Source organism: Mytilus trossulus, chromosome 9, assembly GCF_036588685.1.
Source record: "Mytilus trossulus isolate FHL-02 chromosome 9, PNRI_Mtr1.1.1.hap1, whole genome shotgun sequence".
Lineage (NCBI taxonomy): Eukaryota > Metazoa > Mollusca > Bivalvia > Mytilida > Mytilidae > Mytilus > Mytilus trossulus.
Window position 1 is genome coordinate 20,466,840 of NC_086381.1, and position 115,544 is coordinate 20,582,383.

The window sequence follows — 115,544 nt, forward strand, 5'->3', positions numbered from 1 at the left end:
ACCTAAGGCAGTGTTTATTAGATGAAAGCTGTTGATCTTGAGCAATATAGATTTTTCGTCCTGCACTTGTGTATATATATTTCTACTTTGTGTTATTAATGTATGATTTTGGTTGTTAAAGATTACTGTAACAGCATTACAATATTAAACCATAAGCATGATATATATTCATTTATAGCATTTTCAATCTTGGTTGTTTTCTTAAATATTTTGTAGCTTAACCTATCCACTAGCTTAAGAATTTGAGACCTAATCATACTGAATTGTATATTGTCATGATTCATTGATAAGAATGTAAAAAAAAGAATATTCAGATGATGGGCATACATATAACCATCAATGCTATTTAGCATAATTTCAGAGCTAGCTATTTTAAATGTGACACCTTTCTCTATCATCTGGAAAGAGTATAACGTGACGGTACCCAAATTGCACCTATTTTGACAGTTTTTTCACCTACGTTTTTTTATGATCAAGAAAAAAATGTCCATACTATGTTTATTTTGTAGCCCTATCCTTCTTTATTGTATAGGTACACCAATTTTATTTTTATTCCATATTGAGTCATAAAAAAATGCGTTTGAATCAACCTCCACACTATCCATGATTCTGTAATGAGGAGTACCCAAATTGCATCCATGCTTAAATTCACATCGTCAAAAGTTTGATAACCGAGCTTTTGTTTAATTTCTTCAAATATTTTGAACAATTGGATATTTTTCTATACTTACTCTTCATATTTTACGAAATGGATACTTATTATATATTGTATTTGCTAATTTTAAAAAGATGACGTTTTGATGACGTCGCATGGTGACGTTTTCGTACATTTTGCTTTTTTAGTAAACAGTCCATCTGTTGATAAATACTGTGAACGTTTTGTGTATATCTAAATATGTTTACCTATGTTGAAAGACGTGCATAGTATCGAATCATAAAAATACAAATTGTTTAGTCTCTAGGAAATATTGTAAGATTTTTGTTGCTATTTTTTCTAAATAGGTGCAATTTGGGTACTCGGTGCAATTTGGGTACCCTTACGTTAGAAATAGCTTGTAAAAGGAAATCAAATTGTACAATTATTTCTATCAGAAATAACAGATAAATTTATTACATTTGCATAATATAGCCAAATTTATTTATTATTAGCATAATGTCTCCATTCAAGTGCTATATATATAAAAGCTGATATTTATTGCTTATATCTCAACACCTCTATAGCATAAATATCTGTTTAAAATTTGTCTCAGGCATGCTCAACTCATTTCTTCTCCAAAAAAGATATCTGGCTAATTATATTTACTCTATGTGAGTTATTACCATTGCAGTTAAATATCTAGTTGATACATGCATTGAAATCTTCCCCTGATTATCATCAAATCAGTATGATTGCTAGTTTATTTCTATGTATGACGTCTTCAGCTGGTATAGCCACCAACATTTTTATGATTATAGAGGAGATATTTGCTATGGCACAGTAAGCAACAACAGTCTAAGCCTTCCAAAGCTGAAACTTTGCATTAAATAATGATTTGAAGATTCTTGATGCAAGTGTTGTCGTACGTAGGATATCAATTTGAAATTATTTGGGTCAGATTTTTCTTGCCTTTAACAGAAACTTTGTATTAGTTTCATAATTTGCTGTTTTTAATATCAGTCACTTGTCAGTCACGTCAAGTCATTGCTTTTGCATATTTTGTTTTTTAGTGTGTTAAGTTTGGAGTTATCTTAAATACAATTTTGTATTTAACTTGAACACTTTTCAACTGATGATGTTTTAATACAAAATGAATACTATATATTGTTTAGTTTGCTTCATTTTGGTTTATTTGATATTTTATATAACCAACAGTTCATAATAAAACTTAACTACAAACAGAACTTCTAACATTAATTAATAAAATAATTAATGAATTGAAAATACCAGTACACCAGTCTCATTTTTTTAACGCCAGTTGATGTCCAGCTGATATAAATAGTAATTGCTTTGATTATGTTATAAACTATATTTTATATTTACCAAATTTTGACTATGAAAAAAGTCACTTTAAATTTAACGAAAGTTCTTATCCAAATGAATATACAGGTCTATATATATTTATAGCAAGCTTTTTATTATACATTATTACTAAGCATGTTGTTATTGCATTAGCTCTGATATAACCATTCACTTGTTTATAGCTTTTAATTTTGCTCTGTATTGCTAAAGATAGAATGGAGTGTTATCCTGTTATATTTTTGTTATGTTTTTGTTACACAAAGCTGATGTATTGATTGTGTGGACTCAGGAGTTTTACCCTTATAGAGCTTTATAATATCAATAAACTCAAATTAAATATGTGTTTAGTTTTCATTGTGTGGACTCAGGAGTTTTACCCTTATAGAGCTTTATAATATCAATAAACTCAAATTAAATATGTGTTTAGTTTTCATTGTGTGGACTCAGGAGTTTTACCCTTATAGAGCTATATAATATCAATAAACTCAAATTAAATATGTGTTTAGTTTTCATTGTGTGGACTCAGGAGTTTTACCCTTATAGAGCTTTATAATATCAATGAACTCAAATTAAATATGTGTTTAGTTTTCATTGTGTGGACTCAGGAGTTTTACCGTTATAGAGCTTTATAATATCAATAAACTCAAATTAAATATGTGTTTAGTTTTCATTGTGTGGACTCGGGAGTTTTACCCTTATAGAGCTTTATAATATCAATAAACTCAAATTAGATATGTGTTTAGTTTTGATTGTAACTAAAAACGTATTTTATATAAAAGAGACGTGTCACAGTACTTGTCTATCCCAAATTCATGTATTTGGTTTTGATGTTATATATATGTTATATTCAGGGATCTCCATGGCCTGTTTAACGATGGCGCCCCGCCATCGTCAAATGACTCGCCCCATCGTTAAATTGTCTTGCGCCATCGTTAAATTGTCTTCCGCCATCGTTCAAAACTTCATCATTTTTGTAGCCCGACGCCATTTTTTTTATCAATTATAATCAAATGCATGTAATTGCATAACCCTTAGGCTTTTTATGTTATAATCCAACACAGTTCTAACGCCTGAGGGATATCCGGATTAAGATCGCTAATCACTTGTACCTGAGCTTGCACAGGTAGATCAACAAACCAGACAGGAGAATACTATATGAGGATAGACGATCCATTTGTCGAATTAATCAACTAAGTTCAGCAAATGATTATGATAATTTAGATTAAATAAATAAATTAATAATCCAGTTACAAAGAAAATAGTTTAACAAGTCGAACACGTGCTTTATTTTGACTTACGCAATCAGCATCCCCCTTTTTTAAGAAGTACAAAATAAGACGCAAAACAGTAAATATTATTTCATCACAAATAACTCGAGTACTGCTGTAACAATAATTTAGAATGACTTTAAAAGTTTAAAAGTAAAAACTTATAAATATTTCCTGTAAAGAAATATCGTATCGTAATTCCGAATTCATTTCGTATATTACAATCAAATTGATACATCCGCGTTTCCGGTTTCTATTCAGACTCGAAAGATGCATGTTGCACAGCATCAATTTGTCAGATAAAGTCATTAAAAACCTTTTCATTTGCTTTACAAATCTCTTTAACCTTTTACATAACCCGTACGAATCGTTTTGTTGTTGCTGCAAATCAGCCATACCGGTAATGAGTTCTTAATTTGACAGTGTCCACGAAAAATAAGCTCCATATCATATGATTTTTAACCCCCATAACAATTACCAAAAATACAAGAAATCTACATGGGGACCTTCAAGACAGCTTTGGTCATTCTAGACTAAGGGGGGACCATGAAGACTTGGCATTTGAATGGTTAAAAACGGCAATAAATGAACATATTGATACTTTAATTCTATAATGAAAATTCAAATAAATATAATTTAAATAAGCAATGAATTAGCATGTTCACCATTCCTTGTACGGAGGGATAAAATACTTCCGATCGCGCTACACTGTACAGCGTAGACACGGTTTGTAATGGTGAAAGTTCCTCCATGGTTCAATTTTCATCCATGGAGATCCCTGATATTTGTTATTCTCGTGGGATTTTGTCCGATGCTCGGTCCGTATCTATGTGTGTTACATTTTAGTGTTATGTCATTGTTCACCTCTTATATTTAATGCATTTACTTCGGTTTTAGTTTGTTACCCCTATTTTGTTTTTTGTCCATGGATTTATGAGTTTGAACATCGGTATACTACTGTTGCCTTTATCTGACATGGATAATACTAGTAAATATAAGAAGATGTGGTAAGAGTGCCAATGAGACAACTCTTCATCCAAGTCGAAATTTGTCAAATGTACAACTATTGGTCAAATTATAGACTAAAACAAATACCCTTGACTCACACTGAACAGCAAGCTATAAAAGACCACAAAAAGGTCATATGTTCCATCTGGAAAAGAAAAGTCTTTAAAATTGTAATTTGCTTTTTCACTGCTATTTAGGAGATAGAGCAAATAATGGTCAGTTTGGAGTCTGAGTTAAAGTTTACGTCTTACTGTTGTCTGTTACTTTGTCAGCTAGCGTTATAAAAAAATCATAAGGGTTCTGCTGAACCCAGTGTCTAGCCTACTTTTTCTGTTCATCACAGGCTAAACAAAAATAAGGAAATAAATCAATAAAAATATTCCTCTTGATACTATCTTTTGATTGCAAGAAGCTTCTCGGCCCAAATTTGGTAAAACTCCAGGATAGTTTACAAATCTAATAAATATTTAAAAACTAACTGCAGACTGAATGTAATGTTAACTGGGAGAAAACAAAATTTACTTCTAAAAATAGCATTTGATCATAAACAAGCTTCTGTCCAAGTTTGGTACAAATCCAAAATAGTATAAGAAAGTTAATAAATTTTTAAAAGTTAAACCACAGAGTGAATGTGTTGTTTCCGGGCAGAAAGTCCATTCAAAAGTAAAATACAGAGAAAAAACGGATTTTTTTTTTATTAAATTTCCTTCTAGATACTAGCTTTTGATCATGAACTAGCAGTGAAAGTAATACTTCCCCACAGAAAAAATAAGTCCATTTATAAGTAAAATACGGAAAAAAATGGAATTTTATATTTTACAAAATTTACCTCCGGATACTATCATATGATCATAAGCAAGGATGTCCACGTTTCGTAGATATTCGGGATAGCTTAAGAAAGTTATTAAAATTTCAAAAACTTTAACCTCAGAGTGAATATATATTTGTGGACACCGCCGCCGCCGACGGAATGTTGGATCGCCATGTCTCGCTTTTTCGACTAAAGTCGAAGGCTAGACAAAAAGTACTTGGCATTTCAGTTCAAAACAGAACAATGTACATTCGTATTATAACATGCAATCATCCTGAATATACATTTTATATTCAGATCTCTTTGACATGTAAGTCTAAATGTCAAAGAACACCAACAATCAATCAATCAATAATTAATTGCATAGGGAAAACTTATATATGATTGCGATTTGTTGCTGTCCATCAGATTGTCTTTTTTCGGAATTTTATGCCAACAGACAAGACATATCTCTGTGTCTATAGCTAATTGAATATATCTGTCATAAAATCAACGGTACCAATTTTGTTGAATATGCCCTTCCGGAGCACCTGAGATCACCCCTAGTTTTTGGTGGGGTTCGTGGTGTTTATTCTTTAGTTTTCTATGTTGTATCATGTGTACTATTGTTTTTTCTGTTTGTCTTTTTCATTTTTAGCCATGGCGTTGTCAGTTTGTTTTAGATTTATGAGTTTGACTGTCCCTTTGGTATCTTTCGTCCCTCTTTGAACAAAATACATCCAATCATAAAAAAAAACTTGTTTGATAGTTTCTTAGTAAGATTCCTATTGTTTTGATATGGCATGATCAATGAAAAAAATCAAGGCAGGTATAATAATTTCTAGATTGAAATTGGGTCTTTATTGTTAAAGGATATACCCATTGTCTAATCTTGTATTGAAAATTACGCTTAGAAGGACCAGGCAACTATTGATATTTGAATTTTTGGCAATAATGAACTGACTTTTTATTTCATTTCAATTGTATAATACTAGTTTTAATAAGTACAACAGCGTATGACAAGCTCTATATAAGTGAGTTGAGTCAATTAGTGTGGTGCATGGAAAACATCAAATGTAAATATAACGCCGAAAAATAAGCATCGGGATAAATTATGAATACATAAATATTTACATGTATAGCAATCGTTATAACTTATGGTCCTACGTATACATCATGTTGACTATTACAAGCTGGCTTTGTACAAAGTGATACTTTTGTCTGAGAGAGCTTATAGCTCATATACAAAAAAAACTTTAGGAGTTGTACTGTAAGTAATTTACATATTAGCATTGAAAAGCATGGTATATTCATTAGTTGAAATTGCTATTCCATAACTGCGTTTTCTCTTATGGATCGAAATTTGAATTTGTTGTGTTTGGTTTTTATGCAGTTAAGCTGCCTTATGCGAGCACCCTGGATTTGTGTGCTACCCAATAAATGCTGAAATACGTGCCATTGTTATCATCTAGCTGGCTACTATATTATTTATAACTTATTGGACAGTTTTTTCATACTTTTCATTCTGGAATACAAAAAATATGACCAGAAAAACCTTAAATGATCGTCGATTTTCCCAAAGTTTTGAAGTTGCACATAGGAAGTAGAGCACATTAGGAATCTGTATGTAGTTTATTATCCCCTGAGCTTTTGGCTAAGATGTCAAAGAACAAATGTATGAAAAATTTAATCGCCAAAAATCTCTAAAGACAAGTAGTTAAGATTTCCCAAATTGCAAAACTCGTAGGAATATTGTTTGTCGTCAATACGTAGTCAACTACGTATATAAGTTCGACTGATCACGCTGTTGGCGGCAATTTTGAATTAGAGGACTAAATTTTCGTATCTTTTTAATTTGGACGCAGGGGTTCAAATTAGCTCTGGTCCGGGGTCTGTGACCTTCCATTTTTGCAGTCGGACTTTCTACTTAATTACTAGCTACGCCCGACGGACCGTGAAAGTTGAAAGAAAATAAAAAAATAACTTTGCAAACATTTTTACCAAAGATTCCTAAAAATCGACCTCAAACTTTTTTTCATCATTACTATTCATGACATCGATGTCCAATTTGTTCAACCGCTAGCTTTATACAGAAAATCGCCGATAAATAATGTGTAAATCCGAGTAAAATAGTATCTCACTTTCTGTCAAAACAACATTGTAAATAAAATGGCTGCCGCGAGATTACAATATCGGATCCGATTCCGGAAGCGGATAAGGGTAATCCGGCCCGGGTTTTGGGGTTCCACTTAAAAAATTCAGACAAGTGACAAAATACAGCTATGCATGGTAAATAAATATAAACACTAGAATTGAAAACCAAAATTGTTTTAAAGAAAGAAAAAGCAGAAAATATTTTGTACACCAATTTTAATGTCAAAATCCAATACAAGTGACAGCTGGGAATTTTGATAGGTCAGTTTAAATAGCTGGAAGTTTCTTATATAAAAAAAGATGTGGTATGATTGCCAATGAGACAACTATTCACAAGAAACCAAAATAACCAAAACTTGGTAACGGTCAAGATCCCATGGGCGGATCCAGCCATTTGAAAAAGGGGGGTCCCAACCCAGAGTATAGGGGGGTCCAACCCCCAGACCCCCCCCTTGGATCCGCCACTGAGATCCCCACCCCTAAACAATATATATGCATGTATGGGACAATATAACAAATCATATGATATATAGGTGGAGTTCGTGGGGCCACTGTACCCTTTTCTGTTTGAGAATTTATAACGGTTGAGATCCACAATTTTAAACAATATACATTTTTGTATGGGGCAATATTAAAAATACAATAAATTATAAGGGGTCACTGTACACCTTCATGTTTGAGAACTTGGAAAAATTCGAGATCATCATCCTTTAACCATTTATACTCATGTATAAGACTATATAACAAATCAAATGAAATATAAGGGAAGTCCCTGTGGTCACCCTACCCCTCATGTTTAAGAACTTTGAAACAGTTGGGATCACCAACTCTAAATTAAATAAATATAGGGGGAGTCCCTGCTGTCATCTGATTGTGAAATTGGAAACAGTCAAGATGCCCACCTTTAAATTAAACCATATATATTCATGTATGAGAACTAATCAAATGAAATATAGGTAGAGTCCTTAGGGTCACCCCACCCCTCCTGTTTGAAAACTTGATAACGGTCGAGATCCCAACCAATAAACCATACATATTCATGTATGGGACAATATAAAAATCAAATGAAAAGTAGGGGTAGTCCCTAGGGTCACCCCACACCCTCTTGTGTGTATTTTGAGAACTTGTAATAGATTTAGATACCAACGCCTTTAAACCATATTCATTCCTGTTTTTCATTTCAAAAAGATTGAATGACATACAAGGTCAATCTCATAGGCGACACATATGCATATCACTTTGCTAGACCATTACACCTGTCATTTTATTCCAAACTTCGACATCATGGACTTGGGGTGAAGGTGGAAGTCATTTTCATTTACTATGGACAGGTCAGTCAGACCTCACCATTGATCCCTGTAGTAGTAAACATTTGTCTGATTTGTGTCTCATAACTTTTGTACTGTAAAACACAAACTCATTTTTCTTTCAAGGGAAGCAAGTCTATTCATACTTTTACAAGCTCGTACTAAAGCCAACTTGAACTACTAACAGTCAACTTATACGAACAATTACGCTCAACTAGAAGAACTGTAAGCATTGCAAATTTGTACCACTGCTGACTCATGAAAGACTCATGACCATTCGTGGTCATGTGCGTTGCTATTGAAAACCTTGATAAAATATGAATTATTTGCCTTAATGTTTAATTCATTAAATGAACATTAATGCACAATTATATATGAATGTTTAATGTTTGTTCTTTTAAATCTTTAAAAAAAAAAGTTGAAGCAACATTGCCACAGTTTTCATAATTATGTTTGTCTTGATTTTGGTTAACTGCCTACAGTGCTTACAGCGCTTTGATTTTGACATTGAAAACACAATCTTAGATATTTTTTATCTTCTCTTTTTCACTTTTAAAAAGTAAAACCATCTTTTTTTAAATCCTATGTAACTTCTGAACTCAACCGAACTTTGTATTAAGATATCACAACTATTAATCAACTTAATAAGCTAAATAGAATCTGTAATTTAGGGGGCATTTTCAGTGATATGAAAACTTTGAGGGGTATTTCGTAAAAAAAAAATCAGTTTCTGTTTTCGTTGGATTTAGTAAGCGTGATTTATGTCAGCTTCTGGTAAAACCTTTGTTTGTGTATACTCGTAGTTGTATGTATGAAGAGAATGTAGGACAGAAAGTCACAGGACAAAACGTCACAAACAAAAAGTCACGGACAAAAAGTCACTGGACAAAAAGTCACAATTCATTTTTTGTCGAGCCTTCGACTTTAGTCGAAAAAGCGAGACTAAGCGATCCTACATTCCGTCGTCGGCGGCGGCGGCGGCGGCGGCAAATATTCACTCTGTGGTTAAAGTTTTTGAAATTTTAATAACTTTCTTAAACTATACTGGATTTCTACCAAACTTGGACAGAAGCTTCTTTATGATCATAAGATAGTATTCAGAAGTAAATTTTGTAAAATAAAATTCCATTTTTTCCGAAATTTTACTTATAAATTGACTTAGTTTTTCTACGGGGAAACAACACATTCACTCTGTAGTTAAAGTTTTTAGAATTTTAAAACTTTCTTAAACTATCCTAGGTTTGTACCAAACTTGGACAGAAGCTTGTTTAGGATCATAAGATAGTATCCAGAAGTAAATTTTGTAAATAAATAAATCCATTTTTTCCATATTTTACTTTTGAATGGACATAGTTTTTCTGCGGGAAAACATTACATTCACTCTGTGGTAAAAGTTTTTAGAATTTTGATAACTTTCTTAAACTATCCTGGGTTTGTACCAAACTTGGACAGAAGCTTAATTATGATCATAAAGTAGTATCCAGAAGTAAATTTTGTAAAAAAATAAATCCATTTTTTCCGTATTGTACTTTTAAATGGACTTAGATTTTCTTTCAGTTAACCATACATACATGTACAGTCTGCAGTTGTTTTTAAAACATTTATTAGATTCATAAACTATCCTGGATTTTAACCAAACTTGGACAGAAGCTTCTTACAATCAGAAGATTGTATCAAGAGGAATATTTTTATTGATTTTTTTCCTCATTTTTGTTGAGCCTGCGATTTACAGCAAAAGTAGGCGAGACACTGGGTTCCGCGGAACCCTTACAAATTTTTCTGATTATTTTCTTTGAATAAAAAACGCTTATTTCTGAAAAAAAAGTATTTTGTATTTTTCTTGAATTATTGTATATAAACCAACTTTGTAAACCAAATTTATCCAAAAAAGACGATTAAATAATTGTTAAAAGAACAAAATATCAAAGTGGCTTGGCACTTAAATGGCTTCATGGTGCCAAGAAATCTTTCTTTTGCATGATTAAAATTAAATAAATCTTTCTGTTTTAAGTATAATGACACATTTCCTAAACTTTAATATGAATATATGTATTAAAAAGTAAATATTTCAAGATATTTCTCTTATATGTTCAAACAATTGTCAACAGATTATTTGTGACTTTTGTCTTGTGACTTTCTGTCCTACCAAATGTGTCACTTTATGTCCTGTGACTTTTTGTCCTGTGACTTTCTGTCCGTTTGCCGTATGGAATAGCATAGAAAATATTTTATAATAACTGTGCTGTAAAGAATTTTGTTTCGTTTTACATAAGCTGATGGGTTTTCAATAAAGAAGAATTTTTGAAATGAAAATAACCATCTGGAAAATAATGTCCAGAAAATATTATTTATCAACGAATATTGAAAATTGGAATTTTGATAAATATACAATGTATGTGTTTACATTGGAGACAATCGTAAGAAAATTCGAAGGTTAAATATATAAGCTTCTTATGTGATATGTCAATCTTTCCAATCTTATCTTGACGGAACTTTCTTGAACTCTACTTTATTTTGGACATTATCGGAGATAAGAATAAATGTACTTTTATAAGAGTATCTTCTGGATATACATTTGATACCAGACAATGCCAGGTAAGATTATATTATTCAGCTACACTTCATATTTCATCAAATTATAAAGTCACTTGATACCTTTTTTATTAGTTGTTTGTTCAGTGAAGAATAATGAATGATATAATATATACTCTCTACAGAAGATGTTTCTTTGTAATGCACTTGAATGAACTCGTCGCTTTTTGATGTCGTTGAGACGCATTTTTTTTTAACTCACTAGATATAATGACTACTTTGTGTTATTAATGATAAACCAAGCATATATATATATATACTTACGTTAAGACATAAAAGAAACGCGCATCATATGAATAAATTAAGAGTTGGATTGTTTTTAGCATTGTACTTCAGTTAGGCAGATACTGCTGCACGTGTACTGTTAATCTTCAATATTTGAATTATAGCATTTTAGCATTTGCTGTAATTATATAATCATATATCATTGAGATATAAATATATTATTAAAAAAAAAAAAAAAAATCCAAGGTAAATTCAATAAGGTTAAGTCCATAAAAACTGCCATCATCAAACGTGCGACCTTGTCAACGGAAAATCAAACATGGGAACAAATGGAAAGTAGTTGAATTAATTTTAAAACTGTCTCATAAATGTGAGTTTTCATGCTAATGGTTTGATATTGCTTTAGGGGGACGGAAACATGGAAGTTCAGATTACAATCACCTGTTACCCATGGGAAGTGATAGTGAAGATGATGATTTTGGAGATGAGCAGAGGACAGAAACAGATAACACAGGGCCAAACATTCAAGATGCAGAGGTCGGACTGATACACACCAATTTAAAAAATGGACATGGACATGGTTATAATTTTCGACAGTCGGCGCGAAAACAAGACCCCATGTGTACACCTACAAGAGGTGCCGTCATGCTAGCTTTGTCACTTTTGTTCTTTGGAGTAGGCTATATAGCTGGATTCTTTACTCCATTTTCGATTAAACAAAAATATACACCAAAACAACTATTGCCTAAGCGGCCTTCAGTTGTTAGAGAGTCTAGACCCTGGCATTTAAAGCTGTCAGATTGGGGTAAGATAGAAACTAAACCAAATGAATAACCTATATACACATACATCCACTCATGATATTTATATTTTGTTGTTTTCAATTTGTTTTATTCATTCATATATGGTCACAATAGGAAATAAAGATAACTGCGAATATAGATAAAGAAATGTTCCTCTATTCACATTTCTATATACAAGTCTGTTAAACATTTTCTGATATCAAATTACTCTGATAAGGTGTAGAAAATCTATAGTGTTTCTGTTGTTTCGTTGTTTTCCACTTATATTTTATATGATTCATTCAGTTTTAGTTTGTAAACCAGATATGTTTTCTCATGTCGATTTTTTACTTTCGAACAGCGGTATACTATTGTTGCCTTTATGTGTCGCTTTAACTAGTTAATAAATAATCTTTGTTTGACAAAACATTGACATATTGATAAAAAAAAAAAGTGTAATCAAAATTTGAAAAAATGTTAACAAAATACATAACTCGAACAAGATTGATGCAGGTTATGATAACCAACGTGGGTTTTTTCCACACAAATGTTGGTTCCTATTAAAATAAAAACGTACCCAAGAAACCATTTTGATGAGAATGCTTCTTATATGAATACAGGGACAAAAAGTCTTTAAAAACGTATTAACCGACCAATTCATTCTGTAGTTTCTTACTTCAAATTTTGAATATCAAATGATCAGTGATTATGTTTTTTTGATATAAATCCAGTAAAAACAGACTAAAATTTGAAAAGAATTACAATACATTAAAAGTAAAAAAATATGACTAAAGTTAGGATTTTAAAATGCATAGATAATGTATTCTTTTCTAGGTTCAGAATCTTCCATCCGTTTAGTTGACGTAGATGGTGATGGAATACTTGATGTACTCACTGGTCTGGCTGTTGGTAAAGATATCACTGAAATGGTTATGGAATCTACAATGGATAAATTTTGTGCCAAACATGGTAAGACCTGTTATTTCAATTGCCAATAGTTATTACTTATGTATCACTAGGATGCCTAGGTGTAGTCTGAATCAGAATAACGGCTGAAATTATCCTTGAATCTACAATGAATCAAACATGACAAGAACGTCTTTTATTGACAAGGGATTTTTTAAGTTATTAATCCTTGGTTCAAATATTACATTACTAACTCACCTCGGTGTGTCAGTTCAAAGTGTTTTCCTAACAAATCTACATGGTAATGGTGAAAATATAGAATGTTTTGTCCGTGGAAAATGAGTCCTTGTGTCTTTGATATGGTCAGTGAATTTGGAACAGTAATTATTTTCGTTCATATGCATTTTAGGAATGGAAACACCATGTGGAGGAGCTGTGATTGCGTTACGAGGTTATGATGGGAAATTACTTTGGCAAACAAAAACATATTCGGAGATTTTTGCCATGAACTGTCACGGCGTTGATGTCAATCAGGATGGATTAGATGATTGCATAGTTTCTGGACGGCTAAAAGATCTTAGAGCAATTGATCCAAAAACAGGTAGGAAGTACCTTTTGAAAACACAGCTCAATACCATGTGTTATGATATAAACGAAAACAGTCTTCTTTTTCCAAATACATGAAAGAGAACAGAGGAATTTTGAGTCCTCAATGCTCTTCAACTTCGATATTTTTTTTGCCTTTTATTTATGCGTCTGGTGTAAAAAAAATCTTTAATCCAGGTAGCTAAGATGAGTGCATCGTTGGTTTATATGCTATTAAGTAGGACTGCACATAATGGAATACGTACCGTAATCAGAGCTATTTTATTGGATTAAATGCATTTCTATAAACAATGGAGTTTAACCGTGATACCTCATTTGATACCTCATTTGAAGTGTCATGGAAGTCAATAGGCCTATAAATGACAACAGTAAGGGATACGTTGACTAATTGAACAACACAATTCAATGATTTAGCTTTCCATGAGTACCCAAGTTCTTATTCGTTCTGTGTTTTGACAATTAACAGTAATGATTTTACATTTTTATTAGGTAAAACTCTATGGGTTTCTAACCCTGACAACCTGAGATTAGGCTGGAATATATATACAACAACCCCTATACCTGATATGAACAATGATGGTATTAATGAAATTGTAATATCACACGGAGGAGATCCAATTATAGCTGCTGACGTAAGATAATAAGACCAATTCGTACCATTGTCAATAATAACCAGACAGGGACAAATCAACATGGGCCAATAACTTAGGATGCAATTATTTGTATCACTTCTTAATACATATACCAATTTGGTTTTATTTTGGTTAAATATAAGTTTCATTTTGTACACTTTTCTGCTTCACAAGTCCTCTTTTATATTTACTCTTAGCTTGTTGTGTGAAACATCAATTTATATAGTTATTTGGTTCAGTTTAATGTTCTCATTGTAACATATTTAGAGAAAAAATATTTTCTTTATGTGCCTTTGTTTGAAGGTCAATGTTGATGTGGCACATATGATGTTGACTCGAAGGAAATTTTGTGGAATACTTTGTTTAACTAGCAATTTGTTATTCCTTTAAATTTCTCAACAATAGTCCTATCATATTCAAATTATATCAATTTCTCAATAAGTGTGTTCTTTTTTCGTATTTAAACGATATAGTTTAGATCTTGTTATTCACATTAACGTTGTATTGTAGAACCATAAACGTCATTCTGGACGATTGATAATGATAAACGGAGCAACAGGACAAATAATGGGTCGTTATTTAGACATGCCTGAGGATAAGGAGATGTATATATCACCTGTTGTACACCAGCGAAGGGATGGCTCAATGTATATATTGTACGGTAGTGGAGGGGAAACGGTTGGAGGTATGAATTAATGGAATTGGTTATGATTCTTCAATTAAGCCTCTTTGTGATATTTTTCTATTCCCGACACGTTTGACATACAAAATCGTAACCTGTATTTAAAGGTACAACATGCATGCTAAAACTGTTACGTAATTTTCTCTAAAACAAATGGATATTGAGTTATAGGAGACAACATTAGTTTACCATTGTTTATATTTCGTAGATCTATTTTGAATATACAAATTTAACCCTAAACGGAGAGAGAACCGTTCCATCTATTGCATTACCCGCCGCACAAATTTAGACTCAGTAACACAAATAACACAATCGGTAAATTTTATTAAAGCATATCAATCGACCATTTTGATGTCTGAAGATCAAAGATCGCGAAAAAAATATTTTTCTTTCAAGTGAAGCTACAAATAAAATAGGCGATGAACCAACTCGTGAAGGTGCAATGGTGTCGATTTCAGTCGCTCTTTCTCATAATAAAACTTGGGGAGTTTTTACGTTAAGAACACACCTACTCTCGAGTCCGTATAATGGGAACATACATGCGCGTATCGTATCAATCGATATATATATAAACGCTGCAAAAGGGAAGACGATATGGTCTTACTAAGGAGAGAGAAGTTTGCAAAAGCAAGTCAAAATCGTTATTTATGTCATAGATCCTAGTTGAAAGTCTCCAAAAGATGTTGAGCATTTAATTTTTCTATGTTCTGTCATACTCAATTAGTAATATTTGATAATTCTGTTCTTTGCTAATGCTTGAAAAGGTCCTCCTCCTTTCAGCTTTCATAATGCCATATATCTTATATGTATTATTCAGTTATTGCAACATCGAAATTATTTTTTTCTTTCTCTTTAGGTTTATTTCTCGCTATATCTGTGCCAGACTTCTACAGATATGTAAATAATCTAGATCATAGTCACAAAGCACCAATCGTGGGAGGACAGTATAAACAATGGGGATATAGGAAACCAAATTTTAAAGGAGAAATCGAATTGTACAGGTAAATCATACAAATAATTAATGAGTAGAACTGTACAAGTACATCATAGAACAAATAATGGGTAAAACTGTACAGTCAAGTGAATCATAAAACAAATAATAGGCAGAACTGTACAAGTTAATTATACGAACACATAATAGACAGAACAAAACAGATAAACTATATGAATAAATTAAATGTAGAACTGTACCGGGAAATAATACAAACAAACTATTTATCTATTGATCGTTTTTCATTTTTTGCTATGGCATCGTCATTTTGTTTTAAACGATCCCTTTGGTCTCGTTTGTTTCCCTTTTGGTGATCCTTAAAGATAATAAAAAAAAATGTTTTATATTTCAGATCCGAAACAAATGGGGTCATGGTTCCACCAGTTCTTGTTGATATAAATAAAGATGGAGTGAAGGATATTCTTATGTCGGCATTTGACGGAAATATGATTCTTTTTGACGGCGAGACATTGGATGTTTTATGGAAGATCAACTTTGGTGATAAAGAATCTTACAGGTACAGATATCTTAATTTAGGTTACTATGGAAAACAATAATAAATAATGCTGACGATTGCAAAGTAGATGGTTTCATTCATGTACGTCTTACTTAAAATGTGTGTGTTAAAGGTATATAGTCTTCAGTTGTTTCAAAGTATTCACGGTTTATGACTCTTTAATGACGAATCCAGATAGTACCGACATGTTTTGCTTCATCACAATAACGAAAAATTCTACTAATACAACTACAATCTTAGCATTTGCATGTATTTTCTATCAGCAATATCTAAGGGGATTCCCATACCAAAACATTAACATAACCTTTTTGCGTTTATCAGTTTGTTAATTCGTATATACCAGCTTGACAGAATCCAACAAAACTTACACAAATTGCTCTACAGGTCATGCAGTGTTCTGGTTTATTTGCTGACTAACTCTGCATTTCTACTTAAACAAATTGTGCTTCTCTTATTGCAAAGTTGTTCCTTCATTTCTATGAGAAAGACTCTTTGACATTCTACAGAAGACTGAAAGGAGCTAGCATTATCTTTAAAATAATGTTTCGCTTTAAAGATTATATCATCTCACTAAATAGTGCAATATTTGGTGACCGTTTTGATCGCGTCTATCCATGAAATAAAGGCTATAGTTAAATCTGTTTCATATATTGACTTACATTAACAATTGACAAAGAAGATTGGTTTAAAGTTTTTGATTGTTCACGACATATTTACTCTTCTTTTTTACTATACACAATTTATATCGTATTTCATTTATTTTAGTTCCCCTGCTCCAGGATATTTTAACGATGATGATACACTAGATTTTATGTTTCACTGGAGTGGAGGAGCATGGCCTTACTACAATAGCACTGATGTAAGACTAATTGGGAAATCAAAGTTTATTATTATAGATTTTTATTTTCATTTCGTGCAATTTTCAGTTGTTTTTGCACCTACATTTCAATGTTTGTACATTGATGCCTTTTGAGATCGGAATAATATCCCTTTTAAGGTGGTACCTAACACTACAGGGAGATAATTTTGTAAAATCAGCTAATCGTTTAAATTACGTTGCGTTGTTAAGGGAATATCAAGCTTCTCAATGATCAAAATAAGTGTTTGCCAAACTGCTATATAACCAGAGTAATTTTTCTGATAAATTTGAAGGTTCCAATTTTTGGAAATTTTTATAATTTTGTCAAAGGGTCAAAGTAAATACTTTGCCAAACTTTTATAAAAATTAAACGAGCCAAATTAATTTTAGTGAAGGTGTTGGGTTCCACCTTAAGTATAAGGTTATTTAAATATTATGTAGCATCAGAAAACATTTTAAAGAACTGTTCAATGCTTAATAATTATATATACAAATGTTTTAGATTGTATGTTAAGTTATTGTAATCAGTCGGATAATTTCAATATATTATCGTTGTTTTACAAAAAAGAGTGATAAGTCAATGTATTTTGAATGTTATGACTTATTTATTGACAACGCAATCAATAAAACTAACGTTTATGGTGCAAAAGGTACCCATTTTGCTTCGAACAATGATGAAGAGACATGTGTTGTCCAAATACGATTTTGTGTAGTAAAATTAATTATATCGGTTATTTTTCATTTTACAAACATACATAACAAGACAGTTTTGTTTTAATTTCTTCAACCATAACCTTTTATAAAATCATATATAGTTATCAAAGGTAATATGATTATAATTTAGTACGCCAGACGCGCGTTTCGTCTACATAAGACTTATTAGTTACGCTCATATCAAAATATTTATATAGCCAAACAAGTACAAAGTTGACGAGCATTGATGATCCAAAATTCCAAAAAGTTGTGCCAAAAACGGCAAATAAGGCCAACTGCAAATTTACAGTAGTGGTAATTTTAAAAGCATGTTGTTAAAATTTCAAAAGGTGATTGTCGTTGATGGAAAGGATGGTGTCGTATTATGGAATACCACTAGTCACAGGTATGATGTATCATCAGATCTGGTGGCAAGAACTAGTAGTTATCACAGGGATGTATTTCTTTTCCGAATGCAAGGTCGTAAAGGTGATAGCTCATTGAATCAAGCAGCAATTCATGGAGCCACAGGAGCTCAAAGAGTTGTAAGTAAATGAAGCCTTTATTTAAAGTTTTATATAAACAATCACCAATGAAATATGTATGGATCAAACTGAGAAAAAACAATCACCAGAATATATCGTCCAAATTTCTGTACTGCCATGCGCTAGACTAAGAACAAGCACTGGTAATAACAGTTAATTCAGCCCTATAAACGAGTTTTTTTATGCACACACAAAATCAAGGAGCATAAACATTATAATAAAATTGAATGCATTCATGATACATTTTATACTAAAATTTTCGATTCCATATATTCCGCATATTTTCCAAAAAAAAAAAACCTTCTTAATATACTTTTACCACGGAAACATACTCTCTTTAATTTAATGTGACTAAATAAATTTTAAAATTATTAAATTCAAACAGTCCTATTCGTTCCTGTAAATCTATTATTTTTTAAAATATTTATGGTGATATTTCAGATTAACAGACGTAGCTCAAATCCAAATGAACTGGAGGAAACTATTGTCGATGATAATAATTTTGAAGCGCCAGGACTTTTACTACCAGAAAGTCATTTCACTCGGAGACGCCGAGCAGTACCAAAAGATTTCATAGAATGTGAATCTGACCAGACTTTGATGATCACTGAGTTGTTTGCTATGGACAGGACAGTTATGAAGGCGCCCATTAAATTGTGGGAGAAAGGATCAGAGAAACATTATTATAGTAAGATTGTTATTCAATCCTCTAAGAAAATGATAATAGTAGGATTGTTACTAATTATCAGTGGAAACATTATAAAATAAGATTGTTATTTATTCTCAGGGGAATACTATGAATAAACACTATGATAGTAATATTTTTTATTCATTATCAGGGAACAAATAATAACTGAAAGATTGTTATTTTAAAGGGAATATGTTTTTTTCCGAATTTGAAGTTTCTTAAATTCTAATTTGGCAAATCAGGAATGACAAACTAATTGAAAATTATCTACCTTTCGTTTAGCATTTAATTTCGTGGTTTTAACACGATGAAAATATTCATACTTAAACAGTTTCAAATGAAAAATAACCAGTTAAACAGTACTGGGTTTATTCAAATAGCCAGAGAGCAGATCGAGACAACTAAAAATTTATGAGAAAGGCAATTTGAAAAATATGACGTTGTGAAAGGACTTTTAATTATCACAATTATCACACTTTTCAGTCAGTTATGAGAGGCAATATAAATGACCACTGGGTGTGGGCCTTTTCCCCTTTGTAATAAAGAGCGATCATCATTTTATATCAAATGTGCATGAATCTCTAAAATGTTTTCTTCCAGAATTGACAGATGAGGATCGTAAGTCCGTACAAAAAGTTGTAAAAACGTTTGGGGATAACCATACACTAACAGAGTTGGAAGTTCCATGGACAAGAGGCAAACGTCAGGCCCCTGGTACCATGTGTGTTATGGTACAACCAGATGAAAGGACAACAGGTATAAACGGTTTTACAATAGTTAATTGTGACCCATTTATAGTTTGCCGTTCGGTGTGGACCAAATGTCCGTGTTGAAGACAGTACTTTGACCTATAATGGTTTACTTTTACAAATTGTGACTGGATGAAGATATATTTCATTAGCGAAATGACATCTGCTTTTATCTGTGACACATTGTTAAGACTTTAATCAGTTTTGTGTTACCTTCGTCGCACTTACTATAATAGAGGGACGTAAGAAACCACAGGAACAGTCAAATTCATAAATCGAAAATAAACTGACAATGTAAGCAGATCCTGCTCCACATGTGGCAACCGTCGTGTTATGTTATACCGCATAAGGTAAATAGTCTAATTCGGTAGGTCACATTCATGAAAAGGAAGGGGATTGAAGTTACGACGTAAGGAACATATTCGATATCATTTGTGAAACGGTTATTCCATAACGGTCAACCAACTCGTGATGGCGTTCGTAAAATTTACGAAGGGATGATTTCAACTTCACCATTTGGAACTCTTGCTTTTATAGCTTCCTTGCGAGCAGCAACCCTCTATCAAGAAAAAATCATGATAGGAAATGAAAGCACGGGAATATCGTATCAATTAGGAGATATATAACTATTAATATAAACGATGTCCTAGTAAGACATATAAACAACTTCAAATAATGTCCGATTATTTGAAATTGGTGTCGATTAAGCAAAATCTTCAGATAAATTAATAACAAATTATCAGTTTTTCAGAATATAAGTGCAATTACACGAATAAATTAATACAATAGTTCAAATCTATACAATAGGTAAAATGCTCCCTAAAATGGACGTTTTCAAATTATTCCGAACAGTATTATTACTTGATATTTCAAAAATGTCATAGTTCGATTATTCATAAACTACCTTGTTTAGGACAACATGTCTCAAAACAAATAAATATATAAATAAATTAAATTAAATTTCAAAATGCTCTTAAAGTCCTTTAATTCTCTACATTTTTCTCCAACCGGTTTCACATCTTTGTGATAATCATGGATGAATGTAACTAACGATTACGTAACGTCACGTTAATAAGTCTGTAACAATGCATTAAAGGAACGTAACCCTTACATAAATATATATATATATTTGCAAGCCGTCCTTTGATGTCATTACTATTATTTACTAAATGTAAGTTAAAAAAAACTAATCTATCCATAAAAGTCTGACAATTAATGATTTATATCTCCAGGAGCTATTGGGGATGTGGATGGAGATGGCAAGCTCGATGTTATTGTGAATCTGATTTCCGTTGGAATATTACGTGACGATTATGCTCATTTTGTCAAAATGAAATTTGATGTAGACATTTATAAATTTAGTTTGGAAGATATCATAGACAATGAAATGTACACACCACTTAATGTGACAATACATGAAAGAATGAGGAATTCTTTCATTGAGAATAAAATAACCAACCTCAAATTTCTGCCACCAGAGAAACAAACGTGGGGTGAATATATGGGTACCCTTGGTAACAGTGTATATGAACCATGAAGTGTGGATGTTTTAATTAGCCAAATAGTAAACATTGAATGCTTGTCTTTATTGTGTTTATAAATAAACAAATTGGAAACAAAACTATTTTTGTCACAATGTGTATGTATCATAGTTCTATTAAATATAATACGATATCGATATAATCAATCGATACAGTCAAGATCTGTCTATATACTTATAAAATCACAGTGTTATAGTAGTCTCAGAATCAAGTAGATAATTTGAATCTTGCTTTTTATGCTGTTTATTGTTATATTAAAAAAATAAGGAGATGTGGTAAGATGAACAATGAGACAAGCATCCACAATAGACTAAATGAGGTAGATGTTAGCAATTATAGGACACCATACGGCCTTTCCAAATAAGTAAAACCCATATCGCATAGCATTTTTTTATGAAACGTCCCGATATGGCAAAATGTAAAACAATGCAAACGATATTATCAACGGCTTGATTTATGTACGAAACAATTTACAAAAAAAACCCAACCAAATATGATGTATAGCAACAAACGACAACCATTAAGTTACAAATAACAAAAAGAATAAAGTAACGATCTGAGCATATTCTCTTAGAGTTACTGAAAAGCAAGTTCAATTGAATAGCTGATTCAAAATATTTTTAAAAAAAAGGCGCGACGATAAACTTTAGTACGTCATATTATATAACCATACACCGTAGAACTCTATACATGTTTTGATTGGTTGATTGCTGCATGCGTATTGCCCAATGGAAAGTATCTCACGCAAGTTCAGGATGAGAACAAATTAACAATAAATTCAATACACAATTCCTGCAATAGGGATAGACCGGCATAGAGGGTCGGATATTTGAAATACTACTAGAAAAGAGAGTATATTCGACAGAGACAAAAATTAAGGCTTGTAAGAGTTGCTGAAAGGATAATTAACGATATTTTCTCTTCACGAGACATTGAATACTTAAGTGTTTTACAGTAGGTCGGAAAATGACCAACATTGACCATGTTTCTATACCCCATTCACCCTTCGTGTACATTTTCCTTGAAAATCAACTTTATACCTCTTACCAGTTAATTGGTCGAAAGATTATCCAAGTAGCCGGTTAGGTAAATTTGTTTAAATTGACAACACTAATATTTATACATGTATATGGCTTAGAACTTGATATAATTCCACACTGAAATATCATACTTTCATTCTTATATAGCATGACAGAAAAGCTTCAGTTTTAAGTGTTTATTTAAAATGTATATATTGAAATGCCACGATGATATTCAATTTTTTAATTTGAAGTACCACATGACTTTTAGTCGTAGTATTTATTTCAAAATGTTTTTTTTTATACTCGTCAAAATCAATAAGCATTTATCGCTATTTTATAAAGTTTGGCATGAGAACACTCATCCGATAAATATCATATAAGATTTGACAATAATAGTAGATATTTTATAAAGAACACTTAGCTGTCGTTTCATATGATTAAGTTTGTGTGAAAGAACATTAATTGGTTTTGTATATTGTTTCTTTTCGAACTGTGAACATATGTGTAAATAAATCTGTTTACATTGAAAACTGTACTGCGTTTAACATGTTTAAAGCAACCAACATGTTGATTATAGACCAAACAGACTTTATTGTGACGCACATATTTACAGGGTTATAATGATAACGGACGCAAAGTTTTGGCAATAGCACACGTGTTTTGTATTGCGATGTGAAATTAGATTTATTCGATTGGTATTGTATTATAAAAAAATAAAAAATAAGTATAATTCCCAACCCTCTTCGTTGGCACTGTGTACGACTCGACTATTGGCTCGACGTACAACAACAGTTTTCTGCCGACAAGAACTGGGTCATAATTTAAAAATACATACAAATAATACTGTTTACAAAATTATATTTAATCGACTAAATCACGGTTATTGACCTTCTAATAACATCGCTGTTTACGCTGTTTAAAGCCTCCATTTATTGACCTATGTACCTGTATTGCTATAGTAAATTAGTCGATATAAGTAGAGCCAACTAATATACGTATATATCCGTCAATAAAATGGTATTGCGAAATATTCTTATTTTTAACACTATCGAATTTACAATTATAGAATATTTGAACGGGTAGTGTATGTATAGATCTGTCCATAAATGGTACTGGAAATATTGTGAATTTTAACACTAGCGAATTTTCAATCGTAGAACAGTTTTTATCGTAAGTGTTCAAATCATGAAGACGAATATTTATCCTATGTCGACTCCGGAGTATTCAGAGCAAAGGCCGTCTGGTTTCGATGTTGGCTCACATTCTGCGATTCATCCCGTGGCTTGGGATATTATAACACCAGATCATGTAGCATATACGAGTAAGTTATTTAATATAATTATGCTCTCATGACAGATAATACAATTCTTTTTAAAACTTTCATAGTTTCTACATTTTTACAAACCTTTCTATTATAGCATCCAATTTTAGAATATTTAATGAATGTTAAAAAAAACATGGTTTACCATTGCAAGATCATGTCAATATTCATGTCTCTCTCTCGATCGATCGATCGATTCATTGACTGAATCAACACTTGAAAACTTTGATTTACCTCAGGAACGTATCTTTACTGTTCCCAGTTTACCTGCAATATTAAATTCTTCACAGATTCGGTTGAAGTTGAATTTCATTACAACATTTACTATTTTTTCGAACTTCTACTTGTATATAATTTAGTTTCGTCTAAAAAAACACCTGCAGTTTATAGTATTATTTTCACGTGTTCGAACTTATTCACTTGAAATATTGAGAGATTTTCGAATAAAAAAATGAGACGTTTAGAAATTACAGATATAAATTGACGAGACAACGACAAATTGACAATACTAGGACGGATCCACAGTAAAGTCAAGCAATTTAATACATTTCTGATGTTACTGGTAAAGGTTCATGAACAAAGTTTTCTTGTTGAAATCAAGAAACATAATTATATATTATGATATAAGAGAAAACGGGAGATATGGGGTATGCGTCAATGGGATGCGAAAACCACAACACTTATGACCATAAGACGTATATAGCATGCAATTTTCAGCAAAACACATGAATGTATATATAATGGCTAGCTCTAAAGCGCATTTCGTTAAAACAATTGAATTGTGGATAAGTTTAGCAGAAACTATAGTACGTTATGGTGTTAAAGAATCACTATATAATTTAACATACAATTAGACCGCAGATTTGTCTCGTTAGCCCAACATTTTCATTTCTGTAGAAACAGAATATCAGAATTAATCAGATCTGTCTTCCTTTTTGGTTCCAGTTCCTCCTCCAACATACGATTCAATTTTCATACAAGAAGGACCAACAGAATCTAATGTACGTCATGATGACAGGAATATGTGGGAAAAAGTGCATGAATGGTTTGAAATGTCAGGTAAGTACATGTATTACAAGTTGAAAATAGTCTACAGGAATTTAAGAACATGTAATATTGCATCCTGCTATGGAATAATTACAATGCTCTCTTTGTTTATATATTGCCCTATTTGACATTTTTACCTAGTATGTCTGTTTGTTTTGTTCACACATCGTTGTCAATATAATGGAATTTTATGCGACTGTCATAACAAGTGAAATGTTTAGCTAGCTATAAAACCAGGTTTAATCCACCATTTTCTACATAAGAAAATGCCTTTACCAAGTCAGGAATATGACAGTTGTTATCCATTCGTTTGATGTGTTTGAGTTTTTGATTTTGCCATTTGATAAGGGCCTTTCCGTTTTGAATTTTTCTCAGAGTTCGGTATTTTTGTGATTTTATTTTTTGCATGTTTCTTATTAGAAAAAAGTCTTTTGTTTAAAAGCGGTTGATTGCATTGCATCCATTCATCAGATTTAATAATAATTCAGTATACAGCTGGATATATTTCATTACTAGTATTCTAGTGTTACATTCTATGATCATTGACATCCATACATGACTAGTAACTATATTATACTGGATTGAAATATCCAGAATTATCCTGCAGTTTGATTGGTTAGATAAGAAGGGGATATGAGCCCAAACCCCTTTGAAGGAAAACATCAGTAATGATGAAATCAGACCACTCCAGTACAATATAATTGTTATAATGTAAACTATTATACAAGGCATATATGGGCTCATATTCCCTGTCAGTGCCTGGCGGCTCAGTATATATGTTACATAAAAATAAGAAATTGTGTTATGATTGTCAATGAAACAAATCTCAGAAAGAGACCAAATGTATGGTAGATATAAATTTCTGAACACATAATCCATTTCAAATATTGTATACACATGGCATCCGCTATTTCGAAAAGATATAATTCTGTATGTATATACATGGTTGTAATTTGAATACATTTCCTCTTTCCAACTAAACGGGACTGTGCATTCATACATCCCGCATTTCTTTAAAAATGCACCCTGATCATTAGTAAAGAAATGACATAATATAATGATTGAAATGGTTGGATCATCATATCTGATTGGCGTCTCACGGCACCGACGGATACTTTGGATTATAGTCCTCTCAACTCAGTAGACTCAGTGCAAAGTGCAACTATTTGACGTTTAGCAGTTCTGATGACTTTAATATGTTATACATTCTTTATATAAAATACTACTTAGCAGATATGGTGTGATTGTCAATGAGACTGAATGACATACATCACCGTGTTAAGATTTAATGTACGATTTCCACCGAAGTGTTAAACCATGTCATTAAGTCCAGCAAGCATGACGACAACTTTACCAATCCTATCGTCTTTATTACTGGACTTTCAGATTAACTGTTGGCCGTGTGCCTGTTGTCTAATCTAGATTTAAAACCGTTTTCGCTTGTAGCAATTCTAACTCAGTTTCCACAAATAAACCCATTGATACTTGTAAATATAATTTCAATGATTTTCTCAATTTATATGAAATTGTGTTATGAAATAATTTGACAAACATTGGTGTTTTTATCTTATTTTTCAGTTCTTCAACATATTATTTGGCTTGGAGCCCTCGTCTTTTCGATATTATATATTGTTTTCAGTAAGTCAATATTGAAGTAATTTATTATCAGTTATATACAATTGAATATGTGCGAATTGGCAATGTGTGAAATCCCAATAGTTAGCATTATTTTATTAGATTTGATTTATACCTTTTAGCATAGTAAATAATGTTAATTGGATACTTATATCGAAATGGTAAATGATCATTAGTAAACATCAAGTTATTCAATTTTATTATATGTAAGCCTATTATAGAATGCTATCTGAATATTTAATAAATCAAAATTTTTATTCACATAAATCCTAAAATTGATTGAACAAAAAATTCATATCTTTGAAATTTAGACAGCACTATCTCTACATCCTATTATAATGTGTATTTTATTTATATTTTAAAGGTTTAAAATATGGTGGTAACTGTGATCGGAAACTATACAATGAAACGGACGGGAAAGTGATAGAGGAGGTAGATCTTCCATCAACCATGAAGGCAGAGGGTGGTGTATTGTGTGCAACAGTTCTCTATGTCTTTGTTTTGCTATTATTTCGTATTTGTGATACAAATCGGACACGTCGCATCAACATGGCAGATTCTAAGGGAAGACAAACAAGGAAAGGTCAACTCGTATTTGTTTGTTGTATTCTTTTCATAGCCAGCTTTGTTTTGTGTATAATAGGTTCGTACATGCATGTTTTCAAACACTGCACATGCAGCTTCTAATATCATTATTGGTATATTAAATTTATTTACATGATTGTTTAAAAATACTTAAATAGAAAATATCATTGTCCCTTTTCAATATCACACTTGTATCAACCCGAGACACCAATATTACATTGGTTGAGTTTGATACGGTGTGTGATATTGCAAAGGCCATCTCATAAATACACTATTATATAAAACGTGTTCTTCAAGTACAACTAATCCAGATGTTTTTCAAGAGACATGACGTAATACATATTAGGGGTTTGCAACCATAATTGATATCGATTACGTGACGTCATACATATAAGGGGTTTTATAAAGTGTTTTGCAACCGTGACTGATATCGATATTATCACAGATTGGTGATGCAGCACGATTATCATGTATTACCCATATTTAATTAGTCGGAGCCTCAGTATTATAGCTTTGTAAGAGGTATGGAAATTTTTTAATTGTGGACGGCCGTACAGCGACCTATAGTTGTTAACATTAACGTCATTTGGTCTCGGGTGGATAGTTGTCTCAGTTTCAATCATATCAATCTGCTTATTATATATTACTATGTGTTTTGTTAAGTCCTTTTGTATTCCAAATTAAAACTACCTTTAATGAAAATTGCCTTTCCCCTGAAATTCATATATATACTAGTATTATCATCGTGTGTTATATCTGTATAAAGGTATCTACTCCTTAATTATTCCGTGGTTCGTCGGTTTTATGACGTGCGTATCTAGTTTGTGTTATCAACTAAACCTACAGTTTTCAATTCAGTTGCGCTTGCATTAAATTTACAATGAAAATGCAACTCGTTCCCATTCGTTATCTGTGAGTGTGTGATTAAAATTTGAGTACATTAATATTGTCAAAAGTCATGCAGATTTGTTCCTTATATTATGTACACTTGTTATTACTTCTAGGAGCAACAAGAGTTATCCCATTCTATGACTATGATGTCTCCAAAAACTATACATTTATGTGTGATTCCGAGTTCTATAGCTTTTACCACGATGCCAAGATTGGACAGCTATCTATAATGATGCCATATGCTGCTTACATCATAATCTACCTGTTTATAGTTATACCTAAAGCAAGTAAGTTTGCTAATAATATGTTCAGTCAACTTGTACAGTATTTCATTTTACGAGGAATCAACAGATGACCAGAATAAGAATTGATTTAATGATGAATGTATATACAATTGGCATGAAAAAAAACACGTGTTTCACGTTTAATACCGGAATATAAAAAAAAAAGAAGATGTGGTATGATTGCCAATAAGACAACTCTCCACAAGAGACCAAATAATACAAAAAATAACAGCTATAGGTCACCGTTCGGCCTTCAACAGTGAGCAAATCCCATACCACATAGTTAGCTTTAAAAGGCCCCGAAATTTAACATTCAACATTTAATATTTAAGTATTTACATATTTTCCGATCTTTCACAGCTACTGTTTTAACATTTTGCATTAGGTCCGAGACCACAGTTATTTCGTAGTGCATTTCTTTTAGACAATAAATGTAAATTAAAAAATTCCACCTGCGCTTTCACAAGAATATTTTTACAGTGAATTGTACTACTTTTGGGACAACTTATATCAAAACTATAGAAAACTTCATCAGCTCTAACTCAAAATATGGACAATTTTATGTTAAGAAGGTCTTGAAATCTTTAGACAGCTTCTGAAGTGCTAATTTTTAACCTTTTTCAGCTGGACCAAATCACTACTTTACTTTTAAATTCATGACTCAAATTAAGTGTAATTTCTCTAATAAACTCAAAAACGCTTTAACCAATTTGCATGAAACTTTGTTGACTTGTTCATATCTATTGACGTGAGCTCCTTTCGTTTTTTATAAATTTTACGTTTCCGAGTTTTGGGGTTTTATTCATTACAAAAAGGGGAATTTTCCAGTTTTCGGACAATAGCTCAAAACCACTTTCACCAATTTGTAAGAAAACTTTGGTGAATTGTTTATATATATATATTGACATGAGCTCCCTTTCGATTTTTATACAGTTTTCGGACAATATCCTTAAAGTGCTTTGAGCAGTTTTCATTAAACTTTGGTGACTGATTTATATCTATTAAGATAACCTCCGTTTAGTTTTTTATAAATATCTGATATGACATTGAGAAGTTATTGAATTTATTCTTTGAAAACGCGACGGACATATCATGCGCTCATGGCGCAGCTGTTTATTTTGTATGTATCAAAACCAATATGTGAATGATATTTTCTCTGCATTATGTGCTTTTTTTTTATCTTACGGTTCAGTTTCACCTCTCAAAAGGTTTATATCTAAGGAAACTTACAATAAATTAGCAAATGCATTCAAAGCATGTTGACTCTAGAATGACACATACCTTGTCCCCTGTTTAATCGCTTTCGAAATCTTGAATAATATTTATTTTTGTTTCGTCAATGTGTTAGCCTATATTTAACTCGAAAAGGCCACCGGAATAATAGAAATAGCCGAATTTGTATCGCCTTAAAAAAAAAAGTTTCATAATATCTGTGTAAGTCTATTACAGAAACGGTGAGAAAAGTGAAAATATATAAAGTGTTGTATTATTAGAATTTTGTTGCTTATACTATTTTGCCTCTAAGTTTCAATATTTTTGTTTTCTCTTATTATTCAAAGAGTTATGGTTCATTCGACGCAAATGGCGACAGTGGGCCAGTCTTCTTGATGCCGATCAAGATGGCATCATCAGTATAAGAGACATGGAGAAGACCAACGCAAGGCTAGAACTACTCCGACGGACCAGTGGAGATAGAAAGACAGCTCTAAATGCAGGCGCACAGAAAAAATGGTGGGATGAGAATATATTCAAAAGGGGAGTCAACAAAGACATTTCTGTAGACGATTATATAACTTATCTTGAGGGGATTTATACTCCTCATGGTATGGAGAGCACAATGCGTCCTGTTATTACTGGTTTTTTTAATTTTTTCTCAACACCTGATTATCGTAAGAAAAATATTCCAATTTTGGAAGAAGAATTTTTAAAGTTTTGGACGATATTAAAAAATGTCGATGAATCTCATTGCCGGAGAATGTTTGTTAGATATTTTCTAAATCCTGTAACATTGGCAAGTTTTCTTGACAATTTTGTGTCCCTTGTAGCACATAATGATTTCTTTGACGAAAAAACGTTAAGGGTCCATAAAATATTAAACCCTAAACGATCAGGAACATGTGATCTTATTTGTCATCCTTCATTCTGTGATGTCTAATCAAAAACAACAATAACACCGGGAACATGTGATCTTATTTGTAATCTTTCAACCTGTGATGTCTAATCAAAAACAACAATAACACCAGGAACATGTGATCTTATTTGTAATCTTTCAACCTGTGATGTTTGATCAAAGCAACAAACATAATACCAGGAACATGCAATCTTTTTCGTTATCCTTCAGCCTGTGGTATCTGATCAAAGCAACAACAATAACATCTAGCACATGTGATCTTATTTGTCATCCTTCACCCTTTGATGACTGATCAAAGCAACAACAATAACCCCTAGCACATGTGATCTAATTTGTCATCCTTCAGCCTGTGGTATCTGATCAAAGCAACAACAATAACCCCTAGCACATGTGATCTTATTTGTCATCCTTCGCCCTTTGATGACTGATCAAAGCCAGAACAATATTAAAAATAAAATATCAAACCCTAATCGATCAGGAACATGTGATCTTATTTGTCACTCTTCATCCTTAAGTTTGATGTATGATCAAGCAATAACAATAACCCCTAGCACATGTGATCTTATTTGTCATCCTTCGCCCTTTGATGACTGATCAAAGCCAGAACAATATTAAAAATAAAATATTAAACCCTAAACGATCAGGAACATGTGTGTGATCTTATTTGTCACTCTTCATCCTTTGATGTATGACCAAGCAATAACAATAAGCCTTGTCACATGTGATCTTATTTGTCATCCTTAACCCTTTGATGACTGATCAAAGCCAGAACAAAATTAAAAATAAAATATCAAACCCTAAACGATCAGGAACATGTGATCTTATTTGTCAACCTTCTTCCTTTGATGTCTGATCAAGCAATAACAATAATACCTGAAAAATATGTGATTTTATTTGTCAACCTTCTTCCTTTGATGTCTGATCAAGCAATAACAATAATACCAGAAACATGTGATTTCATTTGCCAACCTTCTTCCTTTGATGTCTGATCAAGCAATAACAATAATACCAGAAACATGTGATTTTACTTGTGTCATCCTTTAAATTAATTTTTGTACAAATTTTAGAAAAGAGAAATTTAAGATCTCTACTTGATGATATGTTCGTAAAATGTAAAGGTTTCTGTAATTCAACCCACTCGTCCATCGTTTGTTGAGCATAACAACACGTCTTCGTCCTTAGTCATAATGAACATGATATGTTTTAATAGTTTCGTCAAACAATATTTTGAGATTAATATATAAAGGTAAACGATAATTTTCAATAAGAAGCATCTTTTTGACATATGCATATTTAATTTATGGCATTAAATAGATACTCAGTATAGGTATTTAACGTGTGTTTGCTTCTTGGTGGGTTTTTTAAAAGGAATACTGACTGTTGTAAATACTGCTGTATCTCGGGTAATTTTTTATTTGTTAAATTACATTTTGATTTATATATAAGCTGTTTTTTTATTTTTATTTATATATCTTTGTTGGGTATTTTGTGGTTCATGGGAACCTTTATAATAGTATTCGGTTGTTCAGTTTGTAAATTGTTGTTTTATATCTTTCCTTATTAAATACTATAAATGATTGTTTGTTTAAAGTAGTATTAAGCAGCACATGTATACCATAAGAAAAAATTCACACACCTAATTAAATGGGCATTCAAAAAATCAGAATGTGAATATATATGTTCAAACTCTTTTAGGTCATTTTTTAGTAGCAATAAACAAAAAAACTATGTTAATTGGACATGCTTTGATACTATATATGCCCTTGAATTTTTACTAGATAACATTTTTGTTCGCTTTGGGGATTCCGTATATCGTCAGATTATCGAAATTCCAATGGGGACTAACTGTGCACCACTTATTGCGGACCTGTTTTTGTATTGTTATGAGTTACAATTTATGACAAAAATAAGCAAAGACCCATCGAAACAACATCTGATAAACAAATTTAATAATACTTTTAGATATTTGGATGATATTTTGGCTCTCAATAATGACGACTTCAGTATGTATATTAATGAAATTTATCCTGTTGAACTTACTTTAAATAAAGCTAATACTAACAATGACCACTACCCTTTTCTTGATCTTGATATATATATCACTAATGGAAAGCTGAATACTAAAATTTATGATAAAAGGGATGATTTTTCATTTCCTATCGTTAATTATCCGTTTTAGATGGTGACGTTCCCTTGTCACCATCTTACGGTGTTTATTTATCTCAACTTGTACGATTCGCTCGTGTATGTAACAATGTTTTAGATTTTAACGAGAGAAATTTATGTATTACTGAAAAATTATTACACCAGGGTTTTCGATATCACAAACTAGTCAAAACATTTACTAAATTTTATCATCGGTATAAAGACATCATTCGTAAATATAGCTCAACATGCAGACTTCTAATACGTTCAGGTATTTCACATCCAATTTTTTATGGAAATATTCTTTATAAAGCACAAAGGTGTCAGTATTCACCTCAGAAACTTACAAAACCTTTGAATAGACTTATTAAGAAAGGATATAATTACGATACTGTTGTCAAGTCATTAAAGATTGCATATTTTGGCGTTAATATTGAGTCACTGATAAGGTCTTTGCATCGGAACTAAACACATTTATTCTAAAAACAGTTAATGACACGGGTTATGTTCTTCTCATATATGTTATGATGGTATGATACTAAACCCCTAAAGGGAAGGATTGTGCCTGATGTTCATATGATGAAATCATAATCTTTCAGTCAGTTTAATTGAAGTCTGGAGCTGGCATGTCAGTTAACTGCTAGTAGTCTGTTGTTATTTATGTATTATTGTCATTTTGTTTATTTTCTTTGGTTACATCTTCTGACATCAGACTCGGACTTCTCTTGAACTGAATTTTAATGTGCGTATTGTTATGCGTTTACTTTTCTACATTGGTTAGAGGTATAGGGGGAGGGTTGAGATCTCACAAACATGTTTAACCCCGCCGCATTTTTGCGCCTGTCCCAAGTCAGGAGCCTCTGGCCTTTGTTAGTCTTGTATTATTTTAATTTTAGTTTCTTGTGTACAATTTGGAAATTAGTATGGCGTTCATTATCACTTGACTAGTATATATTTGTTTAGGGGCCAGCTGATGGACGCCTCCGGGTGCGGGAATTTCTCGCTAAATTGAAGACCTGTTGGTGACCCTCTGCTGTTGTTTTTTATTTGGTCGGGTTGTTGTCTCTTTGACACATTCCCCATTTCCATTCTCAATTTCATCTTCAGCATAAGAATCCGTCTTCAAAGTTTACACAAACATTTTTTTATACTGTAAAATACCAGAACATACAATGAAAACACTTCAAATACGGTTACACAATAATCTATAAGAAGTTATGTCGTTTTCCATTTATTTTGGGTACAAAGTTTTCTCCATTTGCTACGTTTCACTGGAAGTATATAATTTCAAATGCAGTCTAATTTCGTCTGCACTCATGGTTGTAAAAAAACTTTTTTGTTACCTTTTGAGTTAAATAAATAAAAAGATATAAGATACTAAGGGAAATGAAACATAAAGTTGAATAAAACCAGATAACACAACACTTTGGCCAAAAGAAAGAGAAAATACGATAAGATAACTAATAGTCCACAGACCTTATACATAAACATTGGACTTGGAAAACAAAACAAAGAGTTATTAATCCTGGCTTGTTCCAATAGTGTACTATCGAAATGAATCTGGTATAATCTGAAAACCTGTACAGATTCATAACATAAATACCAGTATATAATAAAATCTATTAAGTCCTACTTATATGACCTGAAAGTCTGCATTGATTCTCTGAGTCTACACGCAGTCATAAGGTCACAATTGGGAATAGGACACAATCTGTAAGATAACAGATCATACCACAATTCTGTTATCTACAGACCGCAAAACAAATGTCGTTAGTGAAAGTTATATTGCTATTTCATTGTTCTTCCTCATAACTCTGTTAGATCAGTTTTTATGTAAAGAGCAACTGGACTAATTAAGTCTATTAAAGTGTGAACATGCATGAGGGTAACGTTTTACCTTACGTACTAACTGATATATGTAAAGGCCATACGATGGAGTTAAAGTACACCTCTTACCTATTTTAAAACTAGAGCACATGCAAATATGGATACGTGTCTTACATAATACAATGATACAGTTTTGGATTTCACAATTTCCTACTCAAAAATTAATCAAGTACAAAATATCTCTTCTGCCTCGAACTCAATCAAACTAAAATATCAAGTTCACATCTACACAAAAGACACTGGATGGCGGAATCGTACACTCAGATGTTCTCAATCAAAACAATCTACAAAATGATGTATACCACTTTTAAGATATTCAAACAGTATTGAAACAAGAATATAAACTAGAATTGCCATTGCAAGCAATAGCGGATGTCACCCTTCCCCTATTGCCACTAAGCGGCAGCCATTTGAAAACAATTTAACAGTGAATGCAGATCAACGCATTGCGATATATCTTTTCGTAAATTTTCAGTACATTTTGAGCATTGTCAAAAGTTTCACATTTCTTCTGTTTCTATGGCAACGGCAGCCATTTTGAAAATTCTGCAGTCAAAAGTCTCATCTATACATGCCAGTTAACAATAATACTAAGTTTCATTAAGTTTGGAGCATTTTGAAAATATTTGACATTTCTGCAGTTTCCATGGCAACAGTGGCCATTTTGGAAATTCTAACTTCAAAAGTCTCATGCAGACTTGACAGTCAACAAATATATTAAGTTTCATAAATTTTTGAGCATTTTAAAATTTTTGACATTTTGGCTGGTTTCTATGGTTACAGATACCATTCCAAATTTCTAATGGCAGATACCACATTGGTACATGGGAGGGAACATACCATCAAAGTTTCAATGGATTTGACCTACCATTTTAAGAAAGTAAAAGGTTTTTGAAGCATTTTGACCATTTTTGACTTGTTTCCATGGTAACGGCAGACATTTTTGAAATTCCAACGCCAAATTGCACATCTACTTATATGACCAATGTTGCTCATCGTTACTGTGGAGTTTTATTAAATTTGAAGCATTTTGATATTTTGGAAATTTTTGGTGTAGTTTCCATGGCAACATGATAGTTCCAATGATTGCCAAAATCATCCAAAACAATTATATGCCCGGCACCTACATTTTATCAAAATATAATGAGTATAAGTTAAAGCAACTCCAAATAATTCATTAAAACCAAAAACTCGAATTTTTCACAATTGTTCCGTTTCCATGGTAACGGCAGCAACCCGAAATTTTATGTTCCTCATTATAGTAAACTATCATTAAGATTGGTTCCATTGGCTCCAAGAAAACTGCCGGACAAAATAGGTGGAAGAATAATAATAATAATACAGAAAAAGAAACAGAGGAAAAGCAATATGTCACCCGACATTGTCGATCGGGTGACATAAATATATTCGTAAAAGAAAGATTAAACTTCTGACTATAAAAAACATGTGCTATTAAACTTTGATAACTTAAAACCCGTGCAGTGACATTGTAAATATATCTTCAAATCGGTGTATAACTGTTAAACAAACTATTTAAACTCCCCGTTATAAAATCATTGTACGATCTGTCAAACTCATTCCGCATGCTGCGCATAGATATATCTCACATGTAATGGTTTTCTGTTGCAATATTGATTTGTACAGGCAAAAATGACTATGAAAACATAAATGTAGTTATAAACACAAATAAAGCAATAAATATAAAAACAGATACCAATTTTCAATATATAGCATATATGGTGACGTGGATAAGGTACAAATATGCAAATTGATTCTAAATTACTTTAAACCTTATTTGTATGATAAAAACTATTCCAGCATTGGATGCTTTTTATTTTCATATTTCACAATTTCCGAAATTTAAAGGATAACCATGGTTGATCGATTGATTATTTGTTGATTGTTATAAATCCAATTACAGAGTTTAATTAATAAATTTGTTACATTATGGCATGTCCTAAATGTGTGCTCAATAGTTTCAATGGTTTCATGGCAGAAAGTAAATTTACGATTTTCCTGGTATCTTAATTTTAATAAATTTCTGTAAGTTTGTATTTTTCTTTCATTTCTTTTCGTTCAATGTGTGCATTTTATTGTTATACTAAACCAATTCGAGGCAAGGGTAACTCTATTCATCATAGTGTCGTGCATTTTTACTTATTATTCCATTAATATAGAAAATATTACATCACGTACTCGCAAATAGTAATATGTGTACTAGTATATGATGATAAAAATAACAAACAAGTGCTAGTTACTATCGAGCTCGAATATTGCTTGCCGGGGTAGTTTGGCACAGTGAATGCGTTTAATAGTTATCAAAGGTATACCAGGCTTACTATATGATACGCAAGACGCGGGTTTTGTCTAAATGTAAGACTCATCAGTGACGCTCAGATCAAAAAGCGCTTTGAATGTTCGTGATAAAGCTTTATACAATACAATTAGGCCAAAAGGAAAAGTTAAATAGATGAATAATGTAGAATGTAGAGTTTTTGTAAATATACTTTAAATCAAAAATATTTAGGAAAGTAACACGAATACATTATGACCAATTAAGCGAATGTTACACAAAATAATAAGAAAGCAAATAATTGTGTACGGTTAAAATGTCGCCTCATCGTACAGTATAAATTCGTCTGCCGTTTAATTCAGTAAACATTTGTCCGCCTTCTAAGTTTTCAACGCGCTATGAAAAGTTGGTCAAAAGTTATAAAACTGTCCATTTAATAACAGTTTATGACCAGCTAATTAATACACATGCTAAGAACATCCTTCACGTATTCGTCTTTATTATTTAAACACATTTATTGAAATAAATAGGAACATGTAACAGGTTTATGGAAATATCCGGGTATTGTACATGCATATATGTAGGTCCGTTAACTAAATGGTATAGTGAAAGTTTATAACATACGAATCTTCATAAAAGAATCTGTGTATAAAATTAAGAGTGTTTAAATCATGGATAACAATGCCGATTATGTGCCACCTCCGGAGTACTCAGTATCCTTTGAATTTGCTGTTGGCCCAAACTCCGAAATAACTAATGAAGCATCGGATATAACGACACCAGAGCTTAGCCAAAACCCCACAATATATACTGGAGTTTCGAATATAATGACACCAGCGCGTATAACAGATATAGGTAAGTTGTTATCTACTGCGAAAATTGATAATAATATCATGACACAAACTAAAATAGAATCTTTGTCTTTTCAGTGGCATTTAATTTCCTGGATTGACATGTTATAAATTGTATTTTAGTCTCTGAATCAAGCTTTCAAATATTTTTGATAAAATAGATTCATGATATATGACAGAGGAAGCATGCCAACAGAAATATGTGTCCTCTTATTTGAGTGCAGCATTCCTCTCATGGGAGTATAGCATTCAAATGAATCAATATTTGAATAAATTGGCGTGTTGAATATGCTTAAGGCGAATCAAAATTTGGTTTAAACGCAAACGTATTTCTGTTTTCATTTGTATCTCATCTTTCAAAAGTATATGGTTTGCATACATTACTGCGCGTGCTCAAAATATATACAGGAAATACCAGGATAGTTATTAAACAACATACTATCAACCTTTTAAAGAATGCATTACCGTAAATAATGTGATTTCAATTATATTCGTGGATTGAGGCAAAGTAGTATTCATGTGGATATTTGTTATTTCAGTTTTGCTTAAGTGTGCATACAAGCCTATAGAAGAAGGGCGAAAGATACCAGAGGGACATTCAAACTCATAGATAAAAAAATAAACTAACAACGCCATGGCTAAAAAAGAAAAAGACGAACAGACAAATAATAAAACACAACATAGAAAACTAAAGACAAAGCAACACGAACACGAACCAAAAACTGGGGATGATCTCATGTGCTATGCAGATGTTGCTCCATATGTGGCATCCGTCGTGTTGCTCATGTTATTACAAACCCGGTAAATAGTCTAAATCGGTAGGTCACATTCGTGAAAAGAAAAATATAACTTCCTTGAACGCTAAAATACGTGAAATCCATAAAAATTTATACAAACAATGTGTTAGATTCAGTGACATTTTAAAATTTATACAACTTCAAATTTACATGAAAAAAGGAATAAATACGCTTACTACTACATGTACATAGAATTTATCGACAGTGAATGTTGAAATCAAACTGGAAAATATTAGCAAGCGGTAAACTAATAGAAACGAGTTACAGTAAATGTATCATGAGATATTTATAAGATTTTGCTGTTTTACGTTAAACTTAAAATTGATTCGAATATGCACTATCACTCATGTTCGGTAATATTATTAAAGTAATTCCTTTTTCAAAACTAGATGAACATTTGTTTAAAAAATCTCGAACTCCGACAAAAATTCTTAACGGAAAGTCCATAAGCAAATTGCAAAATCAAACTCTCAAACACATAAAACGAATGGATAAAAACTGTCATATTCCAGGCTTGTTACAGGCATTTCAAAAATGGATTATGGTTGTTTAAATCAGGTTCATTGACAACATTTTTTATATATTACATACATAATTTGAAAAAGACTACAAATATTATTGATTTTCATTTAATAATGTATTAGAAAGCAAAATAGAAATTTGAATTAGTTTTACGATTTTCAGTGGTATATTAAATGTCACCACAATTTATTACTAAGCCTTTTTCTCGTCCTTAACCTTCAGAAAAAAATACCACAATTATTCAGTGCTGTTCTGAAAAAAGTTAAATCACAAAAATACTAAACACGAGAAAAAGTGAGAGGGTTAGCGCTAAAAAACCAGGTTTAATCCACCATTTTCTACATTTGAAAATGCCTGTTCCAAGTCAGGAATATGACAGTTCTTGTCCATTCGTTTTTGATGCGTTTTGTTATTTGATTTTGCCATGTGATTATGGACTTTTCGAATTGATTTTCCTCTAAGTTCAGTATTTTTGTGATTTTACTTTTTAAAACGGAAAGTCCCTTATCAAATGCTAAAATCAAATGATAAAACACATCGTACGAATGAACTACAACTATCATACTCCTTACTCGGTACAGGCATGTTCTTATGTAGAAAAATGATGTAATGAACCTGGTTTTATAGCTAGCTAAACCTCTCACTTGTATGACAGTCGCATCAAATTCCATTATATTGACAACGATGCGTGAACAAAACAAACATATTTAAGGTGAAAATGTCGAAAATAGGGGAACAGCAGTCAACATTGTGTTATAATCTTAATCACTAAAAAATTCCAAAATTATTAATCCCTGCTTCTTTGATAAACATCAGGTTTCAGGTCCTCCACCAGCATATAATTCAATTTTCGTCAGTCAGGAACCTTCAAAGACAAGTGAAAAACTCGATCACAGGAATATGTGGGAAAAGGTACATGAATGGTTTGAAATGTCAAGTGAGTACATGTTTGTTTTTCAGGTATAAAACCTTACCTGGATAAGTGATGTACATGAAAACATTTCTTGTTCCTATGAAGACTAATTTCTTGTTCCTATGAAGACTAATAGCTCACAATTTCTTCTGATATTTGAAAGCCGGCATTTAGATAAAACATTTGATTATTACTTGATGATAAAAACGAAAGAATGAACGAACTTTCCGCGATATCGATATCCGAACGATATGTGAGTTATTAATCAGGGTGTTTTATCGATACTTTATGTGTTCGTTCATTAAAATACGAAAGTGATTGTAACTGCCGGTATATTATTTGTTATTATGTATTCAATCTTCCAACTGTAGCAACGGGTATTAAAGGGTCAATATTCAGATATTCAAAGTAAAAGTAAATACCATATTGGGTATTAAATAGGATTTAAAAATTAGTAATCATATAAAAAAAAAGTAAAATAACAAAAATACTGTAATCAGAGGAAAATCCAAAGCAGAAAGTCTCTAATCAAATGGCAAAATCAAAAGCTCAAACACATCAAACGAATGGATAACAACTGTTATATTTCTGTATCGGTACAGACATTTTCTTATGTATAAAATGGTGGATTAAACCTGGTTTTATAGCTAGCTAAACCTCTCACTTGTATAATAGTCGCATGAAATTTCCATTTTATTGACAACGATGTGTGAACAAAACAAACAGACACAAAACATGTAGGTAAAAATGTCAAAAATTAGGGTACAGCAGTCAACATTGTATTATAGTCTAAAGCACCAAAGAAAAAAATGTAACAAAGATACACAAAAAGGCATATAGACAAAGCACATAAGCAAAAATGAAAGACAAGAATACAGAAATCTAGCACAACACAATGACGGGATGTACAAGTACGGAGCTGCGTTATAGTTATGTAACAAAGAAGCACAAAAAGGCATATAGACAAAGCACATTAGCAAAAATGAAAGACAAGAATACACATTTTAGCATAACGCAATGACGGGATGTACAAGTACGGAGCTACGTTATATGTAACAAAGAAACACAAAAAGGCATATAGACAAAGCACATAAACAAAAATAAAAAACAAGAATACAAAAATTTAACATAACACAATGAAGGGATGTACAAGTACGGATCTACGTTATAAGTAACAAAGAAACACAAAAAGGCATATAGACAAAGCACATTAGCAAAAATGAAAGACACACAGATACCAAATTGTTTATCATTCTACACTTTAGACTACTGGCTTTGAAATCTTACGGCATATATGGATTTCTTCGCAAAATTTATATGCACTACTTTTTTTATATGGAAAACACCACATCACTAGTGGGGGAACGTCGACGGATTTCAGATTACAAAAGACAAAGAAAACTGGACATATTCAATCACAAAATGTATCAATGGACCTTCATCAAAACTCAAGGTGTTTGATCAGTGGACTAACATAAATTTCAAAATGTGCTCACATGTGGAAATAGGCTATCCGTTTTTACAAAATTTCAATTTATATATATCTACCATAGTGATATACTAGATGTTTAAAATATCCTTATATGAATTCTTGATTGCAATAAAATTCAGAATGGACACGGGAAATGTGTCAAATAGACAACAAACCGACCGAAAATAAGAAAACAGCCGACGGCCACCAAGGGCTTTTCAACACAGTGAGAAAATCTCGCACCCGGAGTTGGGCTACAAATAATGTATCTATTTCTATTTGTTTCAGTTCTACAACAAATTATTTGGTTAGGTGCTCTAGTCTTTGCAATATCTTATATTGATTTTGGTAAGTCAGTCTTAAATAAAATTGAGAATGGAAATGGGGAATATTTCAAAGAGACAAAAACCCGACCAAAGAGCAGATAACAGCCAAAAGACAACAATGGGTCTTCAACGCAGTGTGATAATCCTGCACCCGGAGGTGGTTCTCAGCTGGGCCCTAAATAAAATGTGTACTAGTTCAGTGAAAATTGACGTCATACTAAACTCGAAAACATATAAATGAACTAAAATTAAAAAACATACAAGACTAACAGAGGCCAGAGGCTCCTGACTTGGGACATGCACAAAAATGCGTCGGAGTTAAATATGTTTTGGGAGATCACAACCCTCCCACTATACCTCTAGCCAATTAAGAATAAAGAAACATACAGCAATACACACAGTAAAACTCAGTTTAAAAGAAGTCCGAGTCCGATGTCAGAATAGGTAATAAAAGAAACTAAGCAAAAACAATGATACATAAATTAACAAAGGACTTCTAGAAGTTACTGACATGACAGCTCCAGACATTAACTAAACTGATTGAAAGATTATGTCTTCATCATATGAAAATCAAGCACAATCCGATAATTTTTACTTATACTTGATAAAACACAATACGTTCTCTTAAATTCTCCCTCGCCCTGCTCGTCCGAATTTAAAGTATTTAATCTCTAATTCAATAGGCTATAAACAAGAAAAACACAGATATAGGATTAGTTGCTCGCAGTAACATCTTATTTTCTCTTGCGATACAATATTTTATTTCACTGAATTGTACATATTTCTTCAATCGAAACATTATATAAACACATGACATATAACATTGTTCCTCTTTCGCATCGTTTCTTTTCCCCCGGCTAATGCCTCCAACGCCTGTACGTACAATAAACATAGCAGCAACTGCACATATACCTATGTGACCAACTTCAATCCGACGTAACTGCGAGCACCTTCGATACTAATACATTTAAATCCCAAACTTTATATAGTACCTTTAAACACCACCCATAAAAACCGCCAAAACTTTCCTCGTGCCTCCTGCACCTAACATCAAACTTATAAATAGTACATACTGTTACAAAACCAGTATCCGAACTAGTTATACTAGTTCCCATCTGTAAATATTAACTACAAATAGCAAACGGGAAAAACCCTATTTCAAACGAAATAAAATACATTTAAATTCTCCCTCGCAGTAGTAGGGACGGTTCAGTTTGAGGCACCCCCAAAACACAGGGCGCTAGGGCGCTGACGTCATATGCGCATGCCCCGCCCCCAATATGATATATGGGCATATACTAGCCCTAATGACGTCAGTGGAGGTAAGGAAGATGAGTCATACCGAATGCACGCCGGCCATATTTGGTCATGACGCAACCATGAATCATCAGGATGCAAGATCAGGGCATGACTCACTACATGATAATACGGGCTATATATCAAAACGGAAGCACCTGATGTCGGATTATGACTCTTGGACCACCATATGATGAATCCCATATATGGAAAGCGACCACAATACCCTATGACCATATATGGAAATTATGACCAAATTTGGTAAAAAAACTTATTTTCACTCCAAAATCGAAATAAAATACATGATCATATATGGAAATCGACAAAACAACCTATGACCATATATGGAAATCATGACCAAATTTGGTAAAAAACTTATTTTCACTCAAAAATCAAAATAAAATACACGATCATATATGGAAACCGACCAGATACCCTATGACCATATATGGAAATTATGACCAAATTTGGTAAAAACTTTATTTTCACTCAAACATCAAAATAAAACACATGTCCATATATGGACAACAGGTCACGTGATCGTATCGAGGAACGTTAACTCTGGTACAAAACAAGGGAAGCAACTCTGTATATATATCTCTCTCTTGGATTGACAATTCAACGTTCGAGGCAAGGTCACATGATCATATCGAAGAACTCTGGTACAAAAAAGGGAGGCAACTCTTCAAGGTGTGAACGTCAATCACCGATTAATCGTATCGTGTTCGGGGCAAATAGAAAAAAAAATACCAACGCAGATGTCAGTTTCATATACATTTATTACATTCATTCGTACAATGCAAGCAGTTTGTCGTCGTTACTCATCAAGTCACTAGGGGAAAAATCTTTCACAATGTCTTCCATGCTAATGTTTCTATATCTCATCTTCACGAAATGTACACAATAGAGTCCGCACGTACCGGATGATCCCGGTTGCACTTGAGTCGTACTGAATCTGTATTGAGGTCCATTGGCGATGAGCACGTTCCTGAAGCGACGATGGTAATACTCCGGAGAACGTCCGAGTGAATCGAAGAATTCTGCCGGTCCCGTGGATGGAAAGTGAAACGCCACCCAATGCTTCCCCGGTCCATCGCAGGTATCCGTGTTGACGACATAGGTCATCGGTCGGTGCGAGATGTCTGCGGGAAACTCTTCGGCACAACGTACGTCCACCGGTAACCCTTCCAACGCTTCTTCTAGTTCTGCGTCGCTCATGGGAAGTATGTCTTCGTCCGTGTCGTATTCGGAGGTATCCTCGCTGCTGTCGAGCCTCCTCGCCTTGGAGATCCTTTCCTCCTCCTCCCTGCTACACGCATGCTCCTCTAGTCCGCGGCGGTGTACAAAGACCAGTCCGCATTCTTCGCAGGCGATCAGATCGTTCGTGGTCGTTTCTTCCCTTTTGGGTCGTCTCCTCCTCCTCTCCCGCCCCCGTCAGGACGTTCGTGCGCAGTCTCTCCGTCTCGGGGGTCTCCGGTTTGACGTCGACAAGGAGATAACCGTGTCGTCTTCTCGTGGCCTCGTCGAATTGTCGCAGGAAATGTTCGGATCGAACCGGGTACATCTGTCGTGCCAGGGTGGCCACGGGCTGTCGATCGATCGGATTGTCAAAGAGGACCATGTAATGACAGTTTCTTCTCTGGGTGGGGTCCTTTCCAAAATACAGGTTCTGGTAGATGGCGATCACGGAAAGATTTCGATGGTGACTTCCTTCGGTGAAGAGATCGTTGATGCGGGTGTCTTTGCTGGCGAGGGTCATCAGATCGTCCAGGACCACCATGTTGCGCACTCTCGGATCGAAGAAGTCGTCGCTCTCCAGGTCGGCGGGGATGCCTCTCACAAACTCCACCGGCGGGTGCACGCCGTCTCGTACGACGTCGTAGAGGGGTTGCCACCTCTTGTACAGCCAGACGATTCTCTGCGGTGCCGGTTCGCACATCGCTTCCGCTTCTCGGAGGACTTTCGCCACGAAATGCGTCTTGCCGCAAGACGTCGGACCCGAAACGATCATAGTAAACGGGTGTCGAAACAGGAACGGACCGGACGGCGGTTGTTCTACCACCGCAGGCACGGGCGGCGGCGGCGGCGGCGGCGTATCCCCATTACCATGCTGATTGCGATAATGTCTCAACATGACATCTCTCCTGGAAAACCGTCTATGGCAAGTAGGACATTCCATGTTTATACATGTACTTCGATATCGAATCCGCTATCCTCTTATAACTTTTTTTCTAAAATGCAGCAAGCAGAATACGTGATCGTCCTTGAATCGGCACACTCGTAATCTATCGTCTCTGACGGTGATTTCCAATAGTGTCACCTCGCCTCCTCTCGTAGTGCGGTAGAGTGGTCTCTCGAAGGCGACTTCCATCGTCTCGTCCCGTCGCACTGCTACGGATTGAAGTAGTGGTAAATACGTGTCTCTGACGTATGATTCTTCCCTCACCACGTCGTAACATAGGTAGACCCTGCGCGTGGGTATTTCGAAAGTAGGCACGAACGTCATTTCCAAAAGGGCACACTCCCACGTTCCATTCGTTAAGTGTGATCGAGGTAAACGTACTGAGAACTGACCTCCCCTATTCTCGGGAAAGAGATCGAGCGAGTCTCCGCTATTGACGAATAAATAAAACTCGTCCATGATTAGATGAAGCCCGTGTTCTCTCCTTCTTATAAAGTTTTGAACAATACCGCCGCCGCCGCCGCCCGTGTCTGCGGTGGTAGAACAGCCGCCGCCGCCGCCCGTGCCTGCGGTGGTAGAACAAACGCCGTCCGGTCCGTTCCTGTTTCGACACCCGTTTACTATGATCGTTTCGGGTCCGACGTCTTGCGGCAAGACGCATTTCGTGGCGAAAGTCCTCCGAGAAGCGGAAGCGATGTGCGAACCGGCACCGCAGAGAATCGTCTGGCTGTACAAGAGGTGGCAACCCCTCTACGACGTCGTACGAGACGGCGTGCACCCGCCGGTGGAGTTTGTGAGAGGCATCCCCGCCGACCTGGAGAGCGACGACTTCTTCGATCCGAGAGTGCGCAACATGGTGGTCCTGGACGATCTGATGACCCTCGCCAGCAAAGACACCCGCATCAACGATCTCTTCACCGAAGGAAGTCACCATCGAAATCTTTCCGTGATCGCCATCTACCAGAACCTGTATTTTGGAAAGGACCCCACCCAGAGAAGAAACTGTCATTTCATGGTCCTCTTTGACAATCCGATCGATCGACAGCCCGTGGCCACCCTGGCACGACAGATGTACCCGGTTCGATCCGAACATTTCCTGCGACAATTCGACGAGGCCACGATAAGACGACACGGTTATCTCCTGTCGACGTCAAACCGGAGACCCCCGAGACGGAGAGACTGCGCACGAACGTCCTGACGGGGGCGGGAGAGGAGGAGGAGACGACCATAAAGGAAGAAACGACCACGAATGATCTGGTCGCCTGCGAAGAATGCGGACTGGTCTTTGTACACCGCCGTGGACTGGAGGAGCATGCGTGTAGCAGGGAGGAGGAGGAAAGGATCTCCAAGGCGAGGAGGCTCGACAGCAGCGAGGATACCTCCGAGTACGACACGGACGAAGACATACTTCCCATGAGCGACGCAGAACTAGAAGAAGCGTTGGAAGGGTTACCGGTGGACGTACGTTGTGCCGAAGAGTTAACCGCAGACATCTAGCACCGACCGATGACCTATGTCGTCAACACAGATACCTGCGATGGACAGGGGAAGCATTGGGTGGCGTTTCACTTTCCATCCACGGGACCGGCAGAATTCTTCGATTCACTCGGACGTTCTCCGGAGTATTACCATCGTCGCTTGAGGAACGTGCTCATCGCCAATGGACCTCAATACAGATTCAGTACGACTCAAGTGCAACCGGGATCATCCGATACGTGCGGACTCTATTGTGTACATTTCGTGAAGATGAGATATAGAAACATTAGCATGGAAGACATTGTGAAAGATTTTTCCCCTAGTGACTTGATGAGTAACGACGACAAACTGCTTGCATTGTACGAATGAATGTAATAAATGTATATGAAACTGACATCTGCGTTGGTATTTTTTTTTCTAATTGCCCCAAACACGATACGATTAATCGGTGATTGACGTTCACACCTTGAAGAGTTGCCTCCCTTTTTTGTACCAGAGTTCTTCGATATGATCATGTGACCTTGCCTCGAACGTTGAATTGTCAATCCAAGAGAGAGATATATATACAGAGTTGCTTCCCTTGTTTTGTACCAGAGTTAACGTTCCTCGATACGATCACGTGACCTGTTGTCCATATATGGACATGTGTTTTATTTTGATGTTTGAGTGAAAATAAAGTTTTTACCAAATTTGGTCATAATTTCCATATATGGTCATAGGGTATCTGGTCGGTTTCCATATATGATCGTGTATTTTATTTTGATTTTTGAGTGAAAATAAGTTTTTTAACAAATTTGGTCATGATTTCCATATATGGTCATATGTTGTTTTGTCGATTTCCATATATGATCATGTATTTTGTTTCGATTTTGGAGTGAAAATAAGTTTTTTTACCAAATTTGGTCATAATTTCCATATATGGTCATAGGGTATTGTGGTCGCTTTCCATATATGGGATTCATCATATGGTGGTCCAAGAGTCATAATCCGACATCAGGTGCTTCCGTTTTGATATATAGCCCGTATTATCATGTAGTGAGTCATGCCCTGATCTTGCATCCTGATGATTCATGGTTGCGTCATGACCAAATATGGCCGGCGTGCATTCGGTATGACTCATCTTCCTTACCTCCACTGACGTCATTAGGGCTAGTATATGCCCATATATCATATTGGGGGCGGGGCATGCGCATATGACGTCAGCGCCCTAGCGCCCTGTGTTTTGGGGGTGCCTCAAACTGAACCGTCCCTACTACTCCTCGCCCTGCTCGTCCGAATTTAAAGTATTTAATCTCTAATTCAATAGGCTATAAACAAGACAAACACAGATATAAGATTAGTTGCTCGCAGTAACATCGAAACAAAGGAAATGAAACAGTTCAGAATAAGATGCTGATATAAAAAGTCTTTTGAGATATTGCTAATTGAAGATAACTCTTCAACCACTAAACTGGACCAATATCAGTTTCAAGTCGACAGTCGGAACGTCAAATACGACTTATTGAACCGGAAACTTCCGCAATAGATGGTTATGCAGACAAATGTTTTGCAAATCTTGAATCGATGGATAATTTCTCAAACTGTTTTCCTTGATTCTGTAAATATAAGAACACAATCAAAACTTCATACATACATGTACTTGTATCTTAATCAGATAAACATTAAACTCTATTGATATATACATATTTCATATCTATATACATCAACTTCTAATCATACTATGTGATTCTTTATGTTACACAATGTAACATAGCTCATGAAAGTCTAAACATATAGATATCTCAGATCTACATACATCAACTTTATATCACACTGTGTGATTCTTTTGTTAACATTCATAAAAATCTAAACATATATATATATATATATATATATCTATTATATCAACAACAACAAAAAACAAAGTCTACAGCTATGTCTGAAGCTCTGACTTTGTACAAGGTTTCTTATCATCTTTGTTACATTCTTATTATCGATTTTAAATTAAACAAGTTTTCCACTCAATATGTTATGTTCCATGTGTACGGACTGTAAAATATTACTGCTTACCGTTTTAAAATCTATCCAAGTTGAACTCTTGGTACTGTCCGATATATCTCACATAAAAACGGACTACTTTTTATACCTACACCTGCATATTTGTGGCATCCGGGAAATAATTAGCACATACATAAGGTCTCCAATATGGTACTAAAACTCTGATCGTTTTATAGTAAATGCGACCTGCTGATAAAATAAAATCAAAATTGTGGTATTTAATGAAAAAACATATAAAACTGATGATTATTACAAGTCTCATCTTCAAATCAATTGTATACATATATTTAATTATGTACAAAAGTTAATGCCTTCATATTTAATCTTTTGTTTTCTGTATATTAATTTAACTATACAACATCCTATGGTGCATTGTGCAACCAATCACATCGCTCCCAGCGACAACATTCCATGGTGCACTACACTGTGCAACCAATCACATCGCTCCCAGCGATCTAATAAAATAAATTTCATACATACCATTTCAAACTCATCTGTAACTCGTATCACTCTTCGTGACAAAATCATCTCACTGCCAGAAGATTTAAACATATGTTGTTTCCATGTCTCAAATCTAGTACAAGTCTTACAAATATTTTACCTGAACTTTGTACTGAAACAGTAATCAGATTTTATACAAAAGGTGGACACTGTAATATTTAGTGAGCATTTCATCTATCAACTTTTAAATAAAAGTTGCATGCTTAAAAGCTGATTTGTTTTTCATATTAATGAACTCAATATGGTTCACATGATGATTATTACAAGTCTCATCTTCAAATCAATTGTATACATATATTTAATTATGTACAAAAGTTAATGTCTTCATATTTAATCTTTTGTTTTCTGTATATTAATTTAACTATACAACATCCCATGGTGCATTGTGCAACCAATCACATCACTCCCAGCGACAACATTATATGGTGCACTACACTGTGCAACCAATCACATCGCTCCCAGCGACAACATTTCATGGTGCACTACACTGTGCAACCAATCACATCGCTCCCAGCGACAACATTCCATGGTGCACTACACTGTGCAACCAATCACATCGCTCCCAGCGACAACATTCCATGGTGCACTACACTGTGCAACCAATCACATCGCTCCCAGCGACAACATTTCATGGTGCACTACACTGTGCAACCAATCACATCGCTCCCAGCGACAACATTCCATGGTGCACTACACTGTGCAACCAATCACATCGCTCCCAGCGACAACATTATATGGTGCACTACACTGTGCAACCAATCACATCGCTCCCAGCGACAACATTTCATGGTGCACGACACTGTGCAACCAATCACATCGCTCCCAGCGACAACATTCCATGGTGCACTACACTGTGCAACCAATCACATCGCTCCCAGCGACAACATTCCATGGTGCACTACACTGTGCAACCAATCACATCGCTCCCAGCTATGTAATAAAATTAATTTCATACATACCATTTCAAACTCATCTGTAACTCGTATCGCTCTTGGTGACAAAATCATCTCACTGCCAGAAGATTTAAACATATGTTGTTTCCATGTCTCAAATCTAGTACAAGTCTTACAAATTCTTTACCTGAACTTTGTACTGAAACAGTAATCAGATTTTATACAAAAGGTGGACACTGTAATATTTAGTGAGCATTTCATCTATCAACTTTTAAATAAAAGTTGCATGCTTAAAAGCTGATTTGTTTTTCATATTAATGAACTCAACATGGTTCACATGGTTCAGTATTGAATGGAAATATATAACCTAATTATGTAGTATTTTAAAATAAAATCATAAACCTGTAAAACGGTTTTAAAAAAAAGAACACAAATATATTGATATTCGCTTCTAACTTAATAATACGATCTCCAGGCATGATTTCAGAATGTAAATAAAGTCAACATTATACTCAACTCCGTCATGTGAAAACACGTTCCTCTTTCGCATCGTTTCTTTCCCCCCGGCTAATGCCTTCAACGCCTGTACGTACAATAAACATAGCAGCAACTGCACATATACCTATGTGACCAACTTCAATCCGACGTAACTGCGAGCATCTTCGATACTAATACATTTAAATCACAAACTTTATATATAGTACCTTTAAGGTTCATCATAAGGAATTGAAAAATATGGCCGTGTTTACACCTCAAAAATTACTATGAGTACAGACAAACTGGTACATCCAGGAAAGTTTTAAGGCATGGCAGGAACTAGATATATAAAAGTTATATGAAGTCTACGTTTCAGAAAATTAAAAACTTACCTGCATTTTGATGTGTATTTTTTTCCAGTCTGCAGAAGATAGAAAAATAAACTAACACCCGAGTTTCATTTGATACGGTCCACTCAGTTACACAGTTTAAACCTGTTAAATCATCTATTGTTTACAGGTGTATATTGTCCATCTATTGTCCATTTAAATCATTACTACTCACAACATTGATTATATGAGGGGAGCTTCTAAATCGTTTTCACTACTTAGTTAATTTTTGCACATTCTGCAGGAACGAAAAAAAATGGATAGCAAAATCTAGAAAAGTTTATAATTTTCTGAAACATAAAATGCATTTAAAATTTATATATCTAGTTCCTGCCATTCCTTAAAACTGTTGCAGGTGTATAGGTAAGTCTGTACTCAGAGTAAAATTTGGGGTGTAAATACGGCCATTTTAGCCAAAAGGTTATGATGAACCTTAAACACCACCCATAAAAACCGCCAAAACTTTCCTCGTGCCTCCTGCACCTAACATCAAACTTATAAATAGTACATACTGTTACAAAACCAGTATACGAACTAGTTATACTAGTTCCCATCTGTAAATATTAACTACAAATAGCAAACGGGAAAAAACCTATTTCAAACGAAATAAAATACATATTACTTGCCATAAATTTTCCATACTTCAATTTGTCAACTAGCTGGAATAACAAACAACTAATAATGATGTATTTTTGGGTATTAAGTGGAATTTCGCCTCCTAATGGCCCTTGATCTCTCTTAACGCTAGCGCTATAAAACCAGGTTTAATCCACCATTTTCTACATTTGAAAATGCCTGTACCAAGTCAGGAATATGACAGTTCTTGTCCATTCGTTTTTGATGCGTTTTGTTATTTGATTTTGCCATGTGATTATGGACTTTCCGAATTGATTTTCATCTAAGTTCAGTATTTTTGTGATTTTACTTCTTATAATAACCATCTCACAAAAAGCAACGATCACATTTTGATAATAACGTCAAAGTTCAGATTGTGATACAAAATTTGGCGGACAAATGAGCATACAAGAAATACGTCTATATTACATGTATATATATATATATAGGTTTCAACGTAGTTTTCAATTTAGATTTGTATATGTGATCAAATATATAATAATCGATTTTAATTTATTATTTAAGGTTTGAATGGTAATTGTTCCAGAATACACTTCAATGGAAATGGAAATAAGGTTGAAGAATTAGACCTTCCTTCATTCATGAAAACAGAGGGTGGAGTATTGTGTGCATTAATTCTCTTTGTCTTTGTGTGGAGATTAATTGGCATTTGTGATACAAAGCGGACACAACGAATCAAAAGGGTAGATTTAGAGGGGAGAAAGAAATGTGGGGGCAACCTCTTTTTCATTTGGTTTTGTCTCTCTTTCGCAAATTTTGTAACATGCAGTATAGGTACGTATTTTGCACATCTTATGATACCGATTTTAGCAGGAAATTGTTGTGGAATAATAATAACATTTATTAAAAAATTTCAAAACATAAGGAGCATATATCTTTTCTGGTTAAAAGGCTTTTCCAAACAAAATAATCTGTCACATGTAAACAGTTTAAAAGAAATACAACAAAGTATAAAGGAAAATATGATTTTGCAATCCATCAATCCTGCATATACAGTGAAGCACAATCGAGAGAACAATGTGCACCATTTTTTTTGGAAATGACACCAGAAAGCCTTTTTTTGGGAAATTTGCAAGCATTTAATTATATAATTAGATTTAAGTTAGTTCCACATTGGTATTAAGCACTTAAAATCATTAACAGAAAAGCGAGTTCATATTATCATAAATTAAATGCTAAGGTTACCTAGCAGTGTAACTTTCCATATCACTATTATCGAATTGAAATAGTTTTCACTTAGTATGTCAGCATATCAGTTCTAGAAAAGTTATCAAAGGTACCAGGATTATAATTTAGAACGCAAGACGTGCGTTTCGTCTACATTAGACTCATCAGTAAGCTCATATCAAAATATTTATAAAGCCAAACAAATGAGAAGAGCATTGAGGATCCAAAATTCCAAAAAAAAATGTGCCGAAGTTCTCTCTTTATTTTGGTTTATATGTATGAAAACAAAGATAATAACATAAATGAATAAATAATAAAAAAAAAGTCCTGTCTTGATTGTTTGTTTATATTATCTTTTTCCAGGAGCATCAAAAGTAATCCCATTTTATAAATATGAAGTCTCTAAGAACTATACATACGTGTACAACTGTGATTCCAAATTCTATAGCTTTTACCACAATACCAAGATTGGACAATTGGTCGTAGTCGTGCCATATGCTGCTTACATTCTTATCACCATCTTTGTAGTCATTCCAAAGGGAAGTAAGTTTACTAACAAAAGTTCAGTCTTTGTAAGAATCATTTTTTGAATTATTTCAAAAACACGGCCGAAAAAATATCCCGCCGACATAACCATCTTTTTTTAAAGTTATCCTCCTCCCGAGTTAGAAATGGTTGGTCTTTCGTTTCTGCGTGTCTGGTAATTCGAGAAGTTTCTAGATAAGTAATGGTTAGAATGATTAGATAAGTAATGGTAAGAATGATAGCAGATTGTAGAGTAAGCTCTCATAATTGTTAATTTCTAGTGCATTTCAGCATAATTATATCTTGAATTACCAGAACTGGAAAAGAAATGTTATATGTGTTCACCATTTATACAGTTTGAACTTAAATTCGTGTAAACTTGAGCGGGGTTTTGTTTGTCATGTTCTCATCACTGTTTGATTCTTAAGCTGATTAGCATTTTAGTTTTAAAAATTTCTCGTTGTGGAGATATATTCCACGAGAAAATGTTAGATGTAAATAATGTAAATGAATAAAAAAACAAACAAGTTAAAAATTTAGATATTTACATAATTTCTGATCTTGCGTTAATAAATCCAGAAATATAAATTCGCATTAGATATTCGTTTGATTAATTATATTCCTACAGGATAGATGAATTTGCTTGTATTGATTTACATTTTTAGCAGATTAGTATTTCCAGATTTAAATAAGGTCTTGGAAAACTCATACGTACTGCTTTTTTCCGGTTTTTTTATATTATTTTTTTGTGCATTTTTATATTATGTGTTGCTGTTACTCAGACCTTTACTGAATACATATATTGCATTATTCATTTTTCAACGGATGTCAAGTTGGTTCAATATTCAACATTCAACATTCAACATTCAATTTTTTTTTTATTTTTTATTTTTTTTTTTTTTTTTTTTTCTCGTATCCATTTTCAACATTCAACATTCGATTTCAACATTCAACATTCGATTTCAAAGTCAACATTCAACATTCAAATCTTTTTTTTTTTTTTTTTTTTCTTATATCCATTTTCAACATTCAACATTCGATTTCAACATTCAACATTCGATTTCAATATTCAACATTCAACATTCAACATTCAACATTCAATTTTTTTTATTTTTTTTTTTCTCGTATCCATTTTCAACATTCAACATTCGATATCAACATTCAACATTCGATTTCAATATTCAACATTCAACATTCAAATCTTTTTTTTTTTTTTTTTTTTTTTCTTATATCCATTTTCAACATTCAACATTCGATTTCAACATTCAACATTCGATTTCAATATTCAACATTCAACATTCAACATTCAACATTCAATTTTTTTTTTTTTTTTTTTTTTTTCTCGTATCCATTTTCAACATTCAACATTCGATATCAACATTCAACATTCGATTTCAATATTCAACATTCAACATTCAAATCTTTTTTTTTTTTTTTTTTTTTTCTTATATTCATTTTCAACATTCAACATTCGATTTCAACATTCAACATTCGATTTCAATATTCAACATTCAACATTCAACATTCAACATTCAACATTCAAATTTTTTTTTTTTTTTTTTTTTTTTTTTCTCGTATCCATTTTCAACATTCAACATTCGTTTTCAACATTCGATTTTCAACTTTTAACATTCGATTTCAACATTCAACATTCGTTTTCAACATTCAACATTCGTTTTCAACATTCAACATTCGTTTTCAACATTCAACATTCGTTTTCAACATTCAACATTCGTTTTCAACATTCAACATTCGTTTTCAACATTCAACATTCGTTTCAACATTCTATTTTTAACATTCAACATTCGATTTTCAACATTCAACATTCGTTTTCAACATTCGATTTTCAACATTCAACATTCGTTTTCAACATTCGATTTTAAACTTTCAACATTCGGTTTCAACATTCAACATTCGTTTTCAACATTCGATTTTCAACTTTCAACATACGATTTCAACATTCAACATTCGTTTTCAACATTCAACATTCGTTTTCAACATTCAACATTCGTTTTCAACATTCAACATTCGTTTTCAACATTCGATTTTCAACTTTCAACATTCGATTTCAACATTCAACATTCGTTTTCAACATTCAACATTCGTTTTCAACATTCAACATTCGTTTTCAACATTCAACATTCGTTTTCAACATTCGATTTTCAACTTTCAACATTCGATTTCAACATTTAACATTTTTGAAAATCGAATGTTGAAAACGAATGTTGAATGTTGAAATCGAATGATGAAGGTTGAAAATCGAATGTTGAAAACGAATGTTGAATGTTGAATGTTGAAAACGAATGTTGAAAGTTGAAAATCGAATGTTGAAAACGAATGTTGAATGTTGAAACCGAATGTTGAAAGTTGAAAATCGAATGTTGAAAACGAATATTGAATGTTGAAAACGAATGTTGAATATTGAAAGTTGAAAATCGAATGTTGAAAACGAATGTTGAAAACGAATGTTGAATGTTGAATGTTGAAATCGAATGTTGAAAGTTGAAAATCGAATGTTAAAAACGAATGTTGAATGTTGAAACCGAATGTTGAAAGTTGAAAATCGAATGTTGAAAACGAATGTTGAATGTTGAAAACGAATGTTGAATGTTGAAATCGAATGTTGAAAGTTGAAAATCGAATGTTGAAAACGAATGTTGAATGTTGAAAATCGAATGTTGAAAACGAATGTTGAATGTTGAAAACGAATGTTGAATGTTGAAAACGAATGTTGAAAGTTGAAAATCGAATTTTGAAAACGAATGTTGAATGTTGAAAATTGAAAACGAATGTTGAAAACGAATGTTGAAAACGAATGTTGAAAACGAATGTTGAAAACGAATGTTGAATGTTGAAACCGAATGTTGAAAGTTGAAAATCGAATGTTGAAAACGAATGTTGAATGTTGAAACCGAATGTTGAAAGTTGAAAATCGAATGTTGAAAACGAATGTTGAATGTTGAAAACGAATGTTGAATGTTGAAATCGAATGTTGAAAGTTGAAAACGAATATTGAAAGTTGAAAACGAATGTTGAATGTTGAAAACGAATGTTGAATGTTGAAAACGAATATTGAAAGTTGAAAACGAATGTTGAATGTTGAAAACGAATGTTGAATGTTGAAAACGAATGTTGAATGTTGAAAACGAATGTTGAATGTTGAAAACGAATATTGAAAGTTGAAAATCGAATGTTGAAAACGAATGCTGAATGTTGAAAACGAATGTTGAATGTTGAAATCGAATGATGAAAGTTGAAAATCGAAAGTTGAAAACGAATGTTGAATGTTGAAAACGAATGTTGAATGTTGAAAACGAATGATGAAAGTTGAAAATCGAAAGTTGAAAACGAATGTTGAATGTTGAAAACGAATGTTGAATGTTGAAAACGAATGTTGAATGTTGATAACTTATGTTGAATGTTGAAAACGAATGTTGAAAGTTGAAAATCGAATGTTGAAAACGAATGTTGAATGTTGAAATCGAATGTTGAAAGTAGAAAATCGAATGTTGAAAGTAGAAAATCGAATGTTGAAAACGAATGTTGAATGTTGAAATGGAATGTTGAATGTTGAAATGGAATATCGAATGTTGAAAATGGATACGAGAAAAAAAAATAAAAAAATTGAATGTTGAATATTGAAATCGAATGTTGAAATGGAATATCGAATGTTGAAAATGGAAACGAGAAAAAAAATGAATGTTGAATATTGAAATCGAATGTTGAATGTTGAAATGGAATGTTGTATGTTGAAAATGGATACGAGAAAAAAAAAAAAAAAAAAAAAATTTGAATGTTGAATGTTGAATGTTGAATATTGAAATCGAATGTTGAATGTTGAAATGGAATATTGAATGTTGAAAATGGAAACGAGAAAAAAAAAAAAAAATTGTTGAATATTGAAATCGAATGTTGAATGTTGAAATGGAATGTTGAATGTTGAAAATGGATACGAGAAAAAAAAAAAAAAAAAAAAAAAAAAAAAATTGAACGTTGAATGTTGAATATTGAAATCGAATGTTGAATGTTGAAATGGAATGTTGAATGTTGAAAATGGATACGAGAGAAAAAAAAAAAAAAAAAAAAAAAAAAAAAAAGAATGTTGTATGTTGAATGTTGAATATTGAACCAACTTGACATCCGTGAATATTGAAGCAACTTGACATCCGTCATTTTTCAAACAAGAAGTCTACATCATGATTTTTTTCATACATCTAGAAATATGTAGCATTTGAAAACTATATATTGCGTTCCATGTACGAACGCATGACTTGTTTTGACACTGTTGAGTCTGCTGTGAGACAACCCGCATTGCAGGTGCACCTACTTATAAGCTTATCATTTTTACTGCACTTTCATGTCAGTTCTACAAATATTTGATTTCGGGAAAGAAGCAAAGGGTACACATTATTTCATTCTATATAACTCAAATTTCGTCTATGACTTCTTTTACGTAATTAGTTAGATAAAAAAAAAAAGAAGAAGAAAACAACACCGTATAAATTCCATGCGTTTAAAGCGTGTTTCTTGATTTACCTTCTTCAGAAACGTTGAAAGCAAAATATTTGAAAGCCAATAATGTATAAGAACCGAAACAGTCAAAGAGCTATTAGGACCTACAAAAAAAGTCAAAGTCAATCAAATGTCATCTTTTCAGAGGGAGGTGGTACTAAACAGAAGTGACACGTGATAAAGTTTATAATTACTTCATTATTACTATTCTATTATTTCGCATGGTATACTTCCTTCATTTGCAATAATAAAAATGATCCGTTCATCAATTATATATATGTATATTTCTATTTTTGTATCACAGAAGTTTGGTTTTTGCGACATAAATGGCGTCAGTGGGCCAGTCTTCTTGATGCCGACCAAGATGGCATCATCAGCACACGTGACATGGAGAAGATCAACGCCAGACTAGAAGAGCTCCGACAAGCAATTGGGGATAGAACGACACCTCTAGATGCAGAAAAACAGAACAAATGGTGGAACGATCATATATTCAAAAGAGAAGTCGACAAAGATATTTCTATTGACGGCTATATTAATTATCTTGAAGGAATTTATAATCCTGCGGATACGGAGAAAAAAATGCGCCCTGTTATCACTGGCTTTTTTAATTTTTTCTCAACTCCTGAATTCCGAAAGCAGAATCAACCAATTATTGAAGAAGATTTTATCAAGTTTTGGACGATATTAAAAAATATTGATAAACTCCACTGCAGGAGATCATTTATCAGACATTTCCTGAATCCATTGACAATGGCTAGTTTTCTTGAGGATTTCGTTGCCTTTTTATCTTATAATGATTTCTTCGATGAAAACACAACCAGAGTTCATAATTTATTAAAACCTCCCGGAAAGTGAAACTTCATTGTATAATACTACTTAAACGATCTTTCGAAATTTACATGTTAAGCATGACCTCGTCTAGAAGCATTCATACGTTCATTTATCACGTAAAAATTTGGTCTTGCAGCTAGCTAGCGGTAATATTCAATCACAGAAACAAAATATTATTGGCAATATATAGCTTTATGGTGTGGTTCATTTTATATTCTGCAATTTTTCGACTTACGTGTTGGTAAATAAATGTATCTTTATAAACAATGTGTAATTATGGCATGTGTAAAAAGTAAAATAACAAAAATACTGAACTCCAAAGAAAATTCAAGAAGGAATCAAATGGCAAAATCAAAAGCTTAAACACATCAAACGAATGGATAATAACTGTCATATTCCTGACTTGGTACAGTCATGTTCTTTTATAGAAAATGGTGGTTAAGCTAAACCTCTCACTAAAGGTTTATAATCTGATGCCTTTGAAATTCCGACATAATCAACTAGGACTGTGTATACAAATCCAATGACTTTGCTATCACTAAGAGTTTATTCAAATTTACTTTGTTTCTTCCTTTATTCTTTTACCTAGAGGAAATATCTGTTCCCAAACTTTAAAGAATAGGCAGCACACTAAATGCTGATTCTAATCTAGATTTCGTAATCGGTTGTAGGATACAGCTTGGACTATTTCACTATAGCATAATAGTCCTAGGAAACAGTAGCAAGGGTATGTTATGACTTATCAGAGTCACATGTTCAATGCTGGGAGTCCTTGAGTAAATTTATCTTGTGCCGCCAAATCAAAGTGAATTATAAGAAATTACCTAAACAAAATGTTTATCGGAATTGTAAGCAGATTCTGCTCCACATGTAACACCTGTCATGGTTTTTCACAATCCGTAAAATAACAGATTAGACGAATATCCTGAAACTTGTATCTAATAATCTGAGGCCGCAAATACTTTTCATCTTTGATATGAGACAAATATTACATTCGCTGTACTTTGCAAAATTTTTAGGAATTGTTGGTCCACAATGCTCTGCAACTTCGTACTTTATTAGGATTTTTAACATTTCTTTATTGGAGCGTCACTGATGAGTCTGTTGTAGCAAAACACATTCTGACCATCATAAAATTTCATTTCTGCTATCTATGATGATTATTATAGGTGAACTATTTTGTAATGGTGATGATAAAACCTTTCAGTATGTAGTGTGATTTCAGTCGTTATCTCTTCTCAGCTCTATTGTAGTTTTAGTGTAATTAAATATGTAAAGTGTGTACCTGCACTAGTGTTAATTATTAATACTGCTAGATATGTAAACACAATATGATGGGGCAGAGGATGTGTTACTGCTGTTATAGGAAGTTGAAATGATGAAGTTTGTTTAGCTTTATCAATCTGTGTCAATTTCGAGGAAAAAATCATGACATGAAGCAAACCTTTATATTCTATGGGCATCATGTGTTCAATATCTTCAAATAAATCATAAAGTTTGTGATAAATAAACAAATTAGTGTAGACTGTCCTATAAAGATATTCTATTGGCCTCAACTTTTCAATTATAATAGAACAAAACACTATTAAATGAGAGGTTATTTTATTGCACAAAATAACAACAATACAATACAACAGTAAGGTGTAAATGATGTAGTACCAACTCCGGTATCACAGGGATGTACAAAGGAATGATACAGTGATCGATTTCTCAAAGATTCTTTTATGATGGAAGGTCTAGTTTTAAGTAAACTACATCAATACTGTCAGCTGCTGTATACTTACCATAAAGTTACTTTTTGTAAATTATTTGAATAAATCATATATATATAAGAGGAATTTAAATATAATTGATTGTTTTTGTCTTCTAAAAGCAAATCTTATAAAGATTAATGAAGGGAAAAAAAACACTGACAACTCAAACTTTTTGAAAATAAATGTTAATTGAACTTTTACCCACTTTGCAATATCACATGATTGTCAAAATCAGTTTTATAATCAGTCAGCCTTGACGATCACTTTTCTATAGTTACAGTTAAAAATGAGTACCATAAAAAAATTAAGACGGGTATCTAATATTAAATGTTTTGCATTCCCTTCATTGTATTATTCCTTTGATGATTAATTATACATATTTAAAGCTTACAAACATAAAGGCATTAAATTATATCAAAATGTAGCTAAACTTTGATTCAGTAATATATCGACTTAGAAAAGAAGTACAGCTGACATATCAACTGTACCAGTTTTCAAGATTTGGTAAAATATAACCTTACAGATCAAAAGATAACAATTGTTAAGGTAGACTAAGTGTTTAACTCCTTACCAAAGGATGTCTAGTAGTTGATTTATTTTTAATTTGCATTAATATTGTAATGAACAAGTTGAATTCAAAACCCTTCAAATGTTGATAGAAAAATGCAGATATGTGTTTTTACCCAGGCGGTTGGGCAAGACAGGAATATCTGTCCTTATCAGCAATACAAAACAGGGTGAGAATTAATAATAATTTCAAAAGGAATTAATATAATATCTTTAAATTTCAATTAGTGCATTAAGCATTTGAAATAAAATGCAAAACCATTAAGGTAAAATCGAACAAGAAATACTAGAAAGAAAATATTGGTCTGAAAGCAAATTTGGAATGCACATACATCACTCTTTCTTACAGATACAGGAAAAAAACAATGACATTACTTTGTGTAGGGTATAAGATTTATACTAAGATTTAACAAGACAGAAGATGAACTGTAACATTAAAATATGCAAATTGTTTTACAAAAGCTTCCAGAAAATAGCCATAGTTTTCAAACAGTAAATACAAAATCAATGTTTGAAATGTAAAGGAAGTCAAGCTTTCAAAATGAAAGTAGGAACATTTTACGAGATTCTTGTGTGTAAATTCAGGACATAGGAATTTCACTACTAGTAGTACTCTACATTTAACAATAACTCTCATCTGTGTATAGCATCATATCTAAATAAACATTCAATGGTCAGATGAGCTATTCTACAGATGAAATTATAGAATGAAAAATAATAGTTTAGACTAGATAATGATGTAAATCCCTGATACAAGTTAAAGTTCTGGCCTTTGAAATCTTCATCCTTATAATTAATATCTCATCTTGATATTGAAATCTAATTTAACTTGTTTGAAGGTTCTTTTTATTGTTGTCCTAATAGCACATTCTAATTCAATTTGTTTGAAATAGTGTTTTTAAATGTACATCACATATTTTAAGGGAGAAAGATGCAGTTTTTTGTTTCCTTGATTTTTTTTTTTTTTTTATAAATTTGGGTTATATAGGTGGGGAAAAAAAATGTTTTACAATTTTATATGTCCAAAATCAATTCAAATATCTGCAGGTTTTATTGGGCTTCCTAATCTTGAATCGGTTATTGATATGGTTAAAGCAGCAAAAATATATAATAACTGAGACATGACTTCATTGGGGCCGTTAAAGAGATCAAACTAAAAATACAACGAGCTACAAGACCAGCTTGTAGTATAAATGTGATTATTATGGAATGATTTTTTAGATCAACTAATGAGCCTGGAGATTCCAGTATATATATAATACGATGAAATTTAGAGTGTCCATCATGGACATTATAATAAATATAAATAAATAGACCACAAATCTCAATATTTAATTAAAACAATATCGTTTAATCATGTCCAACTTTTATGTCTATGCCTTTCTTTGGCTGTTTGCTAAATGCAGTGACTTACAAAGTAAACCATCCCATTAAACCATATCTGAGCGTTATAAAGCAAATCAACAATTCTTTTGAATGAAGTTTCACAAAATAATTTTCATCTGAAAGTATTCAATAATTAATCTTGATAGGAAACTACTATTATTCCATATTGCTAAAACTTAAGTAGGTTTTTCTATACGAATGGGACTTTGAATAAATAAGCATATTCACTGAGCAAAACGTCGCGTGCTTTTACGTGTATAATTTAGGTAAAAAAACGTTTGATGTACATTTGATTTTGGTAAATATTTTCCTATGCATACATTTCTCTCGGAATATAGAAAAACACAATTACTGTCTTTTGTTTCGGTAAATATGTGGTTTTATTGACTTTTGAAAAACTGATATTCACTTCGGCCGTTCGCCTCAGTGAATATCAGTTTTTACAAAGTGAATAAAACCACATATTTACCTCATCAAAAGACAGTAATTGTATAATATCTACATAACAAATTGTTACAAAATATTAATATTATATAGCTGAAATTGAGTTTAGTCTGAAATTAAAATAATTCACTGACATAAAATTAAATCTAAGTAGCAATAATTTAAATTATTTTAAAAATTACATCAGTCTTGTAAGGAAATGTTGGTCACAGATGGTTTTGACATTTTTGATTTATTTATTCAAAAAGACTATGGGGAAGATCAGATTGAAGATTTCATGAATACAAATGAAATTACTTAAAGCAACAAATAAGATGCTTTGTCTTAGAGGACCCCAAATTAACCTATAAATCATACAGTGGATACAAAATGTAATGCTGGTACATGTATCTATGATGAGTTTATTTAAAATAAGTGTAAGAAATAGCCTTGTTTAGTTCAGACAAATCACTCCTTGCCTTTAATAACATATTTCCAAATGTACTCAAAGGATCAGCACACTCTGTGAATTTTAAACTATTAGTACATTATAGAAATATATAATAATAGTATAAGTACAGACACAAGAAACATGTAATATTAGCACTATAGTATTGGTTGAATGAAGTTTATGATTATTTACAACATGTTACATGTAAGAATTATACCATCAAATATTTATAAATCTGAAGGCTTTTACACAAAATCAAATTCAAGTGTGGAATACATATTTTATAACTTTCAAACACATTTTCTCATAAATGAAAATAGATTATTTGCTAGATTTCAATGTGATAATATATCATCTAGTTTAAAATTTTATTTCCCTTAATTCAACTATGTCTTTTTCAAAATAATAGGTCCTTAAGAAAATGTTTAAACAAATTGGAAGTATCTCTTCAACAATGACAACAAAAATAAAACAGATTGCAGTTTTAAATTAAACCATTTACAGAATGGTGTAATATGATTTTCTAAAATAGAAAAAAAAATCTTTATAAATTGCAACATTAATAACAGGCATACAAAAACACAAATATATTGTACAGCACATTCTTCACATAAACAAAGGGATAAAAACTGTACATATCACAGGTATCATTAACAAACATGTACACAGTCACATGTTTGACATGTGATATCTTTTACCTCACATTTCTGGTCACATGATTAATGAAGCTTACAATCATAAGTAAGTCATGGAAATAACTGAAAGCACATCTTGCAAAAAATATACAAAAAAAATATATTTAATTCATGAACGTGTTCATGATAGTAGAGTTTTTTTGGTACAACATTGACCTCTTTAAACCAAGAAATTTTCTTAATAAAATCAAGATTGAGATAAATATCAATATAACCTGATCGACTCCTAAAATTGAGTTAGAATTCAATGGAACACTTTACTTAAATGCTAAAATTCCAACCTCTTTATTATCAACAACTTTTTTTTAAATTTATACTTTCCATCTTATATCATCAAGCATCTGACACCTTTGACAATAAATATCCATTCTATCAAGTTAAAACACTTAATAACAGTGATACTCATTTTGCCATTATAACATAGTAAACAAGAATATGTGCTCATTGGTCACCATGCCCCCTCAAACTATCACAATTTCATGTTCAGTGAACCACAAAATGTTTGGAAACACTCTAATTTGTTTTGTTTTTTTATTGAACAGTTCATAATTAACTGTGTAAATTTAATGTTTCAAATTGATGTGACCACAGACTAAGTGACCACAAACTACCCTGAACTAAAACTTTAACCTGATACAGCATTGTTAGACGCAAAGACCAGAAAACAAAATACCCCTCTACTATTGTAGGTGGGGCCTCAAAATAATCTCACTTAAAATACCATTCACTTATAGGTGAACAAAACGAGGTAATAAGTTACTATCAATTGCACAAAATTTTTATCAGTCACTGTCCTATAACCTGCCTTTATAGTCAGGTTTTACTACTATATACAACTTTCCATTTCAACCTATTGATATGCAAAATAATATAAAATAACAAAATGTTTGTAAACAAAACTTCTAGATGTTTAAGCAAGGCTTATATTTAGTGATGTTACATATTGTAGTTATCTTTTAAACAAAACCAGTTTCAAACTTCTTTGAAATTTTCATATAAACTTAAAGATAGAATTTTCAAAACATAACATTGTGCCATTTAAACATTCTATGTTGTTGGCCTTGATGAACTAAAATAAGTATTTAGATTGTGTGATGTGTATGATGTCTGACTGCTGATCTGTTGTTAATCACCAGGGAAACCATTCACTGTCGTCTGCTCTGGTTCAGCTAATTCTTTTTCATATTCACATAAGGCCTGGTGTATAAACTCATATTGTTCATGTGTCTGAATTGTCCCACCTCTACAATGAAAACCAAAATTCAATGATAATGTGTACATTTAACTATCTGAAACTGCCTATAAAAAAATCTTCAGAACTTATAAATATGAATATTATTTTTCATTGCAATCCATTTAGTTATACCCATCAACTCTCATGTTACCCAATATATTTCACATATACATTCTCATTCAAATATATATACCCAGTACAACATATCTATCTATTCTCATGTGAACGGCACTCACCATTCAATACTAATATGACAGACTATATCCAGAACAAATTTCCCATATATTCTCATTTGTACAGACTTTACCCAGATTAATTTGACCATCAATTCTTATGTAACAAACTTGACCAAATTAAAACTCACAAATCAATTCTCATGTGACAGACTATATGTGGCCTTTTATAACTGCCTTTACAGTATGGGTTTTCCCCATCGTTAATGGCTAAACAAGGACTGGTTTATTTTTTATACAAGTCATTTATAAAAAGTTCTCTCGTTGGCAATTCTTCCACTTCTCCTTGTTCTTTAATATATCAAGTTTTGATTATCTATCAATTCTATGCAATAGACTATGTTCAGTTTGACTTACCGATCTATTCTCATGTGACAGACAATCCCCAGTATATCTACAGAGTGCTCTTCCTTAAGTTGTCTCATTCCAACGGTTATAGCTATAAAACATCCTGTTCTTCCTATGCCAGCACTACAAAACATAGTCAACATAAGCTATTCATGAAGTTTTTCAATTTGCATAAGAAATATATGCTTGATATGCAATAAGAAATAACAAGGCTCACTTTTCACATATATATATATGACATATATTTCTGAACACAACTATAAAAAAATCTTTTCACTATGCAGAAATAAAACAATATATCAACTGTCTAATAAGTGAAGTTTGTCATGGGATATGCTTAATATTGTTGAAAATTTGATCCAACATTAATAAGTAGACGGCAGCAGTCCTTTTGCGCCAATTACTGTTTTTCAGGGGTTTCATTTGCGCCAAATTTTGTTTTCCAAATGTATTAATTGCGCCAATATTTGGAACTCCAATTTACCTGTACACATATCTATCATAAATATTGATGATTAATATATACTGAGTGCCAATGAAAACGCAACACTTGGTTTTTCAAAAATAAAATTTATATTAGAAATGATAATCTTTCAAAATAAATTGTTCTTGAAAATTAACAATTTTAACAATAGATCGGTATCAAACAAAAATGTTTCATTGTCATCCTTCGGGCGCAATAGGTAAACGAAACATCCAATGTCGAATCATCAACTCACTGTCCTAACAAAAAATGTTTCAACCCGGTGGTGCAGCGCAATCTCGACAGCGCCGTGGAATTGATCATCCCGGACGTTTAATGTGATCCAGAGGAATGTTATTCCACTTGTTACGCAAAGCAATCTCAAGCTGACTTTATGATATTGGTGGTGGTTTTCATCGTCTAAACCATGTCAAATTGGATGCAAAATTTGCTCGATCGGACCAAAATCTGGCGAAAAGCATGACTTTTGGCCAAGGCGGGTGCCAAATGTCTATGTTACCACCAATGACGGTTTTTGGTACATAATGAATGCTTTTTAGTCTACAGAATTTGATGTTTACGCCAGACAGCTGTTTAGCTAAGGAAAGATTGTGGTGCTCTTTAACAATTTCTGCGCAAATGGTGCTTTACTGAAATTGCTCCAAAGGTTCTACCGTGACCACCATTGAACTCTCATGACCTTTGGACAGCCATCAGAGTCGATATCAGATATGTTAAAGACCAAATGTATCGGTCTTGCTGAGCATTTCTTGCTTTTTGTACCCCAAGATGTGGCTTATCATTAAATGATCCATTTTGGTTGAATTTGTGGATGATTTGGGTTATTGTAGAGGCTACAACTTCAGACTTCTCGTAAGTGTATGCTGTGAAAGGCTTCATTGGATCATGCCCAAAACTGCATGTTGCTGGTTGTCAAAAAGTCCTGGCATTTACTCAGATGTTTATTGCAGTTTCTTAACAATAAGGGCGGGAAAATTCATGACATTAGCCAAGCTTTAAATGACAAAATCGCGAAAATGGTGCGTATGTTGAAAAGCGGTGAACTCGGTTTATGTCCGTTCAAAATAACCCTTACTTCGCATTTGTTCCAAAAATCACCGTTGTCGACAAGTGTATTAAAAGTCATTTTCAACCAACTATACAAAGTTCTAATATAAATAAAACAAGAGGCTCTCAAGAGCCTGAATCGCTCACCTTAATTTTTTTGGTTAAATCTCTCATCAATGATTATTTTGGCTTTTCAATTTATTTAAATGTTCTTGAAGCGTCCTATTTTCTTCAAAAGCAAAAAAAAAATCATTTTCTCCTATGTTCTATTTTAGCCATAGGAGCTATGTTTCTTGACATACAAGGAAATAAAATATAAAATTTATACTAGATACTGTGAATCTCATTTAGCTTGTTTGGCTGAAATTGATACAGCAGTTTCAAAGGAGAAGATTTTTTAAAGTAAGTCAACATGATGAACAAATTGTGAAAAAAGTCTTTAAAGGGCAATAACTCCTTAAGGGGTCAATTGACAATTTTGGTCAAATTGACTTATTTGTAGATCTTACTTTGCTTAACATTGTTGCTATAAACAGTTTATCTGTATCTATAATTATATTCAAGATAATAACCAAAAACTGCAAAATTTCTTTAAAATCATCAATTCAGGGGCATTATACCTGAAAAACCAGTTACCCAATTCGGCTGAAAATTTCAGGACAGGTAGACCTTGACCTAATAAATACTTTAACTACTTGTCTTATTTGCTCTAAATGCTGGAGTTTTTGAGATATAAGCCAAAAACTGCATTTTACCCTATGTTCTATTTTTAGCCATGACGGCCATGTTTTTTGACGAAATAAAAAAAAAGCACAAACTTTATTTTATACACCCTACTGATCATTCAGTTGAAGTTTGGTTGAATTTGGTTAAGTAGTTTTAGAGGAGAAGATTTTTTAAAGTTAGCAAATATGATGAACAAATTGTGAAAAATTGTCATTAAAGGACAATAACCCCTTAAGGGGTCAATTGACAATTTTGGTCATGTTAACTTATTTGTAGATCTTACTTTGCTGATCATTTTTGCTGTTTACAGTTTATCTTTATCTATAATAATATTCAAGATAATGACCAAAAACTGCAAAATTTCCTTAAAATTACCAATTAAGTGGCAGCAACCCAACAATGGTTTGTTTGATTCATCTGAAAATTTCAGGGCTGATAGATATGGACCTAATGAACATTTTTACCCCATCTCAGATTTGCTCTAAATGCTTTCGTTTTTGAGATATAAGCCAAAAACTGCATTTGACCCCTATGTTCTATTTTAAGTAACGGCGGCCATGTTTTTTGACGGATCAAAAATAGAAGCACACATTTTGTGCAGGATAATCTAAGGAACAATCATGCTAAGTTTCATTCAAATCCATTCAGTAGTTTCAGAGGAGAAGATGTTTGAAAAATTGTTAATGACGACGACGGACGCCAAGTGATGAGAAAAGCTCACATGGCCTTTTAGGCCAGGTGAGCTAATAAAAATTATAAGATTTTTTTGAAAAACAAAAGTGTTTCGTTTTTATTGGCACTCAGTATATATTTATTCTTATTTTTGGCTTAAAAAGTATCATATGGTCGGAGATATTTCACCATGAAGATGCCCATCTGGAGAGAAATTACTTAAAATGCATTAGACAGTCAATGTTCTGAGAGAGAATAAAACTTATTGCTTTGCTGAATATTTAATAAATCATATGTTTTATTTTTGGCGCAAATGATACCATGTAATTTTAAAACATGTGGCGCAAACGTAGCATGGGAAAAAAAAAGTTGTGGCGCAAAAGGACACATTTTTGGCGCAAACAGATCTCTCCCAAGTAGACTAGACCATACATCTTCTAAATTTTGTTCTAAAAATCAATTGTATTTAACAAATTAAGCCACTGGTCATCAGATCCTTTATAAAATTTTCTTTACACAGTTTTGGCTGTCGTGTTTACGCCTGTATGGTTTTCAGATTTGATTAAATTACAGGTCTTTACATTTTAAAACAGTGAATGTATGTAAAAGTCAATACACCATGACTTATATTTCTACCAAAACTGTAACTATCCCTTACCTACAATGTACCACAACTGGTCCTTTACTGGGTTGTAATTTTAATCTTTTATTTTCTACATCTTTAACAAGTTCTAACAGCATTTTAGCTGACTGTGGTGGTTTATGATCAGGCCATGCTGTGTACCAGTAATGTAATACATGTATAATTTCTCCATCACACTAAAATAAACAATCAGTAATGTTATGTAAATATTGCATTTCTCCATCACACTAAAATAGAACAATCAGTTATTTCATATAAATATGCGAAAAATTTATTTTTGTTAGCAATGTCATTTTCTCCCCTGTATTAAACTGAACTGTATGCCCTCAAATTTACCCAAGTGAAATTTTACAATTTATTTGTATAGTAAAGTGAGCAAAAATGAAACCCTCACAAAATTTCCCATCAAATAGTAAACAGAAAGCAGCTATTTTTTATGAGATATGTCATTCAACTGTAGCACTTTTGACAATTAATTTAGAAAAGAATAAATTATTGTACTGTGTATTTTTCAATTTGTATTTGGTACATTCAAGTAACAATAGGTGTGACTCTGTGTGTATTTTTCAATTTCTATTTGGTACATTGAAGTAACAATAGGTGTGACTCTGTAACTCACAGAGTAAATCAAATTTGTTATAATAATCTATTGTTCTGAAATTTGAAATATTATTCATTTTACAATTTTAGATTTTTTTTTTACTCTCTTACAACTTTAAAGAATCAACCTACCTTTAATGATAAATATCTAACTGTGTATCCCTGCTTTACTTTCACTTTCTCAACCTTTACTTCAATATCACCAAATGTACAGGAACTATTGTCCTCTGGTAAATAGTTCTCGCATTTAATCTACACATATAAAAACAACATAAGATATCACACAGTTACCAGTATTTTTCAAATTTAATTGATTGCAAACTATCCGGGTAATATTTCTAACTTTTTGCATGTCATTCAGCAACTGTTTATAAATCTAAATACAATGACTATGAATTGTTTGTTTAAAACATAATATTCAATATCAATTTAATAAAAAGAACATTTTTTTTATTCATTCTTGCAAGATTGAGAAAATATTGTATTTTTCAAAGATTATTTTAATTTTGTGGTTCTACTTAAGTCTGCATACAAACCTACAGAAAAAATCATACATTTCAACTTGTGGTTTACCTTTACCCAAGAAATCCACGGAAATTGATATCCAATAAATAATAAATAAAAATCAACAGTAAATCAAGTACAAGCAAGAAATTTACTGGTATCCTAGCTCACTACCAAAGCAAAGTAGACTTGGCCAGAATCCCAGGCAATTGCAAGAATATATCAAGGCTCTAAAAACATATTCACACTTGGGCAAACAACTTCAGGAATTGCATTTGTAAACAATCACTCTGTCTAACTTATGATGGCTGCTACTGAAATGTTTCAACTGTACAAAACCTGAATACATCTTTATAATGTTTTTATCATAGTTAATCATTTGTACTTACATTATTGTTTTCTTTAAGTTTTGTAATCATTACTATGATTGGTGACTTTTCATACCAAATCATCCTCCAGAAATCTACAATGGTATGTGACATTGGGCCTTGTGTAGCAATGTAGGTGTGTGGTTCACATTCATATCCCTAAAAGAGAGAAAAAATAACATAACATTGGGCCTTGTGTAGCAATGTAGGTGTGTGGTTCACATTCATATCCATAAGAGAGAAAAAATAACATAACATTGGGCCTTGTGTAGCAATGTAGGTGTGTGGTTCAAATTCATATCCCAAAAAGAGAGAAAAATAACATAACATTGGGCCTTGTGTAGCAATGTAGGTGTGTGGTTCACATTCATATCCCTGAAAGAAGGAATAAGCTGTTGACACAGAAGAATGTTGGCACAAAATTCAGAAAAAGACAATCTGATGGTCGCTTGACCATGTTGTAGTGTGCAGGGCCTCAAAATGGTCCACGGCCTGAGATGTACACATGTACAGTAATGTTACTTTATAGAATATATCTTTGTGATGTACACATGTACAGTAATGTTACTTTATAGAATATATCTTTGTGATGTACACATGTACAGTAATGTTACTTTATAGAATATATCTTTGTCTATTACACATGTACAGTAATGTTACTTTATAGAATATATCTTTGTCTATTACACATGTACAGTAATGTTACTTTATAGAATATATCTTTGTCTATTGTAAGCAGTTCCTATCAATCTTAGTTAAGCAGAAAACAGAACATTGAAAATTGCTAATTAATTTAATTACACAATATTATTGATCTATCACAAGTAGTTCCCATCAACCTAAATTCAGCAAAAAACTCGACACTGACAATTGCTAATTAAATCAAAGTCACTAGTACTGGACCGTGCTTTCTATTTCTGTGAATTTATTAAATCAGTAGGAATTTTAAGTCATGCATTAAAACATCCTATCACTTGTTTTCTGTGTGGAGTTAATTCATAATGGTCAGCATGCATGGAAATGCAACTTTCTGATAAAGGTAGTTCTTATATACAATGACAACCTACCTCATTTTCTATAGATTAAGATAATGTAGAGAAGAGGGATTAAGCAGTACAAAGTATGTCATCTTACCCTGATATAATTTGCATTGATATATGATGAGAGTGGATCCCATTCACTGTCTGGTAGTATAACTCTACTGTGTTCATCTACAAAACAGAGGACATAGTCATAAAACACAAATATCATATACAAAACAGAGGACATAGTCATAAAACACAAATATCATATACAAAACAGAGGACATAGTCATAAAACACAAATATCATATACAAAACAGAGGACATAGTCATAAAACACAAATATCATATACAAAACAGAGGACATAGTCATAAAACACAAATGTCATATACAAAACAGAGGACATAGTCATAAAACACAAATGTCATATACAAAACAGAGGACATAGTCATAAAACACAAATGTCATATACAAAACAGAGGACATAGTCATAAAACACAAATGTCATATACAAAACAGAGGACATAGTCATAAAACACAAATGTCATATACAAAACAGAGGACATAGTCATAAAACACAAATGTCATATACAAAACAGAGGACATAGTCATAAAACACAAATATCATCTACAAAACAGAGGACATAGTCATAAAACACAAATATCATCTACAAAACAGAGGACATAGTCATAAAACACAAATATCATATACAAAACAGAGGACATAGTCATAAAACACAAATATCATATACAAAACAGAGGACATAGTCATAAAACACAAATATCATATACAAAACAGAGGACATAGTCATAAAACACAAATATCATACAGTAGGACAACCGGAAGCGCCTGAGTAAGGATTTCGCCGCTCAGTGATACGGTTCACTAGACGACGTTGTCAACACGTAATGGCGGCCATTATTTGACGTTGGATTTGGCATTCCATGCTGAAAAGTTGCATTAATGACATTCTTGGATGTTTAATCTTTATGCTAAACAACACAAAAGGTAAAGGTTTATTCCAGATATTTCAGTTAATTACTATCAAATAAGTCGGCTCCAAAGAAATGATTTAAACGGCAAAAATAAAATGTAAAATTATATCAAACATGAAAATTGAAATCCAATATATCATCATTTCCTAATAATGATACTGGTATTGAATCAACTATTTACTATTCGGATTTCGGTCTAAGGTATCCGCACTTGTCTCCGGAAATATTATACCCACACAAGTTGTCAACATCCGTTTTCAAACTGGTCAAGGTGTTCTTCACGATCTCCATGGAAAATATTCACGCAATCACTTCTTGCTCAGATAATAGAACATTGTTAACCTCTAACTGCAAATACGGACCAAAATGAATAAAATTCGAAAGCACGTATGATCACGTTTCATGCCGATTGTAAGTTCTCTAAAAAGGGGGTGGGGGTAATTTCAAGGCCCCAAATTATAGTCTACTGAGGCTACACGAATTCTGCTGAACGTATCGGGTTCAACTCAAAAGTCCATTAACCAAATCATTGGAATGTATTTAAAGACACCTACTTTCACTGTTGGCTATTTTATACCTGGTATGAAATTTCATTTGGAAAAACATTTTTGTGTCCCTGATTTCATATACACCAACATGTTACATGTATATTCATAAAAATTAAATCTTTCATAAACAAAAATTACAAAGGGAAAGCGATCACAGTCACAGATTTCTCTTTCACATATACAAAAAAAAAAAAAATTAGATAGCCATTCTCTAAATTTATATCATATAACATGTATCCCCCATGACCAGGAATGGCAGGATACATGTATGTTACAAATTTAATATGCCTGTACAATTTCTTGATATCCATCAAGGTATATAGTAATCCTATAGGCTATAGTCATATATATATATATATACAAACTAATTAGAAATGATAATCCATTGACAATACATTGTAGTAATTACTTTAAAAAAATGAACCTCAATTTCATTAATATCATAATATTATCCAATTAATGGTGTTATGACAGTGTTGGTTCATGAATTTAAATTAAAACTAGGTTGTGAGTGCCCCCAAAATGTATAAAATTTCAGCTTGCATTGTACAATGGACATGTTAGATATTCATGTTCACTATTATAATACATTGTATGTTTTAAATTTGCCTATAACTTTTATGTTTTGAGCAGAATTGCTAGAGGCATAACAATTTCTAATACATAATAAATATATAAAATTGAGAATGGAAATGGATAATATGTCAAAGAACCAGCAACCCAAACAAAGAGCAGACAACAGTCAACGGCCACCAATGGGTCTTCATTGGAGCAAGAAAATATGTTTTTTTTCTTGGTAATTTATTTGGCAAATTTGTATTCATGTGTTGATTATAACAATGCAAAGTTTAGTTTTGCTTTGAATAATTTAGTATATATTCATCTTATTTAGTAATTGTATGTACATTTGCTTTATATACAGGATGGAGAAAGATGTTCACTATGAATCAAAAATTCAAAACAGAGGACTTTTATATATATATCAACAAAACCACTTGCAGTACATGCACATGTATGATTGATATACATACAGCAGGAAAACAGTAATCAAATAGAGAGTCAACAACGAGTAATGTCGAAAGCAAAATTATTTTGTTAATACAAAACAATATGACTAGAATATATTAAAGGTAAGTAACCAAATGTGTCTGTTCAGGGTAACAACAGTGGGTTATTTACAATGCGCTATGACTTCAATCCCTCAAATATGAAACAAAAACATGATAGACATTATCATGATTATGTATTAACTATTTTGATAAGGAAATAGACTGAATATACAAAATGTATCTTACATTTAACAGTCAGACAAGAAAATTGCCATTGGAATAAATTGGGAATGGAAATTAAAATTTATAGTTTATATTTATTTATGAAATGCACATTTATACGCAGACTTTAAGACCAAATGGTATACTTTTAACATGTTTAATAGTTTAAAGATTTTATACTATTATCTATGCTGTATAATTTCAATATAGTTTCATTTGGATGTAAAACCAAATTTCAAGAATGAAGGGTACTGTAATTTAAAATTAATTTATAAAGATAAAAAACAATATAAGGGAATTAACTGTTACTTTATGTGCATCATAATCCATGAGAATGAAGTGGTTTAATAAAATTGACCATTTTCTTCAGATAAGAGAATGACTTAAGCAGACCATATTTTGGTCAAAGATGCAAATAACAATAAAATATAATATATAATAATTATCATCCATCATTACTTTTCAATTGAATCAACAAACTTAATTTAATAACAATTTTTTTTTTATTTTCAGTATACAACACATACTGGAGGATGAAAATTTTGATACCTGGAATCAGCAAAATTTACATGAAATTTGTTATGAGAGATATGTTCATGTACAGAATGGTAACCGAGGTGGTTCAAGTGTTTATTAGCAGACATTTTTGTTGAACTTGTGCAGGATTTGAATAAATGAAACTTAACTCAGTATTAAGCTGACTATGGGCTCAATGTGTAGTAAAAAGAGGATTTTGAAATATGCAAAGACTCATCAACATTCAAATGTGCATATTAAAGTGACAGTGAAATGTCACTATATTTAGTAAAAAAGTCAGATCATTGTCTCAGTTGTTTTCATGAAAAAAAATTTCGAAGGAATATCACTGTTGTATAATTTATAAGATTCCTCATTTTTGTCGAGCCTGCGATTTTGTTGCAGAAAGCTAGACAAAGGGACAGTGAGCTGGCTGATTAGGCGGCGATGTTAGATAATTACTTAAAAGCTCTATATTTTAGAAGGTTGAAAGACCTGGATGCTTCATTCTTGGTATATACATGCCTCATGTTAAGAAGTTTCCGTCAGTCACATGTCCAATGTCCTAGACATCATTTTCATGGTTCAGTGACTTCTTGGAAAAAAGGTTAAGATTTTTTGTAATATTAAATTCTCTCTCATTATAAGTAATAGGATAACTATATTTGGTATGTCATATCTTGCAAGGTCCTCATGCCCGTCGGGCAGTTTTCAATTGACCTCGACCTCATTTCGTGGATCAGTGAACAAGGTTAAGTTTTGATGGTCAAGTCCATATCTCGGATACTATAAGCAATAGGTCTAGTATATTTAGTGTATGGAAGAACTGTAAGGTGTACATGTCCAACTGGCAGGTGTCATCTGACCTGACCTCATTTTCTTGGTTCAGTGGTTATAGTTAAGTTTTTGTGTTTTGGTCTGTTTTTCTCTTATTCTGTATGCAACAGGTCTACTGTATATGGTGTATGGAATGATTGTAAGATGAACATGTCTAGCTGGCAGGTGTCATCTAACCTTGACCTCATTTTTATGGTATCAGTGGTCAAAGTTAAGTTTTTTGAGTGTTGGTCTTTTTTCTAATACTATATGCAATTGGTCAACTATATTTGGTGTATGGAATTATTTTATGATCAGCCTTCAACATTTATTTTAGCAGAACCAATAACGTATAGAAAGCTACATATACAAAAGACCCCTAAATAACATGACACAAGACAACCTGAAAAGGAATATATTCTGTGTCTTTATGCAAAAGTGAAATATATTAAAAAATAAAATATGATGCAATGGATGCAAATTAATAAATAGTAAATCTAGGAAAAAAATCCTATACATGTAGATCATCAATGTTATGGTTTATGCGGTTTATTTAAAAAAGTTGGCAACAAACTTTTACATACTTCATTCAAATAATTTACAGTAAACAAAATAACAAAAAAAAATGAACAGGTACCTTTGATTGGATATAAAGATAAAGTACCTAGAACAGACAAGCAATTGTTTGAAAGACTCATTGTTGAAGGCTGTACGGTGACTTATAGTTGTTAATGTTTGCGTCATTTTGGTCTTTTGTGGATAGTTGTCTCATTGGCAATCATACCACATCTTCTTTTTTTTTATATATATAAGCACAATACAAACACACCAGGATTCTCTTCGAATTCCCCCCAAAAAAGCAAATGGCCACCTCCTCCCCCTATGCAAACTATATTACTATATATTTGTAGTACTAATATAGTAATTGTAAATAATCATTGATCTAAGAAACTGCAGATTTGAAATAAGTAAAGTCAAGTAGATATTGAACCTTAACAGCAAACCAGAAATTGAGAACCATAAGCCCCTAAAAATCACGCATGCCTTTGATAAAATTAAAAGAGCACCCCACCCCAACCCCCTTTTTGACAAAAAAAAGGAAACACTGAAAACAAAACACATAACGATAATTGTATTAACGAACGAAAGGAAAATTATGAAAGAAATCGATATGACCAAACAGATAAGTTGTTCATTTAAAAAAAATAGCGACCGGTAACCTGGTAAAAAAATGCACGAAATGAATCTTGATCAACTACAAGTACGATGTCAACAAGTCAATCTCATGATGATGATGTAGGTCTCAAACTGTTAGTTTACCAAGTAGGGCCTATTTTGGTATAACGTTGATATTGATTCAACATATTGCATGACTTTCTTGACATTAAGATAAACAAAATTGATACAAAGAAGAAAAGATTCCGACTTTTAATGACATTTTACGTTGACATTTTCGGCGCCGGAAATTGACAACGTTGATCTATGTATTGACACAACATCGGATGGGGTCGATTCCGGCATATTCTGTTAAAAAAATCAGTAGCACTTAAAATTTGTTGATGTCTTAAAATATATTCATTTTGTTTCAATGATATTTATTTGATAATTAATTTCGAGAGATGAATAGCTATCGTGTACTTCAGAATCAAGGTGAAAGGATGACCACGCCCCCATAGTGGGGACATACAAAATAAAGATGACCGTTCTCCATTTCTACTCGATAGAAGTGCCTAATTTTTTCATAACATCTGCATTATGTACCAAAGATTATAAAATGAAAGTATAAAAAAAATCGAGGCGGAGATTTTTTAGAATCATCTAATAATTATAGCAGACCTATAGACGTAATAGAGAAATAGGCGAAAATGGCGTCTTCTTCAATTTCGAAAAAAATCGATAATTTTACAATTTATTGACACATATTGATATTTTTATAAGGGTTACATATATAAGGATTCAGCTATTCTTGATAGTTGAATGAATATTTACTTTAAAAACAGAATCTTTTCCAATTTCTAATTCTACCGGCCATGCAAGGGAAAACCTTCAAAAAAATTAGACCCCTACTTTAAAATGGGTACAATTTTTTGCCCTACTGTGGACACCCCTTTTCTTTACGGATTTCGATTTGAAAAACTAGCGAAATTACGATGTAAAAAATTTAAGGTAATTGAAGGATAGGCTTTTTTTTGTACCCCTTTTTAATATCGCTATTAAATTCTACAGTGCAGAAAATCGAAATCCGAAATTCGATGTTCAGATGTGAAAAAATAAGATTTTTTTTGATTTTTTTGTTCAAACATGTAAATAATAAGTAAGCTCATATATTTTTCTCTTATAAATGAGCTTACAATCAACAGCATTTACCGCCGGTACTTTGCTGTAAACGAATGAAATGTTTTTACAAAAGCGCGCCATTTTCAGCTGACGTCGGCCGACGCAAAATAGTCCAATTTTCGGCGTAGGACTACTGAGCGCCGCCGAATCACATTTTGGCCAAAAAGGCACATCCGGTTGTCCTACTGATATACAAAACAGAGGACATAGTCATAAAACACAAATATCATCTACAAAACAGAGGACATAGTCATAAAACACAAATATCATCTACAAAACAGAGGACATAGTCATAAAACACAAATATCATATACAAAACAGAGGACATAGTCATAAAACACAAATATCATATACAAAACACATGTTATAGTCAAATACAAAACATAAAACTCTACTGTGTTCATCAACAAAACACATGGCAGTCATATAACACAAATATCAAATAACTGTTCTGTCTTCTTCCATAAAACACAACAGATGTCAGTTATATAACACAAATATGTCACAGTCATAAAATACAAATATCATCTACAAACCATAAAAGTTTAATACCATTTTCAATAGGGATGACTCAGCAGTGAATGTTGAATGTGACATGAACTTTAATAAAGGCGTAAGGTAATAAGGGTAATAATAGAAGATCCTATTCTATAAAGAGAACTTAAGCAATCTTTGATTTATTTCCTTTTAGAACCAATTAAATTGATTATACGAAAGCATGTGACACAAGTTTTCTAACATTAGCATAAGTAATTTTTTTACTATTAAACAAGAAGTGTCTCAAGTACACGGATGCCGCTCACACTATCATTTTCTTTGTTCAGTGGACTGTGAAATTGGAGTAAAAATCTAATTTGCCATTAAAATTAGAAACCTAATATCATAGGGAACATGTGTACTAAGTGTCAAGTTGATTGGACTTCAACTTCATCAAAAATTACTCTTACCAAAAACTTTAACCAAAAACATTTAACCTAAAACTCACAATCATATTCTATGTTCATAAACCATGAAATTGGGGTTAAAATCTAATTGGGCATTCATATTAGAATGATCATATCATAGGGAACATGTGTACTAAGTTAAAAGTTGATTGGACTTCAACTTCATCAAAAACTACCTTGACCAAAAACTTTAACCTGAAGCGGGACAGGCAGACGGACGGACTGACAAATGGATGCAGACCTCAAAACATAATGCCCCTCTACTATCGTAGGTGGGCATAAATAAAAATGTTGTACCATAAATAATATTGAGAATATAAATTAATCAACTATTAGAATTAATAATTGGACAAGCAATTTATATAATATAGCACTGCATTGCTTAGATGACAGAAAGTATTTCTTACTTGGTATCATACTTCTGTATCTGTTTTTCATACCAGAACCAGCAACAGAGACCTTCTCTGGGTGGTTTGTAAAGATTTCCTATAAAAAAGAATTTTAAAATATCTTTTTACAAACTAACACAATAGCTGTATATAATCAAGTCATGTTTAAACTTATTCCCCATGGTACAAGACAAATATTAAAGTTTGTTTAGTCCTCAAAATTATCACAGGACTGACAGGACATGTCCAGTCAAAATATATTCTCTGCTGTCGATTTTTGTTAATTTTGTTATACATTCACAAGAAAACTTTAAAGAATTAACAGTTCTGTACAGGAATTTGTAAATGCCAAACTCCAATTTCTATGACTGTTTGTTTCACAATTTTGTGTTCTCTTTTTGAAAACTATTTAAATGCAAGAAGAATGTGCAGAAAAAATTACCCAGAATTCTTGATGCAAAGCTCTGTTATTTCGGACAGCATTTTTCAAATCTTGTCTGCTAAGTCTATGACCAGCAGTCATTAAATACTCTACTCCAGTACTGAAATAAAACATTATTTGTAACAATTGTAGTTAATGTATGTTATGTACAAACGATTAAAGTCTAGCATAAAGGTTATCTGTTTTCTCACAGTCTATCTTTTCACACTGTCTATCCTTAAAATAATTGGATACTATAATTTCAGAAATAACATGTCCATAAATGCATGCTTGAAGACCTATTGGTGACCTGCTGTTATCTGTTCTATGGTTGGGTTGTTGTCTCTTTGACACATTCTCCATTTCCGTTCTCAATTTTATTGATTTATATTGAACAATATAAATGTGTAAACCCTTCGCTCAATGTGTTGTTATACTTCATTGCATCTGTTGCTTATTAATACTTAAATTGTAAAGCAACTAATTTTCACCACCAATTTATTTTCACTACTGTGACTGAGTAGATAAATAAATCAAATCAAAATTTTAGCGAATATAACAAATATATTTTTCACTTTTAAGAACACATAAAAGGATTTAGCATAGTGCGAAAAAAAATTCAAATACCCCGGTAAATGTAATAAAGAATCATTTATTTCCAAACCGTTTTTTTCCGTGGAAATTAAAATTTTTCTTTGTTTTACAAGTGTCTAAATTTTTAAATCATTGAATACATGTACATGAATTAGTGGTTTACCTTAACCTACAAATATTGGTATCCAACAAATTGTAATGAATCCTTGTTGGTTTACAGTATATTCCAATTGTTTGATTTTTAATAACATCAATAATGTGCAGGTTTTTTTTTATATAATATTGTAGGTGATTCTTTCCAAAAGACTTTCAATATAACAATATATCCTGTAGAGCCAATGTACCTACCTTTCTTTGGGTGGAGTTCCATCCCAACGACCACTTTCAGGTGAAGCATTTAAGTCAATGGTTAAGGAAGCATTGGATCCTCGCCTAAAACATCAAAATATAGAAAAATTTAAACTCACATACTACAACACATGTTGTTTAGAATGAAATATGATGGCCATTGTACAATCTACTTAGAATCTCTGAACATTTTTCTGTATTGTCATACGACTGTAAAGAAAATTTTATAAAAGAAAACAAATTGAATGTTAGACTTTACTAACATATTTAAAGTTAAGTAAAGTGATGGGTACTGCTAGTTAAAGTTACCCTTTGTTGATGTTTAAACAGGACTAAAACATAACTTTCTAAGAGTCCCAACTGTAAACTATGATACTTCAAGTAAAGGTCGCACTTTAGTGATGTATACATGTTATTGAAGGGACTGTTTGTTTTTTATTGGCTTTAAACTAGCTTCAGTAACTATAAATACTGTCAGATCTGTACTTTGTGTCTATAATGTTTTTGTTATTTTGTTATTTTTGGTGCTTTTTATCAATCTATTGAGTTAAGCCTTTCTTAACTAATTTTTATAGAATGTTCTTGTGTTGTACTGTTTCACAAAAGTCTAACATTAGTGGGAGCTAAAATGGTGAACTTTGTCACATTCTGTATGTGTCTGTACCCATTCAGGAGCCAGCTGTAATTCAGTGCTTGTGGTTAGTTGCTATATATCATGTTTGTTATTTATTTATAGTTTTGTTGATTTATTGTCAATCATACCATACCTATGGAGTTTTATTCAACCTACCTTTCTAAGAGTCCCTTAGCCTTGATTCTACCAGTTGGGGTTTGTACTGGAGTAATTGACCCTGGTGGTGTGTAGAGGGGACTGCCTCCAGGTTGTATCATTTTAGGATCTTTCATGTCAGGTTTGACTGAAGGAAAATAAATCTGTTGCAGTTTCTGTGATCCTTTGTCATTTTCAGGTTCTTTCTTCTTTTTACAGCAGCAGCAGTATACCTGTAATTTTGTTACATTATAGTACATGTAAAATTCAAAATTTAAAATCGATGTCAAAGGATTTTTGTCCATAGTGAAATATCTCAAAATTAAACACAAAGCATGGTTATTATAGATGAACAAAAAAAACCCAGACAAAACAAGTGGAAAGGTGGCGATTCCAACCCATGCTCACCAAATCACTCTTTATCTTAAGAATATTTAAATAAATGCAATACATATATGATCTGTCTTGTATTATAAGGTTTTTATACTACAAATGTACTATGTTTGGAAGAACAAAATTAAACATGTTAATTGCAAATTTTTCACCTGTATACGTGTTGCAAACCTTTCAGGGATGACAGTGGTCATTATAAAAACATGATTCAGCCATCAGAAAGAACTCTATATGGTCCAAAGATTATAAAAAGTCAGGTATCTAATTGACAAATTTGTTACCAAAATACAGAAAAAAATTCTTTTCAGAGCCTCCTCAATAAACAAATTGGGCAGTGTTTCAGACCCTGGCTGATCTGCCAGGTATGGAGAAACATAATAATATTGCTAATAAACTGTTGATGTAGAAATATATCAATCTTGTTTGTAATTTTGATAGTATAATACAAATGAACTAATACATGAAATATAGACAATTGGCTTGACAGCAAAACATACTGACATGACTGACTACATGTTTTCCAAGACTTTTATTAGGGGGAACCATTAAAAGCACGAAATCCACTCTTTTTGATAAATAGGTAATTAAAATGCAATGAAAAAGACCCCAAAGACTTTGACATAACTCTTTTATAAAAAGGTTCCTTATTCATTCTAAACAAAATGAATAATTTAAAAATCAACATTAAATAAAAATAATTTTGTGCATCAATCAAATGTCTTATGGATTTTTTTCTTTTACTGATTAGACAGTCTCGTAGTAATTGAACTGTAAATTCAGAAAACATTGGATTGTGGATTAAATGTGTCTAGCACAATATTATAATCAAAGTTATAAACACAAGTCTACTGCTAAGTAGGGTTTGCTATCTTACATTTTTAATGGAAGCTGTTTTTCCAAAGAAATACTTTTTTAAAATACTTTCCACAGCAAAAAGTAGGGAACTCTATATTTCTAACAAACTTCTTAACCCATAATGCTACTTGAAACAACCATTCATTCAACATGACCTTCATATTAAATTGGAAATAAGATACTTTTTACAATTGTACAAATCAATGTCTAGAAAGAAGGGAATACTGCAATTTAAAACTTATTAAGTTAAAATACTAAATAATGTATCCATATCAAATTAGTTTTCTCAATTAACTGTTTCATATTTTTTATGTCTGGGCCTTTTAAAGCAGACTACTGTAAATTCAGAAATTATTGCGTGCATTCATCATTGTAATTTTGTCATTTTATTCTCAAATGCAATTTTAAATTTTGCTATATTGAGAAAAATTCTGTGTTATTCATATAAAAATTTCAACATGCCATTTTAAATAATTGCAATGATAACTTTGTTCTTTTTTCACAATAATAAAAACATCACAATAATTTCTAAATTTACAGTATTCAGTATGGGCTTTTCTGATTGTGGAGGGCTGTATGGTTGCTTCTAATCACTTAAATTCACTTCATTTTAACTTTGGAGGATAATTGTCTCATTGGCAATCATACCTCATCTCCTTATTTGTTTATAATGACTTACCAGCACTGTTGTCATCAGTATGATGCATACACAACACGCTGCAGCTATATAAGGGAAGTAACTCACAAACCAAGATTTTTAAAATGACTTACCAACACTGTTGTAATCAGTATGATGCATACACAACAAGCTGCAGCTTCATAAGGGAAGTAACTCACAAACCAAGATTTTTATAATGACTTACCAACACTGTTGTCATCAGTATGATGCATACACAACAAGCTGCAGCTATGTAAGGGAAGTAACTCACAAACCAAGATTTTTATTATGACTAATTACCAGCACTGTTGTCATCAGTATGATGCATACACAGCAAGCTGCTGCAATGTAAGGGAAGTAACTCACAAACCCAGATTTTTATTATGACTTACCAGCACTGTTGTCATCAGTATGATGCATACACAGCAAGCTGCAGCTATGTAAGGGAAGTAACTCACAAACCAAGAAGACAATGGTTCACTTTCTTCATTAGTAACTAATATTGCTTGCTGTAACAAAATTAAACAAATTGTGATATTAATAACTGTGAATTTAGGAAATGATCTATACGATTTTAAATATACAATCAAAGTGAATGTTCTGATCAATATACTAACCAAAATCATGGGATTTTTCCTTGACAATAAAACTCTTGTAAAATCTTATTTAAAGAATTTAGATAGTATAAAATAAATACTTTTTGCATTAGATTTTTCCAAAAACATTTCAATTTTAATAACTAGTATATTTAATTGCTTTTTCATCAAACAAATAATTATGAATTCTTTTAAAAAAGATAACAATTTAAATATCTTCTTTGATCTTTTCTGAAAATTATTAATGCAGCATAACATTTTAACTCCACTTGATCAGAAAACATATTTTTACAATACAATAATAGCTATTTTAGAGTAGACAATATAAAAATGTATATGAAACCAATATGTTATATTTTTCATTTTATTTTTTCCTGCAAAACGAGTAAGTATACGTAGTGTACATGTTAAATAAGTACTCAAAGTTATTCATGTCAACTTTGAACCTTAAATATGTATTGTGCAAAGGGAATCATATATGACATACATTAAATTCTTTAAAATCAAAACGTTTCCACCTTAGGCTAAATGCAACTTCAAATTAATATTTGTATTACATCTTTTTACACAATTTGGGGAATGACCTTCAGTATCATATATAGTTAACATATTTCAAAAGTGAAATGATATAAACAGGTAATGCATGTTAGCATGTTTAATGATGGCCTATCACAAGTGTTATTGTAGTAAAGGACTTGTAAATGTAAAACCACATATCAAAATAATTATAAATCATCACAGATAAGATGTTTATATTTTTAACAGTATTATTTATTGCATAATTTTTATGTTGTCAAATTCCTTGACAATCATTGGAAACCAAAGTTCATAACAAACATATCTTTGCAGATATAGTTACAATTTCAGATATGACAAAACTGTGAACAATAAAAAAAATATTGACATTCAAATTAAAAAAATGCCACCAAGACATCAAGAATAACTTGTTTACCATACGTTTTTTTTTGTACATTATTTTCTCAGCTGGGAGATTTAAGCATCAATATATTACAATTCAGTCACAGCAGGAACATCTTGCACGTTAAAGACACCCTTGTAGATTTCGAAAAAGAGTAGGCTAATGCCGCTACAAGGCAGCCCTCGCACCCGCAAAGTGGAAAGGGATTAATATAAGTTGCAAAACTTGTTTCCCAATCCACTATGAATAAATATGTTTAAACTAAACAGCAGGAACAAAGGATGAAAACAATGCAAAAATTTAATCTTATCCAACACAATTTTTTTCTAATAAAATTTGTGCAACAGCAAAAAGAAACAATTGAAATGCATTCTGTCTGAAAATATATTTTGGTCAAGTAGGTTTCATTAAATTTAACATTTGAAGGAGCAGAATATAACAATTAAATCAATCAAAGCAAACAAGGAAAACTTTCTCAAGTGAAAATATACATACATGACAGCCATACAATCCAAATTAAGTCTCCAAAATTTGTTTGAGAAATAACAATATTCCTTTAACTATATATATAATTACTAACAAATCTGACAATGTTCCACTTGATTGGAATTTGATCAAACCCCCACAAACTTTGCTATGCTTCATTAACTCATTATAACATATAGAACAAATAACTGTGTGTAAAACAATTTCTCCCTCCCACTCGTTTCCTGTTTAATATCGCTGTTTAACACATGTAAAGGATAAAGAAGGGGTGTAATATTCATGTATCTTCAAATTAATACATTTAGCTTTTTTTTTATTTTAGCAAAAAAATTGAAACAAAGAATATATTAACATCAGGTGAATTGCTTTATTCATTTATTGTTAGTAATGCCGGTCTATAAACTCCTATTGATGATTATAGCATGGTTTGGCTATATATTCTGTTTAGGCCCCCCTACTGTCATTTAGCTCAATTACTTGTAGTCCCAGTATTCAATTTGTGAGTGAAACCTCATTGATTAGAAAAGCCCTTAAATTTACAGTGTACTTTCAATTTCTAGAATTATTAAAATTACCTCTGCTTATGAACAGTCAGTCCTTAGGGTATCACAAGCCTAGGAGTACCAAGTGTTTTTTTTCACTCATAATTCATAACATACCCTTTACTATTCTGAATTTACAATTGATAAATTATTAACTTGTTCAGAAAATATGAAAACTAACTTCCTCAAGCTGACTCTAAAGGTTATTGACTATTATTTTTAATTTCAAATTTGGTCATGGTATTGCCCTTTCAGCATACATACATCCCTGGTATTATAATTTTATAGCCTTTCTGCAGAATCAGATTATGTTGAGTTTCACTAAAATTTCTAACTTTAGTCCTTTTCAGGGGGTAAATGTCATCATTGCATTAGAATTGGGTGACAAATAAATCCCTTACAGCACCAGCAGAGGTTTAAGGGGGCTTTTTTTCAGGGGGCTGCCACCCCTCCCTCTACCCCATTGTGTGGAAAAAAATTGGTTGATTACTTAGGGAATCACTGAAGCATGACTTGAGCAGTACCCCCCTCAGGCAGTCAGTCCCTTATGAAAATTATTGGATCAGCCACTGACCAACACCTTTATTTCAAAAAGCAAGTGTTTGGTGGTTTCATGTTTTTCAAGATGGTTTTCAAAAGCTTGCAGCCCTTTGGCATAGATAACCTGAGTATGTACTGACAGCTGTTAACAAGTACATCTATGGGTCAATCACCCATAAAAAAATATCTAAATGTTTATTTATAAACATTATCTATAATTTCAATCTTTCTAACCAGATATGAATTAATTAAACATTTCCTTCTATATATCCTGTGAACTATAAAGGCTGAACTTTCTTAAGTTTTATTTGGTACATATCAACTTAAATTGTATTTATTTCATTGTCTCATTGCGAGATAATATATTGTCCAATATTAAACATAATTTTTTGTACATACTGATCTTATTTGGTTTCAAGTACTGTAAATTCAGAAATTATTGCTTGCATTTATTATTGCGATGTTGTCATTTTAGACTGAAATGCGATTCTAATTTTTACGATTAGAGAAAAATCCTGTTAAATTCATATTAAATATTTCAAATTGTGAGTTTAAATTATTGTGTTTACAACTCAGTTGCATTTTTAGCAATAATAAAAACCTCACATTAATTTCTGAATTTACAGTATTGCCTTGAAAGATTTTGAACTAGGTGCTCCTATTGCATTTGGCTTCAATTGCTCCCCATTTAAATGATGCAGTTTTCATTCTATTTCAACTTTTTTATCATATTTTATTGCATTCATGTACAAGCAGAGCAATAAATTGTTTTCTGAGACTCCAGCAGACCATTTGCATATAATAACACCAAAAAATACACAATTTTCATAACTAATTTTTCACTAAAAAAAAATATTTTTAAGTTTTTTTTCTCTCACTATTAAACAACATTCATTTTAAAATAATGCAATGTGAATATGTGTCCCCCTTTTAAGTACAATATGCTGAATCCTATAAACAAAACACACGAAGAGAACTGCTTTATAACTTTCCTTTTAATAATTGACATGAACCTCTCAATAATTATTTTTTTTAATAGATCTTGTATTGTTTATAAATTTTTCTGTTCAATCTGTACTATATAGTACTCAAGGCAATATTATATACTGAGTTGTCTCCCTTTGTCCATAGTTCTAGGATTACAGGACAATTCATACATAAATCTTTTCTCAATTTTTTCACTATTTTGATCCTCCTGTCAACAGTTATGATAAGACTTCTTCTTATATATATGGTTATTACAATTCTAAACACTTCTAAACACTTCTAAACAAGAGGGTAGATAAATTGAAAGGAGAAGGTAAGTGCCGACTTTGGCCTCAAATTTCAGGTTCATCTAACAAAAGTTTTTGGACAATTTTTAAACACTTAAGTGTCTATTTCAATTGATTCAATTAGTTAATGTGAAAGATTTTAACTGATAAAAATGCTCTGATTCAAGCTTAAATATGAAAAATCTATCAAATATGCCCCAAAAAACGTCACTTTTCAGATGGTTTTTGTCAAAAATGAAAATGGCCGCATCTGTGTTCATCCTCAACCTTTATATATGTTTTGCATTATCAATAAACACAACTTCTATTCAATATTATGAATGAAAACGAAAGCGGCCACTTTAATTTTAGACGGAAACCATCTAAAAATTAACCAAAATGCTAAAATTTGGAAGATTTCAGTAATTTAGCATGACTTAATGATGCTAGGACGCAGTATCCGTGCATTGTATTGTCAAAAACAGCTCATATTTATGTAGCACAAGCATTTTACTTTCCAAAATACAGCTTAAAGATTACATTTTCACAATTTTCTAAAACTGCTTTTTTAGGGCCAAAAAGAGGTCTTACTGAACCTACTCCTTTTACCATGTTTACAAACTTTTTTCTAGGCTGTATGTCTATGCTGGTATGTTCTAATGAGACTGATACAAGCCTATTGTATGGAATCTATGTTGGCAGTTATCTCGCCTTTCAGACCATTTTTGTTGTTTGTGAACTTCTCAAATCAATTTGTACAAATTTAAGCTTGCTTCCGTTATTCAAAATACATTTGTATTGAAAAAGATCAATTTGCTCATGTTTTAACATCAAATGTTCTCATAGAAAATACATCAAATTTTTACAAAGAAAGAATTATTGATGATTGAAAATCACTTTTACATTAAAATATTTAATGTATTTTTACTTCATTTTGTAAAATTGTATCATTAACATGATTAAAGAGTATATGCTGTAATGGCATGAATGGGGGGAATCTTTATTAGATCTCTGTAAAATAACCAAAGGGAGACATTCTTGTTAATATTTCATTAGTTCACACTCGAAAAAAATATTGAAATTTACAGCAATTACAGAGGTAAAATATGTATATTCATAACAAATAATGACAGCTACCAAATCATTTATTATTTATAAATGTTTGTATATTGTATGATTGCTACTTATGTATATTACTCTTAATGTTTATAAACTCATTTAACAAATTTCAAATGTCCAGGTGATGTTCACACCACAAACTGCTTACAATAAATGACGCATTATCAATGTGATGGATCAATAATATAAGACTGTGTGTCATGTGATGGATCAATAATATAAGACTGTGTGTCATGTGCAGAATGTCATCCCTCCTCTAATATTACCCCCTACTTGCTGATTTCATTAGTATCCAGTACTGTTTACACACAGGCATGCATACAGTAGTATCAAATCGAAAGTTTTAAATGACTCCTACTTGTTCTAGCCTGGGATCCGGCCCAATCTAGCTGTGCGTCGTAAGGACTGACAAGATTAGCCAGGACCCCAGGCTACTACTTGTTCTAGAAACTTAAATAAAAATTCAAAACAAGCACTATATTTCATAGCTAGCTCATTTAAGAGGGACACTAATTCTGTAAATTTTTCAATTAAGAGTATCTTCTATGTAAAAAATCAAATATTTTGATAAAATACTAGTTATTTTAATACTAATGTATATGAACAATGGACAAAAATAAGAAAACAATTTCTGTAAATTCAAAATCTGTACTATCAAAATTCAATTGTGAGGTTATATTTTGTCAAAGCATATTATGATGTCACAATGTTTTAGAATAATAAGCACATGGCAAAAAATGTCTGTATTTACAGTATATATATATTTCTAGTCCAAATAATTATGACATCATGAAAGGCTATTTAAAATATTTTTCTGCTGCGGTGTCACAGAAAAAAAGTTAAAAGTTTAAAAAAAAATATTTGAACTAATATATTTATTTCCAAACATCTTAGACAAAAGTTCTAAATTTCCTCATTTCTATCAAATCAATGTACAAGTTAAGCAACAAGTAAATTTGAACAGCAAAACAGCATAAAATTAGAAATAAATACTAACAAATGTTGAAATGATATAAAACTACCTTAAAAACCCATCACCATCATGACCCTTATGTCAACATGATCCTTATAGTATTCTATGTTGTTAAATAATGTTATTTCTGGGTCCATGCAAGACTTATATATGATCAAGATATCTATACATATATAAAATAAATATAAATTCTCACATTTTTAAATTGTTAATTCTGTTACATGCACCCAAATGACAGAGCAACAGCTTTTTGTACAAGTTAGTTATTTATCTAAATAAATGATTGCACTTTTTGTAAAAATAGATATAACTGAAGATTTTCACCATACTTGCATTGCATAATCTGTGTTGAAAATTAATATAAACAATAGGTGTGACCATATCCCGTACATAATGAAAGACCACACTTAAAACTCTTTGCCATTATACCCAAAACAAGAAGCAGATTCGCCTTAGAGTGCCTGAAACATTTGTTTTTACAATGCTCTACTTTAACTTAATCGATAAAGTTGCAAAACTGATCATGAAGAATAAAAGATCAATTGGACAGCCCTTAAATTTGGGAATGTTGAATTTTAATAAAAATTATAACATCAACTAGGAATTGGTATTTATGAAGAAGAAAAAAAATCTTAATAAAACTTTTGAAAATCCAAATCAATAGAATGAAGACCATTAACTCCCACCGGAAAAAAACATCATTTGAGAAAAGTGCCTTAAAACTGAATTTTTGTGACAAAATAGAACAACAAATCTGAAAATCCTTAAAACTCAAAAGAAGCTGTTTTTTTAAAAATCAATCATTAATATGTAACAACTTTTTGTAAAAGTCTATTCACCTAATTAAAGAGACGTAGGGGTGTTGGGGCGGAAGTCAATACATAAGATCTGAAAGACATTAAATGGAATAGCTACAACTAAACACCTTGACTAATGTTGAAAGAAAAGAAATAATATCTTTTTAAAATACAGTTTATATAACTTTTTGGTTTGCTGGCTTTATTTGGCTATGGCAAATAATCGTTTTAATTTTGGCCTTTCAGAAAAATATTAGTTCCTCTTCCCTTGTTCAATATTCATAAACAAAAACTTACCAAATTAATTGTAGGTATAAACACCTATGAACATTTTTAAGCAAATTAGTTGAGAAATACAAATTATGTTGTTCATGGTATATATACTCCCTGATCGTGGCTGATATTTAACAGTTTTGAAGTGTTAATTCATTAGATTAGCACTTTGATAAGGTTAAGATGTCTTTTTCAAAAACAAAATTCAAAATCAATAATTTGTGACTATTTATGATTTTTATGACCTTGACCTTGGAACAAGTGATCCTGAATTCAAAAGAAATCTTTCTCCTCTCCTTAGAGACACAAATTTATAATTTGAAAGATGGAATTGCTGATGCAGTCAAGATAATTAATAAAATTATTAAAAGTAAAAAATGTACACAATGTACAACAAACATTTAAATGCAAAAACACCTCTTTCAGTTCATATGCAATACTGATACTATGGAAAGCCAACGGGGTCAAAATTCTTAATTCGTAACATGTCAATTCGTAACTTGTAACTGTGTAATTTGTAACTTGCTAATTCGTAAATTGTCAATTTGTAACTTGTTATTGTTAAATTCATAATGCCTAATTCGTAAGTTGTCAATTTGTAACATGCACCTTTGTAGTTTCAACATTCTTAATCGGTAAATTGTCAGTTTGTTACTTGTAACTGTGCAATTTCATAATGCTACATTCGTTAATTGTAAATTTGTAACTTGTATCTTTGTATCAAAATTCTTTATTTGTTAATTGTCAATTTGTAACTTGTAGATTTCATAATTCTTTATTGGTAAATTGTCTTTTTGTATATTGATGTTTTGTAACTTGTAACATGTGATTTGTCGATTCGTGAATTGTCGATGTGTGAAATGTCGAAGTGTTAAATGTCCTCGAAGTTGTATTATGCTAACGATCATTATGACGACAGATGGCGCTCGGGTTCTTCTTCTATGTATAATCCTCTTGTAAGTAGGAGCACCGCCATATGGAATATATACCAAAGGAGTTTAATTAAATTATGTACAGCGCATACATATAAAAGATAACAAATAAATAAATACATTGTTTGTTTTATATGGCATGTATAACAGGGACTCGGTTTTATATTTAGGTATCCTCGTATAAACATATTTATTTAATGTACTGGTCACCAAACATGCAATGAGGTATGTCACTTCCTTTTATATCATATGAAGGTATACATGGTATATAGATGTGTCACTGGAACGCGCTTCTTTATCAACTTCGCAAATTTATGACTGTCACTTGGCAAGAAATTTCTAATTAATATTTAACCGGGTCAAAACAAGACTCAAAACATGAACTATAAGACGGTGCTGGAAAAATACTAATATTGTCCTGGGCCTGCAAATTTCCGGGACTCAATGTATAATGGCAGAAATGGTTTGACGACCATCATTCATTAATATTATAATCTAAATATTGAAATTTCAGAAAAGAATGTAAATATCTAATGATAATTTTTATGTTTTAATACAAGAAACAAATGGACGAACAGTCTTTATTTAGCTCCCGAGTAATGAACATAAATCAGGAATCTGATGTACAGTAATTGTCGTTTGTTTATAAAATTTTTGCGTGTTTCTCGTTTCTTGTTTTTTTTTTATATAGATTAGACTGTTGGTTTTCCCGTTTGAATAGTTTTGCACAAGTAATTTTAGGGCCCTTTATAGCCTGTTGCTTGGTGTGAGCCAAGGCTCCGCGTTGAAGGCAGTATCTTGACCTATAATAGGTTACTTTCATTATTTGTTATTTGGATGGATAATTGTCTCATTGGTGCTCATACCCGTGACATCTTCCAATATCTATAAAAATGTTTAATGATATCATATAGGTACTTTGCAAAACAAACTGAATGAAAAATTACTTTAAATGACTCACTTTTTTAATGTATACTATATATCAAGACTGTGTTGAATATGCACTATTTTGTAATAAAATATAAAGGAACGAGAAAACTAACCGAGGTCCTAAAATTTGAGATATTGTCAATCGGAATGCGAGAAAACAGCATATATTTAAATGTTCAGGTCAATAATAAGATATCATATCGACAATAGTATGGGACCAGTTCACATCTACAAACATCAATAAGCTTGAAAGAATATACCGACAACCTGTCAGATTTATAACAGGAGAGTACAAATCCAGAGAAGTTGGCTGCGTCTCAAACACGCTCACCAATCTGAAACCACAAGACATACATACAAGACGCTCAAATCAGAAGCTAATATTACTGTACGAGGTGGTCGCAGTGATATAGAACCAGACAATTTGAAAAAAAGCTCGTCCAAAAGAACTCTCAATTGCTGCCAAGGACCCGATTTAACAATAATCAGTCAAGAACTATTGTGAACAAACATGCAGATTAAAAACTACACGAAACGTTTTGAGATCTCAACGAGTAAAATACAACAATATTTTAACTCATTTTTTTCTCCTAAAAACAGTATTCAAATAGAACCACATTAAAGAAGCGTAGTGCGTACACCGAGCGTTGACAGCCGTTCAGAAACTATACTCGTGCATCGTCAATACATCGACGGCGCTCTCTCTACCGTTGTATTAAAGCCGGTATTTATACCCCCGTTTAAAAAAAAAGGGGGTATACTGTTTTACCTCTGTCTGTCCTTCCGTCAGTCCGTCAGTCCGTCCGTCAGTCAGTCCGTCCGTCCAATGAATATTTTTCGTCGCATTTTTCTCAGGAACTACAATACAAGGATTTCTGAAATTTTGTTTCAGGATTTATATAAGTCAGCTATACCGTGTGATGCGTTTTCAGATTCATCACTCGACAACTTCCTGTTTATCGAACACTTGCATATTTTTACACTATTTATATTATCCACTTGCGGCGGGGGTATCATCAGTGAGCAGTAGCTCGCAGTTTCACTTGTTGTATCTACAACGTTCTCCTACAGATACAGATCTAAAATGATCATGGTTCTAGATCGAAATATACTAGGAGGTGTCCCCTCTATATATTTTTTAATGACCATGATCGTTAAACTATGAAACTGTTTATTTTTTACTACACGCGTTACCTACATAAATTTGAGAATGGAGATGGGGAATGTGTCAAAGAGACAACAACCCGACCATGGAGCAGACAAGAAACGAAGGCCGCCAATGGGTATATAATGCAACGAGAAACTCCCGCACCCGGAGGAGTCAGTCTTCCGCTGGCCCCTAAATATGTATGCTAGTTCTGTAATACCGGACGTCATACTGAACTCCGAATTAAACCAAATAAATAAAATTTAAAATAAAAATCATACAAGACTAACAAAGGCCAGTGTTTTTTGGAAATCTCAAACCCCCCTTCCTAATACTCCCACTTTTAAACAAATTGACGCCCTTTCCCTCTGACTTGTCAGAGAAAAGATATTGCCATATCGCCGTTTGCATGAAGGAGGCAATTATCTCTTATATGCTTACACTATTTATACCCCACGCAACGAAGTTGCGGAGGGTGTAATGTTTTGACCTGTCAGTACGTACGTCATTCTCTCGGTCCTGTTTCTTGTCATCGCAACTCCTCTCAAACCACACAACAGAGTTTCATGATAATAAGGACATACTAAGTAGATTTGCATATCGACAAGAAATTACAATTCATTTTTTTTCCTAGAAGTTACGCCCCTTTGAACTTATGTGCTTTAGGATATACCTCTGCAACAATTTATCGTCGCAACTCCTCTGAAACCAAACTACAGAATTTCATGAAACCTTGTAGATAATAAGGACATATACTATTTAGATTTATCGACAAGAAATTATAATTATTTTTTTTTCTTATACAACTTTTTTTCTTAAAGTTATTTTATTTCTCCATTGCCAATGTGGGGGCGTGGGGCATGTGAACGCGCTCACTAAGGTTCTTAAATTTTATTACTCCGAGAACATATTTGCACATTATTTGGGGTTTGGCCAAAAGAGTATGTATTTGGTCATTTTTAGAGTAAAATGATAGCCTAGGATCCTGGCTGACTGCTCGACAGAAGAGGCAGGCGGAATACAACCGGGTTTGTCAATAGGATATTAGGATTTTATTGTTACGAATTCATTGCAAATGATTTTTTATTTTATATTTGTCATGCAAGTTTAAAAAAAACCCAGATTTATTGATTAAAATCGTAAATCATTTCAGTTAATTAACGATTGACAAGATGTTAGATTTAGTAAGGTTGGCGGGCTATAAGGAGGTGTGGCACCAGGTGGGGTTCATATCGGGAGAACGGGGCATTCAGCAGCTGTTGAGATCGAGGGACTCGTGAATATTTGACTTTTTGGTTATACAGTTTTATTAGGAAATCTGGTAGCGACAATTTTTAAGCTTCTTGACCAGAAAAATTCAGAAGGCATATATATTAATACATAAAATGTAGAATGGAAATGGGGAATGTGTCATCGAGACAACAACCCGACCATAGAACCGACAACAGCAGAATAGAATATATATGTCAGTCATTTACTGTCAGAATAAAATGGTCCCCGATAATGGCATTTTATGATTAATAGAAATCGTTTATTACTAGTACCTGGGTTTTCCAGTAATGATGTAGCCTTTTAAAGCCGACTATATGGTATTAGGTTTTGTCATTGATGAAGGCCGTAGCCAGGTTGCCTATAGATGCTTACATCAACTTTATTTGTACTTCGCATTGGTGGATAGCTGTCTCATTGGCAATCATACGGTTTATTAACACATCTCCTTATTGTATATACCTGAATAATCCAGTCGTAATATTCCACTGACCAACGATTATTACATTAACCCCGAAATTAGGAGAGATCAATTACGTTTAGGGACTGAACTAGTCGGGATGGGTTTTTTTTTTCTATAGTTTCCGTTCTCAAACAAAAGTCCACGTTAGTAAACAAATAAAACTGGGATTCTATACATTTTTGTTTTTCTTTTTTTAGACGCATTTGCTGTAATTAATGGATTAAAATCACTTAGGTATACATTCCACATGGCGGTACTCCTACTAACAAGACGATTATACATCGAAGTAGAACCCGAGCGCCATCTGTCGTCATAATGATCGTTAGCATAATACAACTTCGAGGACATTTAACACTTCGACATTTCACACATCGACAATTCACGCATCGACAAGTTACATGTTACAAGTAACAAAACATCAATATACAAAAAGACAATTTACCAATAAAGAATTATGAAATCTACAAGTTACAAATTGACAATTAACAAATTAAGTATTTTGAAACTACAAAGGTGCAAGTTACAAATTGACAATTTACGAATTAAGAATTTAGAAATTACACAGTTACAAGTTACGAATTGACAAGTTACGAATTAAGAATTTTGACCCCGTTGGCTTTCCATATGATACACCCTTTATAATAACATGGGTAAAGTATTGACTTACTTGTGGTCTTATATTGGTAATGTTTAAGAATGGCAGGGTCTGTTGAAGTGTGTGCAACAGCTTGAGACTGACGATTTCTTTGACTGGGATCAAATCTTCAATACTAAATGTGGTCACTGGACGCCCATATCTGACGAAAAACATCTCAACTGTATTTCCATGGTACTGAAATAAATATAAAAAGATAATAAACATAAAGCAAGTGAAAGCTCACTGATAATACCGGTACCCCTGCCCAAATATTTTGTAAAACAGGAAGTTGTTGCGTGATAAATCTGAAAACCCATCGCACATGTACAGTATAGGTGACTTATATAAACCAGGAGACCAAATTTCAGAAATCCTTGTATTGTAGTTCCTGAGAAAGATACAAAATCTTTTTTTTTTTGATGGATGGACGGACTGATGATGGACAGACATACAGAGGTAGAAAAGTTGACCTGGTCATAATAACCCCTCATTTGTAAAGTGTGGGTATAACCATGATAACTAACTTCTTTAAATAACAATCAAAAGCCAATGTTTGATTCTATCACATTCTTTGTATCTCTGACATTACTGTTACAAAACCAAACATACCCCTGTCAAAATAATATGCAGTGGCGCCACTTCCTCCAGGTTGACCACACAATCATTACATGTAAAAACTTCACATTCGCCCACAACTCTATAAAACCTTCTACAGTGACAAAATCATGACCTTATAATAGCCTTGTGGAGTCATTGTTTTCCAAACTTCTATTCTACATTTTGTTTTCCGTTTTCCACAATCAAATCCTTTCTCCTATTTTTACTTTTTGTAAAAGTATAATTTGGAATCTTTAACACAGTTATAAAAATAACATTTCCATAGTTACATTCTAAATAATACTTATTCAATTGTCTTGAAGGAATTTTAGATATGGAAGAAAAAAAATTTCAAGAGCCTTTTAACAAAAATAAGTGTTAAAACAATTGAAGCTGCTCAGGTATAACAACTTAAATCAAAGACAAAGCCACTCATAAAGCAAGCATTTTTCTGGTTTCTTATTTTTATAAGATTGGATCCTTAATTTTCCTGTTTAAATGGTTTTACACTAGTCATTTTTGAGGCCCTTTATAGCTTGCTGTTCAGTGTGAGCTAAGGATCAGTGTTGAAGACCATACTTTGACCTATAATGGTTTATTTTTACAAATTGTGACTTGGGTGGAGGGTTTTCTCATTGGCACTAATACCACATCTTCTTATATCGTTGTTATCTTCAAACATTTGAATAGCTCATCATGCTTAACATAATACATGTATAATTTATATTGACTTCTAATAAACCTTTTTGATATTGCTAGTTTTTGTTGTATAAAATACTTACTCCAACTTTCTGAGTGACCACATTTTCTAATGGCAGGCTTAGGTTTGTTGCGAATGCAATCTCCAGCCATCGCAATGCTGTTTCATTCAAATCTTTAACTTGAATACCCAGATCCTGAAAAATAAAGCTTTTTTTAAAAAACATAATTGTGAAATGGTTTATGCCAGTCATATTTTTATTTTCTTTTTTTTCTTTCAAATTAGGACACTAATTCAGAGCTAATATGGCTGTCTAAACAGAAGGTTATGCTCATTGTTAAAAGCTGTATGGTGACCATAAAAGTTGTCTCATGAGCCTTTACACCATATCTCCATAATAACTATTGCATTATCTGTTTACAAATTACAAATATATGTCTTCTTTTACTTTGAATGTAACTAAGTTCATGAAGTTCAAGAAATGCTCAAAATGCTGTTTCAGTTAAATCATGAGCTACTTTATAAAAACAATGTGAATTTCACATTTGCTCACATGCATGGCATGGATCCTTCTATATTTGATTCAAATAAGTTTTATATTGTGTACTCGTGTGACATTTTAAATGTCATGAAAAAAATAGCTTTTAATTTTTATCAGAAAACAAATTAGTTTTACGTAAAATTGGAAAAAACAAAATGGTAATGTTTTTCTAAGTGCGTAAAATAACAACTGAAGTTTGATTACAAACAAACACCTTGTTTACACCTGAGAACCTGAATCTTTCAACTCTATCATACAACAAATTACAAAACTTTTGCATGCCTGACTTTCTCATTAATTGGTAAATTATAAATGAGACTTTTTAAAAATAAAAGTTTAATATATATAATAGTTACAGTAGGTTAACAACACTTGTGTGATGCTTTATCTAATCAAGTCATCAACATAGCTATTATATTCTCATTCTTAATATGTAATATCCCCTTTTCACATATAAGAATTTTGGTATATTAATTACTGATAATACATAGAAATAATTAACACCTGTGTATCATTATATAAGCTATCAAGATTTTCTAGAGTTGAGCCAAATAAAATCAATGGTTATTCTATATTTATCTGTATTAGACAGGTTTCTGTGATACAAATCCATAATAGTATTATATTGGTATCTTTGACATTGCAAAAAAAAGATCTTTGTTTTTGATGTCTGGAGTAATCTTCTTATGAAAATCTACAGAGGTATTGGAATATATTACTTATAACAACTCTTATTGGAAAACATCAATAGATTTTTATTGGAGTCAATTGTTGGAAAACATCAGAAGCCAATTTCTCTGAGGATGTTTTAAGAAATGCAGCGAACAAATAAAAATCTCTCCGACGGACTAAATGGACCTTGCATTGGTGTGCATGATAAGCAAAAAAATGTATACAGTTTTTATTTTTTTTAGGGGGGCGGGGGGAGGGGGGGAAGGGGGTACATCTAGGATCATGAATGCTATACTATTGAAAATTGAAATAGATGATTTTCAAAATTGTGCATTTTTCAGTACATTTTCTTTGTATAAACAATGTTATAAGATATTGTCACAGTAATTAAAGACACTATTCTTCAATGACATCATTGATGTTTTTTGTAATCAAATGCTTCGCTGAAAGCAGCCTGAAACAATCGCAGAAGTTGAACCCTGAAAAGTTGTGGCAAATTTAGCCACAATACAAGCTTGTTTCTTTCTGAATTTGAATTGTGATAAAAAAAAATTGACATTGTATAGGTTTTTAACACAAAACAAATGTCAAGATCTTACAAATCTATTGCACAATACTGTGGAATTAAAGATTCTTCTTGAAAATCTTTATAAAAAAAAAATTTTTTTTTGAAGAAAACAAATTTGAACCCCTTTAAAAAAATTGATGCTTCCCCCAACCTTTTTGAATCCCCACTTTGAAGCAATGACCCCAAAACTCAAACCCAGTCTTTCCTTTGAAGTATGGAACCTTGCAGTACAATTTCAGAGAGATCCATATTCCTAAACACAAGTTATTGTCTGAAAACTAGTTAAATGCTTGTTTTTGGCCCTTTTTTTGGCCCCTATAAATATATATAAATAGTTACCCCCAAACTCAATCACAGCTTTCCTTTTGTGATATGAAACCTTGTAGTTCAACATAAGAAAGATCCATACACATGTGGAGCAGGATCTGCTTACATTTCCAGAGCACCTGAGATCACCCCTAGTTTTTGGAGGGGTTCGTGTTGTTTATTCTTTAGTTTTCTATGTTCTGTCATGTGTACCATTGTTTGTCTGTTTGTCTTTTTCTTTTTTAACCATGGCGTTGCCATGACTGTCCCTTTGGTATCTTTCGTCACTTTTTTACACACAAGTTATTGCCAGAAACTACAAAAATTCTAGTTTTTGGCTTTAATACCTAAACTGTTGGCACCCAAAATGAATCCAAACCTCCTACTAGTGGTATCACACATAGTGGTACAATTTAAAAGCAATTGAAAAGTTATACACAAGTATATAAACTAAAAGTAGAAAATGCTTGTTTTGGGCCCCTAATTCCATAACAGTTTGGACCATCATCATGATCATCCCCAAAATCAATCCCAACCTTCCTTTTGTGGTATTGAACCTTCTTATTGAATTTCATATAGAGATCCATTCACTTAAACTAAAGTTATTGTCCTGACACCAAATGTGTTTTCATCTTCGGACGATGCAGACAACAACATCATACCATTATACATCTTTACAATCAAACTTTTTTTTTGGGGTCGTATAAAATTAGGTGGTAAGATTATCAATGAGACAACTGTCCACCAGAGACCAAATTATGAAGTATAAGCAACAAAAGGTCACTGCACAGCCTTCAGCAATATGCAAAACCAATACAGCATTTGTAGACATAATTTTAAAAATTAAAGCGACAAAAGTGTTTCTTTTGAAATGTAGGAGAACTTTAACTTACAGCTGTAATCTATTTTCTTTCATATGTAAGTGCAAAGAAAATTCATAGTATCACAGATTATAATCAACTTCAGAAATCACCATCTTTTACTATATTCTCTCATATAATCAACATACAGAGACAACAAACAAAACAAAATAGATGTCAAATGAAGATAATTGTATTTGTATGTAATGGACACCCACACAATAAAATCAATTGGTCTAAGAAGGTTTGTTTTTCATTTCTCACATTTTAAACTAGATCATTGACTCTTGATTGTTCAGCAAATTGAATTTTGTGTATGACAAAATACAGAACTCCAAGAAAACTCAAAAGGGGAAGTCCCTTATCAGATTACAAAATCAAGATAACCACATCAAACCAAAGAAAATTAAATATATGTATGTTTCCCAAAATATTTAGTATACATGTATATAATAACTAGAGGCTACAAGGTACTAAAAGCTTACCATACTGATAACAACATAAAAATTATGATCCCAAAAAAATCAAGAAACAGACAGACTGACAATGACAAGTAGACATACTGACTGACAATAATTGATAGACAGACTGACACTAGTTGAGATAGACAGAATGACAATGACTGATAGACATACTAACAATGATTGAGACAGACAGACTGACACTGACTGAGATAAAGACAGACAGACAGACAGACTGACTGACTGACACTGACTGAGATAAAGACAGACAGACAGACTGACTGACTGACAATGTCAGAGAAACAGACAACTTGATAATTACTAAGAAAAAGACAGACTGCAACTGATGACAATAACTGAGAAAAAGATAGACTGATAACGACCAAAGAATAATTCATTTTAAAGCTTCAAGTAAATGACAGACTGGCAGTGACTTAGGGAGAGATAAAATGACAATTACTGATAGACAGACAGACTGACAATGATTGAGATAGACACACTGACACTGGCTGAGATCAGACTGACAATGACAAGTAGACAGACTGACTGACAATGATTGAGATAGACAGACTGACAATGATATAAGATAGACAGACTGACACTGGCTGAGACAGACAGACTGACAATGACAAGTAGACAGACAGACTGACAATGACAAGTAGACAGACTGACTGACAATGATTGATAGACAGACTGACAATGACAAGTAGACAGACAGACTGACAATGATTGAGATAGACAGACTGACACTAGCTGAGATAGACAGAATGACAATGATTGAGATAGACAGACTGGCACTGGCTGAGACAGACAGACTGACAATGATAAGTAGACAAACTGACTGACAATGATTGATACAGACAGACTGACAATGACAAGTAGACAGACTGACTGACAATGATAAGTAGACAGACACACTGACAATGATTGAGACAGACAGACAGACTGACAATGATTGAGATAGACAGACTGACACTAGCTGAGATAGACAGAATGACAATGATTGAGATAGACAGACTGGCACTGGCTGAGACAGACAGACTGACAATGATAAGTAGACAGACTGACTGACAATGATTGAGATATACAGACTGACAATGATTGAGATAGACAGACTGGCACTGGCTGAGACAGACAGACTGACAATGATAAGTAGACAGACTGACTGACAATGATTAAGATAGACAGACTGACAATGATATAAGATAGACAGACTGACACTGGCTGAGACAGACAGACTGACAATGACAAGTAGATAGACAGACTGACAATGATTGATAGACAGACAGACTGTCACTAGCTGAGATAGACATACTGACAATGATTGAGACAGACAGAATGACTGACAATGGTTGAGATAGACAGAATGACACTGGCTGAGATAGACATACTGACAATGATTGAGACAGACAGACTGACTGACAATGGTTGAGATAGACAGACTGACACTAGTTGAGATAGACAGAATGACAATGACTGATAGACATACTGACAATGATTGAGACAGACAGACTGACACTGACTGAGATAAAGACAGACAGACAGACTGACTGACTGACAATGTCAGAGAGACAGACAAACTGATAATTACTGAGAAATAGATAGACTGATAATGACCAAGGAATAATTCATATTACAGCTTCAAGTAAATGAATAACTAAAATACAGGACTTTCTGTTTACATATTGCCATGAATGATAATAACAAAGATATGACCCATTGACTCCATGAACTATACTGGAAGAGTGAGTAAATATGACAATAAAGATTCATTCTAGCACACATAAATTTCCTATTATAATCTTTTAGATCTTTAAAAAATATTGTTGACTGATTCATGTATGACAATAAATAGATTGGAATTTCCTAGTTATCTAGTCATAATAAGCAGATCTTGACCCAAAAGGTTTGATTAGATTCTCACTAAATAAGTATGGTAAATTACTAACACAACTCAGTAAAATGAGAACATAATCAATACAGCAGGGTCATAAGAGACATATTTTTTTACCGCCCACACATTATAGTTCTTAAGATAAACATTGTCAAGTGTTATGATTGCAAAGAAAATTTATCAGTCAAAATCATGGCAAAACTGTCAATATACCATATGGTCCATTTAAGGTATCCATTCTGTAAATGTCTTTAGCATTATAACAAAAATTTTCAATTATTGCATTATGACAGAAACATGATTGTTGGATATATATATAGAATTCATATTAAGTTCATTGTGTGTGCTACATGCTCAGGCTACATGATATCACAGACACTTTATAACTGGAGCCAAACCATAATACATCAAGTTTTTATTATTGGGTAATCGAACAATAAAACCCAATGAAAGAAGATTAAGTTGTGTGTGTATGATAATAATATTTCCTTTAAAAATTTGATTAGAAATATGAAATTTAAGATTTGTTTTCTTTCTCATTAATTTTGTTTCTTATGTTGTACATAATATTTGTGCATGGTGTGATTGAAACGATAGTAACATACATGACATAAGAAATACTAAATAATAGAAAATTGTAAAAATATAAATTTGATTAATAATATTTTTATTTTACTTTGACTGACATATTTCATTTGTTGATAAACTGTTGTTGTTAAATTATATTTCACATACAAGACAAAACAATTTTTTACATAAATAAGGCCGTTAGTTTTCTCGCTTGAATTGTTTTACATTGTCTTATCGGGGCCTTTTATAGCTGACTATATGCAGTATGGGCTTTGCTCATTGTTGAAGGCCATACGGTGACCTATAATTGTTAATTTTTGTGTCATTTTGGTCTTTTGTGGATAGTTGTCTCATTGGCAATCATACCACATCTTCTTTTTAAATTAAATATTTGCTCTCTATTTTTCTTTGATGAATATCCTTCATCTGAGATAATTGTAACAGTAGTACCACTGATAATTAACACTGCATGTCAAGTTATATGACAGAGGCAGATAAAGGGGTAGGGGGACCAGGACCCCCTTTTGAATCTACTATTGTTTCTACATCCATACCATAACAGTCAAGATCTGATTTGATGGGTACAGAAACAGCGTGTTAAAAAGCAGCATTCCTGATACATTCTTATTTGTTTGGTTCAATCTCTCGTAAGTGGGAGTCACTTGTGGGGAAGGACTGAATTATTAGGAATACATGTTCAAATGTGCCACAGATTGGGTTTGGGGGGGGGGGGGGGGGGGGGGGGGGGGGGGGGGTGGAGATTTCACTTTACAAAATGTAACTCACAATTGCTTGTTTGAGCTTTTAACTTGAACATGTCAAACTTCATCTTATCATACATCTTTTATCGAAATTGAACTCTTGTGATCTACATTGTACATTATTCCAAAAGTTGTATCATCTAATGTTTTCCGTTTGATTGCTTCCACAAATGAAATTTTAGATGAAAGATTTTCAGACTTCTATTGTCTTATTTACGCATATAAGTTATAGTTATTAATCTTTTATAACAAAACACAAAAGTAACTGAAAAACATAATTTGCTTTTAACAGGCTATTATTTGAACTTGCAATTATTTTTAATTATGGAATTTGCATAATTTATTGTGTTTAAATTTTTTAATAAATTCCAGGTTTATTTGGTATTATGATCATGTGAGCGGTTAATAACACTTTCCATACAATGTATTTTGGTTAGATAGTGTTGTGCGTGGCACAGTACATTCTATTGAAAATATAAAGATTTGTGTGCAGCACAGAACATTTCAGTACAGAATAAGCATGGAATTTATTAAAAATTTCAATAACAAGAAATAAAGCAAATTCCATAATTAAAAATAATTCCAAGTTAAAAAAAAGGTCTGTAATATATTCTTTCCTTTTACTTAACTCAAAATACTTGGATAGCAGAAATCTTAAAAATGGACCCAACTTGATTCTAAAATTCAACAATTTAATCTTATTAAACCCCAATAAAACTTTGAGTTGTAAAGCAATGAAATTCTGAAAAATCAGATAGAATGTCAAAATAACAGAAAAACCATAAGTTTGATGTACACTTATATTAGACATGTTCTGGAATAAAAGTAATTTCACAAAGAGTGCTTAGTCTTTTAATACCCATTGTTGTGAATTAGTTATAGTTTCAGTTTAGTATTTTATACTCTTCTTTTTGCTTCACCTTTTTCTACCATTTTCACTTAACAATAGGCCCGCAATGTCGTCACTTGCCGACGTCTCTTTGTATATATCTTGGACTCTAGTAAAGCATACAAAACATTGAAGACGCTTTGAGTTTATTCGCCTTTATTATCTATACGTTCAAAACACCCATCATTCAATCAAACATTTCATTGAGAACTTCATTTTTTTTTAACAACATTTGTGATAATAACTGCTTCTTTAGATTACTGCTTCAAAAGGGTAAACAAATCAGAAAAGTCAGAAGCTGTAAAGGGATTTTGACACGGTTTTAGAACATTTTGTTCCAATTTGAGTCAGTTACACTCTGTTCTTTATTTATCATAGTTTGACATTGCCCTCAGCTTAGCATCTTGAAATTGAAATTAGAAATTCATTTAGTTTAAATGATAAAGCATTTGGGTCTTTTGCATTAAGTTGGATATGACATCTGACTCTGACAAATGTCTGGCTGGTATATATACATGATTACATTTTGTACATGTACCTTTTTCATCAAAATACATTAATAAAATACAGATACAATACTATTTGAAATCAGTGAAAAAGACAGGTTTTGAAGAAATCTTGAGATACCCGTTCCAATTAATCAATCTCCTTTTGTTTTAAAGTTTAATAGTAAGGCCAACCAAAAATAAATGTGTTTGTGCAGTCTTTACCTCAAAACTTGAAATAGATTATCTTGTAATAATTTAATTTTGGATGTAACACGTCTTCTGATTGGCTGACGTTATTTTATTATGAGCCCATAGACATAATTTAGTCATATGACCGTGACGTCGTCAACGTTTTTTCATGGTTTTCTACGGTTTAAATTGGAAATTAGAATTAAATTATAAGAAATGACTGTGATATTTTTTTTGTCTATTCGAAATAACATAAAAAGTGTGGTGCACACTGTTAAATAACCCGCTACACGCGTTATTCAGTGTGCACCAAGTTTTTTATGCTATTTCTTCAGACAGAAAAAATATTACAGTCATTCCTTAAATGTGTTCCCTATTTGAATTTTGAAACCAAAAAAATATTCAACGAATGTCATGTACATGTACATTGTAATAGTCCCATATATATAATTGTAAATTCAGAAGCTGTTTTTACTTGCTTTTACCATGTTTACACAAAACTACCTAGGTACTATCTTTTAAGTTTGAATAGAATTGATATGTGGCTCATTTCAGAGGGGGATTTAGAGGGGGTGATTTGGTTGATTTTTTTTAGGAATCTCTGAAGCATGACTGCAGCAGGTCCATCTAAGGCACAGTGACAGTCAGTGGGCCTTCCCTTGTGAAAATTTCTGAATCAGCAACTGCATTGTACACCATTGAGATATCAACCAAATGATGTCTCAAGGTCAAAATATATATTCACTCAATGAATTTACAGTAACAAAAATTTTCATTTTTTATTACTAACTTTAAGGTAAGCAGACATTTTGTCCATATATATGTCAAATGATAGAAAATAAAAGTATCTCAATTCTGTTTGTCCTTTTGATTTTATCAAACTTTGACTCTGTGTTGTACTTGAATAATTCCCGGTCTTTATAACAAATATATAATAAACTATTGAATCTGAATTTGAATGTACATGTATACTCAATTTCAATTTCCATCAATTTAAACTTGACCATCAAAGTAAAGCCAATAACAATGAATAATCATATTGAAAGTGGTATTTAATATCAATCACTAATCATTTTTTTATAATTAAATGCATTAATGATTTTGTAAATAAATTCTCTGTGTGAATGATGTATTGACAAACACAAGTCCATGACAATTAGATTTTAGATTAACAACAGGTACATTGTAATAATGGTCCTTTCAAATACTTTTTTCTTTTCAATTAAACATGTTACAGAGATATGTACCCAGCGTATAATAATAACATTTAAATTGAAAATAAAATCTCCAAGGCAACTGAAACTATTTCTTCAGGAATTTGATAATAGTTGATTACTTATCTTTGAAAAGCTTTAAATTTTCCAACATCATGAATATGGTATTTAATCATTTAAATCAGATATGTTTTTGTTAACTGAAAATTTCCTTATCATAAGAAATGTTATCCTTACTGCGAAAATTAAGAAACAAAATGATTTTTAGCATGTCTTTCTGCTATACATTGCAAGCCATTGATACATGTATGTACATCTCAGGAAAATGTCTATAAAATGTTTAAAGGGGCACTAGCTGTCAAATTCATGGTCACCAATTTGACTCAAATTCTCATATTTGATTAATAACAATGTAAAACATTTATCCAATCTATCAAACGTTTTAAATAAAAAGTTTACAAAGCATGGGGTAGATGATATGTAGGTTCGTTTCGTGTGTATTTAATTCCAGATGCCATCTAATTAACTATAGATTTGACCTCAGATGACCATATAAGCGATGTAAACACAAATAAAGATATGAATAGGTTAAACCAGCACATGCAATTGGATTTTTATAGGTCTGTTTGATTTGAATTTATAGATTAAAAATATAAGTTTCTCATTGTTTTTAATCGTATAAGAATGATTTATGTGGATCGAATTAGTAATCAAATGATTTACCGTAGTTTCACTTTCATTGTTGACATTTTTTTTCTTTAAATAACCAGTTCACGTTCAATGCATGCGTTGTCAGTATCTAGCTAGGGGTTAAATTGAAGTTCACATGAATACCGGTTAGAATGATGATGACGTTTTCACTTGCAAGTGAATCAGTCAAAAATTATGTATAATCGCTTATTTCAACAAAATTAAAGCAAATTGATTGCTAAAAGCAAATTATTATTTCATTATTCCAATTTAATTAATGATTAAGCTAAAAAAAATCATACTTTATTTTTTTATATATATCGTAGCTAGTGCTCCTTTAAGGCTTCTTATGGACAACTGTGAGCCGTGGTGTAGTGGTTAGTGCATCGAACTACTAACACAAAGGTTCCTGGTTCGATTCCCGTTTGGGATGAAAATTTCAGGAACTCAATTTTCGGCTCTCCCTTGACACCATTTGCGAGTATGGTCTTGAGGAAACGATGATAGTCCGTCGGACGGGGACGATAAATGGCTGGCCCGTGTTAAGAGAGAGCCACATCTCTTGCACGTTAAAGACACCCTTGTAGATTTCGAAAAAGAGTAGGCTAATGCCGCTACAAGGCAGCACTCGCACCCGCAAAGTGGAAAGGGATTAATATAAGTTGCAAAACTTGTTTCCCAATCCACTATAAATAAATATGTTTAAACTATGGACAACTTTTTGGGGTTAATTACATATTTAATGAAACTTTTCAGGTTTAATCCAGTAATAAGTTATCATATCAATAATTTCACTAAAATTCCAGTTCTTTAAAAGAGTTTATCATGTTTAAAGCAGTAACTTTATTTAGTGATTATATACTACATTGTGATCTTTATTGAAAAGATAGTGTTTTAAATTCTGACTGCAATGGACTTGGGTTTTCTTTAACAAAAGATTTGTTTTATTCCCAGTTAAAATTGAACTGCATCATGACTGCAAGGTAATTATGCACTCATTTCATTTTTTATCTCCAGTTACAGGTATACCATCATGACCATGTATGCATTAATTACCTGTATAATAAAGTTTTCCTGTCTATTGTTGCTATCACAAATTTTAACAAATTATCAGCAAACCTTTTCAATTATGACATAATTTAATAAGAAAATCAAATTTACTCTTGCACTGAACATGACTGGAAAATAATCCTTGGCACATATACATGTATGAGGTATGAGGTAAATTACATTTTGTAAACAGTGGTGATTGTGCAACATGCCAAATTTTGTGCATTTATGATTATAGAAAAAATAATTAAATTACCACAACAAGTATGTAATCAATAGGGACTGGTGCAGTAAGGTCATATTTATCTACTGATGGATATCTAGCTACATATGATCTTCTCACACGACCTCCCCTTTTCTCCACAGAATCTCCATCTGGCATCCAAAACCTTTCTGCATTTCCCAAGTTTATTTTAATTCCATTTCTATATATATCTTTGATCTGGTTAGTTTCGGTTTTTGGCAGGTTTCCAAGTATGTGACGCTGTAATAATTTGTCAACTGCCGAGAAAAACCTTGTTGATGATGCTGCAAGAGGTTCCAAAGATCCGCCATATTCAGAACCTGCAACAAAAATCGATGCTTCAACTATCAAATCGAATTATTGGAAAATCAGAGGTTGTCACAATAAATTATCCACGAATTTAGTAACAAGACTATTTTCCTTACCTCCTCCAAAGCAGATCTGGAAGAACACGAAAGCTGTCCGTAGGAACCACCTCTTAGAAGCGGGAAGGCCCATTTCTGCCTTTCATAAACCACAACCTGCCATTAGATCTGTTTACAAAGTGAGTGCTCGGCTACGCGCAAATAAATAGTTCTTCTAGTTTATCGATAAAATCAATCTGTTGTTAAGCATTGAAGTAAATTATCATATTATCAATATCGAAACTATAAGATGATGAGACAAGCATTTATTTACTATTTATAGTATGTTGTGAATTTTTTTCGACCAGTTATTCGCTATAGGTTTGTGGTTGCAAGTGAGTGAAACTGAAATGTTTACATTCGCAATAGTTTGGTAAACAATATGCAGAAAGATGATTATTTGGCTTCTTTTGTTATAAACGAAAAGCTAATTACAGATGAAGAAAGCGATAAAATCAAAAGGGGCTGTACATTTATGATATAGATCTACTTGTTAAGGATTGCATAAAAAATTCATTCATACAAATTATTAAAATTGCGGAAGAATTTCTACTTTCAACTTTGACCTGAAAGCCACGTTCTACTTTTAGTTTCACTTTGACCAAAATAATGACATGATGATTATTTTATTCATACTTGTCTGACGTAAACAAATAATACCAAGATGAGTATAATAAAAAAAAAACACGTTTTTTTACTAAGCAAACTTCAAAGTAACTTAAATTCAAATTAATTAAAATCATCTAGGCTTCGATCACGACCAAGCATTCTGAGGAAATAAACTCATCATAGATACCTGGCTTAAATTTTGTATTTACGCCAGATCACAGGTGCTTGAGGACAGGATCCTGTATGAGCCCCATATAGTCCCTCCCCCTTTTTTTTTTTTTTTTTTTAATCATAAATCTCAGATTTTTCTATATATATCACTTATTTGTACCATATATATACTAATATACCATATTTATACTATAAATATGCATGTTTACTATCAACGTGAATCTCGACTATAGAGCGAAGCGAGTTAGAATGTACCTCTGGTATTTTTTGCTTCTCATTTGCTCCCTAAAAAATCTACAAAAAGAAGCATTCTATTCTTAAGTGTATATAATCTTTCAAATTAAGGCAAGGGGCATAGTGCATATATATATATATATATATAGTGATTATGATAAGATGTCGCTTCGCTCTATAGTCGAGATTCACGTTGATAGTAAACATGCATATTTAGAGTAAAACTATGGTATATTATTATATATATGGTACAAATAAGTGATATATATAGAAAAATCTGAGATTTATGATTAAAAAAAAAAAAAAAAAGGGGGAGGGACTATATGGGGCTCATACAGGATCCTGTCCTCAAGCACCTGTGCGCCAGATGCGCGTTTCGTCTACAAAAAACTCATCAGTGACGCTCAGTCGAATCCAAAAAAGTTAAAAGGGCCAAATAAAGTACGAAGTTGAAGAGCATTGATGACCAAAATTCCTAAAAGTTTTGCCAATTACAGCTAAGGTAATCCGGCTATTCCTGAGGTAGAAAAGCCTTTGTATTTCAAAAATTCAAAATGTTTATAAACAGGTAATTTATAAATATGATCATATCAATAATAATTCATGTCAGCACAGCACAGAAGTGCTGACTACTGGGTTGATGATACTCTAGCGGGGAATTAAAACTCAACCAACAGTGACATCGACCCAGTGGTTGTAAATAAACTCATATTTTTTTTCAATTCTTTTATTACTGTGAGCAAATGATGCTCATCAGTACAAATATAATTTATATATAGTAAGTAAGTAAGTAAGTAAGTAAATGTTTACTATAGTGACATGTGTAATCACATTTCAGTAAAGTATAAATATATTACATACACAATAAAATACACCCGACCCATTGGGTCTATAAGTCACTTTCAAATAATAAAACGTAATTCTTTTATATATATGCAAATACAATATATCATAAATAAATACATAAAACATATATAACTGAAAAATGAATACATCCGAGAAGAAGAATGATCTATATTAAGTATTGGTAACTTATAACATGTCTGTTCTACGTTTAAATGCATGGAAAAGAAATTTACAAAGGTTGCATATGCATGTCTTTTACATTTTCTATGCTCAACAACTCTATAATAAGCTTAAATGAAGATGGACGCTTATAATAATATGGCTAAATATACTGTCTCCCTATTGCATTATAACAATCCCACTGTAAACTGAAATGAAACTCGTCTTCTATTGTATTTTAAGTACAGAGAGTGCATTTTCTTTCTGATCTTTTAACACCGTGATATCGTACTGTTTCATATATACCAGGATTAAATTTTGTATTTACACCAGACGCGCGTTTCGTCTACAAAAGACTCATCAGTGACACTCGAATCAAAAAAAGTTAAAAAGACGGCAACTGAAGACGGCATTGATTCCCAAACTTTTCTAAACTTAAAGTTTTGCACCAAGGTGTGCTTGTGGTTCGTTTTTGAAGGCCATGTTGACCGATGTGAAACATTTCATATAAATTACTTAACACAAGTTATGATTTTCAAACACCGTGAATCGTTCGAAATGAAACAGGGAATTTAGGAAAATGCGCAAAACCAGAAATATTTTCGAAAATGATAGACGAATAAAGAGAAGAAGAGACAATGGGGTGCTAAGATATCAAGAATAGAGTTATTTATAATTAATAGGCAAACGAAAAAAGAACCACAGATAACAATAAGACATAAGTGACCCCATAATATGCATTGTTGACCATGGCCCAGTGAAATATTTGTTCATATACTTTCACGAAAAGTAAATACGTATACATAGCTCATGATAATAAAACGCTTTATAAAGCATCATTGAAATAACTTGTAAAGTCAAGGTCTGAATTTAATTTATCAAACAATTCAATCCTATTTTTTTACAATTAAAGTGAACAACAGAAACAAATACATCTACTCAATAATTAAACCGACAAAAGGCATCCTGTCAACCTTCACGATAACCCGTTCAGATGGTAAAAGGAACAACTCCGTAAAAAGCAATATGTATTTTTCCCATTTCTGTACAGGCTTTCGATTGAAAAAAGAGATTGCATATGGAATTGCAAGTTATTCAATAGACCTGCTGTTTTATTCATTCGTATACATTACATGCTCATTTATAATATCAATTTACAGTTTACTTATTACTATTTGGATTTTAGTTCTACATATAATTGTGTGTAAATTGATAAGTGTTGCATGCCAAAACGAATAATTCGCTCAATTTTAATTATTAAGTTAAACATTCATGATGAATGTTAATCAAAATGCTACAAAACTAAACGGTTGAAATGCTTCGTATTGACTCAATAGACTTATAACTGGAATACACCCGCGAAATTGCCGGGTATGTGAATTACATTATTATGTTTTATGTTTTCACAACGTTCAATTGCTGTAGTCCAATAACTATAGTATCATGGACTCAATTTAATTGTTTGGTATAGTCTTGTTCCAAATCACTCTTCATTTGAGAATTTCGTGGTGTGTTACTTACCTGGTCCTGGGTTTAACTACAGTGTAAAATTGATGAGAGTTATGCGACAGATGCCAAAGGGATATTCAAACACTGATTAATTGTGGAAAACAAACTGATGTATTGGCCATGGTAATGGCGAAAACTGAAAATACGAAATATATAGAAAACTAAAGCTAGACTGAACAACACGAACCACATCAACCTTCAGGAATGATTGTACTAAAGCTAGACTGAGCAACACGAATCACACCAGCCTTCAGGAAGGATTGTACTAAAGGTAGACTGAGCAACACGAACCACACCAGCCTTCAGGAAGGATTGCACTAAAGCTAGACTGAGCAACACGAATCACACCAGCCTTCAGGAAGGATTGTACTAAAGCTAGACTGAACAACACGAACCACATCAACCTTCAGGAATGATTGTACTAAAGCTAGACTGAGCAACACGAATCACACCAGCCTTCAGGAAGGATTGTACTAAAGGTAGACTGAGCAACACGAACCACACCAGCCTTCAGGAAGGATTGCACTAAAGCTAGACTGAGCAACACGAATCACACCAGCCTTCAGGAAGGATTGTACTAAAGCTAGACTGAGCAACACGAATCACACCAGCCTTCAGGAAGGATTGTACTAAAGCTAGACTGAGCAACACGAATCACACCAGCCTTCAGGAAGGATTGTACTAAAGCTAGACTGAACAACACGACCCACATCAACCTTCAGGAATGATTGTACTAAAGCTAGACTGAGCAACACGAACCACACCAGCCTTCAGGAATGGGTGTATTAAAGGTAGACTGAGCAACACGAACCACACCAGCCTTCAGGAATGGGTGTATTAAAGGTAGACTGAGTAACACGAATCACACCAGCCTTCAGGAATGATTGTACTAAAGGTAGACTGAGCAACACGAACCAAACCAGACTTCAGGAATGATTGTACTAAAGGTAGACTGAGCAACACGAACCACACCAGCCTTCAGGAATGATTGTACTAAAGGTACACTTGGCAGCACGAATCACACCAGCCTTCAGGAATGGGTGTACTAAAGGTTGACTGAGAAGCACGAACCACACCAGCTTTCAGGAATGGGTGAACTAAAGGTAGACTGAGCAGCACGAACCACACCAGCATTCAGGAATGGGTGTACTAAAGGTAGACTGAGCAGCACGAACCACATCAGCCTTTAGGAAGGATTGTACTAAAGGAAGACTGAGCAGCACGAACCACACCAGCTTTCAGGAATGGGTGTACTAAAGGTAGACTGAGTAACACGAACCACACCAGCCTTCAGGAAGGATTGTACTAAAGGTAGACTGAGCAACACGAACCACACCAGCCTACAGGAAGGATTGTACTAAAGGTCGACTGAGCAGCACGAACCACACCAGACTTCATGAATGATTGTACTAAAGGTAGACTGAGCAGCACGAACCACACCAGCTTTCAGGAATGGGTGTACTAAAGGTAGACTGAGCAGCACGAACCCCACCAGCCTTTAGGAAGGATTGTACTAAAGGTAGACTGAGCAGCACGAACCACACCAGCCTTCAGGAAGGATTGTACTAAAGGTAGACTGAGCAACACGAACCACACCAGACTTCAGGAATGATTGTAATAAAGATACTTTTGGCAGCACGAACCTCACCAGCCTTCAGGAAGGATTGTACTAAAGGTAGACTGAGCAACACGAACCACACCAGCCTTCAGGAATGATTGTACTAAAGGTAGACTGAGCAACACGAACCACACCAGCCTTCAGGAAGGATTGTAATAAAGGTAGACTGATGACACGAACCACACCGGCCTTCAGGAATGATTGTAATAAAGGTACTTTTGGCAGCACGAACCACACCAGCCTTCAGGAAGGATTGTACTAAAGATAGACTGAGCAACACGAACCACACCAGCCTTCAGGAAGGATTGTACTAAAGGTAGACTGAGCAACACGAACCACACCAGCCTTCAGGAATGATTGTACTAAAGGTAGACTGAGTAACACGAATCACACCAGCCTTCAGGAAGGATTGTAATAAAGGTAGACTGAGCAACACGAACCACACCAGCCTTCAGGAATGATTGTACTAAAGGTAGACCGAGCAACACGAACCACAACAGCCTTCAGGAAGGATTGTACTAAAGGTAGACTGAGCAACACGAACCACACCAGCCTTCAGGAATGATTGTACTAAAGGTAGACTGAGCAACACGAACCACACCAGCCTTCAGGAATGATTGTACTAAAGGTAGACTGAGCGACACGAACCTCATCAGCCTTCAGGAAGGATTGTACTAAAGGTAGACTGAGCAACACGAACCACACCAGCCTTCAGGAATGATTTTAATAAAGGTACTATTGGCAGCACGAACCACACCAGCCTTCAGGAAGGATTGTAATAAAGGTAGACTGAGTAACACGAACCCGACACCAGCCTTCAGGAAGGATTGT

General features: G+C 32.6%; 5 protein-coding genes and 1 long non-coding RNA gene across 8 annotated transcripts; 4 read left to right on the forward strand and 2 right to left on the reverse strand.

The window, feature by feature from the left end:
• The first annotated feature begins 11,017 nt into the window (after positions 1-11,017).
• Positions 11,018-21,614, forward strand: LOC134685280 (protein FAM234B-like). Its single transcript, XM_063544886.1, has 13 exons — positions 11,018-11,121; positions 11,750-12,148; positions 12,960-13,094; positions 13,441-13,632; positions 14,127-14,269; positions 14,780-14,954; positions 15,808-15,952; positions 16,295-16,459; positions 17,225-17,318; positions 18,362-18,556; positions 18,998-19,244; positions 19,845-20,000; positions 21,226-21,614. The coding sequence occupies exons 1-13, from the start codon at positions 11,115-11,117 to the stop codon at positions 21,528-21,530; spliced, it is 2,358 nt and encodes a 785-aa protein (XP_063400956.1). The 5' UTR covers positions 11,018-11,114; the 3' UTR covers positions 21,531-21,614.
• A 1,887-nt stretch (positions 21,615-23,501) lies between these two features.
• Positions 23,502-30,611, forward strand: LOC134685281 (uncharacterized). The gene is made up of 6 exons (XM_063544887.1): positions 23,502-23,877; positions 24,823-24,936; positions 26,503-26,562; positions 26,924-27,202; positions 28,149-28,322; positions 29,879-30,611. The coding sequence occupies exons 1-6, from the start codon at positions 23,742-23,744 to the stop codon at positions 30,472-30,474; spliced, it is 1,359 nt and encodes a 452-aa protein (XP_063400957.1). The 5' UTR covers positions 23,502-23,741; the 3' UTR covers positions 30,475-30,611.
• Positions 30,612-49,522: 18,911 nt separating this feature from the next.
• LOC134684370 (uncharacterized) lies at positions 49,523-58,772 on the forward strand. The gene is made up of 4 exons (XM_063543657.1): positions 49,523-50,081; positions 52,047-52,316; positions 53,073-53,252; positions 58,051-58,772. Exons 1-4 carry the CDS (start codon positions 49,523-49,525, stop codon positions 58,602-58,604), a joined length of 1,563 nt encoding a protein of 520 aa, XP_063399727.1. The 3' UTR covers positions 58,605-58,772.
• Positions 58,773-60,165: 1,393 nt separating this feature from the next.
• Positions 60,166-109,708, reverse strand: LOC134685282 (tyrosine-protein phosphatase non-receptor type 5-like). Of its 3 annotated transcripts, none has more exons than XM_063544889.1 (16): positions 109,589-109,708; positions 109,176-109,483; positions 97,849-97,962; positions 96,500-96,664; positions 91,116-91,139; positions 83,986-84,102; positions 81,709-81,920; positions 80,919-81,002; positions 79,998-80,097; positions 79,574-79,652; positions 71,850-71,926; positions 70,737-70,874; positions 69,976-70,095; positions 69,259-69,419; positions 65,681-65,794; positions 60,166-65,099 (listed from the first exon to the last, which is right to left on the reverse strand). In XM_063544889.1, exons 1-16 carry the CDS (start codon positions 109,659-109,661, stop codon positions 64,982-64,984), a joined length of 2,004 nt encoding a protein of 667 aa, XP_063400959.1. In that variant the 5' UTR covers positions 109,662-109,708; the 3' UTR covers positions 60,166-64,981. The 3 variants fall into 3 exon arrangements, with proteins under 3 accessions (XP_063400959.1, XP_063400958.1, XP_063400960.1); XM_063544888.1 differs by having other exon boundaries at positions 109,176-109,507; XM_063544890.1 differs by lacking the exon at positions 91,116-91,139 and having other exon boundaries at positions 109,176-109,507.
• LOC134683678 (uncharacterized) lies at positions 72,938-75,314 on the forward strand. The gene is made up of 3 exons (XR_010101071.1): positions 72,938-73,145; positions 74,205-74,412; positions 75,067-75,314. It is a non-coding gene; the product is annotated as an uncharacterized LOC134683678 (long non-coding RNA).
• Positions 101,238-105,332, reverse strand: LOC134683498 (streptococcal hemagglutinin-like). The gene is made up of 3 exons (XM_063542808.1): positions 105,303-105,332; positions 102,440-102,622; positions 101,238-101,459 (listed from the first exon to the last, which is right to left on the reverse strand). The coding sequence occupies exons 1-3, from the start codon at positions 105,330-105,332 to the stop codon at positions 101,238-101,240; spliced, it is 435 nt and encodes a 144-aa protein (XP_063398878.1).
• Positions 109,709-115,544: the final 5,836 nt, after the last annotated feature.

Coding starts and splice junctions, on each gene's coding strand:
- LOC134685280 (XM_063544886.1), top strand. Junction 15,953..16,294: donor GGAGAAATCGAATTGTACAG/GTAAATCATACA, acceptor TTTATATTTCAG/ATCCGAAACAAATGGGGTCA. Junction 20,001..21,225: donor ACCAGATGAAAGGACAACAG/GTATAAACGGTT, acceptor TTATATCTCCAG/GAGCTATTGGGGATGTGGAT.
- LOC134685281 (XM_063544887.1), top strand. CDS start 23,742: ATGAAGACGAATATTTATCCTATGTCGACTCCGGAGTATTCAGAGCAA. Junction 26,563..26,923: donor GATATTATATATTGTTTTCA/GTAAGTCAATAT, acceptor TATATTTTAAAG/GTTTAAAATATGGTGGTAAC. Junction 27,203..28,148: donor CTTTGTTTTGTGTATAATAG/GTTCGTACATGC, acceptor TATTACTTCTAG/GAGCAACAAGAGTTATCCCA.
- LOC134684370 (XM_063543657.1), top strand. CDS start 49,523: ATGGTGCATTGTGCAACCAATCACATCACTCCCAGCGACAACATTATA. Junction 50,082..52,046: donor ATCACATCGCTCCCAGCTAT/GTAATAAAATTA, acceptor TTATTATTTAAG/GTTTGAATGGTAATTGTTCC. Junction 52,317..53,072: donor TTTTGTAACATGCAGTATAG/GTACGTATTTTG, acceptor ATCTTTTTCCAG/GAGCATCAAAAGTAATCCCA.
- LOC134683498 (XM_063542808.1), bottom strand. CDS start 105,332: ATGGTAGAAAAAGGTGAAGCAAAAAGAAGA. Junction 102,623..105,302: donor AAGGTGAAGCAAAAAGAAGA/GTATAAAATACT, acceptor TATCTCAACTAG/TGTCAGTCTGTCTATCTCAA. Junction 101,460..102,439: donor CTGTCTATCAATCATTGTCA/GTCTGTCTATCT, acceptor TGACATTGTCAG/TCAGTCAGTCTGTCTGTCTG.
- LOC134685282 (XM_063544888.1), bottom strand. CDS start 109,661: ATGGGCCTTCCCGCTTCTAAGAGGTGGTTCCTACGGACAGCTTTCGTG. Junction 81,921..83,985: donor TACTGATGACAACAGTGCTG/GTAAGTCATAAT, acceptor ACAAAATTACAG/GTATACTGCTGCTGCTGTAA. Junction 70,875..71,849: donor TCAATGCAAATTATATCAGG/GTAAGATGACAT, acceptor TCTCTCTTTTAG/GGATATGAATGTGAACCACA.